This window comes from Nannobrachium achirus (assembly GCF_963921795.1).
Source record: "Nannobrachium achirus genome assembly, chromosome: 16".
NCBI lineage: Eukaryota > Metazoa > Chordata > Actinopteri > Myctophiformes > Myctophidae > Nannobrachium > Nannobrachium achirus.
This window is the reverse complement of record NC_137823.1, coordinates 40,958,570-41,102,748: the sequence shown is the minus strand read 5'-3', so window position 1 is coordinate 41,102,748 and position 144,179 is coordinate 40,958,570. Positions and strand designations below refer to the sequence as shown.

The 144,179-nt window shown below is 43.1% G+C and overlaps 1 protein-coding gene across 1 annotated transcript; it reads left to right on the top strand.

Annotated features, from left to right (window-relative positions):
- Positions 1–99,538: 99,538 nt before the first annotated feature.
- Positions 99,539–102,061, top strand: LOC308301033 (dynein axonemal assembly factor 5-like; the record flags this gene model as incomplete). Its single annotated transcript, XM_080744931.1, has 1 exon — positions 99,539–102,061. The coding sequence occupies one exon, from the start codon at positions 99,539–99,541 to the stop codon at positions 102,059–102,061; it is 2,523 nt and encodes an 840-aa protein (XP_080601057.1).
- Between the last annotated feature and the right edge of the window lie 42,118 nt (positions 102,062–144,179).

Here is a 144,179-nt window from a genome sequence, read left to right as displayed (position 1 = left end):
AACGGAGGTGGTCAGGGTTTGTCGTACCTCGTCGAGAATGCCTCGTTTAAGATCATCTAGGGCAGGAAGGGTGACCATGGTGTTCCTGATCTCCGTGATCTCCGTACGCTGGTCGCCAAGGGCAGACCTGATGCCGAGTGCGGCTTTCCTCTCAGATTCATCAAAGCGGTGGTTGATCGCTTGGATCTGTTCAGCCACTGCGCGTTGAACGGCGTCTTGAATAAACTTGCACATGGCTTCTTGTGCTTGGTCTTCCGATTGGGCGGTAGGCATGACTAGCTCGGTCTCGGGGCCACCAAGTGGTATAGGGAATGATGGCTCCCAATGGGTCATATTGGCGCGCCAATGTTCTGTAGACATGTCGCATCGTGAGCTTCAAGTCTGCTTCTGTGATTTCTCCTTGCCTCTGCTTGTATTTTAATACATCCGAACAGCAATTCCAAATCAAGCCTAGAGTTCTCTCCTCCGGGTTAGATCAGCACCACTTCCAAGTGAGGATTCTGCTCTTGGATCTTCTTAACTTCATATGTGATAGGATCAAATTTGAATACATTGTCATCACTAGTGAATGCCTTCTTGATCTCATGTTCCATATCTGGGGTGGAGGCAGAGGCTATGGAAAAAGATATCCTTTTGCCGGACACATTGCGCTTCCCACGTTCGATGGTGCGGAAGGCTAGGCACTCGTCTCTTCCATTAAGCTGTAGGTATTCTGCGACTTCCGGTAGGAGGATAGTACGTTGTGCACCGTTATCTAGAAGGGCGTAGACTTCTAGTTGTATCATACCGTTTCTTAGGATGACTCGTACTACTTTAAGTATCACTTGGCCATCCGTTAATCGAGTCAAGCATATCATCGAAAGTTGCATGGCTGATTGAATCTCTTCTCCCTCTGTTATGCGTGCATCGCGGTTTATATCGTGTAGAATAGACATATGTTCACCCCCACATAGAATGCAGCAGCTTCCGATAATGCATTCGTTGATCGCGTGCGTACGGGCGCATTGTTTGCATCGTTTTGTAGTCTTTATCCATTGCTCCTTTGCCTGTGGCTTCATCTTAGAAAGTTTGGGGCATTGACTCGTCTGGTGTGCATCTGTACTGCAGTATACACAGCGTTTGAGGGTTTGCGGAAGGGCTTTGACTGTGTTGTCTGATTGGTGGAGGAAGACGGCTGTTGCGTCTGTCCCTCGAGATGAAAGGTTGTTATCTAATCGTATAGTGTTTGATTTTTCATACACCTATAAAGGACAAAACATGAATAAGAATATTCTCCCAGGTCCCTCCTTAAGCGCGACTTTGCTAGGAGTACTGCTGAGGTTCAGACAATATCCTTATGCGGTGGTCGCAGACATACAGGGAATGTTTCACTGTGTCCGAACACTAAAGGTAGATCGGCCGTACACCAAGTTCGTTTACAGGTACGCGAAGACGGACACAGTCCAGACTTTCGAATGGAGTGTAATGCCATTCGGCTTGACTTGCAGTCCGACGTGTGTGACTCATGCCCTCCAGACTCACGTGATCAATAACACCGAACAAGGAGATCCAGCTCGCGAGTCTATCCTAGCTCATTTTTATGTAGATAATCTTTTGCAATCATCTCCCACCAAAGCAGAAGCGAAAGAGTCCATAGATATTTTATATCCGCTTCTCCTCCAGGGAGGATTCAGATTGAGAGAATTCTCTTCAAACAGTATCGATATTATTGAGCATCTCCCAGATGGATCTTTGTCCGAGAATGCTGAACTCTGGTTCTCAGAGGAAGGAGCTAACCCGGAGGAGAGAACTCTAGGCTTGATTTGGAATTGCTGTTCGGATGTATTAAAATACAAGCAGAGGCAAGGAGAAATCACAGAAGCAGACTTGAAGCTCACGATGCGACATGTCTACAGAACATTGGCGCGCCAATATGACCCATTGGGAGCCATCATTCCCTATACCACTAGAGGGAAGACCATTATAAGAGAATTGTGGAATCAATTCGTAGGCTGGGACACTTGCTTATCCGCCGAGATAATTCAAGCTTGGCTAGAATGGTGCAAGGAGATTCCAGACCTCTCGCAACTGACCTGGGCCGTATCAAGTGTTACAAATTAGTATGGTATTAATACAGAGCGAGTGTGTAACGGCACTCTTAAGGGTCGCTTGGTATGTTTCAGAGCTAGTCTTATGACTTACGGCCCAGGTCTTCTTATGCGTCGAACTACTAGACTTCTGTCTAGTTCCTGTTGACGCCCTTGAGTCTCTTCCGAACTCCTGAATCTCTTATGAATTCAAGGTTTCTAGAGATAGGCCTGTTTGGGGCTTATCTATTCCTTATATACGCTACGATCACAATCTTACCAAAAGTTTGTGTCGTTGCACACTGAGTGGATTTACTTAAAATCCCTTAGCTCAATGCTGGGGCACGCTGGAGTAAATCTTACTAAAAGCTTACTCAGGGCAATTCACTGAGTGATATATCGTCAGTGGGCTAGACGTATAATGCAAGGATATAGAATAGCTGTTGATTACTAAAATCTCACTTTCTTTCTTCTCAAACACTTACCTATCAGAACAAATCAGACTTAGAGGAAGTCCTGTTTATAAGTGCTGATTATGACGTCACACAATTCATGGTGACGCGTTGATCATCGTCGTGAAGTCGCGACCAAATACGGTTTCTTTTCTACACTCCCGCCGTGAAGCGACTAGCTTCACAGTCATTCGGAAATGAGACCGGTTTGGTCTACTTCTTGCGTGTTTTCTTGATTTGCTGGGAGATTAGATCTCTAATCTTAGCTGTTTCTTCTGGTAATCTTGGAAGCTTTATGAGACGAGTTATGGGTCTGGTGTATTGACGTTCCTCTACTTGGACTACTGCCGATCTTACACGGTCGTCTCTTCCGACTGTGACACTTATGACCTTCCCTACGGGCCAATAGGCTCTGGGGGATTGCGGGTCTATCACTAAGACGAGAGTACCGATGGCAAGGTTTTCTTTCTCGGTTACCCACTTCTGACGTGGCTGTAGACTTGGTAGGTAGTTCTTTACAAAGCGTTTCCAAAACTCGTCAGCTAGGAATTGTGAGTACTCCCATCTCTTGTTACCAGGCTTGTTGGTTCGTGGGTAGAGGACCTGAGGGAGTGAGGGGTCTGAACGCCCGATCAGTAGATCATTGGGCGTGATGGGATCTGGGTCTGCGATATTAGCTGATACGTAGCCAAGAGGGCGAGAATTTAGTATACCCTCGATCTCCGCCATAGTTGTGGCTAAGACCTCTTCAGTTACCACTTGGGTTCCTAGGATTACTCGTAGGATTGTCTTGATAGATCTTACTTCCCTTTCCCATGATCCTCCAAAGTGAGGAGCAGCTGGGGGATTAAATATGAAGTCGATTTGCTTGGGGGCCAATTGCTTTTGGAGTTCTGGCTTCATGCGTTTGAAGGCTTCGTGTAATTCCCTGTTGGCTCCGACAAAGTTGGTGCCTCGATCACACAGTAGCTCATAAGGTTTACCTCTACGTGCTATGAATCTTCGAAGGGACATCAAGAAAGAATCTGTGTCCATGCTCGCGAGGAGTTCTATGTGGATGGCACGAGTGGTTAAGCACTTAAAAATTGCGCCCCACCTTTTCTCCACTCTTCTTCCAATTTTAATATTCATCGGTCAGCATTCAGCATTCAGCATTTGGTCGTAATATTGGATGATGAGTTTAGTGTAGGGATGCTCAGGCGGCAGTACTACTGGATGGATAGCACCGTAGTCTAATTCCTGGCAACGACGGAGTCTGCCTCCCACCCTCAGTAGACCTTCGTGGTACTCTGGTGCCAAGCCGCGTATTCTGCTGGTCATGGGCAACTTGGTACCTGCTTTGGTATGCTTTATTTCTTCTGAGAAATAAGCCTCCTGAATGCCTTGTAGAATGGTTAATTCTGCATTCCGGTAGTCTTCGGAACGTAATGAGTCTCCCCTCCCGCCCTGCATCTCTACTATCGAGGATGCAGTACTTGTGAGTAGTTCCTCATAGGTTCCGAATTGGCATACCGGAGTTTGAACCAGTACAGAGCCACAGAAGAATGGCTTCTTTATCTCCTGTGGTTCTACAATATCCGCTATGCCTATCTGTGGTTGATCGGGCCAAGAACTTTCTGGCTTGGTAAGGAAGGGTGGTCCTCCCAGCCATCTGCCTTGGCTTGCAATCTCTTTCAAAGTTTTGCCTCTCGTAATGTCATCAACAGGATTATCGGTTGTATTGATGTATCGCCACTTATCAGATTCAGTGAGGGATAGTATTTCGGTGACCCGTGTGCCAACGAACTCCTTGTACTTGCATGTTTGTGACTTTAGCCAATGCAGTACTGTGGTGGAGTCTGTCCAAAGGACTAGCTGTTCCGTGGGGATCGTGAGTTCTCTCATGAGTGTCGCTGCTAATTGAGCTGCGGTTAGAGCTCCATTGAGTTCTAGTCTTGGTATAGACAGCTGCTTCTTAGGCGCGATCCTGGATCGTGCGGCTAGGAAAGACACATGGTAAATTCCATTCTGGTCTTCAGCACGCAAATAAGAGACCGCTCCATAACTCGTTTCCGACGTGTCGGAAAAAATGTGGATGCTGTTATCTACATAAAAATGAGCTAGGATAGACTCGCGAGCTGGATCTCCTTGTTCGGTGTTATTGATCACGTGAGTCTGGAGGGCATGAGTCACACACGTCGGACTGCAAGTCAAGCCGAATGGCATTACACTCCATTCGAAAGTCTGGACTGTGTCCGTCTTCGCGTACCTGTAAACGAACTTGGTGTACGGCCGATCTACCTTTAGTGTTCGGACACAGTGAAACATTCCCTGTATGTCTGCGACCACCGCATAAGGATATTGTCTGAACCTCAGCAGTACTCCTAGCAAAGTCGCGCTTAAGGAGGGACCTGGGAGAATATTCTTATTCATGTTTTGTCCTTTATAGGTGTATGAAAAATCAAACACTATACGATTCTTCCCGTTGTGTTCTTTAAGGTAGTGAGGGGTAAACCACGAATCAACAGTGTTGTCTACTTCGGGAGAGACTGGGACTATGTAACCTGCATCTTGTAATCTTCTCATCTCTTTAGAGTAATCTGCAGCGCCTCTAGGATTCTTTTCCAAACGTTTTTCCATGGCGTAAAATAGTCCCAGTACTGCTTCTTTGCCAGATTTGGGCTTTGATTGATCATCTCTCCATAGTAGAGGAGTAGCGTACCGGAGTACTCCGTTGATTCTCTCACGTATAGTTCTCTCTTCGAGAATCTTAATGGCCCTTTTGTCTTCCTTGGATCTAGTTACCAGCTTTGGATTTTGATAGGGCAGAATGTCAATCTGCCATAATCTCTCGACGTGACTAAGAAGTTCAGTATTATCCTGGGTATTGTCCTGGGTCATAATAGTCATACATTGTGTAGTCTGGTCAATTGCATCCTCGGGTAAGATCTCTGAAAGTTCATCTTCAAGTAAGGGCTCAGAAGGGCCATGCAGGGTCCATCCTAATGGAGTGTCTATGGCCCAAGGTGTATCTGGTGGTCCTCTGATGGTCCCTCCTTCTACTGGATCGATTAGAGTCAGGTAGTCTGCTCCTATTAATAATTGGATGTTGACTCCTTTAATTTCATCGAGAGGAAGACCTTCCAAGTGAGGATTCTGCTCTTGGATCTTCTTAACTTCATATGTGATAGGATCAAATTCGAATACATTGTCATCACTAGTGAATGCCTTCTTGATCTCATGTTCCATATCTGGGGTGGAGGCAGAGGCTATGGAAAAAGATATCCTTTTGCCGGACACATTGCGCTTCCCACGTTCGATGGTGCGGAAGGCTAGGCACTCGTCTCTTCCATTAAGCTGTAGGTATTCTGCGACTTCCGGTAGGAGGATAGTACGTTGTGCACCGTTATCTAGAAGGGCGTAGACTTCTAGTTGTATCATACCGTTTCTTAGGATGACTCGTACTACTTTAAGTATCACTTGGCCATCCGTTAATCGAGTCAAGCATATCATCGAAAGTTGCATGGCTGATTGAATCTCTTCTCCCTCTGTTATGCGTGCATCGCGGTTTATATCGTGTAGAATAGACATATGTTCACCCCCACATAGAATGCAGCAGCTTCCGATAATGCATTCGTTGATCGCGTGCGTACGGGCGCATTGTTTGCATCGTTTTGTAGTCTTTATCCATTGCTCCTTTGCCTGTGGCTTCATCTTAGAAAGTTTGGGGCATTGACTCGTCTGGTGTGCATCTGTACTGCAGTATACACAGCGTTTGAGGGTTTGCGGAAGGGCTTTGACTGTGTTGTCTGATTGGTGGAGGAAGACGGCTGTTGCGTCTGTCCCTCGAGATGAAAGGTTGTTATCTCTGAACCCCCCCCTATCTCGAGGGACGACTTCGAATCTGCGATCGGGTCGCCGATCCTGGTACTGCTGAGAAGGTCTATTATCGCGGGAGACATTATCCCTGCGAATTACGAGTTGCTGTTGAGAAGGCTTGTCAGCAGGGGGGTTAACACGGGGTTGTAGAGATGTCTTGACTGACACCTGATTATCCGGTTTAAGGGGCCGTTGAGGGTCGTTATTACTGAAATTGTTCTCAAACTGCAGCTGAATCCTGGCTCTGTTCACCAGGAAGTTGGTCAGGTCGGACAGGGTTGGCTGCGTGTAGGTCCCACGTTCATTCTGTATTGAGTTAACTTTCTCAAGCCAACTCCATTTGACGGAGCCAGGCACTCTTTTGGTGATGGCGGCGATGAGATCGGAGCTGACGGAGTTGTCAGATGGGACCGTTAGTACCGTGGACTGAGCACTGTGGAGAAAGATGATCACTGCGTTATAAGCAGCGGCATCCTTGATCATGGGCCAGTTGCAGGCTTGTCGGCGTAATTCACCGAACACGGTCTGCGGGTCGCCATAGTGTTCGTGGAGAAGATCCAGGGCATGGGCGTAGCCCATATCCTCATCCTCGTAGCCGAGGCAGCCGGTGATAAGGTCTTGAGGGGTACCGTCCGTGTGAAGGTGAAGGTAATGCAATTTCAGACGAGTGGGGTTCTCGGTGCTGTCGCCATAGAATTCATGGAAGGTGTGAATGAAGGACTTATAGCGCATCGGGTCGCCATCGAATTTCGGTAAAGCCACAGTGGGCTTGTGACCCTCACGGCCTCTCGCCCGCCGCTCGTTCTCAAAGACGGATGCAAGGACCGATTCGAGGGTGGTGGCGTCCGGATTGAGTGAGGAGCTGAGCGTGGAATCACGCACGGTTGCTGGTGGCCCGGCGTGGATGGTAGAGCCGCGTCGAGGGGGGCAATCGTGGGAGTGCAAGGTGGGTCCAGTCGCAGTACCTTGGCTCCTATCCAAGGTGGCGTCAGCAGGACGCACAGGGTCGGTCGACCTCGCAGGCAGGGGTTGTTGCTGACGGCGAGGGGTGCTGTGCAACGGTGGATTGAAGGATTCATCCAAGAGTCCATCTGGAGTGGCACAATCCGGGGCTGATCCGAGGGTCGGACCATCGCCGGAGGAGGCAGCCATAAGTCGTCGGTCACCGTGCGATTGTACGGTCGCGAGGACAAGCGGGGGCAATGCTGCCGTGATGGAGCAGACGATGTTGCTAACAGAAGCGGCAACGGAGGTGGTCAGGGTTTGTCGTACCTCGTCGAGAATGCCTCGTTTAAGATCATCTAGGGCAGGAAGGGTGACCATGGTGTTCCTGATCTCCGTGATCTCCGTACGCTGGTCGCCAAGGGCAGACCTGATGCCGAGTGCGGCTTTCCTCTCAGATTCATCAAAGCGGTGGTTGATCGCTTGGATCTGTTCAGCCACTGCGCGTTGAACGGCGTCTTGAATAAACTTGCACATGGCTTCTTGTGCTTGGTCTTCCGATTGGGCGGTAGGCATGACTAGCTCGGTCTCGGGGCCTCCAAGTGGTATAGGGAATGATGGCTCCCAATGGGTCATATTGGCGCGCCAATGTTCTGTAGACATGTCGCATCGTGAGCTTCAAGTCTGCTTCTGTGATTTCTCCTTGCCTCTGCTTGTATTTTAATACATCCGAACAGCAATTCCAAATCAAGCCTAGAGTTCTCTCCTCCGGGTTAGATCAGCACCACTTCCAAGTGAGGATTCTGCTCTTGGATCTTCTTAACTTCACATGTGATAGGATCAAATTCGAATACATTGTCATCACTAGTGAATGCCTTCTTGATCTCATGTTCCATATCTGGGGTGGAGGCAGAGGCTATGGAAAAAGATATCCTTTTGCCGGACACATTGCGCTTCCCACGTTCGATGGTGCGGAAGGCTAGGCACTCGTCTCTTCCATTAAGCTGTAGGTATTCTGCGACTTCCGGTAGGAGGATAGTACGTTGTGCACCGTTATCTAGAAGGGCGTAGACTTCTAGTTGTATCATACCGTTTCTTAGGATGACTCGTACTACTTTAAGTATCACTTGGCCATCCGTTAATCGAGTCAAGCATATCATCGAAAGTTGCATGGCTGATTGAATCTCTTCTCCCTCTGTTATGCGTGCATCGCGGTTTATATCGTGTAGAATAGACATATGTTCACCCCCACATAGAATGCAGCAGCTTCCGATAATGCATTCGTTGATCGCGTGCGTACGGGCGCATTGTTTGCATCGTTTTGTAGTCTTTATCCATTGCTCCTTTGCCTGTGGCTTCATCTTAGAAAGTTTGGGGCATTGACTCGTCTGGTGTGCATCTGTACTGCAGTATACACAGCGTTTGAGGGTTTGCGGAAGGGCTTTGACTGTGTTGTCTGATTGGTGGAGGAAGACGGCTGTTGCGTCTGTCCCTCGAGATGAAAGGTTGTTATCTAATCGTATAGTGTTTGATTTTTCATACACCTATAAAGGACAAAACATGAATAAGAATATTCTCCCAGGTCCCTCCTTAAGCGCGACTTTGCTAGGAGTACTGCTGAGGTTCAGACAATATCCTTATGCGGTGGTCGCAGACATACAGGGAATGTTTCACTGTGTCCGAACACTAAAGGTAGATCGGCCGTACACCAAGTTCGTTTACAGGTACGCGAAGACGGACACAGTCCAGACTTTCGAATGGAGTGTAATGCCATTCGGCTTGACTTGCAGTCCGACGTGTGTGACTCATGCCCTCCAGACTCACGTGATCAATAACACCGAACAAGGAGATCCAGCTCGCGAGTCTATCCTAGCTCATTTTTATGTAGATAATCTTTTGCAATCATCTCCCACCAAAGCAGAAGCGAAAGAGTCCATAGATATTTTATATCCGCTTCTCCTCCAGGGAGGATTCAGATTGAGAGAATTCTCTTCAAACAGTATCGATATTATTGAGCATCTCCCAGATGGATCTTTGTCCGAGAATGCTGAACTCTGGTTCTCAGAGGAAGGAGCTAACCCGGAGGAGAGAACTCTAGGCTTGATTTGGAATTGCTGTTCGGATGTATTAAAATACAAGCAGAGGCAAGGAGAAATCACAGAAGCAGACTTGAAGCTCACGATGCGACATGTCTACAGAACATTGGCGCGCCAATATGACCCATTGGGAGCCATCATTCCCTATACCACTAGAGGGAAGACCATTATAAGAGAATTGTGGAATCAATTCGTAGGCTGGGACACTTGCTTATCCGCCGAGATAATTCAAGCTTGGCTAGAATGGTGCAAGGAGATTCCAGACCTCTCGCAACTGACCTTGCCACGATGCTACACAGGATATACGGACCAAGGAGCACCCAAGAGCTACAGCATCCACATTTTTTCCGACGCGTCGGAAACGAGTTATGGAGCGGTCTCTTATTTGCGTGCTGAAGACCAGAATGGAATTTACCATGTGTCTTTCCTAGCCGCACGATCCAGGATCGCGCCTAAGAAGCAGCTGTCTATACCAAGACTAGAACTCAATGGAGCTCTAACCGCAGCTCAATTAGCAGCGACACTCATGAGAGAACTCACGATCCCCACGGAACAGCTAGTCCTTTGGACAGACTCCACCACAGTACTGCATTGGCTAAAGTCACAAACATGCAAGTACAAGGAGTTCGTTGGCACACGGGTCACCGAAATACTATCCCTCACTGAATCTGATAAGTGGCGATACATCAATACAACCGATAATCCTGCTGATGACATTACGAGAGGCAAAACTTTGAAAGAGATTGCAAGCCAAGGCAGATGGCTGGGAGGACCACCCTTCCTTACCAAGCCAGCAAGTTCTTGGCCCGATCAACCACAGATAGGCATAGCGGATATTGTAGAACCACAGGAGATAAAGAAGCCATTCTTCTGTGGCTCTGTACTGGTTCAAACTCCGGTATGCCAATTCGGAACCTATGAGGAACTACTCACAAGTACTGCATCCTCGATAGTAGAGATGCAGGGCGGGAGGGGAGACTCATTACGTTCCGAAGACTTACCAAGTTACCAAGTTGCCCATGACCAGCTGCTGTTGCCAGGAATTAGACTACGGTGCTATCCATCCAGTAGTACTGCCGCCTGAGCATCCCTACACTAAACTCATCATCCAATATTACGACCAAATGCTGAAACAACCGGGTACCGAGCGAGTATTCGCGGAGTTGCGACGCAAGTATTGGATTCTAAGGGGAAGGCAAGCCGTGAAGAAATACCAAACGACTTGCTTCGAATGTAAACGATGGAGAGCTCAACCTGAAGTCCCAAAGATGTCAGATCTGCCGGAATCAAGTCTAAGGGTAATGGATCCCTCATTCTTTTCCACCGGGGTCGACTGCTTTGGACCGATGAATATTAAAATTCATGTTTTGTCCTTTATAGGTGTATGAAAAATCAAACACTATACGATTCTTCCCGTTGTGTTCTTTAAGGTAGTGAGGGGTAAACCACGAATCAACAGTGTTGTCTACTTCGGGAGAGACTGGGACTATGTAACCTGCATCTTGTAATCTTCTCATCTCTTTAGAGTAATCTGCAGCGCCTCTAGGATTCTTTTCCAAACGTTTTTCCATGGCGTAAAATAGTCCCAGTACTGCTTCTTTGCCAGATTTGGGCTTTGATTGATCATCTCTCCATAGTAGAGGAGTAGCGTACCGGAGTACTCCGTTGATTCTCTCACGTATAGTTCTCTCTTCGAGAATCTTAATGGCCCTTTTGTCTTCCTTGGATCTAGTTACCAGCTTTGGATTTTGATAGGGCAGAATGTCAATCTGCCATAATCTCTCGACGTGACTAAGAAGTTCAGTATTATCCTGGGTATTGTCCTGGGTCATAATAGTCATACATTGTGTAGTCTGGTCAATTGCATCCTCGGGTAAGATCTCTGAAAGTTCATCTTCAAGTAAGGGCTCAGAAGGGCCATGCAGGGCCATGCAGAAGGGCCATGCAGAAGGGCCATGCAGGCTCAGAAGGGCCATGCAGGGTCCATCCTAATGGAGTGTCTATGGCCCAAGGTGTATCTGGTGGTCTATCACTAAGACGAGAGTACCGATGGCAAGGTTTTCTTTCTCGGTTACCCACTTCTGACGTGGCTGTAGACTTGGTAGGTAGTTCTTTACAAAGCGTTTCCAAAACTCGTCAGCTAGGAATTGTGAGTACTCCCATCTCTTGCTCTTGGGTGCTCCTTGGTCCGTATATGTGGATGCTGTAGCTCTTGGGTGCTCCTTGGTCCGTATATCCTGTGTAGCATCGTGGCAAGGTCAGTTGCGAGAGGTCTGGAATCTCCTTGCACCATTCTAGCCAAGCTTGAATTATCTCGGCGGATAAGCAAGTGTCCCAGCCTACGAATTGATTCCACAATTCTCTTATAATGGTCTTCCCTCTTCTGCTGGGAGATTAGATCTCTAATCTTAGCTGTTTCTTCTGGTAATCTTGGAAGCTTTATGAGACGAGTTATGGGTCTCGAACTCGCGACCCCTGTAAACCAGGGGTCGCGAGTTCGATCCTCGCTGGGGCCTCCAAGTGTTACAAATTAGTATGGTATTAATACAGAGCGAGTGTGTAACGGCACTCTTAAGGGTCGCTTGGTATGTTTCAGAGCTAGTCTTATGACTTACGGCCCAGGTCTTCTTATGCGTCGAACTACTAGACTTCTGTCTAGTTCCTGTTGACGCCCTTGAGTCTCTTCCGAACTCCTGAATCTCTTATGAATTCAAGGTTTCTAGAGATAGGCCTGTTTGGGGCTTATCTATTCCTTATATACGCTACGATCACAATCTTACCAAAAGTTTGTGTCGTTGCACACTGAGTGGATTTACTTAAAATCCCTTAGCTCAATGCTGGGGCACGCTGGAGTAAATCTTACTAAAAGCTTACTCAGGGCAATTCACTGAGTGATATATCGTCAGTGGGCTAGACGTATAATGCAAGGATATAGAATAGCTGTTGATTACTAAAATCTCACTTTCTTTCTTCTCAAACACTTACCTATCAGAACAAATCAGACTTAGAGGAAGTCCTGTTTATAAGTGCTGATTATGACGTCACACAATTCATGGTGACGCGTTGATCATCGTCGTGAAGTCGCGACCAAATACGGTTTCTTTTCTACACTCCCGCCGTGAAGCGACTAGCTTCACAGTCATTCGGAAATGAGACCGGTTTGGTCTACTTCTTGCGTGTTTTCTTGATTTGCTGGGAGATTAGATCTCTAATCTTAGCTGTTTCTTCTGGTAATCTTGGAAGCTTTATGAGACGAGTTATGGGTCTGGTGTATTGACGTTCCTCTACTTGGACTACTGCCGATCTTACACGGTCGTCTCTTCCGACTGTGACACTTATGACCTTCCCTACGGGCCAATAGGCTCTGGGGGATTGCGGGTCTATCACTAAGACGAGAGTACCGATGGCAAGGTTTTCTTTCTCGGTTACCCACTTCTGACGTGGCTGTAGACTTGGTAGGTAGTTCTTTACAAAGCGTTTCCAAAACTCGTCAGCTAGGAATTGTGAGTACTCCCATCTCTTGTTACCAGGCTTGTTGGTTCGTGGGTAGAGGACCTGAGGGAGTGAGGGGTCTGAACGCCCGATCAGTAGATCATTGGGCGTGATGGGATCTGGGTCTGCGATATTAGCTGATACGTAGCCAAGAGGGCGAGAATTTAGTATACCCTCGATCTCCGCCATAGTTGTGGCTAAGACCTCTTCAGTTACCACTTGGGTTCCTAGGATTACTCGTAGGATTGTCTTGATAGATCTTACTTCCCTTTCCCATGATCCTCCAAAGTGAGGAGCAGCTGGGGGATTAAATATGAAGTCGATTTGCTTGGGGGCCAATTGCTTTTGGAGTTCTGGCTTCATGCGTTTGAAGGCTTCGTGTAATTCCCTGTTGGCTCCGACAAAGTTGGTGCCTCGATCACACAGTAGCTCATAAGGTTTACCTCTACGTGCTATGAATCTTCGAAGGGACATCAAGAAAGAATCTGTGTCCATGCTCGCGAGGAGTTCTATGTGGACGGCACGAGTGGTTAAGCACTTAAAAATTGCGCCCCACCTTTTCTCCACTCTTCTTCCAATTTTAATATTCATCGGTCCAAAGCAGTCGACCCCGGTGGAAAAGAATGAGGGATCCATTACCCTTAGACTTGATTCCGGCAGATCTGACATCTTTGGGACTTCAGGTTGAGCTCTCCATCGTTTACATTCGAAGCAAGTCGTTTGGTATTTCTTCACGGCTTGCCTTCCCCTTAGAATCCAATACTTGCGTCGCAACTCCGCGAATACTCGCTCGGTACCCGGATGTTTCAGCATTTGGTCGTAATATTGGATGATGAGTTTAGTGTAGGGATGCTCAGGCGGCAGTACTACTGGATGGATAGCACCGTAGTCTAATTCCTGGCAACGACGGAGTCTGCCTCCCACCCTCAGTAGACCTTCGTGGTACTCTGGTGCCAAGCCGCGTATTCTGCTGGTCATGGGCAACTTGGTACCTGCTTTGGTATGCTTTATTTCTTCTGAGAAATAAGCCTCCTGAATGCCTTGTAGAATGGTTAATTCTGCATTCCGGTAGTCTTCGGAACGTAATGAGTCTCCCCTCCCGCCCTGCATCTCTACTATCGAGGATGCAGTACTTGTGAGTAGTTCCTCATAGGTTCCGAATTGGCATACCGGAGTTTGAACCAGTACAGAGCCACAGAAGAATGGCTTCTTTATCTCCTGTGGTTCTACAATATCCGCTATGCCTATCTGTGGTTGATCGGGCCAAGAACTTTCTGGCTTGGTAAGGAAGGGTGGTCCTCCCAGCCATCTGCCTTGGCTTGCAATCTCTTTCAAAGTTTTGCCTCTCGTAATGTCATCAGCAGGATTATCGGTTGTATTGATGTATCGCCACTTATCAGATTCAGTGAGGGATAGTATTTCGGTGACCCGTGTGCCAACGAACTCCTTGTACTTGCATGTTTGTGACTTTAGCCAATGCAGTACTGTGGTGGAGTCTGTCCAAAGGACTAGCTGTTCCGTGGGGATCGTGAGTTCTCTCATGAGTGTCGCTGCTAATTGAGCTGCGGTTAGAGCTCCATTGAGTTCTAGTCTTGGTATAGACAGCTGCTTCTTAGGCGCGATCCTGGATCGTGCGGCTAGGAAAGACACATGGTAAATTCCATTCTGGTCTTCAGCACGCAAATAAGAGACCGCTCCATAACTCGTTTCCGACGCGTCGGAAAAAATGTGGATGCTGTAGCTCTTGGGTGCTCCTTGGTCCGTATATCCTGTGTAGCATCGTGGCAAGGTCAGTTGCGAGAGGTCTGGAATCTCCTTGCACCATTCTAGCCAAGCTTGAATTATCTCGGCGGATAAGCAAGTGTCCCAGCCTACGAATTGATTCCACAATTCTCTTATAATGGTCTTCCCTCTAGTGGTATAGGGAATGATGGCTCCCAATGGGTCATATTGGCGCGCCAATGTTCTGTAGACATGTCGCATCGTGAGCTTCAAGTCTGCTTCTGTGATTTCTCCTTGCCTCTGCTTGTATTTTAATACATCCGAACAGCAATTCCAAATCAAGCCTAGAGTTCTCTCCTCCGGGTTAGCTCCTTCCTCTGAGAACCAGAGTTCAGCATTCTCGGACAAAGATCCATCTGGGAGATGCTCAATAATATCGATACTGTTTGAAGAGAATTCTCTCAATCTGAATCCTCCCTGGAGGAGAAGCGGATATAAAATATCTATGGACTCTTTCGCTTCTGCTTTGGTGGGAGATGATTGCAAAAGATTATCTACATAAAAATGAGCTAGGATAGACTCGCGAGCTGGATCTCCTTGTTCGGTGTTATTGATCACGTGAGTCTGGAGGGCATGAGTCACACACGTCGGACTGCAAGTCAAGCCGAATGGCATTACACTCCATTCGAAAGTCTGGACTGTGTCCGTCTTCGCGTACCTGTAAACGAACTTGGTGTACGGCCGATCTACCTTTAGTGTTCGGACACAGTGAAACATTCCCTGTATGTCTGCGACCACCGCATAAGGATATTGTCTGAACCTCAGCAGTACTCCTAGCAAAGTCGCGCTTAAGGAGGGACCTGGGAGAATATTCTTATTCATGTTTTGTCCTTTATAGGTGTATGAAAAATCAAACACTATACGATTCTTCCCGTTGTGTTCTTTAAGGTAGTGAGGGGTAAACCACGAATCAACAGTGTTGTCTACTTCGGGAGAGACTGGGACTATGTAACCTGCATCTTGTAATCTTCTCATCTCTTTAGAGTAATCTGCAGCGCCTCTAGGATTCTTTTCCAAACGTTTTTCCATGGCGTAAAATAGTCCCAGTACTGCTTCTTTGCCAGATTTGGGCTTTGAAGCTGATACTCAAGGGCGTCAACAGGAACTAGACAGAAGTCTAGTAGTTCGACGCATAAGAAGACCTGGGCCGTAAGTCATAAGACTAGCTCTGAAACATACCAAGCGACCCTTAAGAGTGCCGTTACACACTCGCTCTGTATTAATACCATACTAATTTGTAACACTTGGAGGCCCCGAGAACGAGCTAGTCATGCCTACCGCCCAATCGGAAGACCAAGCACAAGAAGCCATGTGCAAGTTTATTCAAGACGCCGTTCAACGCGCAGTGGCTGAACAGATCCAAGCGATCAACCACCGCTTTGATGAATCTGAGAGGAAAGCCGCACTCGGCATCAGGTCTGCCCTTGGCGACCAGCGTACGGAGATCACGGAGATCAGGAACACCATGGTCACCCTTCCTGCCCTAGATGATCTTAAACGAGGCATTCTCGACGAGGTACGACAAACCCTGACCACCTCCGTTGCCGCTTCTGTTAGCAACATCGTCTGCTCCATCACGGCAGCATTGCCCCCGCTTGTCCTCGCGACCGTACAATCGCACGGTGACCGACGACTTATGGCTGCCTCCTCCGGCGATGGTCCGACCCTCGGATCAGCCCCGGATTGTGCCACTCCAGATGGACTCTTGGATGAATCCTTCAATCCACCGTTGCACAGCACCCCTCGCCGTCAGCAACAACCCCTGCCTGCGAGGTCGACCGACCCTGTGCGTCCTGCTGACGCCACCTTGGATAGGAGCCAAGGTACTGCGACTGGACCCACCTTGCACTCCCACGATTGCCCCCCTCGACGCGGCTCTACCATCCACGCCGGGCCACCAGCAACCGTGCGTGATTCCACGCTCAGCTCCTCACTCAATCCGGACGCCACCACCCTCGAATCGGTCCTTGCATCCGTCTTTGAGAACGAGCGGCGGGCGAGAGGCCGTGAGGGTCACAAGCCCACTGTGGCTTTACCGAAATTCGATGGCGACCCGATGCGCTATAAGTCCTTCATTCACACCTTCCATGAATTCTATGGCGACAGCACCGAGAACCCCACTCGTCTGAAATTGCATTACCTTCACCTTCACACGGACGGTACCCCTCAAGACCTTATCACCGGCTGCCTCGGCTACGAGGATGAGGATATGGGCTACGCCCATGCCCTGGATCTTCTCCACGAACACTATGGCGACCCGCAGACCGTGTTCGGTGAATTACGCCGACAAGCCTGCAACTGGCCCATGATCAAGGATGCCGCTGCTTATAACGCAGTGATCATCTTTCTCCACAGTGCTCAGTCCACGGTACTAACGGTCCCATCTGACAACTCCGTCAGCTCCGATCTCATCGCCGCCATCACCAAAAGAGTGCCTGGCTCCGTCAAATGGAGTTGGCTTGAGAAAGTTAACTCAATACAGAATGAACGTGGGACCTACACGCAGCCAACCCTGTCCGACCTGACCAACTTCCTGGTGAACAGAGCCAGGATTCAGCTGCAGTTTGAGAACAATTTCAGTAATAACGACCCTCAACGGCCCCTTAAACCGGATAATCAGGTGTCAGTCAAGACATCTCTACAACCCCGTGTTAACCCCCCTGCTGACAAGCCTTCTCAACAGCAACTCGTAATTCGCAGGGATAATGTCTCCCGCGATAATAGACCTTCTCAGCAGTACCAGGATCGGCGACCCGATCGCAGATTCGAAGTCGTCCCTCGAGATAGGGGGGGTTCAGAGATAACAACCTTTCATCTCGAGGGACAGACGCAACAGCCGTCTTCCTCCACCAATCAGACAACACAGTCAAAGCCCTTCCGCAAACCCTCAAACGCTGTGTATACTGCAGTACAGATGCACACCAGACGAGTCAATGCCCCAAACTTTCTAAGATGAAGCCACAGGCAAAGGAGCAATGGATAAAGACTACAAAACGATGCAAACAATGCGCCCGTACGCACGCGATCAACGAATGCATTATCGGAAGCTGCTGCATTCTATGTGGGGGTGAACATATGTCTATTCTACACGATATAAACCGCGATGCACGCATAACAGAGGGAGAAGAGATTCAATCAGCCATGCAACTTTCGATGATATGCTTGACTCGATTAACGGATGGCCAAGTGATACTTAAAGTAGTACGAGTCATCCTAAGAAACGGTATGATACAACTAGAAGTCTACGCCCTTCTAGATAACGGTGCACAACGTACTATCCTCCTACCGGAAGTCGCAGAATACCTACAGCTTAATGGAAGAGACGAGTGCCTAGCCTTCCGCACCATCGAACGTGGGAAGCGCAATGTGTCCGGCAAAAGGATATCTTTTTCCATAGCCTCTGCCTCCACCCCAGATATGGAACATGAGATCAAGAAGGCATTCACTAGTGATGACAATGTATTCGAATTTGATCCTATCACATATGAAGTTAAGAAGATCCAAGAGCAGAATCCTCACTTGGAAGGTCTTCCTCTCGATGAAATTAAAGGAGTCAACATCCAATTATTAACAGGAGCAGACTACCTGACTCTAATCGATCCAGTAGAAGGAGGGACCATCAGAGGACCACCAGATACACCTTGGGCCATAGACACTCCATTAGGATGGACCCTGCATGGCCCTTCTGAGCCCTTACTTGAAGATGAACTTTCAGAGATCTTACCCGAGGATGCAATTGACCAGACTACACAATGTATGACTATTATGACACAGGACAATACCCAGGATAATACTGAACTTCTTAGTCACGTCGAGAGATTATGGCAGATTGACATTCTGCCCTATCAAAATCCAAAGCTGGTAACTAGATCCAAGGAAGACAAAAGGGCCATTAAGATTCTCGAAGAGAGAACTATACGTGAGAGAATCAACGGAGTACTCCGGTACGCTACTCCTCTACTATGGAGAGATGATCAATCAAAGCCCAAATCTGGCAAAGAAGCAGTACTGGGACTATTTTACGCCATGGAAAAACGTTTGGAAAAGAATCCTAGAGGCGCTGCAGATTACTCTAAAGAGATGAGAAGATTACAAGATGCAGGTTACATAGTCCCAGTCTCTCCCGAAGTAGACAACACTGTTGATTCGTGGTTTACCCCTCACTACCTTAAAGAACACAACGGGAAGAATCGTATAGTGTTTGATTTTTCATACACCTATAAAGGACAAAACATGAATAAGAATATTCTCCCAGGTCCCTCCTTAAGCGCGACTTTGCTAGGAGTACTGCTGAGGTTCAGACAATATCCTTATGCGGTGGTCGCAGACATACAGGGAATGTTTCACTGTGTCCGAACACTAAAGGTAGATCGGCCGTACACCAAGTTCGTTTACAGGTACGCGAAGACGGACACAGTCCAGACTTTCGAATGGAGTGTAATGCCATTCGGCTTGACTTGCAGTCCGACGTGTGTGACTCATGCCCTCCAGACTCACGTGATCAATAACACCGAACAAGGAGATCCAGCTCGCGAGTCTATCCTAGCTCATTTTTATGTAGATAATCTTTTGCAATCATCTCCCACCAAAGCAGAAGCGAAAGAGTCCATAGATATTTTATATCCGCTTCTCCTCCAGGGAGGATTCAGATTGAGAGAATTCTCTTCAAACAGTATCGATATTATTGAGCATCTCCCAGATGGATCTTTGTCCGAGAATGCTGAACTCTGGTTCTCAGAGGAAGGAGCTAACCCGGAGGAGAGAACTCTAGGCTTGATTTGGAATTGCTGTTCGGATGTATTAAAATACAAGCAGAGGCAAGGAGAAATCACAGAAGCAGACTTGAAGCTCACGATGCGACATGTCTACAGAACATTGGCGCGCCAATATGACCCATTGGGAGCCATCATTCCCTATACCACTAGAGGGAAGACCATTCAAGTGTTACAAATTAGTATGGTATTAATACAGAGCGAGTGTGTAACGGCACTCTTAAGGGTCGCTTGGTATGTTTCAGAGCTAGTCTTATGACTTACGGCCCAGGTCTTCTTATGCGTCGAACTACTAGACTTCTGTCTAGTTCCTGTTGACGCCCTTGAGTCTCTTCCGAACTCCTGAATCTCTTATGAATTCAAGGTTTCTAGAGATAGGCCTGTTTGGGGCTTATCTATTCCTTATATACGCTACGATCACAATCTTACCAAAAGTTTGTGTCGTTGCACACTGAGTGGATTTACTTAAAATCCCTTAGCTCAATGCTGGGGCACGCTGGAGTAAATCTTACTAAAAGCTTACTCAGGGCAATTCACTGAGTGATATATCGTCAGTGGGCTAGACGTATAATGCAAGGATATAGAATAGCTGTTGATTACTAAAATCTCACTTTCTTTCTTCTCAAACACTTACCTATCAGAACAAATCAGACTTAGAGGAAGTCCTGTTTATAAGTGCTGATTATGACGTCACACAATTCATGGTGACGCGTTGATCATCGTCGTGAAGTCGCGACCAAATACGGTTTCTTTTCTACACATAGTATTAAAGCAAGTATCAAAAGACGATGAAAGCAGTCTTTGATGGGGACATTGACTCACTATATCCCCTCCAACCCATATCGTAATTGCTAGTTGTGGACTGAGGTTGTATGCATAACATAATGTGTACATCTGAAAAAGATTTAACCACTTAAACCATAGTTTATACTTTCACTGTGTTCCAATGTGCAGTGGTTATTATTATTTAGTCACAAGTACTTTATTGTATAGTTGTACAACTGATCTACAAGCACAACAATCATTGCATGGCAAATTAGTCCACAAAGTGGACTCAAAGTAGCACTCTTGATTTTAATCTCTGCCTTATTACAAATGTTCTATATTACTTATTTTTATTATTACTATTAGTCTTAATACGATTACTAGTATTACTACGATCCTGTGATGTGTTATAACTTTGTGTTGTTATTGCATTTATGTTGCCGACTCTTTGTATTATTGTTTCTTCTGTCAAGCACTTTGTGACTCTGCTCTTAAAAAGTGCTATACAAATAAAGATTATTATTATTATTATTAAAGTGGCTAAAAAGAGTGTGGACAGCGACATGGAAAGAATGATGGAAATATAACATTATTATTGTCTTTCATTTATCAAGCTTTTTATACAGATGAATCAAAAAGTATGTAAAATAATTGCTAATAGCTCAAATAATTGCAATCAATGAAATATGTAATAATTGTGACAGGCCTAAGTTGGCAGTAATACATTAAAAATAAAACATCCTACATTTTTTAGGAATGTGACCAGCACCTTTCCCACCCCCAATCCTGTGAGGCCACAGAAACGCTGAGTGGATCATGTGGCAGCCGGTGTGACGTGCCTGACTCGGGTACCTAGAACTCCAATTTGCTTGTTGTGTGACGGTCTGCCAGGAGTCTGTCTGAAGGAGGAGCGCTGCCAAGTCAGCTGTCTCAGGGCAGACACCTAACATGTCATCAGTGATATCTCCAAACACCATGGAAACAACGGGCAGGAAAAGAGTGAGGGGAAGCAGGGAGGATGGGGGACTGGGGTTTGTTTGGGCTGCATGGGAGAGAAGAGGAACAGTGACACAGACAGGCAGAATGAGAGATAGACAGGGGGCTGATAATGCTTATGCATTGTTGACCATAGATGAAGAACTGTGCTAATTAGGGGTGTAACTATTATTAGATAAATTATTAAAGATAAATATGGATCTCTAAATCCATAGTTAAAATAAGACAAAGAGACCAAAGGACGTATATCTTAGATTGCTGTATTGAAGAGAGACAGACAAGGAAGACAAAGCAGTGGGCATATCATCCTAGTGGTATGCTCGATAATCTCTCCCCACCCTAACGGCAGGACAGAGGATTCTCTCTCTCCTCCCAGATGGAGGAGAACAGTATATAAAGAGTACAGTTTATGACAGTAAGAAGTCGTGGAACTTATTGATTCGTCCCCATATCATAACAAGGAAGTAACAGGAAGAAAGTGACACGTAGTGTTGGTAATTTTCCACCACTCGTGACTTATATCAGACAGAGGAAGACATACAGTATAAACCAAAACATGATTCTATTCAGGGCATTCAAAGTTATTATGACCTTTAATCAGTTTGCCTGAACCTACAGTATGCGACCAAAATGTGGTCTCTTATATACTGTACGTTCAGTTCATATTATGCCTTTATATGGTCATATGAGACTCATACACCAATAACATAATTATGTATCATAATTTATCCTAACAGTAACGATACATTTTAATAGCGATTCGATACATATAATAATAGTTACCTACTCCTCCCGCGAGGGAAATTCAGATATCGCAGCCCAACCCAGCTGCTTTTTTTTCAGCTTAACCCAGCTGAACCCAGTGCTGCCCACAAGGAGCACAAGGGGGAGGGGAGCAGTGATAGCTGGAGCGGGGAATCGTACCTGCAACCTCTGGGGCCTCCGGAGTCCTAGGTATGGACACTAACCACTCAGCCATCACTGCTCTAAATATATCATGATACATGGTTGACGATACGATACATGGACGATATTGGTTCATTCATGGCGATACGATACGATTCGATTCAATGATTTAAAATCGATATAGTAACTAGCAAAGAAATAAAATCTTTGTGAAAGGTGTGGATATTGCAGGTTTTTAAGGGAAACGTGTATTATCATGGATATAAATAAGTAAACACAGTGATTATCTGCCAAATACATGGACATTGTATATTGACAAACCTGCACCTTGACATGAACCCAGAGAGATTACACACATTTATCAATAGACCAGTGTAGCTATATGGAAAGGAAAAGTAATTAAACCCCTCCTTTTCATTTTTTCTTCTTAAAAATGCTAAATACAATGCACAAGTAGGTAGTATCGATACAATCGATTCTTTGCACTGCCGATTCGATACGATATAAAATCAAACGATACGTTTAGATTTGAGCTGTTTTCATTTAGATAATTAGATTTTTTAAGTTAAAAATGATATTTCGATGCAGTTACTATATCGTTACACCCCTAGTGCTAATATTGTGCATGCACAGTACTTGTGAGGACATCTCTCTGTATACACAATTACATTAATTTAAAAAAAGAAGATTCATAAGTCGAGAATATGCATAAAAGAACAGAATTTGCGGGTGGCAATTCCCCTCCCCTAGGACCCCAAATGATGCCCCTGTCTCAAAGAATTATGCACCCTCTTACCTTGGAAAGCAGGGGTAGAATACATGTTGTGAGAGAATCAGTGGTGCATGTTGTTCCAGAGTCCCTAAATGCACATTGTTTCTCTGCAGGAGGTGCCATTATGGATCAGGGAAGAAATGCTTGCCCTGGGGTACGGCGACTAATTGGCGAGTGTAAGAATGAAAGAGCACCTAATTCAAGAACGCCTCATCGATAAGTCAATGAAGCCCTGGAAGGTGGATGACTGAGGCACACAGGTTACAATTAAGCACGTAATGGTGAATATTTGTCCTTTAGCCCAATTTCATTAGGGCTTGTGCAATCATGGCTTAACTAGGACTAAATGTCAATTGGACAGATTCGGATATAGACCGTTTTCAACTCATGGCGATGTTCTACATTAAACAGTTATCGACCATGCATTAACGCAATATAGTTCCCTTTAGAGCGAGCCTGATTACTGTTAAAACGATACATTAACAACTCTGATTATTTTGCTAGATATTGTAATGTTCATCTTATACACATGAACACATACTGTACTGTATGAGAGAGTGAGAGAGAGAGAGAGAGAGAGAGAGAGGTTGTTGTCCTGAGCTTTTCTTTCAAAAACTACAGTTATACAGCATACGCCATGCCATATAGCATGTAGATTGGCCCAATTTTCCTTAGTTGAAAGGATTTTGAACAGTTCCAGACCAGCAGTGACTGTCGCAGCTATGCAAATGTATATAATTTACATGACTCAGCTCCAATTATCCTAACCTAGGAAGCAAGGGACACGCCTGCATGAATATTCATCAGCTGATTGTCACCCATTATCAGTCTGATCGCATTTGCATGCATTTCTTTCCTACGGTGAAAAATGTTATTTCCTTGTCCCCTTACCCATCACCCTTCCAATAACATCTAAAGTCCTGAGTCAGTTATGGACCAATTAAACCCTATAGACTTCGTTGGCCCACGCGTCTACACTTGGCCAAGTTGGCCCCACTCCCTTTTCTCCGTCCCCCTTGATTTGAATACACCAAATGACTTTGCCAAGAATTGCCGATCTACCGGCTCACAACATGTCGTAATGCTGCACGTTGTGAGCTTCTAGATTGTCTATTATCGCAGAATGTGTGCCTATATTTTCAATGAATGTTTGCTTATTATTACATTAGCAGAATGGGGACGCTTGAGTTCAACTTAAGCAAATACTGGAGGTGTTTTAAAACGTTACAATATATCTACAGAATATGCACACTTTTTGAGCAGTGAACCACTCCTACATCTGGCTTTGTGTGTAGGTCCCTATGTATGTTTGAGTGTCCGCATGAGCACGTAACTCCATGTATGGAGATAAATAACATGAAGGACAGAACGGCCCATACAAGGAGATATGTCCTTCGAAGTGAGCGGTGCTCACTACTCTGCTTAACAGGAATGTGGAAAACATAACTTCTGTGGGAATACCTTGGGATGGAATGCATAATACAATAACCGGGTAATGGAGAAACAAAAATAGATAAAATGGTCTCATTCTGGTGGCATTGAGGGCAAGATTTCAACTGCATTAATAAATATAATATTTCCCCCCCTTGTTTGTCCGATCTTTTATTTAGAATAACGTTTAATCTACAATTCTCTGCTTTCTGGTTTAGGGGCAGTGAGTCATTTTGTTCACAAATATTAATCGGGATGTTCTGGACCACAGCAACAGCATAATATATCCCACTGCTAGAGTTTAATTGGAGAGAGGCGTGTGTGTGTGTGTGTGTGTGTGTGTGTGTGTGTGTGTGTGTGTGTGCGTGCGCGTGTGTGTGTGTGTGTGTGTGTGTGTGTGTGTGTGTGTGTGTGTGTGCTTGTATGCGTATCCTTAGTTGCACTCCACCATTCCACTGGCCTTTGCATAGGGTGCTTTCATTTTCATTTACATAAATACTTACTTTTTATTTGCATACTAATTAACCAATGAGGAATTTGGAATTGCTGTAGCAATGTGAAACATCCAGAGATACTTTAAGAACGTGCCAGCTTTATGATGACAAAACGCTGCAGAGGATCCATCACAGTGGAGAAAACAGTTGCAACTTGCACCATCATTCTCAGTTACCATCAACACAGGTCAGGGGCAAGAGAATGAACGAGTTGGCATCCACCTTCCTCAGTCACCATCAAAAGGCACTAAAACAAATGGTGCACTCAGTGCAATGATGGCAGAACACTGAGCTTTATATTGACGGAGATCTTGAAGCCCCTTTTACATTATAGTGGCAGAAATGCTGGCATGCAAGGTTGGGCGCCACAAAAAGCATGCTGCAGGAGTATGCGCTTAATGGAGATGAGGGTTAGAGATTCATCTGATGAAGGTCAGACTGACTGACACCTCATGAGACTTTTGAACGATATCGAATGAATGCCCTACTTTGTCGTACAACAGTTTTGCACAAAAAAGTAGCAAAAACAGCTGATCTACAAGGTTACATGATGGCGTGATGCTTTGTGAGCTTCTACATCTTCTATTTTACTAGTTGTGATTTAGTGGTTAAGTCTGAAGGGTTTCATAAACATTGAACCAATGAAAAGTATTAGCAGGAAATCTCTGGCTTATTCTATATGTGGCCATGGCTGTAAAGACAACAGCAGCAGCCAATGCTTTGAAACGCCAAGTGCCATCTGCCACTACCCTCGTTACATGTCACCCAAAGTTCAAGCACATTAACCAACACATTCAATGTCCTAGTTGTAAAAAAAACAAAAACATGTCACCCAAAGTTCAAGCACATTAACAGTTTTACTGCCAGATGTTGTTATTTAGTTATTGGGTTTTGTGCCAGCAAAAGCACCTTACCTTTGCGATGTTATAGACAAAGATGTATTCATTTTTTTTTCATCATTATTATTTTCTTTTCTCCTTAAATAGGTGTACTTTCGCTATACTAGCAGTAGAGGGCAGCCTCATGCAAGAATTAATGTGAAATGGCCGCGGTAGGCTACCGTCCGTCAAGACAGCTCAATCGCTACAGAGCAATAGACCCAGAGAAAATAACAAGGAAGAGTGTTGTTACTCCATTGATGCTAACGTCCAGTGGGTTTTTGAGAGCACTTTTACGGGAGCTGTCTCTACGGTACACACCCGCGCGACCCCTCATCAGTTTACAGACATCAAAACAAGGTACGAAAGAACGTACAATTGGCATCGCGCCGCCGGGAAAAATGGGGCGAACGGGAACGTCCAAAGCGGTAAAAGAGTTAACCAACACATTCAACGTCCTAGTTGTAAAAAAAAAACAAAAAAAAACAGGGAGCAAGTAGCACTCAAGGAAATAGCAGGAGTATGCAACATTCATCAGAGAAAGGGGTCAGTGATAATGGGGGTGTAATGAGGAACATGGTGGCAAGCCTCACGGCAGTTTAGACGAGACAAGCGACATTCTCGTGACAGTATTGATGGGGGGACTTTCTGTATGCATCCCAGAAAGTCTCTCCCTACAGAGTTGCTAATGTGACATGGTTAATTTCACGTTGTATAGTATATACCCTTGGTGTAAACTCACCCTCTCCTCCATGAATGCCCATGAATGGAAGATTATTGACTACACAGTAAATGCCGGAGTGTTAGTTTAAAATTGAACCTTTTTACAAATTATAGTAGGCCTGGCGGAGACAATAATTTGATTTCAAACGTTACAGAATGTCTGCAGAGAGGCTCAAACTGCTGGTAAAGGCTTGGGCCACTATTATTAGGGGCCATGCACAAAGTGTTTTTCTACAGATTTTTTGAGGCGCTTCAGAATTAGGGTGGTGCTATATAGCAATCAATTGAATGCAAAAACGTTTAACTCCCACCATATGAAAAGTTAAAATTATGTTTTTCTGCCGCTGCTCCAGGCCAAACCATGCAGTCGTCTTTTAGCCCATCACATAGACCAAATCATGCAGTGAAATAAACAGCACAGCTGATGAAGCCAATTACAGCTCAGCAAAATTACCACAGCTTGCATTAGCATCTTAGCTCATCATTGGTGAGCACCGGCACAAATTATTTTCAGATAGGGGTCAAATTCATATTCATTTGGGGGGTCATTGACATGAAAACGTTTGAGAACTACTGAATGAATTCGTGATTTAATTTATTTTATACCACCGGACAAAGACAGGTTACCCTCAAGGAGGAATTGTTTTGGACAATGTATTAGTGTATAATGTGTTAGCCGTGTATGATGCAAATTGGACCGATCAGCACCAAACTATGTATGCACATTTCCCATAGGCCACACCTCTATCTAAATCTAGAGATTTAGAGTCATCGAGAAGGAAAGAAGAGAGGGAGGATGAGTGGGAACGGGTAAGGAACCTAGTAACTATTAATCGACCAAATGTCTGTCTGTCCGTCTGGACAGACAGACAAACTAATCCTCTACGTTTGGTGAGGTTTAAGCATGAGGATTGGTCAAGCTTCACATGGAAATCCAGACTATAAATATACGGGTAAGGCATAAACAGGTGAGGCTGCACACGGGTAAGGACTAGTCTTTTAATAATAATTTTATAATGGAAGTCAATAAGTCTGTGATCACGCTCTAGTGTATATTGAAAAGCCATATGTCATAGATAAGTCATGAGATCCCCATTTCTGGGATCTACATCATGTCCTAGTTATTTTTGAGCGGTGCTACTGCTAACCGCTCCTACTTCTGACTTTGTGTGTATGTATGAGTGTCCGTATGAGCACAGAACTCCATGTATGGAGATATCTGACGTCACAGACCTGAGTGGCCGTACAAGCTAGTGTCCTTATGAGCACGGAACTCAGTGTATGTAGATAACTGACAGAACGGACAGAACGGCCCATACAAGGAGATACAGTATGCATGTGTGTCATGTTTGATACCTACTTTGCACAGGTGCCATTTTTTCCCTTGGCAAGGGGGCAAGTCGTACTGAACAGCGTTGTCTCTATTTCCCCTGTATTTATTGCTCTAACAGAGCAATTTGAGAAAGGATATTTCCATTTTCACACAATACCTCGTCAACCAGAACCTGAAACATTTGAGGTGAGAAAGGCATCACAATAACATAACCTTGATTAGGGGGTGGCAGTGGCTCAGGAGGTATAGCGGTCCCTGTTCGATCCCGCTCCCCAGAGTTACTGTCGTAGTGTCCTTGAGTAAGACACTGAACCCCTAATTTCTCCCGATGAGCAGGATGGTGCCTTGAACAGTTTCCTGACGGGTGTATGAATGTGTGTGTGAATGAGTGAATATAATGCACAATCATTGTTATGTATAGCGCCTTGGATAAAGGCGCTATATAAATGCACCATTTTACAATGTTATTCTCCACTGCCTTCAGCAACTGGTTAATTGGCTTGTGGCTCTGCTTGGGGCTTGGAATAGAACCTCAGCAACCCCATTCTGGAGGGAATATACGCCAAAAATATACGTGTTGTGTTGCAAAACTAGAGAAATAATGTCCTCATGCAATTTTGCAGTTGTTATATACTGTACCTCTTATAAAGTACAACATTTTAGCACTGATGGTTAAAATAACTTTAATGTTGCAGGATTAAATCATAATGTCACGTGATTGTGGGTGCATTGTGGGAAGACGCTGGGAGACACGCTGCAATTGCTCGCTTTGCTAGCGGCCACCACCGAGGGTGGTTGCCGGACTGGCCGTCCATTCGGTCCCGGCCGGCTCCATCGACTACAGGTTTGCCCAAACTGGGTGTCCTCCGGACGAGCAGGGAAAACTAGCCCGTACCGGGAGGTTGACCGAAGTGGTCTGAACGAAACCCTCATCGCGCCGCTACCACCGCACCGCTAGCCCGCTAGTACTTGGCTGCAACTGCTGCTGCTGCTGCTGCTGCTGCTGCTGCTGCCGCCGCCGCCGCCGCCGGTAGGCTACTATTGACCACAGGTTCGCCCTTCACTGGGTGTCCCCCGGACGAGCTGGGCAAATCAGCCCGTACCGGGCGGTTGACCGACGGTCAGGAACGCAATCATCACCGCACTGCTACTACTAGGCTATTACTACTACTGCACGTCGCTACCTGTTGCGGTCGCTACAGCAGCTGCCCGCCGACGGAACCATGGCGTTAACACTAAAGGGACAAAGGTTGGAGATTGATGAACTAATAAAGTCTTTTGAATATATTTCGTCTGAAATGGACACAATTTCCAAACAGCAAAAGGAGATCATGAGCCTGATGGGAGAAATAAAGCAGCTGAAAAGAGATAACCTGGAGAAAGACAAGAAAATCGTGACGCTGGAACGTAGGCTGGACGAAATGGAGCAATATTCCAGAATAAATAATGTAATCGTGAGTGGATTGGTGACCAAGCCGCGGTCCTATGCTAAGGCCGTGGAGGGAAGCGCCGCCGCCGAGACCACAGAGGAAGATGCTGAATCGATCGAGCAACAGGTGATCACTTTCATGAATGGGAAAGGAATCCAGATAAGAAGCGAAGACATCGAGGCATGCCACCCCCTGCCAAGGAGGGATAAGAAATCCACGCTGCCGCCGGGCATCATCCTACGTTTTGTCAACAGAAAGCACAAGATTGCACTTCTGAAACAGTGGAAGAAACTAAAGGGATCGAACGTCTACATCAACGAGCATCTGACGAAGAAAAACGGGGACATCGCCAGACAAGCGCGAATCTTGAAACGGCAGGAGAAGGTACAGGCAACGTGGTCTGCAAACTGCAAAATCTACATCAAGCTCAACGGATCTCCAGAGGAGGCTAAAACCCTCCTCATCAGAGAGCTCTCTGAGCTGGATAATTACTAATGATGATATAAACGGGACAATACAAGACCAACAAATAAGGTACCACTATAACACACTATGAAGGACAAAGAGACTTTATTATCTTATATACTTTACAGTACTCATGATATACATATCTGGCTGCCCTTTATACTATATGAGACGTTATATTATGACTATACTTTTCTCAAATCTTATATATATTGTCCATCATTATCATTGCTATTGATATTTTTACTATTACCATTGCCACTGTTGTTATTACTATTATTATTATCATTACAATTATTACCAGTCCTTTTGTTGGTACCGCTGGTATTGTTATTGTTATATCTACCTCAAATAACCTATCCTATTACCACCTTTAGAATCAGAATGAGGCGTTCATTCGAATGTCTGCGCTGCAATATGCATACTGCTACTAAAGTTCCAGGGCATAATAACCTTTCCTCCAAAGCTCATTATTATTATTACTATTATTACCCTTATTGTTATTATTATTATTACCCTTATTACTACCCTTATATTAACATTGTTTTCATAATTATTATTATTACCATTTTTCATTCCTCCAAATGATAGACAATGATGAAAACATATTGTTTCCATTTAGAGATATTGAGGGGGATATTGAGGATATAATTAACCACAGTATAAGCGGAGAACAGTTAGAAAATCTATGCCGTAGGTATGAATACATCAATTTTAAAAATTTTGACCCAGATGAATATAAAATACATGAGCTTGGAAATGAAATAGACCCTGAAAACAATTTCTTTAATAAAACAATCAACAACTGTGAGTACTACACAGACAATCAGTTTAAAGGATTAAAAATGGATAAAACATTTTCTTTAATACATTATAATAGCAGAAGCCTAAACAAAAACTTTGAAGACATAAAAGATCATCTGAACAAGTTTAAAAAATTCAATGTTGTTGCTGCATCTGAAACCTGGCTTGATGATGATAAAATCCTAAACACTGAAATGGAAGGATATGAATTATTTACAACACATAGGACAAATACAGGGGGAGGAGGAGTTGCAATCTACGTTGACACAGCATTAAAATGTAGTATGGTCGAAAAAATGTCAACCAAGATTGATAATATTATGGAGTGTATCACTGTTGAAATTTCTGTTGAGAACGCAAAGAATATAATTATAACATGTGTATACAGAACACCGGGATCCTGCCTTGATACTTTTAATGCAAAGCTTGATAGTATGTTTGGCAACATTGATACAAACAAGGTACTAATAACCTGTGGTGATTTTAATATTGATATTTTGAATCCCCATGGACACAGTAAAACAACTCATTTTATTGATACTATGTACAGCAATAATCTATTCCCAGTAATCACCAAACCCAGCAGATTAACCAGTGAAACAGCAACATTGATTGATAACATATTTACAAACACCCTAGAAACCCAAATAACTGCTGGACTTTTCATTAATGACATAACTGACCATCTTCCCGTTTTTGCCATTTTCCAAAACCTTCTCAATAAGGAAATCAAACAAAAAAAGCACACCTATGTATTAACCCGCCACAGAACACCAGAAGCCTTAACTGCCCTCAAAGCTGACCTATATACCCAGTCATGGAGCGGGGTATATGCAGCGAAAGGGCCAAGCGAGGCCTATGATGCTTTCCTCTCTATTATAACTAAACTATATGACAAACACTGCCCACTGAAAAAGCTTTCCCACAAAAAAATCTTAAAACAGGAAAAGCCATGGATCACAAAAGGTATCCAAAACGCATGTAAAAAGAAGAATGTACTTTACAAGTTATTTCTTAAAGACAGATCAAAAGCTACAGAAACAAGATATAAGACATATAAAAATAAGTTAACAAATATAATTAGAACTAGTAAAAAAGACTACTATCATAAGTTATTGGATCAGTATAGAAATAATATACAAGGAACATGGAAAATATTAAACGGTTTAATTAAAAAGGGTGTGGGAAAGGCAGAATTCCCAAACTACTTTAAAAAAGACGAAAAAATCATGGATAATGAAACTGAAATCGCAAACGAATTTAATAGTTTTTTTGTAAATGTAGGTCCTAAACTTGCAGGGGAGATTGAAGAGCAAAGAGAACTAGATGGCCTAGATGAAAGACTCATCCAGATGAATCAGCACTCCATCTTTTTAGGTGGTGTAAATGAATTTGAAATATTAAAAATCGTGCACAAATTTAAAAACAAAAGGTCAACTGATAACACCAACATTGATATGATGATAATAAAAAATATAATTGAAACTATAGTTACACCTTTCACCTATATCTGTAATTTATCATTTCAAACAGGCATTTTTCCAAATAATATGAAAACAGCAAAAATAATACCTATTTTCAAAAGTGGTGACAAACATCTGTTTACCAACTACAGGCCAATCTCTTTGCTGTCCCAATTCTCCAAAATTATTGAGAAACTTTTTGTGGAAAGGCTTGACTCCTTCATTGATAAACATCATCTTCTAAGCAAACATCAGTACGGTTTCAGAGCTAAAAGATCCACCTCGATGGCAGTTATTGAACTGATGGAAAACATTTCAACATCAATAGACAATAATGAATACATGGTTGGGGTCTTTATTGACTTACAGAAGGCCTTCGATACCATAGATCACAACATACTGCTCAAAAAACTACACAGATATGGAATCAGAGGAATTGCCCTAAATTGGCTCAAAAGTTACCTTGCTGGAAGAACACAATTTGTTCATCTAAACGGATTTGACTCTGAAACCTTACCAATAACCTTTGGAGTTCCCCAAGGCTCGGTACTTGGCCCAAAGTTATTTATACTCTATATAAATGATATCTGTGAAGCCTTAAAGGACCTCCACTGTGTACTGTTTGCTGATGATACCAGTCTTTACTGCTCCGGGCCTGACCTTGAACACCTCCTGCAAGTAGTGGAAGATGACCTAAAAAATTTAAAAAAGTGGTTCGATATAAATAAATTATCATTAAATATCAATAAAACTAAATTCATTGTCTTTGGAAATAAAATAATACAATCACCAATTCAATTAACTATTAACAATAAGGAAATCGAACAAGCAACTCACATAAAATTTCTAGGAATCATAATTGATAATAAACTTACCTGGAAACCCCATATTGCCAGCCTGAAAACCAAAATATCAAAAACTGTAGCAATCTTGTACAAAATGAAAAACATAATCAATAAAAAATCACTCCAGACACTTTACAACTCGTTAATACTGCCATATCTAACATACTGTGTTGAAGTCTGGGGCAACACTTACAAAACAATAATTAGCCCAATTTTTATTTTACAAAAGAAAGCAATAAGAATTGTCAACCAGGCTGAGTACTATGCATCAACAAACCCACTATTTTTTAACAACCGTACCTTGAAATTCGACGACATAGTCAAACTCAACACCGCCGCAATAATGTATAAAGCACACAATAAGTCACTTCCACCAAGTATGCAGGAGCTGTTTCAGCCCAGAGAAAGCAGATACGAACTCAGGGGAACTGCTATCTTCAAGAATAAATTTGCAAGGACAAACATAACAGAGAGACGCCTATCAGTTAGTGGCGTCAATCTGTGGAATAAACTGGAAAATGAAATTAAACTGAGTACCTCACTACGACACTTTAAAAGAACCTACAAAACTATGCTGATTGAAAAATATTCTTAAATTGGTTAGAATAATCATTCTGACCAATCTATAACATAGTAATAGTTGTGTGGGCAAATTCATACATGTGCATACAACCATATGTGCATGTACTGTATATATACATGTGTATATGAGCATAGTGTATGTGTATACGAGTATACACATACACTCGGTCTTATGCAACTTACCATGAATTAATTGATGCAAAGCCAAATGTTTCTTTCCGTTTTGTTTATCTTCTTCCATTACGTGTAAGACAAATAGCTAAGTTCATGTGTTTCATTGTTTTGCACTTTGTCTAAAACAATTGTTTTGTTTAAAGTAAACTAAGTGTCAACAGGGTGGGCATAATAAGCTTCGGCTTCAGCCCAATCCTTTTCGGTCAACAGTTATTTTTTTTTCACTATGTACTCTGTTTTGTTATTATTGTTGTTTGTACTGACCGAGATAAATAAATAAACTAAACTAACTAACTAACTAAACTAGTGAGGTAAGAACCCAAATGCAGGACATCAAAGTAAGGTGGTGTTCAAAACCCATAAAAGCAGAAGTTACACATTATATAACTTACATTATAGTTGTTTTTGTAGTAATATGCAGCAACTGTTACCAGTTGCTTACACAGTACACACACTATGTAATATTCATTATGCCCATAATCCCTAACTCCCCACTTTCACCTACCATGTCCCTAGCCCTATTATAAGTCAACCGGCCTCTATGAAGGTAAAGAGCAAACTTCATATGATTCGTGGTGGTATAGCGTGGCCATAATAAATCATGGTAAATTCATACTATTCAAGGCTGACTGATATTGTTATGTCTTCACTAGTTTTCAACTTTTTTACTATTTTATGACTATCTGGATTGTCTGGCCTTTTGTTAGGTGGCAGTATTTGAGAATATATTTTTCCCCTGGAGGCGAACAGAAAAGCTATGGAATCAATCCTCCAACAGCACCGTTACCATCCCACTCACTGCCCTGCTACTCACTCTCTGATTCAGGATGGACCGGTGTGTCTGGCTCTCTCGATCCCTCTCGCCCTCCCGGCACCGTCCTGTGACTAGCTCGGGTACCTGTCACATCGTGTCTAGTCTACGAAAAAGTCACGTCCTCATGAATTTCTCTGTGAAAATCACTCCACGTCGCACCATGATGTGCTCTTTGGTTGAGTACCAAAGCACGGGGGCCTCAATCTATCTCACAGGAAGCAGGCTTCAGTGATTCAGTCACAGTGACTGATGTAATTATGTAGCATGTCTGTGATCCATGATTATGACTATGTAGGAGAAGGGGAGGGAACGAGTGCAGCCGTGCATAAATATGACCCCTGGGGGACAGGAGAGAGAAAAAAAGGCACTCTACTGAGGTACACAAGTTGGATGTTAAACCCTAGGCCTACGTACAATGCCCACGTACCTCAAAACTATGTTGTACTCTTGAGAGCGTAAAATGAAACCTTTACGCTCTCAAGAGTTAAATTATTATTAAACATCTGCATTATTTAATTTACAAGAAGTCTACACAATTAGAGAATGTCGAAAAATATTGTTATTTTGATCACTGTTTGCCTGTTCCCTCTCCGGTCCCATCCTCTTTTACAGTACACTTTAAGACATAATAAGACATCATAAGACAGAATAAAGCCATAATAAGAAATGATGTGTTGGTAATTAGAGCTAATATATTTTATTAGACAGAAACAAAGACAGAATAGTAGAAAGAGCGAATACATTCTCTGGCACCGGCATCGCTGGTAACTGCCGCGGCAGCCACCACCACACGGACGGGCAGTTTACCGCTACGGGACCTGCCGGTCCGTGCGGCGGCCGTCGGTCCTACTGGCGGGACTGCTGGTCCTATCGCCGGCGATGCAGTGCGACTGCTGGTCGAACTAGCGGTCGTGCGGCAGTGTCTGCCACTGCAGTTCCGCAGCAGGTGACGGTCCCAGAGAATGTATTCGCTCTTTCTACTATTCTGTCTTTGTTTCTGTCTAATAAAATATATTAGCTCTAATTACCAACACATTATTTCTTATTATGGCTTTATTCTGTCTTATTATGTCTTATTATGTCTTAAAGTGTACTGTAAAAGAGGATGGGACCAACTCTCCTACCACACCAATACAGAATGGAATTGAGGGGAAAACCTGGCTCCGGTCTACATAACATGCTATCTAAATTACATTTTAGCCAAGCCTGCAAGGTCGTCCAGGCTAGGTCAAGTGTTACGGCAAGTACTAGGGGCTATAGGCCGACGCATACTCCACTTTTAGAGCAGAGCTTAAATCAGTTTGGCTCTGTCCACTGCACTCATCCAGAGGTTTGGGGGGGTGGGTACCATCATTAAATCGGCTGTTCGGTGCTGCCGAGATGTGACACCCTGAAACGAACCGATTTCAACTCAGCTCTAAAAGTGGAGTATGCATCAGCCCTTAGGTGGAGGCTGGAAAGGTGAGTCTTCAGATTACGGCGTTAGATAGGGAGTGAGTCTGCAGTTCTGCACCCCTTAAAGGGTGTATGAATTTTCTTAAAGAAAGTTGATGTGTATCATGGATAAGTGCAGCCCGTGTAAAGAGAATATGACCTATTATGCTTAAGGCTGGTTCCAACCTCTGTCAGAGCCAAGGTTTACTACGTGTTCTACATATCCTGCACTCCCTCCAACTACCCTGAAGTGACCTTTTGGCAGACCATCATTAATTCAAAGGATATCTGAATTTCATTATGTTTACAATATTTATAACATGACCCTTATGCTTCGAACGCTTAGCAGGCAAAGCCATGTAACCACATTTCTTTGTTGGATATGCGAAATCTTCAAAACTATTAAGGTACTATTTTAATTAATGTATTATGTTGAAACAGTGTTTGGGCATAATTTGGGGCAAAGTGTCAGCCCAATCTAATCTCCATTGAAATCCAGTCAATTAAAGTTCTAAAAAGTATAAAACAGACCTGAATTGTTATTGCACTAGAGAACTTATCGAGTCATCTATGAATACAGCAATTTCACTTTCCTGAAAATGATGTACCAGTTTACCTTTAATCCGTTTTAAAGTAAGATTTATGCTACAAATTCTTTTTTTTACTCACAGAGTACACACTGTAAGCAACAGATACAGATTATGGACAACAGTTGGACGTTTATCATACCCATGCACGTACTGTAGCTACAGTATATAACCTACAATTCACAGGATTTGAAAAACCTGATATTTATTTTAATGGACAGGCTGGAATGGTGATGGTTAATTTGTTTGTCTGGCATCATGCCCACGCAAATTCTCATGTGCTACATAGACTCACTTCATTTGCTTTTTAGGGCACATCATTTCACAAGCATTCTCCTCAAAATTATGAATCACCTTGAAGTCATTTAGCATTCATCCTGAAATAATAACACAATTCTATGTAGTAATAACTTCATGGCCTAAAGCTTCACCAAGGGATTTTCCTAGGAATACAGTATATAGATTTAAAATTACGAAGTTGCTTTATATGGACTTCAGTGACTTCAACTTTTAATGATTTCCAAACAATGTAAATGTTTGTGAGAGAACCACCCTGAGGGCTGGAGCAGAGCACGGTTTGGATATTTCATGCTTGAAACAACAAGTTAATGTAGCCTACTTTAGTAGTTTGTGTCTAACAGCACAACTTGTGTAAGTAGTAGCAGTATTAGTAATAGAAGTAAAATACACAGTAACAGTAGTAGTAGTAGTGCTGCTGGACACATAGTACAGAGATAAGTAGTACACTACACACTGGAGTATTATAAATGGTGGTAAGGGGTGTTTTTACTTCCTTCTCTGCTCTATATATGCAAAGTATCTTGAGACAACTTGTTGTGATTTGGCACTATAATAAAATCCGTCCTTCCTTCCTTCCGTACAGGAAGTGATGTCACGTGACATCAAAGATGAAACCCTGGATATCCATATTGTCACTGTGACATCACAGGTGGTATCACAGTGACAGTCCATATACGGGTATCCCTTTTATGCCCATAATATGAAGATCCATGATGTCGTTGATATATCACTGGCCAGATGGCAAAGGCATGGCCCATATCTGTGTGGCTGGTTCAGATAGGTATCTCCATGTATGGGCATAAAATATATTGTATGTATATGGATACATATTATTATTAATAAAGGATAACATTAAATAAAAGGTCCATATGGTCATTCCCAGAAACAAAATCCCTTTTATGCCCATATGAAGATTTCTGATGTCATCAATCCCAGACTGAAAACGTTAATATAAAGACCATATGTACATATATATATATGTACATGTATATGTATAATTATGTATATATGGATATATATATATATATTAATAAAGGATAAAATAAATAAAATCCATATACAGTATGGGCATTCCCAGATGATGCCCTGTTAGGGTACCCACTTATGCCCATATCCCCAGGCATCAAACCCAGGCCCTAACTCGCCAAGGCCCTGCTTGGCTTTACTAATTAACATACATTTTATGCCCATATATGGAGATTCCTATATTATCAATACTAGACATGTTTACACACCAAGTCACACTGCCGATCCGACCAACATGTAACAATAATAATGTACAACCTTGAGCCTCGACCTTGACTCTTCAGGGCCCTAGGCTATAGGCTTGGCCTGTGATAAAGTGGGTTTGTAATATACTGACTTATTTACATTTGTTCAGTTACATTGTTGTGTTTGAGATTATGGGCAACTATGACCACCCTTCGCTGTCTGTGGAGCAAAGCATATAGGGTGTGCCAAATGTAGTTCTAAGAGCGGCCATTTCTTGGGTAAACACAGCCTTATGCAGGTGTTCTGATTAGACTATAGCATTAGTTCTATGCAATCAAACAATTGAAACACCTGTGTTTTGACCCAAGAAATGGCCGCTAAGGACTACAATGACGTAGCCGCTGGCACACACTATAGGGCCTATGCCACATAAGCCTATCAGGATGATGCCAAGTCACGGACATGTGTTGTATTTGCATTTTTGCACTATTAAAATAACTTGATTGTCCCCTTGTAGCATGTGTGCCTTTCTATGCAGCTCTCTTGTTGACTTTTTTCAATGTGGAACTTTGCTAGCTAGAGAAGCAGCATTTAGTTCGTTCATGTACTCATCATGATTCTTCATCCACACTGCACGGAATATCCTATGCAATTTTACCAGAGCCCTGTTAGTCAGTATTACCTGCTTCCACCTCTCACGGCGAGGACGTAGGGTTGGATTTTAAGAGGCTAAAATGTTTTTAGTTGGGCACCAGGGTGGGTCTCCAAGAGCGCATACTATATGGTCCTTATAGGGTCCAGAGGCCCTTTCTATCATGTCATTGTGATGTGCTCTGCTATTACTTCGGTGAGCCACACCATTCGCCCCTTTTTATCCTTTAGATAGTTTTTTCCCCCCTATACACACTGGACAGTTGTCCTGGGGAAGGGGTTTAACCTATCATGGGAATCTCCTCACATAATTTCCTTTCCCAGATTACAATTATTTATATTTTTTATTACTTTTATTTTTCTTTGGTTTAGTCATCGTAATGGATTGACCAATGGTCCTGACATCCTTCACCAGGCTTCCTGTCACAATTTATTTTTGGAGACATGTTTGATTTTACGCCCTCTTCTCCGTAATTCTTTGAGTGTTTGGATCCTTTTTTTCAAGGCCCCTTGTCATGTAGGATTTGTAGCACCGGTGTGCATTAGCCTACCAGCTTTGAGCCATTTAGATGATTTTAAATCTTCGTAAGCCATGTAACCACCAATATGTATTACAATAGCAATGTAAAAGAAAAAAAAAGAAATCTTTATGGAATCATTTACTGCTGCCCTCCCTCAGAAGAACAAGATGGAGAACTGACAAGATTGTGTTATAGAATAATTTACTGTCCTCCCCTCAGACGCAGCACAAGATGGAGGGTAGACTCCTTTTGGATATTATAGTCAGACAGTGTGCGGCCATCTTCCAGTTGTTTGCCAGCAAAGATCAGCCTTTGCTGGTCGGGGGGGATTCCTTCCTTATCCTGGATTTTGGCCTTGACATTTTCGATGTTATCACTTGCCTCAACCTCCAGGGTAATGGTCTTGCCAGTTAGGGTCTTGACAAAGATCTGCATTCCTCCTCTCAGACGCAGCACAAGATGGAGGGTGGACTCCTTTTGGATATTATAGTCAGACAGTGTGCGGCCATCTTCCAGCTGCTTGCCAGCAAAGATCAGCCTCTGCTGGTCAGGAGGGATGCCTTCCTTGTCCTGGATTTTGGCCTTGACGTTTTCAATGTTATCACTTGCCTCAACCTCCAGGGTAATGGTCTTGCCAGTTAGGGTCTTGACGAAGATCTGCATGCCTCCCCTAAGACGCAGCACAAGATGAAGGGTGGATTCCTTCTGGATGTTGTAGTCAGATAGTGTGCGGCCATCTTCCAGCTGCTTGCCAGCAAAAATCAGCCTCTGCTGGTCAGGGGGGATGCCTTCCTTGTCCTGGATTTTGGCCTTGACGTTTTCAATGTTATCACTTGCCTCAACCTCCAGGGTAATGGTCTTGCCAGTTAGGGTCTTGACGAAGATCTGCATGCCTCCCCTAAGACGCAGCACAAGATGGAGGGTGGATTCTTTCTGGATGTTGTAGTCAGATAGTGTGCGGCCATCTTCCAGCTGCTTGCCAGCAAAGATCAGCCTCTGCTGGTCAGGAGGGATGCCTTCCTTGTCCTGGATTTTTGCCTTAACGTTCTCAATGTTATCACTTGCCTCAACCTCCAGGGTAATGGTCTTGCCAGTTAGGGTCTTGACGAAGATCTGCATGCCTCCCCTAAGACGCAGCACAAGATGGAGGGTGGACTCCTTTTGGATATTATAGTCAGACAGTGTGCGGCCATCTTCCAGTTGTTTGCCAGCAAAGATTAGCCTCTGCTGGTCAGGGGGGATTCCTTCCTTGTCCTGGATTTTGGCCTTGACATTTTCAATGTTATCACTTGCCTCAACCTCTAAGGTAATGGTCTTGCCAGTAAGGGTCTTCACAAAAATCTGCATGTTTGCACAATTTCGGTATACACAGTGAATAAAAGCTTCCTATTTGACTCGGACCTGTACTCTGCAAACTGTGAAGCCTGAACCCTTTTTTATGTTGGGGTTTGCCGGTGACATCACAGTTCTGACCTCATTGTGAATTTGAGGCATTGTCTCCAAAATTAGAAATTCAAGTGCAGTTGTTGTCAGGGTACTTATTGCAGAGTACTTGATGGCCATTGGCCTCTGTATGTCATCAGTCATCAATACTGTGGCATCTCCATATTTAGGCGAAACTAGTAGCTCGGCTGGCCAAAGGTCAGACGAGCGAAGGATGTGAAAAAAAGAACAACAATTAGCAATTCTATTATTTGGCATTCCCATAAACAATAAATACACTATGTTATGCAGAGGAGAATCCCTGCTCCTGTGATGCACCAGCCTATAGACAGGGCTAACGGTGTAAAAACCTGATTAAAGGGTGTACCAAACTTTTCTCAATTGATTCTTATGTATTTTTTCCTGTAGAATCCATTTCTGCAATATACATTTTTATATCGCGCATAATTAATGAGATAATTAGCATTTTTGACTAATTATGCTAATTATCTCATTAATTATGCACAATACAACAATATACTTTGCAGAAATGGATTCTACGGGAAGAATTACATAAAGGTCAGCTGAGAAAAGTGTGGTAGACCCTTTTATCAATTTTTGATGAATTCTTTCCCGTTCTTTCTGCCCATGTGTCAAATTATTTGTAACATGGGTGGAAATGACAGGACAAACCCTATTTAAAAAATGATAAAAGGGTTTACCAAACTTTTCTCTGTTAATTCTTATGTATTTTTTCCTGTAGAATCCATTTCTGCAATATACATTTTTGTATTGTGCATCATTAATGAGTTAATTAGCATATTTGAAGCATATTTGACATATGAGGGGAAACAACAGGAAAAACCTATAACAATTTGATAAAGGGGTTTAACAAACTTTTCTCAGTTGATTCTTATGTATTTTTTCCTGTAGAATCCATTTCTGCAATATAAATTTTTGTATTGTGCATCATTAATGAGATAATTAGCATATTTGACACATGGGCGGAAATAACAGGGCAAACCCTATAACAATTTGATAAAAGGGTTTAACAAACCTTTCTCAGTTGATCCTTATGTATTTTTCCCTCTAGAATCCATTTCTGCCATGTACATTTTTGTATTGTGCATATATAATTAGATAATTATCATATTTGACACATCGGTGGAAATAACAGGCCAAACCCTATAACAATTATTTTAATGGACTACAGTACTCTTAGGTACAGTAGAGTACATTAAAGTACAGTACAGTAAGGTACAGTACAGTACAATACAGTACGGTACGGTACAGTAGAGTACAGTACAGTAAGGTACAGCAGAGTACAGTAAAGTACAGTAGAGTACAGTTGAGTACAGAACAGTAAGGTATAGCAGAGTAGAGTAAAGTACAGTAAAGTACAGTAGAGTACAGTTGAGTACAGTACAGTAAGGTAAAGTGCAGTAAGGTACAGTCAAGTACAGTACAGTAAGGTACAGTACAGTACAGCGCAGTAAGGTACAGTAAGGTAAAGTACAGTAAGGTAGGGTACAGTGGAGCGGTGAATCTGAGCAGCTATACCCTGTGTGTACTGTACTGTACTGTACCTTACTGTACTTTACTGTAATTTAATGTACTGTACTTGACTGTACACTACTGTACCTTACTGTACTTTACCTTACTGTACTGTACTCAACTGTACTCTACTGTACTTTACTGTACTTTACTGTACTGTACTTTACTGTACTCTGCTGTACTTTACTGTACTGTACTCTACTTTACCTTACTGTACTTTACTGTACTCTACTGTACCTTACTGTACTGTACTCTACTGTACCTTGCTGTACTGTATCTTACTGTACTGTACTCTACTGTACTTTGCTGTACTGTATCTTACTGTACTATAATCTACTGTACCTTACAGTACTGTACCTTACTGTACTGTACTCTACCGTACCTTACTGTACTGTAACCTACTGTACTTTGCTGTACTGTATCTTACTGTACTATACTCTACTGTACCTTACAGTACTGTACCTTACTGTACTGTACTGTACCTTACTGTACTGTAACTTACTGTACTCTACTGTACTCGTTACAGTACTGTAGTCCATTGAAAGAATTGATATAGGGTTTGCCCTGTTATTTCCACCGATGTGTCAAATATGCTAATTATCTCATTAAATATGCACAATACAAAAATGTACATAGCAGAAATGGATTGTACAGGAAAAAATACACAAGGATCAACTGAGTAAAGTTTGTTAAACCCTTTTATCAAATTGTTATAGGTTTTTCGTGTTATTTCCCCTCATATGTCAAATATGCTTCAAATATGATAATTAACTCATTAATGATGCACAATACAAAAATGTATATTGCAGAAATGGATTCTACAGGAAAAAATACATAAGAATCAACAGAGAAAAGTTTGGTAAACCCTTTTATCATTTTTTAAATAGGGTTTGTCCTGTCATTTCCACCCATGTTACAAATAATTTGACACATGGGCAGAAAGAACGGGAAAGAATTCATCAAAAATTGATAAAAGGGTTTACCACACTTTTCTCAGTTGATCTTTATGTAATTCTTCCCGTAGAATCCATTTCTGAAAAGTATATTGTTGTATTGTGCATAATTAATGAGATAATTAGCATAATTAGTCAAAAATGCTAATTATCTCATTAATTATGCGCGATATAAAAATGTATATTGCAGAAATGGATTCTACAGGAAAAAATACATAAGAATCAATTGAGAAAAGTTTGGTACACCCTTTAATCAGGTTTTTACACCGTTAGCCCTGTCTACTAGTCGTGTAGGCTGAGGCCTCCTGTAGAACCCCTCTGGGTTGTTGGAAAACTGTGTTTGAACGGGTAATTCTCTCCGCCCACACCTTTCCCATGCTCAAGTCTGGGTAAACTCACCCAAGATCCATGCGAACAAATTCAAGGATGCATTACTTAAATTATCATCATCAATTTCATGCTTAACAGTACAAAGGCTTTCAGAGCTTTGCGAATATATCTGACTTTGTACTGTGGGAGCCAACACATGGGCACCGGTCGCGAGGACGTCCCACAAAAACATACGTGGACGTACTCAAGGAAGACGTAGGGACACAGAACACCAATGAGCTGGCCAGATGTATGGAGAACCGAGATGACTGGAAACAACGATGGAGGGCTCGTCTGAGGACAACCTAGATAGATAGATAGATAGATAGATTGAACGCTAGATATCTACATTGTACATTTATAGGCCAATATTGTACCAGTCCAGTAGGTACAACTAGACATTTCCCCACTCTTTAATTACTCTGTAATTACACTCTGCCACCCATACAGCTGCCTTTTCAAAACATACGTAATTTCAATATGATTATTTTTAAAAATTCAACTAATATTGTCGTCTAGATATGGCCAAGAATCTAAATTCATATGAAAGTTATCCCGTCTCTGCTTCTTTACAGTCAACTCACTTACAAGATCAGTGGTTCTCAAAGTGGACTCTCTGGGTTCCGGGGGTCTAAATTGACTCTTAAGTCTGTAACTCTGACAGTATACAAAATGGAACCAAATGGACCCGTTCCATTTGTCAGAGTTAAGGGAAGACCTTGAAATGTTAAAGTTTGAGAACCACTGCACTAGATGTAACTGATGGATTGACGTGGGATTTTGGAGCAGTGGCACTGGATGTTCTGTCCTTCTCTTCTGTATGCCATACAGTGGAAGCTGCTGCTGCAGCCACCCTGCAGAAATATCACAAAGAGTCCTCTAAGTTGGAGGAGAACTTATAAAGTAGTACGAATTGAGCTAAGCTTTTTCCTAAGGTTCATCAGCGTCTGGAGCCAAAATGTAGAGAATTCCACTGGGCAAAGCAGTTATTTCTGTATTATACCTCAAAAGTATGCAGTGTCATGCTCCTTATTCATTGGTGAAAGCTGAATAGTAAAATCCTCAGTGTTAACTCAGAGACTGTGAAAACGGACCCAAATGGGCCTGTAGGGATAAAAGAAAAAGCAGGACCCAATGTTAAAGGGGAATGGATTTTCGTCCATTTTTTACGCCTTCAATAGTTGAATTAACACTGAGGTTGATACTGTGTTCTGTGCAGGGGTGGCATAACGTCGTAGCAGCAGGCACTGGTGCAGGCTATTTATGACGGCCCCAAAACGGCCGAAAATGTTTTAAATGTATTTTTTATTCTGGCCAATTAGGCTATATTTTATTGCCAAAGTAGAGAGGTCACAGAGAAAGCTGTCAGAATTCAGCACCATGGCTAGTGCACGCTCCGCACTGACATGTGGCAAAGAAAGCAATCGGGCAATCAAATAAACAAGTCAACTACACAGTGTTCCATCCACAAAATGCTGTGCAGAAAGAGAACATTTTGTATTTTAGTATCTAGTAGCTCGATGGTTTTCAAACTTATTTTGACCAAAGGGCAAATCACAATCTCAAGGCACACCTGTATTCGTATCTATGCGAAATAAACTAACATATTATCTCTCTTATGACTCTTTTTTTTATTGACTAATACTAAAACAAAAGTTCAAGCACTTAAGCACTATGGCATACGATGTGTATTAAGCTCATAACACGTTGTGAACTTGCAAATTGGCTACATGCACGCACGCACGCACGCACGCACGCACGCACGCACGCACGCACGCACGCACACACACACACAAAGAGCTTATACCCAATGATCCAGCTCCAGACTGCAGTGTATTCGCCATCCCCACCTTTCCCATTCTCCTCTCTCTCCCTCAATCCCTCTCAGTGAAAGAGACCTACAGTAATGGAGAACGTCCCACGAGAACCCCCCCTTTCAGGGCTGGTCGCAAGGATTAGCAGCCAGTGCGTGCACATATGTCATTAGCATCATCCGGCGGCAATGGTGGTAATTAGCAAGACCTACAGGCCCCAGTAGAGAGGGAGAGAGTGGTTTACGTACTGTGTGGTCGTGTAGCTGCTACTACGTGATATGCAGGCATAAGCGACGGCGTATGCCCTCGAGGATTTTCTGCGTGGCCACTACAAAATGAGCAGTGATACGTATAATTCCCTCACAACATTAATATCCTTAAACTGTGTATGGAATCAGAGATGTTGCATGTGAATTGAAGCAATGACTACCTACATACCAGCTATGTAATAATAAAAAAATCAAACCTTGGTTCGAAGTGGAGCGGTGAATCTGAGCGTGCGTGCGTGCGTGCGTGCGTGCGTGCGTGTGTGTGTGTGAGTGAGTGGTGAGTGTGCCTGGCCTGCACAAAACAGCGCCCCTCCTTTAACTAGTGTGTTGTGTGTGGCCACTCAAGGTATTGCCCAGGCTACGGACAGGGCCAGCCAGCCACCCACCCACCCAGCCAGCCAGCCAGCCAGCCAGCCACATACCCACGGACATACCTGTCTATTGGGAGCGCTTTCACCGCTCCAAAAATTGAATATTTGATCCACATGCATACCTACCATAGAATTATACAACCGGACATCCCTATTTTGGGCAATGGATTATATTTTCAATGTTTCCACACTCCATACCTCACTCTATGATTCTATACACAAAAATGGCATGCACTGTACCTTGCGGAAGTTGGGGCAACACAACTCTGCAAAGTAAAGTTTGCAGATAATTGTAGTAGAGTAAAAGTACACTATTTGCCTTGGAGGTGTGGTGGAGTAGAAGTAAAATTGGAAATACTCAAGTAAAGTAAAAGAATATATATCAAAATTATACTTAAGTACAGCACTTGACTGAGTAAATGCACTTTCCACCACTGACTGTGACAGCGCAGCGGGGCAGGCAGGTGACATCATGATGACATTACAGGCAGTAGTACACTTATATTACAATAATAATCTCTTATTAAGCTACAGTATAGTAGCACTGACCTACTATAAATGTTAAACGCGGCATGTCACACAATACAGATCAAATGAGGAATAATAGCCTCATTTCATTATTTAATTCTGGTAACCTGTACAGTTTGGCCTTTCTGAAGCCTCCAAAATGCTAATTGGCTTCCTGAATGGAAAAAGGCTTTCCACAGCTACACCAACTTCAACATTGTGTTATGTTTTAAGCTTCCTAATACTTGAACTAAAAGTGTACACAGACATTAAGGGTTGAATGATTCTTACAGGCCTTCCAATAAACCCATTGTACAAATTCCAACATGTGCACCGCCTTGCAATGTAACATGTTATTTATGTTGGGACTGTGTGTGTAGTAGTGAAGTCCCTCATGATGTGTAATATTCCCCTTGGCCGAGTGGGATTCCCTACTGGATGAGCGGTAGATGTATTGTGTCTCATGTGGTGACATCCATGTGCTCACACATGTTGTGTGTGCAATGAAGTGGAACCTTAGGCCTAAAGGCACTAGAAAAAAGGTTATGGGGTCAACAAGATCCCTACGGGACATCAGCTGGGGACCACGAAGGTACACAACAGATTCCAAAGTGACCCTCCAAAGTGTTGGTGGGACCGACATCAGCAACCTTAAAGGTATAGTAAGTGTTACAGTATGTTTTGGCTAAAACAAAAGTTTTTTAAAGCTCTATATCGTCGTTTTCGGGTGAAAACCTTGCATGTCCAAAACCGTTCGTTTTGTATTCATCATTTTAAAAATGATTTAAACCAGTGAAAACAGCCGATCTACAAGCACACAACGCCTCGGCGTTGTGTGCTTGTAGATCAGCTGTTTTCACTACTTTTGTGCGACGACGGCCTCGTATGGTGAAGCAGGGCTTTACTTTGCGATAAAATGTACAAATTTGAAACTTGGAGATACAAGGTTTGTGCCCGACAGTGACGAAATGCTTATAGAAAGAGTGTTTGTTCACTAACAGGGGACTCGCCGTCTATCCCGTTCTTTAATAAGCAGAAGAGATTTAAAGGTTTAATCACATTAACCCTGGCGCCCCTATTTTGGTCATTAGGTTAGGTCATTTTTGAGCAGCCTAGCCAAAGTACTGTATAAAATAGGGCTTAAGTGGTTAAACAGTATATTTCACCATTATTTAACTATTTCAGCTACTGCAATTGATTGATTGATTTTCAGGAAAAGTTGAATGAAGTTGAAGTATGCATGCTTTTTTTTACAGTAATGCTCTGGCTGGCACTGTTCACATAACGTGTCACAGACATTATGAGAGAGGGCGAGATCATTTAGCGACCTACAACCGGGTCGCGACGTGGTCGGTAGTTTTCAGCGACCGGGTCGCTAAATCGACCAACTGGGACGGTAAAACCACCGACCGGGACGCTAGAACCACTGACCGGGACGCTAAAACCACCGACCGGGACGCTAAAACCACCGACCGGGTCGCTAAATCGACCGACCGGGACGCTAAAACCACCGACCGGGACACTAAAACCACCGACCGGGTCGCTAATTCCACCGACCGGGACGCTAATTCCACCGACCGGGACGCTAATCCAGCGACCGGGTAGGTAAATCCACCGACCGGTGGACGCTCCTACTGGACATTATTATGCTAAAAGTCCTTAAATTGTCACTTCACTGTCATCTTGGACCCTCCAAATCCCGTGGACCACTGTTGTAACCAACAGTCAGTTTCCATACAGGGAGGATCTGGTTTAGTAAGAGGCTATTTCAGGACCTCATACTCCACCACAGTCATTCATTGGGTAATTAATTCTTCTGAGGAAATGGTTTTGGATGCTTGTAGAAAAGAAAGAAAAGAAAAATCATTATTTCTTTGTGTTTTCAGTTCACAATGAGCTGAATGTATCCATTTGTCACTCTGAGATTGTACAAATGGACCCTTACATTTACATTTGGACAATCTCAGAGTTAAATTAACACGCAGGATTTACTGTATGTCAAACAATCATCACTTTATGTGAAATGACTGATGATGAAACAATTAACGGCATCCAAACAGATGCCAAAATAATAGGGGGAAAAACAAAAAGGACAGAAAAGTGAAGAGAAGGGAAAGAATAACCGGGGTTGCAGAGTGATTTATAAGTTCCCCCAGGGTTGTGTTGACACTACTACACCAGAACATGTTGTACATTCTCACATCCTGCTGTGAAACAAGAAGATTGCCCATAAAGCATGAAGACACAGCGCTGGGGAGGGTTCCACTCACAACTTATTTTCTTATTTTTCACCGATTTTGCTGGTACAGCAAACCACTTCTAAAACTGTCACCATACCTCACTGTTAAGTGGACACCATGTGGAGAGGGCAATAATATGAGGCAAATACTACCGTTGTAATATGTGTAAATGTAAATGATTAATCAATCTGTTTCTGTACTATAATTATGTAGTACATTCAGAATGGCGGTATACTATAAATGGGCCTTTAGTTGGACAATGATTGTGTCCTGACAATACCTTCTTCCTGTGCGTCCCTATTCACTGCTCTCTTTTTCCCACTTCATCGTCATTTCCATGAAGTTGAAGTTTGAATAGAGTGCTGAGCACAAAAGTGCATTAAGTGTCTCTGTGATGCAGAGATGTCTGCATTAACAGACATTAATGACAGCTCTGCCGCCTGACATTTTCAAACGAACCATCAGACGACAGACGTTTACAAGCTTATGGGTAACAAGCAGGCTGACATTTCGATATAAGCATTTGCGGGGTTAATGCGTATGTGAAATAGACTCTCGTTCCCTCTCTTGCCCTCTGTACTTCTTTGTTAAGGTGTTGTCTTTTCCTATTCTCCAGACGGTTATAAGAGAAGGCAGTGATACAGTGAGATACATTAGGATTCACAGTGAGGGCCTACTGTGCTGCCTTCCTGCTCACCCTGTCTGATCTACCACATCCTGGGTGCTGAGACACAGGGCCCACACTCCAACAAACTACTAAAGACTAGAGCTGCAGAGAGACCGTATACTCACTCTCTCTCTCTCTCTCTCTCTCTCTCTCTCTCTCTCTCTCTCTCTGAGTGCATTCACTTAACCAAACTCACTGCTGACCTTTTAATGTCCTGTAGTTGGTACTGTAGCTACAGTACACTGTTAAATCCTTGTTACTCTGAGCTACTGTAAATTAACAACCAGGAGTTTACAGTGCAGGGACACCTGTGCGACTCAGGAGATGTAGGACCCAAAGGCAGAACAGTCAGCCGAAGGCAGAGCAGTTCAAATGCAGGATGGTTTATTCTCCAAAACTCAAGCACAGAAGTAGTAAAGTAATAAAAGCAGAACTAGAACAGTACACCATAACAACATTCAAAAACTGTCAGGGAAGAGGGAACTGAGGGTTTATTGCGACCGAAGGTCGCATATACCCTGAAATACCTCCGTAACCTTCCTTCTGTAAACTTCCTTCTGTACAGGGAGTGATGTCAGTGTGATGTCAGCGAGTTGTGACATCACTTCCTGTACGGGGCGGCTACACGAAAGACTAAAAAAAGAGAAGGATACACAAGACTAAGAAAGACAAAAAAAGAGAAGAATAAAAAAGAAAAAAAAGGAGGAGGAGGATAAAGATACCAAAAGGAGAGAGAAGAAAGGGTGGATGAGGTACAATGTGTCTCAGAAAAGAAAATGTAACAAGGAGGTGGCAACGGGGCGGATAGATAAAGTTATTAGGCCTGGATCCGACTTTAAGTCGACGCACAGGATTCCAGAAGTGTAGCGCTTATTCGCTCTTGTATCAAACTGGTACTCGAAACGTTCTTAGAATTCAATATATATTTTCTAAAGTAAATATGGGGGCGGCTGTGAAAAAAAGAGAAGAATAAAAAAGAAAAAAAGAGGAGGAGGATAAAGATACCAAAAGGAGAGAGAAGAAAGGGTGGATGAGGTACAATGTGCGGTATCCTCCTTGTCAAGCTCGACGTTGGGCATTTGGACCTATACATGGAGAAATGGAGAAAACCTGTTTGGCCTAAACATGGAGATGTAGTACAGAATGACTCATATATGGGCATAAAAAGTATGTCATGTGACATCACTTCCTGTACAGACAGTCAGACAGACAGCCATTGACTCCGGCCTAACAATGGCTACTGTCTATGACGGTAGTCCCATATGACATGATGGACCGGACGCACGCACGCACGCACGCACGCACGCACGCACGCACGCACGCACACACGCACACACACACACACACACACACCATTATGTGGGGAAACTGGCATACGTATCACAAACTTTGGAGGACTTTTTGTTCCCATGCTTCAATCCTAATTCTACAGAGACAGTACAATGTATAACCTTTTTACACTCTCACCATTAACACTTGGACAGTGTTTGTCTGAATGTACACCACATTGAGGTCATATTATGTACTTAGCTCGAGAAGCAATTAAATCATGCTTTATTTCTGCAATGAGAACATATTATCCTCCGCGGTTCCTGCTCGGAATACTATGCAGATGCAATTTATGTGCTCTCCGTGCCATTTTGGGAAAACAATATTTTTCTAATTATTAACAAGTGGTCACGCATACAGTAGTCGAAAACTTAATTAGCATCAATATTAAGCAGCCTAAAGACCTGGTTGGATGCGACCGTGGCAGATTTGGGCTATTAATGGAATTCTCAAGAGCACATCTTCATGGCCTGGGCTGACTTTGACTTTTTCCGCTGAGTTTAAGTGGCTTGTGGGTCGGATCTGAATACAGAGAACTTCTGTTGAGCCAGATTTAATGATGCCTCCTTCATCATTATCGTGCTTCAACTTTGCCTTCACTGTCAGTGTGCTGAATGCCAACCGCGTCTACTGCAGCTCAGAGGGGCGCCGACTGACCGCACGTTGTTTTGTCCGTAATTCTGCTCTGCCTGATATGATGTATTAATTCTGGTGATAATTTATGTTATTTTTTTTTTAAAGATTTGTTTTTGGGCTTTTATGCCTTTATTCATAGGACAGTAGACTGACAGGAAATGGGGAGAGAGATGGGGAGTGACACGCGGCAAAGGTCGTCCGGATTGGGAATCAACCGGCAACGCTGCCAGGCATCCATGGGCCTGGACCAGTAGGCCAGCCGGCGCCCCGATAATTTATGTTAATTAGACACTTTCACCTTAGCATCCTCATTTTGGGCATGGCTTTATAGGTGGGAAAATAATTAAAAAAATAATAATAATAAACATAAAAAAAATCTAAATCTATGAAAATAGCAGATCTATAAAAGCTTACAACACATTGCATTGTGACAGGTTGTGAGCTTGTAGACCGGCTATTTTTGCTATTAGTATTATGTCAGTGTAAATAAGTGGTTACGGGGCCACGAACATGATGCTGATCAACACATGGACACGACAACTGAAGCGTCTTTGTTTTATACATGTGGCAGTAGTTTTACCAGTTTAGATACTTTGATGGGGTTATTTAAGACAATATTTTGACCTTACCGATTAATGAGGCCTTTATCAAAAAATGTATTCTGTTTCCTTGAACATTGTGGTTCAATCCTGTGTGATTTTTTTGTTGTGGCTTTATACCCCTTTTTTCTCCCCAATTTAATCGTTGTGCAATGTGCCAATTGTTTCCTCCCCACACACATTGTTGTGTTCTCACTGCTGTTGTATCCTGCACCTACCAGTGAGAGCATGGGCCAATTGTGTTTGCGCAGACACTCTCACAAAGTCAGATGCAACACGTATAGAACAATCTGTTTTACCCCATTTGGTTGGGACACAGATTTATGTTGTACTGTCAACACAAATTTTGTTTCAACAATCACTGAAAGATGGTGTTGTTAAAGGGGAACGGATCAATAGGCCAATTTTGTGAGTTTGCTCCTCTGTAAAGGTTAAAAACTACAGAAGATTAAAAATATGCCACACTGAATCGAGCATCGCAATAGTTCAGGCAGTCACGGCAGGCTCATTCGCTAATAAGCTAACTCAAACGCCCTCAATCCTTATGGTTCAATCTAGGTGGTATTTTTAGGCAGAATGTCGTTCGCTCTTCACACTACATGTTCAGAATAGGTCACGGTACCTCTTCTACAGCTTGTCAGTGATCAAACTCCCTCTGCACCTCCCCGGTCTCCTCCTCGTGACATTTAGTTATTCACTGTGTCAGCATATTGACTGTATGGATTTTTGGGGATTGTAAGATATTATATATCTGTGTATCTTAAGTCATGCCCTTGAGGGGTTCCACGTTATGTCCATGTACTAACTCTGTATCTTAGGCTCTGCTTCAGGGGGTTTGTGATCTCAGATTCTGTAGAATCGCAGAGTCACACCGAAGGTAGCATCAGCACACACAGAGCGGAAACTCAAGCAAAGGGCTGTTCAGCCACAGCAGGCGCTGTAACCCAACAACAGACTAATCCCTGGTGCATAGGGCTACTCCATTGTCTCGTGTGTAGGGATGGGACGATAAGCGATATTATCGTTTATCATGATAAAAAACACTCACAATAATCGCATCATGGAGATTTAATTCATCAATTCACCTTTTATTTGCCGAGCTGCATATCCGGTGCACTTAAACCCTCTGTAATTGGTAAAAGGTACTTAGAATATACGTACTTGATACAGTCTTTTTTCACTCTCTACCAAATCTATTTACCAAAAAAATAGCCGATCTACAAGCTCACAACACGTTGCATTGGGACCCGTTGTGAGCTTGTAGATCTGCAATTTTTTGGCAAATGTTCCACCACAGGATAATGGATGTTGGGGATATTTTGATTATCGCGATAATATCGTAAATCGCGATTTCTTTGGTCACAATAATCATAAAAAGAAACAAACAATTATGTACTTAAAGGCATATACTGCATGATGTTAGATTTAAGATAAACAGGTAAATGTATCACCAGTATTATGTGCATATACAGTAGGAGGTAAATGTATCACCAGAATTGTGTGCACACCTGTACTGTACATGTTGAAATGTTGAACCGTGAACATTTGTATCAACGATGATACTGGCATTGAAGACACTTATCCTTGGTGGGCAAATAGACATTTCTGGATACTTCTTATTTAATATTGAAGGCTGTGGAGATGTTTCCCGTACAGTGGTACCCTCAGCATGTTCTCCGCCTACTTGGTGGGCACACTGTGTACTGTACCATCTACACAGTGACATGTGGTGTAAGTGAACATGTGCTGTTCTTTCACTGTGTGCTACTGCAGCATGGTGGCAGAGCTGGTGTGACTGAACACTGTTGACTCAACCACTTTATAAAGCCCTAAGCAGAATTGTGACAAATAGGAAAAAAGCGAAAGGCTCACAACGCATTGCGTCGCCCTATTTTGGGCATGTCATTTTCACCTACAATAGTCTTTACATTGGATGACATAGTGTAGCATGGATATTTTTAATGTACATTGGAGATATTGTGTAGCTTGGCATTTTGGATGTTTTTTTTTACATTGGACAATATAGTGTTTTTTATGTTTAATTCTTTTATTATACAATATTGTGTAGGATGGCATTTTGTATGGTTTTTACATCGGACGATAGAGTAGGCATTTTTAGTGTCTGTCATGTCATCCGGAGTGGGGATTAATTATTTGGTCATAATGATAACAGAGTAAATGCATAAGATAGGCGGGTCTCCCACCCTGTAATTGGGAGTGGCGTTGTCACTTTAATTCATTCAACAATACTATTCGTGTCCATCTGGTCAAATGCATGGACACCACCGCTCAGTTCACACTGGTGTGATTTTGTGTGTGTGTGTGTGTGTGTGTGTGTGTGTGTGTGTGTGTGTGTGCATAGGCGATTCTAGCCTCTTCTAGCAGGGGGTGCACGACCTCTATTACCTCATGCACGCGCGCACAGCGCGCGTCCACAAAAAATTGCGGATATTAGCGGTTTTGTAATGTTGTTTTAGCGGATTTCTGCAGTTAATTTTGTACCCAAATGTAACACAATATAAACAAAAAAAAGTGTAAAACAGGTGCTTCTTTTTCTAGACACCATATGTCTATCTATAGGATTTATTTACTTATTTTGCAGACAGAGGCAGCACAGCCAGGACATATAAAGCCAAACATCAAGTTAATCATCATTCATCAAGCAATCAAGCAGTCATTTACATTGGTGGTGTGGCACAACCACACCACCAAAGATCCATAACCAGCAGCTACCAATATTTACAAGCAAGTGAAGCAAGCATGCGCGCTCGCTCGCGCGCGCACACACACACACACACACACACACACACACACACACACACACACACACACACACACACACACACACACGGAGGAGAAGAAAACAGGCTGGCTAACTCCACAGTGAACAGATAGTTAAATAAAGCCATGTCTTACCTTAAGAAAATGACAAGAAAATATCCAATGTTATATTGAGGTGCCCAGAAGAAAGTGTTATTCCTTGGAGGCACAGAACACATCGTGTAAACCAGCCTCGTTGAGCAGCGCCGAAAACTTTAGTTCACGTATGGTAAATGTAAAAGCTATCCACATGTCCTATGGATGTCTGTAGTTAACCCCAGGTAGCATATTCCACTGTGAAACAACTGTTTAATTCTGTTATTTAGATAAATCTGCAGGTGTCATCATCTGCCGTTTGTTTTTCAGCTGTGCTGTCAGAGACGTTCAGACAGTCACTGTGATTGGTTGAGAAACCAGTAGTCCTATTACCTCCCGCCCCCCATTTGCTGTGATTGGTTTAGAAGTCATGCTATGGGTGCTTCAAAGGGTCAAAAAAGGCGAATTTGAGATGTTCTTCTTCTGTGTGTCTTCCGTGTTTATTATGATCAAAAAAATCAAAATGGCCGCCTGGCGGCCAGGGGGTGCACGTGCACCCTAGGACACCCCTTAAAATCGCCTATGTGTGTGTGTGTGTGTGTGTGTGTGTGTGTGAGAGATGCATATTACCAGTAAGACTCCCTATTCGGGAGTCTTCAAGCTACCTTTACACAATTGGTATTTCTGAATTCAGTAGAACCACACCTTTCTAACAAGCGTTCATATGGCAATCCATGTCAGAGTCACTACAAAGTAAAGAGTTTGAGCACTCTACATAGAATTACATTTCCGCCTATTGTAGGTATGTGTTCAAATGACTATATCTCCCATCTCAATTCTCATCTCAATAGATATTGACATTTGGTCTTCTCTAGAATGTAGAGGGATGTCCTGGCATCAATTATGCCAAGTTTCAAACCTCTCAGAGCTTCCATTGTGAATCTACATATGCCTCAACCCCCAGACGGACAGGCTTGATTTATTTTTAATTTGGGGAGTATAACTTTATATATCAATTTAGTTTATCAGTTTTACAGTAAAATATTTTTATACAAGAATCCATTTCATGTATGGGAGACCTTACAGAGATGAGGAAAAACTATGTTGTGTTTGGTCCTACCTCCGGTAGGGGTATCTCGAAAACTAAAGCACTTTTTGACTGTCACTAGATTAATATGTCTCATGGACACACAAAAGTTGGTGTGACCTATTTTATGGCCAAGGAGTCATTTTAACTGAAAACGAATGGTAGGAATGGATTCAGCAGCCCAAATATACACTCATATTGCCCCCCCCCCCTTTAATGCCATATACCCCCAATTTGATTGGCTCCCACAAAGTTTCTCAAGGGAGTTGTGTTTGAAAAAGTTAATAGGTTAATAAGTTAATAGGTTATAGTAGACACCTTTGTGAACACATTTGTGAAGAAAGCTATTGATAAGCATTTAGTTCCCAGATTGGGCTAACTTTCCCTCACTATAAAGATGCATTACTACTATTAAACAAATAACTTGGGCGTAAACTCATTGGAAATTTAAATAAGAATTTCTCTGAAACCTAGGAAACATCCCTCTCCTTCACAGCACTTGGCACCTTCCTGTTAATCAAGCAGTGCAGGAGAGATACAGGAGACGTGACCACACCCATTATTACCACCACCCCAATAAACAGTCAAACATTAAAATACACTGGATTGTAGTTTGTATGTACATTGTCCTACAATTGTGTACAGGGCATGGGCTGCCCTGTCACCATTTCCCCATGTTACAGCCCCATGGTCTCCAAACATTTGAATGCTATTAAAATGTTGGTGTCACAGGGCAGCCTAGCTCTGGTCCATAGCGTTAGTGGAGTTCTCCCTAACGCTATGTTCCTCTACCTCCGTATTCCTTGGCAAAACCGGAAAACCCCGCCGTCTGGTCCGAAAATAACAAAAACTGTTTCGCCCCTCATCAAACCAAAGGTATCAGTGGACAGTTGAAAGTTTACTCTACTTAGTGGACGCGGGCTGAGCCCCCCACCACACGATTAAAATACATTTCTAGGGCAAAATGAAAAATATTCCACCGGATGGAGACTCCATTTCTTCTCGTTTTTCACTATTTGTCGTCGCCATCAAGGTGCCAACTCACTACTGCCGCGCAGGTCAGAGGACCGAATTACACTGAGCATTAGTCTCACTGGGTGTTATTCAACTCTGCGACGTTGGAAGCGCTGTTTCGTAAAAACCTGGAAGAGCGTCTCCATCCGGTGGAATATTTTTCATTTTGCCCTAGAAATGTATTTTAATCGTGTGGTGGGGGGCTCAGACCTCTAGCGGAGCGGCTAACTGCCCTTTTTCATCAGAATCTTTCAGTTCATGATAAAAGCGTGAAAATTGGCATGAACAGTCTCCATGGATCACTTGACAAGAAAATTGTCCGAGGCAATTGAAATTTCAAGATGGCGGCCATTTTTCAAGATGGCCACCACCGTAGTGAAGCAATTAAGTGATATAAGGGTTTATTTGATGATACAAGCATGGAAATTGGCATGAGCAGTCTCTGTGGGTCACTTGACAATAAGCCACCCACAGCTACTTGAAATTTCAAGATGGCGGCCATTTTTCAAGATGGCCACCACCTTATGGGAGCACTAAGTGATATAATGGTTTATTTGGTGATACAAGCATGAAAATTGCCATGAGCTGTCTCAAAGGCTCATTTGACAAGAAAATGCTCACAGCCACTTTACATTTCAAGATGGCAGACATTTTTTAAGATTGCCACCACCTAAATGGAGCATTAAGCAATATAATTGTTTAGTTAATGACTATTGCAAATTATTATGATCAGTCTCTATGACAAGAAATCACTTCCAGCCACTTGAAATTTCTATTTTCAAGATGGCTGCCCCCTGGATCCTCAAAAGATCCATTTTCTCATAGAAATGTATTTATTTTTCATTAAGGACGATTTGGTGTAATTTTATTTTAGATTATGTTAAAGAACAACTTTTAACACATCATCAAAATCCAACATTTGTTGATCATAGATAGATTAGAAAAGAGTGAATATCTGCACTACCAGGGCACAAACCAGATGGTGTACAGATCGCACAGGATTTAAATGGCATGAATGATTGGATTAAGTGTAGGGTTAAGGCATGAACTTGGTTGTATCCCATACATCAAAGTGCCAGGTAAAAGGTGGTAAAAGGATAAACTACTGCTGCTGAAGACACAGACGATACCAAAGATATCCATGTCAAGAGGCCAAGAAGATCCCAGCCCTGCAAAAGCTTTGTGCTTTATCTGTGAGAGCATTGATCTTATTTATATTGACTCGGGTCAATATAAAATTGGGTTAGTGCCTCAGCTTGTGTCTTCCGTGAGGAAGAAGCCCAACAAACCCACGGTTAGGAGGGCCATTCAGGCCGCAAGCGGAGCCTGCATGCGGCACCACCACCACCATTGGGCCAGGTGGAGCCTACAGTACCATTGCAGCTCAAGAATGTACCACTCCTGAGTGAAATGTCTGGGGCTGGAGTCTGGTGCAATGCACAGGTCCTGGACCTGGTGAGACATAGGAGGGGCCCGGACAGGAGTCAATCCACAAAGCCTAGTCCCTCCATGCGCGAGATTTCCCTCTCCCAGTTTCGGCAGAGTAGTTCCGGAGCGGTGGAGTGAATGGTCCTGTCTTTCCCCAATGGGACTGATCGTGGGTAGCTACTAGGACATAAGTCTTACTAACTTAATCATAAGCCTGATGTTAAGTAACCATATCATTAAGCATGATGTTGCGAGACCCGAAACCCCAATGAGCTTGGGCTACATCACTGATGATACGTCCCAGGTGTATCCATGGGATGTTTTTGTTATGAAATAATGGAACATTTCTTGCAATGGTATCATAACTTGCAATGGTATCATAACCAGTACGATTGTGCTCTCTGCTGAATAAACTCGGCTAAATGAGTTTTTCCTCAGTGACCTATTGACAAATGAAACATCTGTCCCAGTTAGTTTTCTCAAGAGTTATGATGGCTTCTGCCATGTCTTAGGCAGAGGCCGAGGGTTTATCCTTTTACCACCTTTTACCAAGCACTTTGATGTATGGGATACAACTAAGTTCATGCCTTAACCCTACACTTAGTCCAATCGTTCTTCCAATGCCATTTAAATCCTGCGCGATCTGTACACCATCCTTTTAATTAAAACCCCATTAACCATGGCTTGGCTCTCCCACACTGGCACAACCTGTCAATTCAGGTGCGGCTATCTAACTAGCTGACATTGAACCCCATTCTGAGTTTAACAGCAGTGATATATCACCAATGTGCCCTGGTAGTGCAGATACGTTTCTAATCTATCTATGATCAACACTGTTGTATGTTGAGGTGTTAAAAGTTGTTCTTTAACATAATCTAAAATAAAATTTCACCAAATCGTCCTTAATGAAGAATACATACATTTCGATGAGACAATGGATCTTTTGAGGATCCAGGGGCCCATCTTGAAATAGAAATTTCAAGTGGCTGGAAGTGATTTCTTGTCATAAAGACTGCTCATACCAATTTGCATGCTTGTGTCACTAACTAAACAATTACATTGCTTAATGCTCCATTTAGGTGGTGGCAATCTTGAAAAATGGCCGCCATCTTGAAATTTCAAGTGGCTGTGGGTGTTTTCTTGTCAAATGAGCCTTTGAGACAGCTCATGGCAATTTTCATGCTTGTATCACCAAATAAACCCTTATATCACTTAACTGCTCCACTAAGGTGATAGCCATCTTGAAAAATGGCCGCCATCTTGAAATTTCAAGTAGCTGTGGGTGGCTTATTGTCAAGTGACCCACAGAGACTGCTCATGTCAATTTTCATGCTTGTATCACCAAATAAACCCTTATATCACTTTTTTTGCTTCACTACGTGGTGGCCATCTTGAAAAATGGCCGCCATCTTGAAATTTCAATTGCCTCGGACAATTTTCTTGTCAAGTGACCCATGGAGACTGTTCATGCCAATTTTCACGCTTTTATCATAAATTGAAAGATCGTAGCACCTAGCTGCTCCGCTACTCGTCCACTAAGTAGAGTAAGCTTTCAACTGTCCACTGATACCTTTGGTTTGATATGGGGCGAAACAGTTTTTGTTATTTTTGGACCAGACGGCGGGGTGTTCCGGTTTTGCCAAGGAATACGGAGGTAGAGGAACATAGCGTTAGGGAGAACTCCACTAACGCTATGGACCAGAGCTAAGGGCAGCCTAGCTCTGGTCCATCGCGTCTCCTCCCGGAGACGCTCTGACAGACCCGTCGGGAAACGCCTGGACTCGAGATTGTCGGCCCCTCCGAGCGCTCAACATCAGTCAAAATAAACTAAACTACTTCACTACTCACCAAACCAAAGGTAGTTTTGCGTTGTTGAAAGTCTATTCTCCGCGGTGGTAAACCTCTCAGCACCCCACCTACTCTGTAAAATACATTATTTTTGTCATGAAATAAAACGCACACACCTCAGGCCACCTAGCGGCCACCGCAGATACAATGGTTCACAACCCGGAAATAAGCGGCGGTCGAGTTGGATGCACTTTATTTCATGCCAAAAATAATGTATTTTACAGAGTAGGTGGGGTGCTGAGGGGTTCACCACCGCGGAGAATAGACTTTCAACAGCGCAAAACGACCTTTGGTTTGGTGAGTAGTGAAACGGTTTTGTTTATTTTGACTGATGTTGAGCGCTCAGAGGGGCCGACAATCTCGAGTCCAGGCGTTTCCCGACGGGTCTGTCAGAGCGTCTCCGGGAGGAGACGCGATGGACCAGAGCTAAGGGCAGCCCATGCCCTATACAAATATTCACTCGCCCTAAAGACCACACAGCTGCGCCAAATACTAATTAAGAACACCGGCCAGTTTGGAGCGCTGTTGTGAAGTGTATATGCCGGTAGCGAGTATTAGTGTTGCCGTGGTCTTGGGTCGCGCGCCCCCGACGACCCATATCTTTTTTGAGCCGGGGTCTCGCACCCCCCCAAGTTCACACCTCGACAACTGTTTTAACAAAGAAACGAGACGATTTGCATATCAATAGACCTGTATAGTAGGTGTTGAGCGACGTTCGCGACCCCCCAAACTTTGAATCACCACTGCACCACTGCATACCGGTATGTGCTGCATGGCCTTTGCAAACTATGTTGATACTGTTCTGTTTCACTAATGACTCTGAAATGTTTATGGAATGTTATTGAAATTATACACACACTTAAGTGGTGCAAATAGACTGAAACTAACCAAATCAAGCCAAACCAATTCTGCAAACAAAGCCAATGTTTGCCAATTAGGATGGAATATGAAATATCGGACAGATCTGTCTTGACATGACTATAGAAACCTAACATTTGTTTGTTAGGTTTCTTTAGAACTTGATTATATTGTGTTTTTCTCTAGATAGATATCCATTTACATTGTTATATTGCTGTTAATGTACTGACCTATTATCTTGTTTATTATTGCGATGTTGTATCTGCTTATTGTAAGTCGCTTTGGATTAAAAGCGTCTGCTAAATGCCTAAACTGTAAACTGTAAACTGTATAGAGATACTGTGCACTGATTTGCGTAATTGTTGGATCAAATCTGAAGGAATAATAGGAATACATGTTTTTTACAAGTTCTGAACAAGTAGGAAAAGCACAGCAAACATATTCATGCCACTATACTGTATGTACCTTTGTTTAATAAGATTCTTGACTCTGGTATCTTCTTCCCTAAAGATTGGACGCTTGGTCTGATTGTACCAATTCTTAAGAAGAAAGGAAATATTGATGACTGAATATTGATTATAGAGGGATCACGTTCTGAGTTGTTTGGGTAAACTGTTTACGAATATACTAAATACAAGACTGATTAATTTATGAGAGAATAGCTCTATCCTGAGGGAAAATCAGGCAGGATTCAGAAAAAAATAACTACTCTACCACTGACCATATTTTTGTCCTGAAACACATTGTTGATTTATTCCTCTTTAAAAAGAAGAGACTATTTTGTGTATAGATTACAGCAAGGTGTTTGATACAGTTTGGAGGGTTGCCCTCTGGTATAAAATGCCAAAAGTAGGTATCAAAGGAAAATGTATGGATGCAGTAAGGAATATGTACGAAAACGTTAAATCGTGTGTTTTTGTGAATGGCATGAAGCCAGAATTATTTGTAAGCCTAGCAGGAGTCAGGCAGGGAGAAAATCTGTCTCCATTATTGTTTTCTTTATTTATGAATGACCTAGAGTTACCTTATATGCAATGTCTGCCAGCCCATCAAGTTTGTAAAACGCTTAAACACGTTTTTATCCTGGGATTTTTGAGGAATTTGCATGAAACGTTCTACACACAATCTAAGGACCTTTATCTAACAAATCATGAAAACAGCCTGCGTGAAATTTTGCACGCACATTCCTACTAGGTCAAGGAACAGATGCCACCCTTCTCACATTGGCCTGTTATAGCGCCACCAGTGGGTCAACTTTTGCAATACAGTTTTGGAACAAAATGCCCCAAATCACGCATGCAGCGTCCAATTGCCGTGAAAGGCCCAAGAATACGTGGCATACTTTTCACATTGACCTATTATTGCGCCACCAGGAGGCCAAAAAAACCTACCTGACCTGCCGGAGACCTGTTCTCGGAAGAACACTGCTTCTAGTTTTCCTTTGATTTCTTTTCCCACTTTTCTTGCTTTTCCTGCTTTTCTCCCCTTGTTGCTTTTTAGCTTTCCTACTTTTTCCTGGATTGGCCACTTTATCACTTCTTGCAGCTATATCTTTTTATGTTTTTTACATTGGACGACATGTAGTATAATGATACACCCAAAATAGGGAAGCCATGCAGGATAAAAATTGTAATTAAAATAAACTAAAACTCAACATCGTGTGTCTACCAAATTCATCCAGTTTTAATATAATTCAGCAATAGTGTTTCAGGTTTTAGCCCTTCACTCACTTCATCAAAGTCAGTACGGCCCTCTGGGAAAATAATGCTGCCTAACCTGGTTCAATAGCAATACTTACTATCAGAATATACAGAATATAGAGCTTTAAACCTTTACCTGAAAAGGCCCAAATGTGAACAAAGTCTAAACTTAAAGCCACTAATAGTGTGAGTAAACTGTGTTGTTATATGTTTAATTATGTATGCTTGGTATAAATATGACCCCAAAAACAACAGCGCAGCGGTGCTCATAGTGGCAGTGAGTAATGGGTGCACTGTATGTGTAAGGTGCGCTTGAGAAGATCGTTACTGCCCTGTGAACCTTGCTACTGAAATTAACTCTCCAGCTGACACAATGGATTAATGCACAGGCTTGCCTGGGCTGAAGCCCAGGGGCCCCCACTCACAGGGGCCCCATATTATTTTCTTCCTCAAAAATAGACGGGGACACACAGCATTTCATATAAACTTAAAAACACGATAAAATAACCTTCTCAACCAAACATTCAGAATGAATGTGCTTTTAATGTTAGTTTGAACCATGATGATCAGTTCGGTTGTTAATTGGTTGTCTAATGGAGTGGCTCCTAAATGCTATGCCGTGAGAGTTCAGGTATGCTTTGGGATTTTGTGACTACCGACATCATTATTGTAATTTAAACCAGTATTAAGAATTATTATTTAATATATCAGTACTTTGTGCACACTCATTTCCCAATACAGAGGCATTTGTGACCTGCATGTATAGTTAAAGCTCAAATCAATTCTTGAATTATTTTGTTAAAGACGTGCCATGGTATTTCCCCCCATAAAACATGATCATCAGGTATTATGATTATACTAGGAGCCGTTTATTTAAAGCCATACTGTGTAAGTTGCCCAACTAGTGGTCATTAGCCCTATAGCAAACCGCGGTCGCGTCCGCGTCTTTCGTCCGTTTTTCGTACCTTCAGACCCCCGCGTCTGCCTCCACCTCGCTGAGATCTATCTTTTAAGGGGTCCCTTGTTCCTGTGCGTTCAGTAATTCCAGAGATACGGACTCCTTCACCCTGCCTGGTAGGCGAAATTACCTAGAGAAGGGATGGTACAAACGGGCGACAACAAATATGGCTGCCATAGCGACCCCACTTCAAGATGCGCTGTGATTGGCCGGCAGTTGTATAACCCTCGCTGTGATTGGCCGGTAGTGTGATGACGCAATTTTGGCGCGAGATCCGGTCCACGGCAAGGATCTCAGTTTACATATAGAGAAGGCTTTACAGGCTGAAATTCACGGCGCGGATCTTCTAAAACTTTTGTGATTTAATAGTTAGGAGAATTTTAAGATTTGTTTTATAAAAAAAGTTACATAGTACAACTTTAAGTGTGCATAAAGTGTTAAATTTATATTTTGATGTGGCCACTACCTGGTTTTCACCTTAGCACCACCTACCATGAGGTAGCCATGCCCACAGCTGTTGTTGTATGATAATAAGTGTGTCACTAAAGCGACGTATTTCAATTGGGCCTTTTGACTCAAAGGATTTCAGCTGTCAAGAGAAACCAAAAATACAGGGAAGACATATTTGCATATTATAACCACACCTGAGGGTCTACAATTAGAGTAATGTTAACTCCATAGACGCATATAAAACAGAAAAAGCACAAAACTAATGGCACCTCATCTTTAATAAATATGTCTTGTTTGATATTAATGTACATACAGTAGCATATTGTATATTGTGATAAGGATATGGATACAGGTGTGCCTTAACATTTTGACATGCCCTTGTTGGAAAACCACTGCTGGCACGTGTGAGCAGGGTTAGGGTTAGGGTTAGGGTTAGGGTTAGGGTTAGGGTTAGCCACAGGCTAACCCACTAAATTATAGTGGATCAAAGATAGGACAAATCACAGACACAGAAAGAACATGACTTCTCTGTAAATGTAATTAGATATTTGCAAACTAACTGGACAATTCAAGCCTGCTGCTATACTTCCAGCCAGCTGCTGGAAGATGCAATCGTTGCCAATGATGAGCTGCTAATGTTACACACGCAAACATTGGCAGGCAACCTCCAAAATAAATAATCCACTCCAGTGAGCTGGGCTTCGTGAAGGAGAGAGAGTTCAGCTCAGACACTTAATCAACAGCGAAGAGAAACAGTGTTTCCTTTGCAAACAGTCAGTATTCCCACACTACCAGTCACCAATGCAAGCATGCAAGTGCTCCTTCTCAAAGCTGACCTGTGTAAACTGATGGAGCATCTTTGTGTGGGAGTGTTTTGTGTTGATTTGAAAGTTGATGAAAATCTCATCACTTTCTTTAACAAATGCACTTTTTCGGCGGGAAACATGGTCGTACAACCTACAACCAAGTGTAAATTAGGTAAGTCACCAGGTGAGAGAGCTGCATGGGTTCGTGTTTCAGACCCATACAGTATATCTCTGGACCCACATGTACATGTGGGCTACACGGTTGGCTGGCCCAGAATCTAATCCCACCAGAGCCCGGTCTTCTTTGCATACCATATGCTACGGCATGCCCCACTCACCTCGATCTGTCTGCTGGTCTTAAATCAATGATGAGACTTCACAGAGGGGAGTGGACACAAAGCACACCCCACAGGCCAGGTGTGTGTTGCTGTCTCAAGTTACTACATTGACAAAGCAATAGTTTCTTAAAGGTGTTTAAGTGTTAAATGCTATAGGTGTTAGTTCAGTAACAGGAGTCCCCTGTCTCTCCATTTGTTTAATAGCAAATATATTTTTCAGGTCACTAATTTAATCTGATGATTTTTTCTTTCTTTTTTCCCCCACAAAAACATAGTTTTATCAACATATCACTTTAATGATCTAATGACATTAGACAGTCTTTATCGTGGTCTTTCCAATTAAGCCCTTGGCTACACGGAGCTGGATATTTGTGAATCTAGCCTTTTTTTTTTGTGCTGTTGGGGCTTGCAGCCACACGAAGCTGGATATTTTGGCAGTGAATCTGGATATTTTTCAATCCGGATAAATAAGTGGAGACATTGAAAAATATCTGGATATCTGGATCCGTGTAAACATGGAACCCGGATATCTCTGAAGACTTTACTGTGTGTGTGCTTGTCCCCCTAGTGGAGGTCTGGGGAATCAGATTATTTTAAACCTAGATATCTTTGTCGTGTGGACATAGATATTTTTCTATGTGGATATCTGAAAAACCAGGATATATGAAAAATCCAGCCCTGTGTAGCCATGGCAAGGTTTTAACTGAAAAATCCACTCCAGTGAGTGACTCCATGGCATTTTATTTTCTCTCACTGTGTTCTAAGGCCTTTTCAGTTGCAAGCTTTTGCCTGCGGGTGTCGCTGTTGAGGGATTTTTCCTCTCAATCATCTCTCTTGTTTCACCTTCCCTTCAGCTATGGAATGGTGGAATCTCACTCACTGCAGCTGTGTGCCACAGAGGGCTAGTGTTTGTAGCCTGCCGGCTCACGCTGCCCAATAGGGAGGGAGGGAGAGAGACGGGCTGTGTTGCGATGAGTATGGCTACATTAAAATGAGTATCACATCATCTGGACGTCATCTTGAATGAGAATCAAGACGGAGTAGCTCTGTAATTAAAATCAGCTGTGTTTGGAGGATTGATTGATTGATTGATTGATTGATTGAAGAATTTATTTGAAGTTTACAAAGGAAAAGGTACAGTTTCATGACAGTACAGTTCACTAGTACACGGTCAACTAAAAGGATATGCCCAAGAAAGCACATTGCTTATTTAAATTCATATAACATTGAATGAGTGCATATCCTATAGGATATTATCAGAAAAAACAGGTGAATTATATCAAGATTCATTATTATTCACATATTGAGTCTTTCTACAATACAGTATGACATCACACAGTACGTTCATGTTCACAGGAAGTAGGCTAATTAATATTGGCCTTCTAGGGACTTTTGAAGATACACAAAAAATGTTTTTTAAAGTGATTTGGCAACTATTGTATGTTCATATATCATCATGACCATGGATATGCTCTAAAAACATACGTTTTATTTCACCATGTCTGTAAAGGGAACACCCCACATTAAATTCCACCGGGGAAAGAGACTTTAGCCTGAAACCTCCCTCACAAAGAAATTTGCCAATGCACATTTATCTCTGCAGTGGATGCATCTTTTGGTTACAGCCAAGAGAGACAGACAGAGAGAGAGAGAGAGAGAGAGAGAGAGAGAGAGAGAGAGAGAGAGAGAGAGAGAGAGAGAGAGAGAGAGAGAGAGAAAAAGAGATCATACACCTAGCAATCGATGTCCATTCCAGATGGATAGTTAATGGAGGAAACTAATGATGATTACCTTACCAGAGGTACCTGGCAGGAGCATTATGGATCTCCAGATAAAACACGCTCCTTGCTACAGCTGACAGAATATTTAACATATGGCCACGCATATGAATGATGTGACGAAGATAACTCTGATGTTGGCATGTAGCCTACGGATGCAGCACACAGAAAAACACAGTATCTTCACTCTATGTGCTGTATGTGCACTTATGATTCCATATCAGGGCCCATTCAACGCATGCATTCCTTTTTTTCCACCTGCAACACCCTCTGAGAGTGTGAGAGATTGCTGACGTTAGATAGCTTGCAATAGCACACGTTTACTTTGTACACAGAAGGCGTTTAGATTCATATCTTGTCTTGATTAATGGTAAGTAGATCCCAAACAGTGTGCCAAGGCACTGCTGTGAGACCAGGTGTCCTGTGGGATTTTGACAACGACACATTATTATTGCATACAACTACTGGTTTACTATATCAATACTTTGTACGTACTCCTTTTTCCTTTGACCATATTAATCATACAATTTTTCACTTTTTCCCAACTACATCTTAGCAGTGAAAACCATGCCTTTATTTCACCTCCACATTGGAGTTCTCCCAATGGAGAGCAAAAAAACAAAAAAACAAAAAAAACTTAGGTTGCAGGGAAATGAACAGCACTATCAAGGTCTAACTGCGTTGGGCCTTTGATCAAAGCAACCCGAGTTTCAGGATCCCTTTAGCAGAACTCTGGAATATAAATCAGCCTACTGTAGGTGCACCGCATACCACCTTTTGAAAAATGATCTCTCACCGACACGGCTCCCGGCCGGTAATCACTGTTACTAATACCAATGAGTATCTTACCGGGGCCTGACGGCTGCCAACCGCCAAGTCTTAATGCTATGCTATGCCAGTAAAAGGTGTTGTGTTTACGTGCGGGAGCAGGGCCTCCTCCTCCTCTTGGCTTCTTTCCGCTTTGCCCCGCTCTCCAATTCGCCAACAGGGCAGCATGAAAGGAGATGAATGGAGAGGCAAACGCACCGGGCTATCAGGGAGGTGAGGTGGGGGGCGGGGTTGGTTGAGCTATAGCTCACAGGTTCTCAAAGTCGGGTCCGGGGACCAGTCCAAATGGATCCCTTACGGGTCTGTAACTCTGAGAGTGTACAAGTGGAACCGAATGGAGAACTGTATATTACAGTAAAGAAACCAACATAAAGTTTGAGTGTATAGAGTATCTAAAGTGACAATTTAAGGACTTTTTAATGCGCGAGGCATTGTGAGCATGTAGATCACAAGTGATCTGCTATTTTCACAATAGGACCGTGATATACAAAATGTAATGCCTCAACTCTTAGTGCTCGTCAGGGTAAAAAATATGAAAAGGCCTGAAAAGGTGGAGAACCACTGCCCTAGACTAGACATTGAGAACCAGTGAGTTATCTCTGTGCACCTGCACCCCTTAACAGGTCCATTTGGTTCCAGTGTGTGTACACTACTCTCAGTGAGTTACTTTGGGAATTGGTGAGCTGCTACTGTAGCAGACGGAGGTGGAGGTACAGTATCCTGGCAGACGTGCGTTGGAGGTATCCTGGCACAGGCCCCAGCCCAGACGTCCTCTCCAAATGGAATAGCAGCCCTGGGGAATGACAGAGAGCCTCACCTGGCATCTGGAGCAAGGAGAGCCGTGAATCTCTACCCTACGGTACATCTGGCAAGACATTAACAGGAGGCGGTAGAGTGTGTGCGGGCGGGGATCATATCTGCTCAATTGTGTTTGAGCAGATATGAATACGCCTCAGTAGAGATATACTACAGTAGCTAACTAAAGCTCTAACTCATGCATGCTTGTATAATACTATACTTGTTTGTACACACACATGTTTGTATTACTATACATTAACATTTTATCAAAGTCATTTCCAGCAAGGGCGAGATCAATGCCACTTTTAATAATTGGTTTTGCCTTTTTTTACCCTAATGCTAAAGCTGAAAATAGCAGATCTACAAGCTTGCATGCATGGCGTTGTGCCGTGACACCTTGTGAGCTTGTAGATCCGCTAGTTTTGGTGCACATTGCAACACCGGTAAAAGTTTCAAATTCTACTATACTTATGAGAACAAGTGGTCCTCGCAAGTATTGTTAATACACGCACGCACGCACGCACGCACGAACACACACACACACACATGCACACGCACACGCACACACACACACACACACACACACACACACAGTAATTATTTAGTAAAAACATCTTGTTAATACTTTTCATTTGTAAAATATTTATAAAACCCACAGACCGTTGCATCACGGGTGCAGTAGGTCGGCTATTTTTGCACAATGCTGCCATGCAACGAAGTAAACAGTTGATATAATGGTGATACAAGGTTTCTGCCTGACAGCAACAATATTTTAGTACTGCATTGCATCCACTGTGGTCCCTCTGGGATCAATAAAGAAGTGGAACTATTTGTGGGTGTACAGCACTGGTTCTCAAAGTGGGGTCTGGGGACACCAAAGGGGTCCTTGAGGGGTAGTCTCTCACAGACAACTATTCCACAATCTCCGAATGCTATTACAGTATATATCGTCTGGCACAACTACAAGCAGCAAGTTATACTGTATATGCTTGTATATGCAGATCTACAAGCTCACAACGCCTCGCGCTGCGAGGCGTGGTGAGCTTGTAGATCAGCTATTTTCGGCAAATAGGTTTTGTAAAGGGGGAAAAGAGCAGACCAAGTGAGTGAAAGGTCAACTTTATTAGGTATTGGCGGTTCAAGTGGTTAAATATCTGAAAACACAAATTGACATAGTGACGATTGTGCTGTCAAACGATGAAACTATATGGAACCTATGAAAAGGTTGTGGGGGCCCCTGCTTCATCTCTCTCTCAACTAAGGGGTCCTCGGCCTGAAAAGGTTGAAGAGGGCTGGCTTAGATTCTTTTTATTTATCAAAAAGGCCACGGACAATATTCATCATGACAACACAGAGACTGTTATGTTGAATGGTGCACCTCGATCTGCATCCCTTCCCGTACCACCGGCTTCAAATGCTATCAATCCATTCAAAGGGAATTTGTCATGTGTAATAAGAGCCTTGAATGGTGAGAGTAGCTGGCATACTGTCTACCCGGTAGGTGTTTGTCATTATTCTGTGGGTTGATAATGGCTTTTGCTATTTTATCCCAGCTACTGCTATTGAAAACGAAACTTAAGCTCAGTAGGTGTTTTGTCATCATTCTGTGGCCGAAAATGTCACGTTGTTTTAGCGCTGGTTCAAATCTGGGGAGGGGAGAAAAATTATAATAATGACATTATTTAAATGTACTTTTCTCCGTGGCAAATATATGATAAGGTTATATGAATATGGGCATTGTATGGCTCAACAGTTTAAAGTTTGTTACAGTTGCTATGGCAACCATAACAACGTGATTTCTTTTTGTTTATGTTTCTTTAAGTTAATTCCCCTCCAATCCACAAAATGCAGCTTCTGGGTGATTCCCCCACGGGATAAATAAAGGAATCTATCTATCTATCAATCAATCAATCAATCAATCAATCAATCAATCAATCAATCAAACAAGTTTATACAACACAGCTTTTTTTTTTTTGTAATCTTTTTTGAACTTGTTAGAGTCTGTTTAGACACTTCTCTTAATACATGAAGGAGTATGGTAGACAGTCTACTGGTTGAGACGCTTGACCTGCAATCCTTCTACTTTTCCGCAGGGCAGAGGTTCAATTCCCAGAAGGGGTTGTGAATGGAACATAATTATTTGAGCACATAGTTTCCACATTCGCTTTTTTTTGCTCAAAGGGGCTTTTCTAAATATATGTTATATAAATATTGGTCCATAATACGGTTTTATATAGGTTTTACACTAAACAACCACTCGGATATTCATGATTATTCTGTCCAAAGAAATCACAATTTACAATATTATCGCGATAATCCTATCCTAACATCCATTATCCTGGGGAGGAACATTAAACATGCTAATTTAATTGTTTTATTGGCTATATAGACTATTCTATATCATCCCTAGCCCATTGGTTCTCAAAGTGGGGTCCGGGGACCCCCAGGGGTCCTTCAGGGAGTTCCAGGGGATCCCCAGCTAAATGATAGTTAGGAACCAAATGGACCCTTATGGGTCTGTAACTCAGAGAGTGTAACTCAGCTAGCCTACACTCTCCGAGTTCAATTAATATTGATTTTACAATAATAAATGGGGTCATAGAGATTAAATGGGGGGTCCGTAGCCTAATGGAAAAGCAAACTAGGGGTCCTTGAAATTAAAATGGTTGGGAAAATCGGCTGAAAAAATCTTCTCTTATGGGGGTCCCCGGCATTACATTGACTCAGTTCCACAGATAGGCTACATGTTGTGAAAACAGCAGATCTACAAGCTTGCTTGCAAAGGCATTGCCATTTTTGAGACGCCATTTTATTATTCTGCTCCAGGATTCTGGCTACCCCCCCCAAATCACATGTGCGAAGTCCGAATATGCAGGTTTTATTTCGATGCACCATCGTCTGTACGACAACCAGAAGTGCCTCAAATAGCCACTTCCTGGTGTGTTTCAGGCAGTTCCCGGAAGTAACCCTGGAATTTTACCACTTCCCTAGACTAATTTTGGGACGCAGAGTTGAATGGTACCAGTCTTATGTCTTTATAACAACCGGAAGTGCCTCAAATAGCCACTTCCTGGTGTGTTTCAGGCAGTTCCAGGTCAGTAGGTGTTCCGATATATTTTTTATCCAAAACTACACGTAATTTTAGCCCTAAGCTTGAAATTAGTAAGGCGAATATCCTATTGTGATTTTATAGTAATTAAAAGAATGCTAACCCTAGCGTCGCACAGCGAATGTCGCAACGAAACGAAACACATATCAAAGCGTGCGTCTCAATGCGCTCTAAAACATACTAAAAGATGAGCCCATGAAATGCATTGGTTCGTGAATAAAAGCCAACCCTAGTTAGCCTAGGGTTAGCCTTTTAGCCTTAATAACTCAGAGACGATAAGATATCAGAACTCCGTTTTGAGATATGTTGTAGTGCTTTCCGAGACGAACATTTTGATATCTCATATGTCCCTCTACGACATTCTTATCCCTGGGATCTCCAATTTCATAAGGGTCATAGAGTGTATAACCCTTAGAGCCCTTTGGCCAGCAAACCAAAGTTACCAATCAACTCACAGGAGTGTTTGTGTGCGAGGAGAGTTATATAGGCTTGTTCGTCTCTGCGATACGAACACGCTGATGTGTCTATCATCTCTCTACGACATTCGTGTACGGAGTAAAACGTACCCCTAGTTGGAATTAGGGTTAGCCCCCTAGGGGTCGCTCAGAAATGACACACACATCAATGCGTCCGTCTCGGTGAGCAGATCAAGAATCTGTTACCCTTTTGTCTCTACGACCCCTAGAACCCGAGCTAGCCCTTCTAGAAGTGTTAGAAACGGACCGAAATATTTTCAAACAACGGCACCAGCACCAACGGACTTGGCGTCAAAAAGTAAGTCGGAATAAGTGTCCTTTATCCGAAAAAATGTGTAATCGTGTTCATGGCGTGCAAATTTCGTGTCTTTTTCGCAATAGGAAAGGGTTAAAATTGTCGGAGATTCCCGAAACCCATTCCATTGGATCGGGCATACTTCAAATATGAAAGGCGTGTCCTGCCTGAAACAGCCAGATTTTATTTGAATATTTTATTGATTTTAAGGCCAAAAGGCCCATTTTGGAGCCATAAGCGACCTTTTTCCTTGACCTTTAGAGTTAGGAGTGTTGTAGAGAGACAAGACTGGGTTCATTGGATTCAGCGTCAAAAAGCGTGTCAGAATAAGTGTCTTTTATCTGGGAAAATGTTTAATTCAGCTTACGCAGTTGAAATAGGGTATTTTTTTAGACCCCGAAATCGTGATTTGACCCCTTCGATCTTAAAAAAGCAAATGAAACTCTAGGTCAGGATTTGAGGGGGGGCCTTCTGCTATGTGGAAGCTGGTTCAAATCTGGTGCTGTTGCATTGTTTGAAGGAAGCCAAACCAAAATATGTTTTAATCTTATGTACCTGTACAGTACATCAGTGGTTCTCAAACCATTTCATGTCAAGAACCCCCAAATTGACACTTATTGGCCCGTCGTCCCTCATTTGAAAAGATATGCCGTAGACACACACAAGAGAAGATTTTTCAGCCGATTTTCCCAACCATTTTAATTTCAAGGACCCCCAGTTTGCCTTTCCGTTAGGGTACGGACCCCCCATTTAATCTCTGACCCCATTTATTATTGTAAAATCAATATTAATTGAACTCGGAGAGTGTAGGCTAGCTGAGTTACACTCTCTGAGTTACAGACCCATAAGGGTCCATTTGGTTCCTAACTATCATTTAGCTGGGGATGCCCTGGAACTCCCTGAAGGACCCCTGGGGGTCCCCGGACCCCACTTTGAGAACCAATGGGCTAGGGATGATATAGAATAGTCTATATAGCCAATAAAACAATTAAATTAGCATGTTTAATGTTCCTCCCCAGGATAATGGATGTTAGGATAGGATTATCGCGATAATATTGTAAATTGTGATTTCTTTGGACAGAATAATCATGAATATCCGAGTGGTTGTTTAGTGTAAAACCTATATAAAACCGTATTATGGACCAATATTTATATAACATATATTTAGAAAAGCCCCTTTGAGCAAAAAAAAGCGAATGTGGAAACTATGTGCTCAAATAATTATGTTCCATTCACAACCCCTTCTGGGAATTGAACCTCTGCCCTGCGGAAAAGTAGAAGGATTGCAGGTCAAGCGTCTCAACCAGTAGACTACCATGCTCCTTCATGTATTAAGAGAAGTGTCTAAAGAGACTCTAACAAGTTTGAAAAAGATTACAAAAAAAAAAAAAGCTGTGTTGTATAAACTTGATTGATTGATTGATTGATTGATTGATTGATTGATTGATAGATAGATAGATTCCTTTATTTATCCCGTGGGGGAATCACCCAGAAGCTGCATTTTGTGGATTGGAGGGGAATTAACTTAAAGAAACATAAACAAAAAAAAAATCACGTTGTTATGGTTGCCATAGCAACTGTAACAAACTTTAAACTGTTGAGCCATACAATGCCCATATTCATATAACCTTATCATATATTTATTTGCCATGGAGAAAAGTACATTTAAATAATGTCATTATTATAATTTTTCTCCCCTCCCCAGATTTGAACCAGCGCTAAAACAACGTGACATTTTCGGCCACAGAATGATGACAAAACACCTACTAAGCTTAAGTTTCGTTTTCAATAGCAGTAGCTGGGATAAAATAGCAAAAGCCATTATCAACCCACAGAATAATGACAAACACCTACCGGGTAGACAGTATGCCAGCTACTCTCACCATTCAAGGCTCTTATTACACATGACAAATTCCCTTTGAATGGATTGATAGCATTTGAAATGGGTGCACGTACAATGCAAGTCTTTCCCAACCAAAAGCCCTGGTTTAATGCAGATGTTTGTATAAAAATCAGGAACCGGTGTGCAGCTTTCAAGTCAGGGGACACCACATAGTATAAGCGGGCTCGTTATGAGCTGCGAAAATCCATCAAAGCCGCAAAAAGACGAGTCCCTTTACGCAGTCTCGTTCCATCCCTTAATAAGGCCCAGGATGGTCGTGTCATCGGCATACTTTATTTTGATGTTACTCTTCTGGGTGGAATCACAGTCATGTGTGTACAAGGAATAGAGTCTGGGACTGGTGAATAGAGTCTGGTGTTCCAGTGCTAACTGTGAGCTCGGCTGCTTGTTTCCCATCCTAACCACTTGTGGCCTGTCAGGAAGTCCAATATCCAGTTGCATGTGGGTGTTGGTACTCTGAGGTTTGCCAGTTTCACAGTTAGCTTATAGGCCGAATTGAGTTGAAAGCCAGGCTGTAATGGTGTTGAAAGCCAGGCTGTAATCCAGAAAGAGCATACATACATACTGTATGTATCTCTTTCTCTCTCTCTCTCTCTCTCTCTCTCTCTCTCTCTCTCTCTCTCTCTCTCTCTCTCTTGCCCTCCACTCTCGTTCAGAACAACAATTGATGTACTTTTGATCTTAATTATGCAGTATTACTTTATTTTGTCTATTTATTTGTTTTTGTGTCAGCTTGTTGGCACTGGGAAAAGAAGAAAAAAAAATGTATGTGAAATAGAAAATGTTATGTAATTGTGTCTGAATAATCCCGTAAGGGATGGGCTGCGAAAGGCAGCCAGACACGAAAATAAAATCATTCATTCATTCATTCATTCATACTGTACATAAGTTTTGCTTTTGCTAGATGATCCAATGTATAATGAAGTGCCAGTGCCACTGCATCATCCACAGATCTATTTTTGCGGTATATTACTCAAGTCAATTTGGACCTTTCTTGTAACAGAGTATTTCTATATTGCAGTATCGATACTTTTACTTAAGTAAAACATTTGAGTACTTTTTCCACCACTGACCACGTCTTCATGATATATTCTCTACCCACTCAGCAACGGCCGCCCCAAAGGAAATGCATGTACACAAATGCAAACAGAAACCAAGCACATTTCTATGCCAATCCAAGCATGTGAAATGCAAACACCATACACCAGTGTTTCTCAAACTTTCACATGTCAAGGTCTCCCCTTAAACCTGACAGTGTATAAATGGAACCAAATGAACCCGTTAGGGTTAGAGACTTGTTAGGGTTAGACACTTGTTAGACCCCCATAAAGGAACCCACAGAGTCCTTGAAATCCACTTTGAGAAACACTGCCATACACAAATGCAAACAGAAACCATGCACATTTCTGTGCAAATCCAAGCACGTGCCAACAGAAGTGAGGACGTGAGTAGTGACTCTGAGTACGCTCTATCCTACAGCTGCCATGGTTTAAGCACTTAAGCCCTATGCAGTTCATTATACGATGAATAACAATGTATTGTTTTGCCATAAATATATTCATTTATTTTCACCTGTCCAACCTGCCCAAACTAGGGAGGCCGTGTTGACAGTGGTTAAAAAAGATGATACTGGCTAAAGGTATTCAGCCAAGTCATAAAGAGATAATTTATGAAGGGTCGAGCTATAAGTTTCACCAATTAGTGCCCTTAATTAAATTGATTTAGACATCCAAGGCCGAGTCAGACAGACAGCATATGAGCACACAATGGGTGGCCGGAAGCAAAGCTCCAAAGCCATGTTGAGATTAATACTAATGAGGAGAGAGAGAGAGAGAGAGAGAGAGAGAGAGAGAGAGAGAGAGAGAGAGAGAGGGAGAGGGAGGGGAGGGGAGGGGAGGGGGGAAGGGGCGGGGGTTCACTTGCCCATCCAGTTCAGCTTGTGAAAGCCCACATGTTGATGCAAATTAAACAAATGAACCCTAGCATCCCTATTCTTAGTATGTCATAATAGGCGAGCACTCGCTGAAAATAGGCGAAGATATTTGGATGGTGCCTACTGTATATTATAGACCCCTGGGGGACCCCTGTCAACTAAATTGATTTATACTAATGAGTCACGTGAGAGAGAGAGAGAGAGAGAGAGAGAGAGAGAGAGAGAGAGAGAGGTGTTCAACAGCCCAATACAGCCATCTTCAGATTCAAGTGCCTGGATTCTAGGCAGCTACGGGTTTGCATCATGCAAACTTAGGCGAGATGGATAGACGTGTCTAATCACTGATGGGAAGAAGGGAACAAGGCAGGCCGGGAAGCAAACAAACCTGCAATCTTTTTCCAATATATTTCTTTCCTTTGCTTCAGCAGGTTGGAAAAATATCAGTTATCAAAGATTTATAAATCTCTACACTTTCCTTTCCAAAAGGAATCCCTGCCCGGCTTGCACCGGGCAGGGCTATGTGTCATTGTTTTTAGGCCCTTGCAGCCATTTGCCTCCTCAAAGCAATGGTCTATGGTTCACGGTCCCGGCTCATTAAAAAACACATGGATTTCTAAAGATAAATCTCCAATGGAGCAAAGGCTCACAAAGTCTGACTTTCGCTATATCTCCTTGAATTTCTACTCATTAGCGCGCTTGTTCATGTGCAAAAGAATATTCTCTCAGATTGATTTTTTATTTCATTTTTTTATACGTGGAAAAATACGTCGAAATGAAAGAATGTTCTGTTCTTATATTACTGGATCGATATTGTGAATCACTTTCAGGTGTTACACCAAAGAATTCTCCTTTCTCCTGACTAATGAACAGTATGATCAAAATGAAAAGATGTTTCTTACTCAACTGCTTGAAATGTGACTCTTGCAAAATGCAGAATTTATGTTGCGTCATAGGACGGCGTCGCGCACCAAACATAGATTTGCAGACACATTGCGGACACGACGCATAGTGAGCTTGTAAGTCCGCTGTTTTTGATGTGCAACGCCATCATAAGACAAAGTACAAATCAGGCTTAGCAAGGGAATGCCTGCTAGAGGCTGGCACAAGGGGGGACCGGTGCAGATGTGGCTACAGCTGCATCACACCCCAGAGCATGGCTACAGGCTGTGGTGACTACAGCTATAAGAAGCAGCTGTCTACCAGAGATTATGACCATTACGTCTCAGCTTGCCTGTGAGAGAACGGGGGCATCTGTTTACTGTCGATCGGGTCAACCGTTCTTGGCTAACTGACAGTGTGTCTGTGTGTCTCAGCAGGCACTGCCACTACCAGTTCATTATGGGTTTGGATCAGCGCGAGGGGGGTTAATGGCAATAAATACAAAGCCACTGAGAGGTGTTTCACTCTCTGTGTAGCTCAATGGATGGAGAAAGGCATCGAAGGCGTCACAGTTGTGTAGCAATCTCTTAATCACATTAGCCCTGGCATCCCTATTTTGAGCAAATTTTGTAACGTTTTCTAAAATGAAATGTCAAAGGAACTGCAAATTCTCAAAAAGGGACATACCGAAGACTCATTCAATTGACACAGAAGATCAAATTAATGAGGGAGTGAGTCAAGTGTGTAAGTGTGTGTGTGTGTGTGTGTGTGTGTGTGTGTGTGTGTGTGTGTGTGTGTGTGTGTGTGTGTGCGCGCGCGTGTGCGTGTTTAACACTAAAATGACAACATCCTGGGTGTGAATCCTTCTTATTACCTTTAGTATGGCATATATTATTCCATATTCTGTAGCTACAGTAACAACAATTTGAAGCCGTCAACTCCCTGAGATCAATGTCCTCTCAAATGATATTTTCACATTTTCTGATTGCTTGATAGCTTTCTGTCATCATCCCCAAACAGAACACTGTTCCTCCTAACCTGATAAGAGAATGAAGTTCAAATCTCAACCTCATAACTGCTCATTTCGTATCAGATCTTGTAGGCCTGCGTCTTTGAACTAAGGAATGAGTGCAAGAAAGCAGAGTACATTTGTACTGTAATATGGGCCATTCACACTGAGCACTATAACTATAACTATAAAAAATATAGTTTTAAAATCGTTTTAAAGATGTCCAGATAAGACCACAACCATTTGCAAGGAAACATTGTTCCATATAACTGTTAGCACTCAGGACTCATAATGCTTACAATCTCTCAAGTATGTCGGCTCTGGCTTGTGCAGATAATTGCATTCAGTTCTGAGGCTGTAAGATGAACACATGCGGCATGTTGCAGATGGCTTATGTTTTGTGTTTATAATTTATAATCCATTCTATTCATGTTTTTTTTTTCATAACTTTGTCAACCTGTCAAAAGAAGTCCAGAATATGAGACCACACCCATATATGTGAACAAAAATAGGGTTCCATGGTGTAACGGTTAGCACTCAGGAATCCTGCGATCTGAGTTCAAATCTCTGTGGAACCTAAGTTTGAATAATACCTAGTACTATCTCTCACATATACCTGTAGAGTAGTTCAGCCCAGGCTTGTGCAGACTGCCTTAGGTTAACGCATTTACTGCCAGGGGCCACAAGGTGCCGCTAGAGTTCCAGACATTTCTGTATAGGCCTTCGCTCTAACTTCCGTCTACACAGGCAGTAGTGGCTTGGGCTTTCACTGCAACCACTGTTATGGATGAAGACCGGAGGAAGTTAGCTAACAGTTAGCTATTAGCTTCTTTATTTTTTAGAAGCCCGATCTGAAGCTATTTTAGCCGCAAAAAAACTTTGTCGCTGCCCTGGGAACACAGTTCAGAGAAAAAGGTCTCTAAAGATGTGAGTTTGTATTGGAGTGGGTGGCGCGGTGCTGCGGCGTTGCCCGATTACGGGCCGATGTAAACAGAAACGCCACCCGCGGCATGGATGGAAAATTAGACCGGGGCTTCGTTGAGGCCTCCGATTAATTAATTAATTCATTCATTTTATTAAATATCTCGGGATAGGCACCCCGGAATACGTCGCGCCGCCGACAGTATAGATTGAGTTTTTTTGGGGTTTATTAATATTAATTGCTGATAATTAATGTTATTCTGATTTCATCACACTTGTCCTGAAAAAGGGACCACACCCATTTGTGACAACAACAGGGTCCTGTGGTGCAATGGTTAGCACTTTGGACTTTGAATCCAGAGATCCGAGTCCAAGTCTTGGCAGGAACTTAGTGAGGAACATGTACATTGTTACAGTCGAAGTATGTTGTCTGGCTTGACTTTGACACAATGTTGTATTTCCAAATGGCAGCACTCCCCTGCAAACCAAAGTTCATGTGTGAGACTCTAGGATGAACATGCATGGCATGTTGCTGTTTGCTTTCCTTTTTTTCTTTTTTTTTGTTGTTGTTGCTGATAATGCATGAAAAAGTATGCAACTTTCGCTCCATTTTATTCTGGGAGTTTGGCGCGCCCTTTCTTATATTTGCATGGGCATTGCTGAATTCATATTTTTTTATCACTTTGTCAAGGTATTAAGTCAAGTGGATGGCAGTGTTCACACCAACTATCAAAAAATACAATGGTGAAATGTATAGTTCAAGTTATCGTGCTCAGTGGGAATGGTGCTTTACTCATGGACTACATCCAGACTAGCCTGATACTTCAGTCCGCACATCACCACCCCCTGCTAGTGTGGTGTGTTGAGTCTAACGCTGTTGCAGTCAGGCAACATCCAGACCACCACAGTTCTTTTAAAATAAATAGTTTCATTTCAAAATGCTAAACAGTGTCTGTGAACTGTCACAGTTAGCCTAATTGTTTACTTTCAAAACTGAAAAAGGGAAGCCACTCTAAATATTATGTGCCCCTATCAGTATGTAAATTGGCTGTACCAAATTCATATTTTCATTCCAAAAAGCTGCAAAGTTAACATCATTAACAAAATAAAAATGCATTCAGTGCAGAAGAAAATAATCTTTTCCATTTCCTTTTAAATATCAAAAGTAGTTAAATTACATTGTCCAAATGTTCTTATTCATTCTTTCAAGTATTTTGACATCAGAGTTAAGATGTGATGATGATAATCTCAATGGATAAAGAAGTCTACCAAATAGTCATCATCTGGAAGAAAGCCATTTTTACTCTATAATAGTGCAACTGTGCACCAAAGCTTACTAATATGACACATAGTGAGCACACATGCACACATGCACGGGTGCGGACACACGCTCACGCACGCACACTCGCACGCACGCACGCTCGCTCGCACGCACGCACGCACGCACGCACGCACGCACGCACGCACGCACTCACACACACACACACACACACACACACACACACACACACACATAATCCAATCAGAGTCATTCGCACTTCATCCGCTTGTATTTGCATGCATGACTTTACCAAGAAATTACACATAATTATAGACTAATAGAATATATTTTCTCACTGCCACATCATTTTCTCATTATGCCAATTTAGGAAAATGTTGATTCAGAAGAGTTGGTGTCTTAATCAACAAAGCCCAAAGAGCAATTACTGTAGAGCTCCGAGAAAGAAAGGGAGAGAGAGAGACAGAGAGAGAGAGAAGGAAAAATCACTTCAGTAACTTAAATTGTCAAATGAGTTATTAGACAAGTGACCCGTATATTCTATCGTTTAGTTTTAATGAGAGTTCTAGATACGAATCAGACTCTTGTCCAAATAAAAGACATAAAATGCAGCACTGTGCATAACAATGTTATCGGAATAGGATTGTATCTACGGTCAATGGCTGCAGTGTACTGAAGCGATAGCACCAATGTACAAATGAGAGCATTTATGAATGACGCGGCAACGGGCCTCGCCGTCCATTCAGCAGCCTGATGACCTGGCCGTGGAAACTTTAGTCTGTTTGTTCGCCATTTGATACTGCAGTATCGCCTGCATGGAAAGTGGTTAGGTGGAACATAGCCTTACCATGGCTATGCACTGATTGCCATATAATACCTAGAGGGAGGGAAGCTCACCTCAGATGATATGCTGGGTCAGTGGTTCCCAAACGTCTTAGCCTGTGACCCAAAAGAGAAATTAGACATCCACCGGGACCATAAACTATAGTGAAAATAGCAGATCTACAAGCTCACAACGCGTCGCATCTTGTGAGCTTGTAAATCTTATATCTTCAAATAATATAGATACATTTTTTAAACTTTTGAAATGTGAAATGGAACATTCTGAATAATGAGTACTTTTATTTTTGGTAATTTGAGTATATGTCGATGCCAATTTTGTACTTTTACTCAAGTCAACTTTTGAATACATGTCTTTTAAAGTATTTCTAACATAGTAGTGGTATTGCTACTTATAAGTAAATAAAAGAAAAAAGAAGAAAAAAAAAAGATCCTGCGGATGCTGGGGCTCACGCTGAATTTCATCATCTGCCTGAGGATGTACAGATGTTGCCGAGTCCTTTTCACCGTGCATGGTGTGTGTGTGTGTGTGTGTGTGTGCGTGCGCGTGCGCGTGCGCGTGTGCGCGTGCGTGTGCGTGTGCGTGTGCGTGTGTGTGTGTGTGTGTGTGGTCCGTCTGATGTCCCCGAAGATGTGTATGCAGAGGAACTTGGGGGCGTGTTCTCTTCTATGCTTCCTGTAGTCAAAGATCAGCTCCCTTGGTCGTCCTGACATTGAGCACAAGGTTGTTCTCATGACAACTGTGTTGGTGCTAGGGAGGCCGTAGCTGAGTGGGTTGAGAGGCTATCTGGGAATCTGATGGTCAACCTCCCAGAATCTGATCGGCCCCCGTTCCGGCCAGTACATATGACATTGACACAACATGCCTGAAAAGAGGGGTTTTATTTTACTTATAATTTGTAGCCTACTGATGATCATCATATTAAGGACACAGCTCATATATATGTTTTTACTCTTAGGCCCCATTTACACTGTCAGCCAAATCCAGCCTGAATCAGATCTGAGCCACATCGAGATTGGAATCTTAGTTGTTCCATGTGAACATGTGACCAGCAGCCTAAACTGAGTGGTTATGATGTGGCACCGCCCACTATCACCACCTGGTGGTGACTGTCTGACAGGAAGTCCAGGATCCCTGAGCGAGGTGTCCCGCTTGGCAGAAGTCATGTAGGCTAGTTCATCAACAGCATTCGCATACGACAGTTATTCCCCTCCAGGTGAGAAAGGGCAGTTGTGATGAGCCATGGCAATTACATCGTCAGTAGATCTGTTTTAATGATACGCAAACCGCCATGGGTCCAGCGAGGCAGATATAACATGAAACAAATGAAGTCCCTCAACCAAAATGTCCTCTCTCCCTCGCAGTTGCAGTTTGAGGAAAAGCCTGAGTGCTACAAAAACATTGGCTAACGAGGACTGGAGCTTCTCCCTCAGTACAAATTGCAACATATTATGACAAAAGCCCTAAACTTAGGGTGACCATATTTCCAGCCACTCAAACCGGGACGCAAAACACTGTTGCCTAAAACTGGGACCCTAAAATCAATGCACACGTTTCCGCGCACGCACGTGCCCATTCTCTAACGTTCGTGCACGCGCACACACGCACCGCAGGGTTGCATACAGGCAGTGAGTGATTGACAAACAGCCTCAGCGTTGAATTCAGACACGCAATGAATTTGTTCCTGTTTTCTGATTGGTTAGGTGAGCATGTTTTCATGAAAAGAACATAACAAATGTCTATGCAACCACTGAAAACAGCTACTATTATTTTAATTCTGGCGAAAACCGGGACAATTTTGCAGTGAATGTTGAAAAGCGGGACATATCAGTGTTTTAAAGATATTTGTCGGGACACCGGGACACGCAGCTTGAAAACGGGACTGTCCCGGGTAAAACGGGACGTCTGGTCACCCTACCTAAACTGGATCAGATCATCAGCGAAGTCACCAGGCCAGGATTAACATCTCTCAGGGCCCCTGGGCACTGGGGCACAGGGCTCCAGACTAATCTTTTTCAGCAGCGTCCCAGTAATGTCCTGAAGCGTCCCAAAGTGAATGTATACAGTTAAAGGGTCACACACACAATAGTAGACATCTGGAAGCCTGCAAGAACAGCAACCTGGGAGAGGGACCGGTTCAAAATATCTGCAAACACACCCACCAGCTGATCCACCTATATGCTCTGAGGACATGGCCCTGGATGCCATCGGGGCGATGCAGCCTTACAGATGTTCACCCGCTTGAAGGCTCTGTACACATGAGCTATTTATGGGCTGGCCTCCTCAGGCTTGGCTATCTCCCGCTGGTTGGGTCTGTTTACCTCAAACCAACCAAAAATGGTATTCTGCTGACCTGAGTGTGAAGTAGAGGGGGTCTCTACACAGCTGGTTCTCTGTCTGAAATCTGTTGTTGTCTGTAAACCTCGACAAACACTCCTCGCGTGGTTTACGGTTGAACTGGTATTCCGCTGTTCTTGTAGGCTACTCCTGTTTAGCCCTTCTGGTGGATCTCTGGAGATCAGAGTGGGATACTGATAAATCCATGGTAGTCCCGGAGCTGTGGGCCAGTTGTTGAAATGCTTGTTTGCTGTTGAACTAACACGTTTTGGAACTGAATCCTAAATCCTTGCGGCAGACAGACAGTCAGAGTACAGTCAGAGTATTCATCTAGTTTTTTGGCATTTAACACTGCAACATATAAATAACAAGATGTTTCTGTTTGCCTTTTTAAACAAAAACTGCACAGTATGACAAATAACTTAAACATACAAAGCCTATTACTTAAATATACAAAGAAAATATAGCTCACAATGAATACTGTAAATAATGCTGTAAAACCAATAACAGGCCATGTACTTAATACTTTTTTGAACGATTTTCATTACCCACACATTTTTACCCTTTATAGGGATGGCAGGCTGAAAGAGGTTAAAAGAGCAGGGACAACAACATGGAACGAATAATGGAAATATTACATTTCTGTTCATTTCATACAGATGTTTGCACACAGAGGAATGGAAATGATTAACGATGTAATGATTATGCAAAAAGATTTGCCATTAGCTTTAATTATTATGTTCAGGTGATTATGTAATAATTCTTACATGCCTACCCGTGGGCAAAAGGTGCACCGGTGCTGAATGCAGAAGGCCAATAGCCTTCAACCTGCACGGTTAACTCAAAGTTAACGGTACAGCACTATGTATGGCAAGAGTTCTGCTTGTTATTCAGTCGGTTTATAAATATTCATAACTGGTGGGCGGGTAGACCTCATTATTGACGTAGCAAACAGCCAAATGGCTTAGGTTGAGACATTCTGAATATCAATGTGTGTAGACTAACCATGCATATTCATTCATGGCGAATGGTGTTTGCATGATGAGGACTGGACACTAAGCAAAGCACAACCATTCCCCTGGCTGCCTACCTATTCGCTGTGAAATAAACAAGTATGATGTATGTTACTTTATATGTTTTTTTTTTTTTCCTTGCACACGTATGAATCCATTTGCAAGTGTTGCATGCATGGCAGGCTATAGCCCCATCGAAGCTAATTGGAATGGATATGATTCTGATGCCACAACAGTTTAAGGCATGTGCATATTCAAGACTGTTATTATAAGCCATCTGCTATGCATGTTATCCAAGAGGCCTTACAGGATTAAAACGCTTTTTTTAAAAAAATACAGATGGCCTCAGTGGGGAATCCACCTCTAACGCTTAAAGTGTTAATTCCATACTCTACTGACAGTGATTTACAAATCCAATATGGGGAATATGAGCTAAACATGTCAAATTATGTTAATATATTACGTTATGTATTCAGGCTTCAAAGTGATCATTGATTAGCCCATCATCCCTAAGGGCTTTCTCTTAACTCAGCGCAGATTCGTGCCAAAGCTGAGAGAAAAGATATAGCAAGGGAAGATAGTTGTCAGATCCATCCCTCCAGCCCCACCCCGCCCCTCCTGATCCCAGGCCAACAGCCACCACCACTGGCCTTTATATTTTAGAGAGATACACGTGAGCATCGTTCCAGCTGAGAACACATATGCTGCATGTCAGACGCTGTGGCAGCACGCCTCACTGACTGCCGTTCGGCCTACTTCTGCTCATGAACACCACTAACACACACACACACACGCGCACTCATGCACACGCACGTCAACGTTTGAATTACTATACTTTTGAGGACATCATGATTTTATGAATGCCTTTCATGCCTATTTATTATGAATCGGACATTTTTTGCATCCTGGGTTGGGATTAAATATGGAAGAAAATGGTAAGAGATTTTAGTAGATGACAGAGTACAGTAACTTGCAATGGGCCCGGTGTACAAGATACACTACACGACTAAGATACCCATGTACCCGTCAAAATACTTTATAAACGTTAAGGATGTTCACAATTACAACACCAGAGGCAGCGCCACAGATCACTTTCAACCCAGAGTCAAATCAAACAAAGGGTCAAACTCGTCCTTCTGCTATACCACCAATATGTGGAACGCCTTACCGAAAGCCATAAAGGAGTGTGGTTCCCTAGCATCCTTTAAAATGGCCCTGAAAAACCACTTACAGGCGGCAGCCGTTCGCAACTGTTAAAAACAAACCTAGCCCAGCCCTACCCTTCCCTGACCCCTCTTTGTATATACTGTCTTTTTGTTTATTCTTTCTTTTTTTCCTGACTATATCTACTGCATACTAGTACTGTGTTCTATCCGTCTGTCATTCAATGTTATATGAGATACTTTAATGGTTTCCTGTGGAAATAAGCTTAGTCTTCTAGGATCTCCTTTTAGTAGACCTTGTACCAGTGAACTCTATCGTCATGAAACTGTACCTTTTTCTATGCAAACTTCTAATAAAGTCTTCAATCGATCAATTTTGAAGTTGTTGGCTTGTAGATCAGCTATTCTCAGTGCCTGGCACTGGCAGGAGCTGAAGTCCTATAAATCGGGCAAAACTTTGTTCCCAAACTCCTGATCTTTCCTAATCGGTGGAACTAACTCTAAAAAGAATAGTCTTGACCATAAAACAACCATTTCTCTTGTGAGGACCAGGAAAATAGCCCTCGATTGGCTCACAATGTCTGCTTTCTCAAATTCTAATACACGTGTGGAGACGTTTGGCCCACATAAGTATTGCAATACACGTACAGAGAGACAAACACACACACACACACACACACACACACACACCCACGCATGCACGCACGCACGCACGCACACGCACACGCACACGCACACACACACGGTATGTAGCTTGTATGAGAGCGGTGCCGTGCTGCCTCACAGCACTGAGCAGCTATAAAAACCACCAGAGGAGGACGACTTCATGGAGGTTTTACATCCTCAGATGGAGGGAAGAGAGGAGTGCTGGAGGGAGGGTCAGGGACCAGGCTGTGGGTGTATGCAAACTATTCAAAATGTGTGTCAAATATTCAGCGCTCGCATACAGTAGCCCACATAATGCGCGTCTACGACGGAGGCGTCGCTTTCCATAGCTGAGCAACCAAGGTTAAACATGTGTATTAAAAAAGAAAAGCCCTTAAGATATGTATAATTGTGCATCGTGGTAACCTAGCCTCCAGGGGGGCTTGGCCTTTGAGTGAGCGGAGGGGAGGGAGAGAGAGAGAGAGAGAGACAGGCAGACAGACGCACACGCACGCACGCACGCACGCACTCACGCACTCACGCACGCACGCACGCACGCACGCACGCACGCACGCACGCACGCACACACACACAGACACACAGACACACAGACAAAGCAAGAGAAACAGATAAGACAGACAGACAGACCGATAGCCAGCCACACACACACGCACACGCACACGCACACACACACACACACACACACACACACACACTGTTACGGCCAGCCGTATTAGTATTGGGTTATTATTGGTATATATGATTTGGGATATGTTATATATTGTGGCATGTATGATATTGTTCCTTTTCTGTTCCTATAAGGTGGTGAATGGAGGCTGAATGCTGTGTGAATGGAGAGTGGAGAGTTGGGTGTGGTGCCAGTGAGATTGGAGTGGCTGATTGGGGTGGCTGATTGAACAGTCAGTGTGGCAGATTGGCAGGGCCAGCCTCTGGACCTGTTCCTCACTGCGATTGGATGATTCCGTCCACGCCCAGCCTGGCTGCACCTTAGAGTCTTCCTCCATAAAGCCTTCATTCTCCCTTGGCTGTGCGGGGACTAACAGCTAGAAACAGCAGAGACTCGATCCCTCTCGTCCCCCAGCCATGTAACCTTGTTTAGTTTTGCCTTTGGTTAACTTTGATTATGTTAGTTGTGTTTTTGAATTCTTTAACCTTTAGTTTGTAAAACGTTATGTTCTGATTCATTATTTGTAAACACTCATTAATTTCTGTAGGGGTGTTTGGTACTTTTATTTGGTTCTCCAGTTCTTTCTTTGTTCCTGTTTTTGTTAGTTAGGTAAGTAAGGTCATTATATTGTATTTTTGGTTTATTTCTTTTGGGTTAGGAGTTTGTTAGGGATTATTTTTGTAGTTTAGGATATTTTTTGGCTCAAGTGTAAACCAGCACCCTGAAGCTACTTATAACTTAAAAGAGAAAATAGAGATCTTTGTCTCTGCTAAAAAAAAATAATAAAAGAAATCCTTTTTGGAAAGTCGTTGTCCTTCGCATTTATGTTGCGCTCCTCCGCCCTAGAGGGGCAGTCGTAACATAAATTGGGGGCTCTCGTCCGGTCTTTTTGGACCTAAAATTAATTCCAAAGGTTGTGACCTTGTTCAGCCTTTTCGGAATTAATTTGGCTTTGCAGCTTGATACAACTTATCCCTAAAACTCCTTAATTTTGTTGTTGTGGGCTTATTTGTGTACATTCTGTTGTTTCTGTGTTGGTTTGTTAAGTTAAGGTTACATTGGGTCTGGGTTCGGTGTTTGTCTTTGGTCTGGCTTTTTCTGGTTGGCTTGTTTCAAATTTTTTGAATTTTGGTAATGTCTTCAGAACAGTTGGAACAGGTTGTGCACGCTTTCCTGACTTCTCCCACTTTGGTAAAAATAGAGAAATGCACTAAATCTGAGTTGCTTCGTATGGCTAAGGTGTTTAAGGCTGATCTTTGTGCAGGTGCAAGTAAGGCTGAGCTTTTGGCATGTGTAGAAGAGAAACTAGTTGAAAAAGGTCTCATGGGTGGGCCTGCGGTGGCTCCATCTGGGAGTTAAGAGAGTGTGGAACCGGTGGAGGCCGGTGAAGCGCTCACCTAGGCTCACAGCGACCAGGGGGCAGAGGCTCCGGCCTTACCCTCTGGCTCCGGTATTAAAGGGTCACCGACGGTTTCCCCCATACCTTTTGAGGGGGACCCAGTGGGTCTTGAGCAGGCCTTCTGTCTCCGAGAGATGGAGCTCCAAGTGAAACCTAAGGAAATTGAGCTGTTGCAATTACACATCAGGGCCGTTGAGCTCAACAGGTTGCCTGCCCCTCAACCCATAACAGGTATGTCACCTCATTCTTCCTCAGCCACTGTTGTAACTTTATCACTAAGCACCTTGCCTTGGTTCCTATTTTAAAGAGGCAGAAATTGACTCAATCTTTGATGCGTTTGAGTGCATAGCCAGCACTGTTTAAATTTGACAAAAAAGTGTTGAGCATTTTGTTGCAAAGTAAACTAGTGGGAAAAGCCTGGGAGGTTTTGCACAGCCTTATCTGTAGTCCAGAGTCTAAAAAAAAAAAAAAAAAGCCAGCCGAGTGATTTAGTTTGTGGTGTATGTATGTTCACAAAGTGTTTTTGGCCTGTGTTCTTCGGTTTCGTTTCCCCATAACTGATTCTAAATGTGATAGGGTACTTGGCCAGTCCTTTTACCCCCACATACTTCCTGAATTAGTTCTTTGTTGACTCTGATATTTTCTGTGACTGTCTAATTCATAAATGTGAAAGGGTAATTGGAGTACTACTTTTACCCTGACGTACTTACTTGAATTAGTTTTCGTTGAGCTTTGTAATCTTCGTTGGTACCATTCGAACTTTGTTTGCTTGTTGTGGGCATATACACACCATTTGGGTCCTTCGTGTTTTTGCAAATTTGTGATGTGACTGCTAATTTCCAAGTTGCCTTAAATCCTAGTAATGATTCATAAATGAGAAAGGGTATTTATACCCCCACATACTAGCTTGTATTGTTACACTGGTGGTAATTGTACTTGGTTTTGGGTATATATACACACTATTTGTAGGCTTATTTGAGAGGTTGAGGGAGGCCAACCTCACTGTTGTATTTGAATGACTTTTGTAAGTCTACTGTGTCAGTCTCCCTTAGTTTTAGCTCCTAAGGAACTTCTCTTTTTGGGGGGGAGAGGTTTTCTTTAAGAGGGGGGGTGTTACGGCCAGCCGTATTAGTATTGGGTTATTATTGGTATATATGATTTGGGATATGTTATATATTGTGGCATGTATGATATTGTTCCTTTTCTGTTCCTATAAGGTGGTGAATGGAGGCTGAATGCTGTGTGAATGGAGAGTGGAGAGTTGGGTGTGGTGCCAGTGAGATTGGAGTGGCTGATTGGGGTGGCTGATTGAACAGTCAGTGTGGCAGATTGGCAGGGCCAGCCTCTGGACCTGTTCCTCACTGCGATTGGATGATTCCGTCCACGCCCAGCCTGGCTGCACCTTAGAGTCTTCCTCCATAAAGCCTTCATTCTCCCTTGGCTGTGCGGGGACTAACAGCTAGAAACAGCAGAGACTCGATCCCTCTCGTCCCCCAGCCATGTAACCTTGTTTAGTTTTGCCTTTGGTTAACTTTGATTATGTTAGTTGTGTTTTTGAATTCTTTAACCTTTAGTTTGTAAAACGTTATGTTCTGATTCATTATTTGTAAACACTCATTAATTTCTGTAGGGGTGTTTGGTACTTTTATTTGGTTCTCCAGTTCTTTCTTTGTTCCTGTTTTTGTTAGTTAGGTAAGTAAGGTCATTATATTGTATTTTTGGTTTATTTCTTTTGGGTTAGGAGTTTGTTAGGGATTATTTTTGTAGTTTAGGATATTTTTTGGCTCAAGTGTAAACCAGCACCCTGAAGCTACTTATAACTTAAAAGAGAAAATAGAGATCTTTGTCTCTGCTAAAAAATAATAATAAAAGAAATCCTTTTTGGAAAGTCGTTGTCCTTCGCATTTATGTTGCGCTCCTCCGCCCTAGAGGGGCAGTCGTAACACACACACACACACACACACACACACACACACACACACACACAGGGGGAAAGAGAGACAAACAGAGGCAGAGAGAGAGAGAGAGAGAGAGAGAGAGAGAGAGAGAGAGAGAGAGAGAGAGAGAACTGTTCTGCCTGACAGCCTTTAGATTTATTCAGCAGTTGGTGTCTACTGCCACCTGCAGCTGATAATGTAACATCATATAGTTAGGAATACATGTACCATATCCTTTCTTTTGTTAATACTATTTACTATTATATTTACTTTCTGCTAAAATGCAATATGAGTCAAAACCAAACAAACAAACAAAAACATACTGTACAGTAACTTGGTGCTCCAGACATGGTCCATTTCACTTACATTAATCATACAGCTCTATCTATCTATCAATCTACCCATCCATACTTGCACAGTATTTGGTACATTGCATGTGCACATGAAGGCACAGTAGCGGGCCATCCCTCATACTGCGTTCACTCATTCCTCCTTCCCCTCTGGACTTCAGCAGATAGGCGCCGAGTATGAGAAGTTGGCCCGATCATTTTCTGATCGGGGCCAATCAGTGACTGCGTTTCAACTGCTGTCCGCACAACAAGTGAAAAGCTTCCACTGATTGGTCCATGTGTAGTTGGTGATGTAGATGCTTGCTACAGCATTTTCAAAACAACATGGCGGCCCTCGATGCAACAAAGTGTAACAGTTAACACTGAAACAATAAGACAAGCAATAAGTGAAGTTATTTCAGAGTTGGAAATCAATTACAACAATTAAAAAGGAACAGGAGTATGCGCTAACGGAGTTCATAGGCCGAAAAGAAGTGTTTGTTTGCCGTTCTTCCAACTGGCTGAGAGATGTTTTGCTACGTTGATTGGTTAGAGGAGTCTGTCTGTCAAGGCAAGTACTCCCGCCCACTTTTCAAGTTGCCTATAGCCCAAAGTCAGAGTGAGTTAATGCACAGTATGAGGCTGGCTGGCCAGGCTACAGTAACACCACACAGTTGCTTACTGCCTAGCCTCGGGATCCAGACTTTACTTACTGCCAGACTGAAAGCTGCAAACAGCACAGCCCTGTGTTGCTGTCTGACACTACAGACAGTTCACTTTAGCACTGAGTTCGAAGCATGACAACCCTCTTATACATGTCAGAGAGGAGGAGTATAGAGGAACAGAGGAACTGGGAGGGAAACAGGGAAAAATTGATGGCGTTTGTGTGTGTGCATGTGATTGTGCGTGTGTGTGTGTGTGTGTGTGTGTGTGTGTGTGTGTGTGTGTGTGTGTGTGTGTGTGTGTGTGTGTGTGTGTGTGTGTGTGTGTGTGTGTGTGTGTACTTGAATTACCATACTTTTGAGGACCAAATTAATCCACAAGTATAGGTTTTCTTGTCTCTTTCTTTTTTTTCAGATATACAAGAACGAAAGAAAGATTTTGGTTAGATAAAGCTTGATTTATAGCCCAAAAGGTTGACATTTCACGACCTGTAGCCTAGTGAACTTGTAGACCAGCTATCCTGGGTGTGCGACACCAGCATGCAATTCAACTCAGGTTTGAGCGTTAGGGTTAAAGATGGCAAAACGTGTTAAAATGTTGATAGTAATACAAACGCGCGCGTGTGTGTGTGTGTGTGTGTGTGTGTGTGTGTGTGTGTGTGTGTGTGTGTGTGTGTGTGTGTGTGCGTGCGTGCGTGCGTGCGTGCGTGCGTGCGTGCGTGCGTGCGTGCGTGCGTGCGCGTGTGTGTGTGTGCATGCGTGTATCCAAACCTTTCAGACAATCAATACTACCTCCCTGTGCACCATTACATAACAGTCACTTTCATAGATGGAGACCAGACTAGCAAACTAACAAACCTGCTGCATGTTCCCGTGTCATTTATGTGCCTCCCGGTTGCCTGGCTACAGACTGCTTTCCGAATGTCGTCATTTCCCACGTCAGGAGGATCAGAGGACCCCTAGGCCAGGCTTCCACCGGGCAGGAAACAGATAACTGTAAAGGAGATGAGTAATTAGCCGGAGGATTTTATGACAGCGGCTTTAGCGTTATTCACCGTTTCATTTATAACACCACCAAGCACTGAAACCAACTCAGTGCCAACTTACGCCAGTTTTTCTCAAAGTAGTGTCCGGACCGGAGACCCTCAGGCCCCTGGGGTCCTTGAGGGTGTTCCAGGGGGTCCCCGGCTAAATGATTGATAAATGGACCCTGTGTAGACCAAATCGTTCGGCCAAAGATTGCTCATCTACAAGCTTGTAGACTAGTAGAGCTGTTTTTTATTTCTTTTTTTGTTGCAAATGTTCACCTATTATGACCAGAATAGGAATTCTAGGGTTCATGTGGTTCTACACATACTGTAAAGCAGTGGTTCTCAACCTATGGGTCGGCAGACTCGGCACCACATGATTGGAGGGGTGAGTGAGTGAGTGTGAGTGAGTAAGTGAGAGAGAGACAGACAGACAGACAGACAGACAGACAGACAGACAGACAGACAGACAGACAGACAGACAGACAGACAGACAGACAGACAGACATGCACCCACACAAATAGGGAAAGAGAGACACAGAGAGAGAGAGAGAGCTATATGTCTGCCTATGAGCCTTTAGATGTATTCAGCAGTTGGTGTCTACTGCCACCTGCAGGTGATAATGTAACATCATATAGTTATAAAAATATTGTATACATATATCCTTTCTTTTGTTGATACTATTTAGTATTATATTAAATGCATTTTATATCCAATAATACATTTTAATATGACTGATTGTATTGTCTCCCTATCAAAAGATAGTCTAGTCTAACTTTGGCCAGCGACGGGCACAGAGAGCCCATTATCAGAGTGCTGATCTTTAAAGGGAATGGCAGCCGATACTTGGTTTGATTAAAGTAACAGCATAGCGCCTTGGCAATGGCATTCATAGTGTGCAAATTATCACACTCATAATAGCAAAATGGGCTTTGTTCACGCCCCACATCTTAATTTAAGTAATACAACCTGACGTTTATTAAGACAATCATAATAGGGCCCTTTAACCTCAGCTAATATTTGAAAATTGTTGTTCTACAACCCCACAACATGTTGCGATGTGAGCAATTTTCAATTGCTCACATCGCAACGGTTACACCCCGTTACTCCGAAAGACCGTTTTTCCGAACGTTGACTTGCATTGTTCGGAGTAACGGTGGTTCCAATTTTTATATAAGACCCCGCTATTCCGAAAAGCCTATTATTTAGGCTATTATTTAATATTTAGTCCATGAGTCCCTATATAGTCCGTTCACACCGTTCGAACAGTGTTTAGGCGCAGTCCGTTCTCTCTCTCTCTCTCTCTCTCTCTCTCTCTCTCTCTCTCTCTCTCTCTTTAACTTCTGTATCAATCTTGTGATTACAATGTAATAAAATAATATAGTTGAAATGTAACTATCGGATGCCCGCATCAAAGATGCAGCCCTCCAATAAGCCACTCACACATTCAGAAGATAAGGCCTTTCTCTCTCCTAACCCACTAAGCAATTTGGGGTTTAAATCGCGTTCAAATCGCGTCTTCGCCGTAACCGAACGTTTAGCTAGATCTGGTCTGTGACGAGTTTAAATTTTAAAGTTTTTTTACCGGCTATGCATAGACGAGCCGTTGTATCAACGTCATTTAACGGCTACATTTCGCCGTTAGCGGCCGCCGAAAGTAGTGAAAATGCTGGCAGCCAGCAGGATTTAAAATGATTTTTCCTCAGCTCTGAGAGCCGTATCCTACCTGAACTACCGCAGCTGATAGTATTTATGATGATTTCTTGCACTGTTATTATTTGACACTGGGAGTCGACGGGGTTCGAACTCGGGATCCTCTGTACTTGAAACCTGCGCGCTACCGCTCGACCACGGCAGCTTGTGATCTATAGGGGTTCCAGCAGCTATTAGTAGTTGACATATTGCCTCCCACTGTTCGTTTGAGGTCGGTGCATTTGTTTGACAACACAAACTAACTTTATATTGATGCATAGCTATAAAACGATTTTATTTAATCATTATCGTATATGTGGGGGTGGGGAGACATGCAGTCTTGTGTGTTTGTGGCTGTTGGTGTCAGAATGAATTATGTAACTCGGAGAAATAATAGTATGCTGTCACTCCCACTGTTCGTTTGAGGTCGGTGCATTTGTTTGACAACACAAACTAACTTTATATTGATGCATAGCTATAAAACGATTTTATTTAATCATTATCGTATATGTGGGGGTGGGGAGACATGCAGTCTTGTGTGTTTGTGGCTGTTGGTGTCAGAATGAATTATGTAACTCGGAGAAATAATAGTATGCTGTCAGCGTACCACGGCATTATGTAAGCAATTTACCCCGAGTGAGAGGACATTATGCTCTCATAATGTCCGCAGTGAGGGTGTTATCGGACGAGGCGCAGCCGAGTCCGATAACACCCGCACTCAGGACATTATGAGAGCATAATGTCCGACCCCGAGTGGTAAATAGCTTTTCTACCACTTTTTCCCGTATACATGAAAGAAAACACATAGTTGTAACTTGCAAGGATCTTAAGTTACAATCATTATTGCCTATAAAACTTCCGCGAGACAGCAGATAGTTCCACAAACAACATCTTCTACTCACCAACAGATGGCGCCAACTCCATAGTAATCCATGCGTCTAGCTTACAGCTAAGCTAACGTCAGTTAAAAGCACCGTTCCGGCCGTAAATAGAGGCTGTTCGCTTCCAGAAAGGCATAGGTTCAGAGAAAAGGGGCTTTAAAGTTGGCGGATTGCATTGGATCCAAATAAATCGGCGACGATAGTACGCACGTTAGTAAACATAGGACCGCTGCGACCTTCATTTGTTGGTTGGGGGAAAGTCCCCGGATGTACACTGAGGCGCATTGATCTCGGACACACAACTTTGCGGCAGTTGTCCTCTCATAACCTCCGGAATTTAGCCAATCAGAATCCAGTATTTGAACACGTGACTCGAAAAAGTGGTAGAAGCAATTATTTAATACACTTTTTTTTTCAAAGGTATTGACCAGCACGTCTTTTAGACGGCTATAAGATGTGCAATGGCCAGAAACTGCTCAGTGGATGCAATCAACTATTAAGGTAAAACCGGGAGATACTGTTAGCATCCGATAATGAACAACTTGATAAAAATGTATTTTAAAAAAAGATGGTCTAACACACGTTTGCCCTAAACGGTAATATATCGTTATTATGGAAGCGTTCAGATGACGGCTACAACTCAACTAGACTATATAGTGAAATTGGCTCTTAAAGTTACTTTAGTCCAATATTTGAAAACCAGGTGTGGATATTAAAGCTGTTTTTTTAATCAACAAGTAGGCCTATGGAATAATGGATTAAATGTAATCAGCTACAATCGGTCTATGGACAGACTGACGATAGACGGTTCAAATGAGGGCTAAACATAACCATTGGGCTAAATGACGGCTAGTGTTTACTGGGAATGATTCTAATTTCACTGTCATGTCAGCAGCAGAAGTAGGCTATAATATGATCATGAATTCCTTGTATATAGACCTATATCAGACTTCGCGCTAGGATTTTAAACTGCCGGTCACCGTGACCGGCTTGATTAAAATTTACCGGACAACTGAAAAAAATACCGGACTTAATAGCCTAATTGTAGGGTAATGCATAAATTACAAGCAGGTGCACAAACAGCCAATAGCAACAGTTAAAGTAGCCTATTAGGCCTACTGCATGGGACTGAAAAATTGACTGAAAAATTGAATGAAAAGTAGGCTAAACAAAAAAAAAACAGCTTCAATCTTGCATAAGGGAATTAATTGGACTACAATCGCGCAGGCTGTGTCTGCATATGTGGCACACTTCTTTCACAAGGTGTTTCTGTAGGCTATTGCATCATGTTTCATGGCAACAAATTACAATACAATATGTCTTGACAATTGCGTGGGTCTGCGCAATTGTTAAGGTTGATAGACTCATCTGGCCAGCAATTAATTAAAAAGGCTACTCAGTAGGCCTACTCACTGTCGAGTGGTGACACAGTGCATGAATCCATGCGCACGTTGTGCAACTTTGGAAGAGTTTAAAAGACTTTGGTGGTGTTCTTCCTACTGTCTCCACTCCATGGCATCTCCTCATGCCTCAATTGTATCATCATGTTTGTTTATGGGTTGATTGTTGACCGTGCGTGCATTCTGGCATTCCTTAATTCCCATGGCTTTACATGCATTGCGTGCATCGCAAACTGAGACTGAAATGAGAGAGAGACAGAGAGAGGGAGCGGGGGAGCGGGCGAGCAAGTGAGAGAGAGAGAGAGGGGGGGGGGGGTGAGCGCAAGGGGAGAGAGTCCTATACAAATCATTGAGAGAGGGAATGGGTGATGGCTGTTTTAAGTAATGAGCGCGAGGGTTGAGAGAGGGGGGGGGGGGATGAGCGAAGGGGAGAGAATCCTATATTCGTAATAGAGGTGTCTCTATTTTTATTTTCGTAATAGGGGTCCGTCGGAATAGCGGTGTTTCGGAAAAGGGGACCGTCCCCCCGTGGCCAAATATTTTGGGGGTCCTTGACATGAAAATATTTGAGAACCACTGCTGAAACAAAAGCAATAAGCCACAAGATGCAGCGGTTTACAGTGATTTTAGAACAGCTAAAGGCCCTGTGGAAGGCAGGATCACATGCCTTACAAAAATGTGATAACATGAAATAATAGACATATCCCACTTAAAACAGTTGTAATGCAAATGTCAGATATGTTACAAGAATAATAAGAAAGTACACTTCCTTCACAAACAGGAAGCTGTATGCAAATACATGGAAGGTACCTGTTGGTATGCTTCACGGTCAAGTTTTTTTATTAAAAAGTAATGCATTTGTTGTAAAACCTTGGGGGTACAGGGTGGAAAGGAGCGCTCCGCTTACCTCGCCATAATAGGAAAAACAAAATTGCAAATGGTAATACATCCATGGAACGTTATGGTGAATATTGTGAACAATATGTTGGCGCAGAGATACAGTATACAAACGTTCCAGCGTTTATTGAATATTTACAACTGCACTCAGCCGATCATAATCAACCAAATATCCATATCCACATACTAAGGATGCAACTTTACATTTCCCTGCTAGATGATGCCAATATGTCTGCTGTGAAAAAGATTGCAGTTTTGAAAGAGAAAAATAAATACATTGCCAGTGCTTTTAAGCAAATCGGTTACTGCTTCAATGCAAAATAAAGAGATCTCTGATGGCTTAGTGTGTGTTTAATGTTTGTTTGTTTTCACAGGAACTGGATTAAATAGCAGTCACTCCACACCCACTCCGCATTACTTGTGTTATACTGCTCCTGGCTACTTCCTCTCTCTTTATCCTCCGCCTACCCCTGTTGCCGCCTGACACATGCATGCACATGGAGACAAGATCCATACACAGCATACCTGAATGTTAGGATTAGGATGGGTTTAGGGTTTAGGGTTAAGGTTAGGCATTAGGTTAGGATTAAGGTAGCCTGGGATCAACTCCTTTTTAGTTTTCTGATCCGGTCTGGATGGATATAACCCACAGCGGAACCCACGGTGGAACCCAAGAGTGCCATGCACCTCCAAAATGATTCCCCTAGTTACAATTTGTTTGGTTTGGTATAATAGTTTGATTTATTTTGGTATACCTAATAATCATTTGGTAGATCCATCTTTCATTCTCTAACTCGTAGCGCGACAAGCAAGGCTAAACTAATCGATTTGCATTATGTGGAGGGAAAACAATGCCAGTTTTATTAAGCATAGGAGTGTGTCACAAATGAGTTTATATACGGGCGATACCTGCATTCAGCAATACCTGCACCCTGTTGTACTTAGTGCAGTACTTGGAGGTCAGTCTATGACGTCATGCATACTGTTGAACCTATTAGTTTACAACATGACGTCATATTGATGACATCAGGTATGCCCATATATGGGCATGAAAAGGACAGACATTTCTTTCGCAGATATATAAGGAAATGCAATGTGCAGCCAACAACAACTAGGAACACCTGAAATGCTGTCCTCATGGTCTTGAGCTCTGCTGTCTCGCCGCAGTGTGTCGATGTAGGTGGTGCGCCTCTCTCGCCCCCGCTTGGCTCTGGTTTGTGTTGGCTCACACAATGTCAGTTTGTGCGTCACCATTACCGGGTTCTTGACATAGCACCCAGCCAGCCTCTTCCTTCTCTCTCTGGCCGTGTCTGACCCATGGGAGGCACAGAGGTCCATGTTTCTGATGTGGCCCGCCCATGTGATACCAAGTGCCATTCGTAGCATTCTTGTGTAGATACCATCCAGGGTTGACAGATGGACAGACAGATTTGTGGATTTTTTATTATCCTGATCCAACACACTTCCCACTTGGCCCTCCCCTGGGTCCTTGGTGATACCCAAGCCAAGTTTGGGTGAGGTCACACAAGGCCTGGGCAATTACAGATAATAACTGATAATATATAAAAACAGATATTTAGAACCAAATAACTGACATCATCTTGCCTATTATGTATGTAGGTAGGTAGAAACAGTTTTTTCCTCATATCAGCAAATCCGGAAAAAGACTAATTGAAAAAATAAAGATCACACATGTGTGAAGTGAGCACTGCTCATTTCACACTTCACACTAGAAAATACTGTTCCTGAAGACAACAGTGTCGGTTCGAGGACAGTATGATGATGATGTATATATAGACCCACATGATGGGGGGCATATTGTCCAATCAGAAAAGGGCCGGTATGTATGGATAGGGACGCACATATCCACATGGACGTACATACACACAAAGTCATGCATTGGAGCTGCTAGCACCGCTCAAAGAATATTAATCTGACTAACCACTTAACCCTGTATTATACTTTGTTGTACAATGATGAATATAAACGATCTACAAGCTCAGGACCTGTTGTAATGCAACACACTTGTCTGAACATTATTTGTATTTTGTTTCAAGTAGCTTTCCATTCATGAGCTCTTGAAAAATCTAATTTGAAGTGAGCAGTGCATTTGAGCAGATCATTCATTAAGCTATACCCTTTGTGTGTGAGAGAGGATTCTTGGTGACGTAATTGTTCATCACCATACAGTATATAATCAGTGTCCTTTGAATGAACTCAATGATCTTGTTGAAAGCAACATAACATAGTCATTTATTTATTCTTTGAAACTGATATACAGACAATACACATTGAGACAGAGAGATGGCCTCAATAGAAGATCTGACACCTGATAAACGTGTCTCTGCTGAAGTTTTGAAAAGTCTAGCTAGACATTTCAATTGTCTCAATGAAGACAACAGGACTAATAGAAAAACGGCTCTTGAAGCTATCAAAAAGGAAACTATTGATAAAGGGCTTTCCAGTGGTGTGTTGCAAGAGGTTTTCGCCTACATTCTTAAGTCTTTGTTGAAATGCCTGTCAGACCCAATGGAAAGATGCAGGGAGACTGCTATTCGCTTGATAGGAGAGTTTATTTGTTGTGTTCCTCGGCCAGAAGAATCGCTACCGTATATTATTCCCTGTCTGGCACAACGACTTGGGAGAGAAGAGATCATGGAGCCAGCAGAGGAACTCCGTTTATCTATCATGGATGTTCTGACTCTCACTGTGGAAGTGTGTGGGAGGCATCTAGCTCCATATTTGGATGACATGATCAACATCTTGCAGAGAACGATCATCGACCCTTTCCCAGACGTTAAAAGAGAAAGTTGCAAATGCACTGTTAACTTTGCAAAGTGCGTACCGGAGCATTTCCACATGCAGGCTGATAGTCTAGTTAAGCCCCTTATGCAAACGATTAATCATCAGCGCTCTGTGGTGCGGGTGACTGCCATTGAAGCCACCGGGACTGTGATCCAGTATGGCACCGGGAAAAGCCTGGATGATGTTCTGCCTCGCCTGGCGGAGAGACTGCTTGATGACTCACCACAAGTGAGAAAAGCAGTGACCGTTGTGGTTGGTAATTGGTTGCTGCGCCTGAGCGACAGATACTCCTACTTCAACAAACTCCTCCCCCTCCTGCTGTGCAGCCTCAGTGATGAGATCCTGGAAATAAGACTGCTGGCAGCTGACCTTTGGAGACAGACAGGTGCTCAGTGGGAGAAGGAGAACGAAGAAAAGATTAAGGACCAGATGGACTTCCTCCTCTCCCCGCCTCCCCTCTACCCTGCAGGTGTGGAGCGTCCAGGGTTGGGCTGTAGGGAGCTGGTAATCAGGAACATGAGCTGGATGGTGGCAGGCATTACCCGCGACCTGACCGATTGGCTGGTAGGCGCGCAGATCAAGTCCTCCCAGCTGCTGTCCGTGGTGCTGCTCCATGCTGAGGACCGCTGCACCGAGCACCTCCAGCGCCTCCTTGCCACCCTGTACCAGGCCTGTTCCAGCACAGAGAGAGAGGTGGCCGACAACTGCCTGGAAGCTGCCAAGATGCTGGGCACCTTCGTACCTCCTGAGGCCTTCCTTAAGCTGCTGCTGGAGCAGGTGGAGAGCAACTCCTTCTCCTGCCCCTGGGTCCCACTGGCGGTGCTGTCTGCAGTGCTGGGGGGCTGTTCTGGGCCCCTCCTCAGACCTCACCTTCAACAGATTGCCGACACACTGTCCCAACCCAATGTCTGCCAGTGGTATCATCGGGTGGAGTATTTGAAGCAGTTGATGTCCTGTGTGGATGTGTTGCTGTGTCAATGTGGGCCGGACTGTGGCTCAGTCAGTCTACAGCTGCTACAGGTACTGGTCACAGTCCAGAGCCTGTCCACTGAGCCACAGTTTAGTGATAAGGCCTTAGAGAGTGTTCATTGTCTGTGTAAGGCCCAGAACCTGGCCTCTGTGGCAGAGCTGTACAGGCGTCACATGGACCAGCTGCTGGCCTGGCTTGCTGCCACTGTCAGCAACTGGTCCAGTTGCTCCCCTGAGAGGCTACATCTGCAGGTCATTGCCACACAGTCAGGCCCAGTGATAGGGGAGTTTGTGCCCCAGGTGATGCCACTGCTCCAGAGCTGTCTGCACCCAGACAGAGACCCAGAGATGAGACTGATGATCTTCACCATGTTGGCCAAACTGCTGTTGGATGCAGCCAACACACTGGACTCTCAGAAGTGTTTCAGCACTGAGGCAGAGACGTTTCTTCATGAGGTTCTCCTCCCTAACCTGGTGTGGCATGGAGGCCGCACTTTTGGAGCCATCCGCACCGCTGCTCTCAGCTGTTTGTTAGCCCTACTGCACGGAGGGGCCATCACACCCACGCAGTTGTTGTGTGCGGAAGAGAAGCTGACTCCCCAGGTGCTGTCTGCCCTGGAGGAGGACTCTCACATGGCTAGACTGTTTGCTTGTCGCTCCCTCTACACCATGCTAAGACTTATAGGTCCTGGTCTGCAACACCATACACTCAATAAGATCTACCCAGAGGTGCTTAAGCGTCTGGATGACACCAGTGAGGAGGTGCGTGCCATGGCGCTGCGGACACTGGACGTGTGGCTGTCCAGCCTGACTAAAGACTACAACCCCCAGCACCTGGAGTTTCTTTTCCAGCAACTCCTTCTACATCTGGACGACCCCAACACTGCAGTGCAGGACCAAGTGCTGGAGGTTCTGAAGAAGGGTGGTTTGGTCTGCCCGGCTCTGTTAAAGAGGGAAGTGGAGGTGATGATAGACAAACATCGCAGCCCTTTCTACTGTGACCAACTGCTCCAGCACATTAACACTCACTCACATTGTAACATGTACAAGTAGTGATTGCAGATTATTGCACAATAATTATATGGCATTCTAGATAATGATCTGTTCAAACTTTTTCCTTATTTCCATTACCATTTCCTTCTACAACATGTTCTGAGAATTCCTAAATTCCTAAAAGTGTTGTTTTCTTTCAATGCACTGTTTTCAATAATTTGAAATGTATTTTGACTGTTCATTATTAGTGTAGGTGCTATAGGCAACACACACTATTGTTCTAGGTCCGAGAACCTGTTTTTTGTTAACCTTTTAACTGAAGTTATCTGGGTTGTAAGGCCAGATATCTTGGACAATATAATGTCCAATCAGACAGGATTGGTCATGCTTCACTTGACATCACAATATATAATATAAATGGTAAGATGGAATTAATTTCCCAGTGGATTCCTCGCGACTTGTGTCAGTGCAACCACACTTGCAATTTCCCAGAATTTCACCTTTCTAGTTAGTGTGGTTGCCATAGTGAACCTGTATTTTGTGTAAACTTTCTCAGTAATGTTATCTGGGTTCGATTTCTGGCTTTGTGTGTCCCTATGTCCATAGTACGAGACTAACATCACACGAGACTAAAGTCATAGAAAGTACGCAGACAACGACATCACAGCTGATGTCACGGACAGAACGGCCCATACAAGGAGATATGCATGTGTGACGTGTTCGATACCATACAGGTGCGATTTATACAAAATAGCAGATGTACACGTTTCTGTAACCAGCTTTTTCTTTTATTTCTATTAGCGAAATTAGCCTATCTACAAGCTCAAAATGCATTGCAATGTGATATGTTGTGATCTTGTAGATTGACTATTTTCGATTTCTTTATATTTAGTTTCGCAGGGTCCCCCAGGGGTATAGACCCCTGGGGGACCCACCTCCTTTTCCCAGAATTAGATCTACATGCTCTCAATGCATCTCATTGGCAGCTTGTAGATCTGCTAATTAATGTTGTCTTTTGTTCTTTTTATTTAAGCACTTTGGGGTGCATCTGATGTCATGAAAGGTGTTATACAAACTAGAAAGATGCAATTCTGCTCAACCTCCAGGGGGACGGTCTTGCCGGTGGGGGTCTTCACAAAGATCTGCATGTTTGTAGTGTTTGAGGCGCTAATGTTAACAATGTTCAGAGAAATTCTTCTCTTCCAAAGATTCTCAATCTAGATTAACTGTACTTAATACCTATATTAAATAAGCTGCCAAATTGAAATGAACTCTCTCTTTTATGTTGTTAGTGATGCACATTGTGATTGGTTAAGAGGCATTATCATAGTCTCCAAATATATAGATAAAGGGAAGGCTCAGTGGAGCTTAAACTAGCAATATCTCAACTGAAAGGATTTGCAATTGATTCTGATACCTCAATGGATACTAAGGAACATACAAACATCTATGCAAATATATAGACACCATCTTGGATTTGGCAATACATAATTAAAACTACTGGTAATGTGTATGATTCAGTCACATTCAACACTCTTCAACCTTGATAATAGTTTGAACAGTATTTAAGATATAGCAGGGTTTAGCTTCTGGCAGCATCTTGGATGCCATCTTGAAAATGTCACCTTTCCGGTGACAGTGCTATGGCTCAACAAAACTACATCCGAAGAACCATCAATACCTTAATCCAGGGGTTCTCAAATTTGTTGCGCTACCACAACCCCATATTATGAGGGAAATTATTTGGCAACCCCAGTCCCCCCCCCCCCTCACACACACACACACACACACACACACACACACACACACACACACACACACACACACACACACACACACACACACACACACACACACACAAAACACCCGCTCATTTTGAACATAATTCCCAAGTAAATTGTTTATGAACAGCTGAGCTAAATCAGTTTGTGTGTACCTCAGCCTATAGCTCCATGTGTGTACCAATTGCCACAAACGCATTCATACTTGTAGCTTTTGACAATCTGTGCTAATGCCAGGTTTCAATCTCATCCAACTTCCTGTCCCAGAGTTTGAGCCCCCCCCTCAGTGCCTCCATCTCTGAGGTGGGACCATAGTGGATGTTGGCAGGGACAGTCACTGCTGTCTCTCGAAAGCAGTCATGGCAGGCTGGCTGCGGTATTCTACATCTCTAAGAGGTAACACTCCAGAATTGTGGAAGTGTCACTGAGTGTCTTTTTCTTTTGCTTCAGAAGGCTGGCCTGGGTTCTCTGCCAGGTTCCTCTGAGCAGTGTGTGACACGCATGTTGTAGTACATAATCAACTTCAGCCTCAGTTATTTGCTTCACTTGTTTGCTTGCTTGAGACATCTTAGGTGTCAAGTCACTATAGTAAAGGACATTGGTTGCATAGTTAATAGAGCAGGCACAGTGGGTTGGGGCCTGACTGGGTATTTGTTCAATTTGTCCAGCAGTCAGCTTCCTAAATGAATCGGTTAAGGAAACAGTTCTCAAACTCTGGGACGCGACCCACAGTGGGGTCGCGGGAAGGTGTTTTTGGCTGCGGTTACATGGACAATATGTATTCATTCAGAATCAACTCATTCCGAACAGATTCATAACCAACTGTTTACATGGAACCTGAATAAAAGTATATTCCGATTCAAATATACATGTATATATACCAAACCTTAAATTCCAAAATTTCATGGAGTGGCATGGAATATTCTGAGGTGTTTGCATGAGCATTTTTATTATGAATGAGCAGTCATTCTGAATAATACCTGCTGCCCATGCAAATGCAGCCAATGTCACAGCAATATGACATCAGAGTAGCCTCGCGTAGCCAGACTATTAATTTTTATTTGTTTGCATCGGCGGATTTGGCTTATTCCAGTCTAACATTAGAGAGCCAGGGAAGCCACACTGTTATTAGACCCTGTCGTGTTTTTCTTATTTCGTTTTAGGGCTGTAATTGCAAAAGGGCAAGTGTGTGGACACAGCTTTTCTTACATTCAAACCCCATCGAAGCAGGTGCAAAGCGAAACAGAAAGAATTGCTGTTTTCAGTGACAAATGGGTATACTTTATTTTATTAATTTAAAATCTGCTACAACAACTGTGGAAAAATAACAACATCATTGAAACTACCTCGACTGTTGGTTGGGTCCATAAGGGGGGAAAACTATGTAGAAAGAAGGCACTGGAGCAAATCCGGACTACGAACCATAATTGTAAAGTGAACAGCAACAATGAGTCCTGCAACAACGTGAGAATTGACTGTGCATTGTCAACTGGCCATGTACAAGAGCCACTAGTCAATAATCAGCAGTCAGTGCATATCTGAGCTCAAGTTTGTTTGTGGAGCCTGGTGGTTGCTGGTATGAGAAGGACTGGCCAAGTGGCTTCATGGTGTGATGAGGAGGGATGAGTCTGTGGCTGAACTCAACGTGCCCCTCATCCTCGCCAGCTCATCACAGAGGGGATGAGAGGGATCCTCCATACACTGAGAGGTTAGGGCAGCGGTTCTCGAACATTTTCGTGTCATGGACCCCCAAATTGATGTGTATTTCTAGGCCGTGGGCCCCCATTTGAACATATTGTGTGACCAGATAAGAGAACTTCTTTCAAAATGTGTCAATATTGCAGATCACTTTTTTTTTGTCAAAAAGATAGGGCTAAAGGGCCCTATTCTTGGCCGAGTTTGCTAAATCCACTATTTGGGGATTTAGCATTGCGCAAGGGGCGTTCTGGGTGATTTAGGATTCTATACCTATCTGAGACGCATCGTTCGGCACAGCGAACCGACCCACCTACAGCTCGCTTGGCTGTGCCTCCCATGGCTCAAGTCCACTTCAAACGGCGCGCCTCCATTGTTTTAGCAGTTTTTTGCCTAACTACTTCCTAACTTAACATCAAGGGCAGTAATCTGTTCTTACCCAGCGGGCTGAGTGTTCCCAAGTGAAAATCTGTCATCCAGATGATTTAGACATTTTATTTTTCAAGCTATTATTTTACTATTTTTTAAAAATGTGGATAGCCCATAATCCTTAGTTCTATAATTAATCTATTTTTAGTGTGATTTAGTGTGATTGTAGGTTGGGTGATGCTGATTTAGTCACAGATGGCCTGAGTCAAACTAATTAGACCCTGAGCTAGGTGTGAAGTCAGACACCTATTGTTGAGCTAATCAGTAACAGGCAGCAGCATGATTCTGTACTTCACAGGAACGGCCAGTAGAGAGCAATGTTGACAAGAGCTCTCCTAGAGTCACTTTAAGTAGTGGGTTTTCAAGATACCATCCATTAGAGGACACAAAAGGTAAGTCAATAACCAACATACGGTACACCCAAAATATTGTTCCCGCATATTCAGTCATCAAGCCTAGCCCTAGAATGGCTGATATATTGATATTTCATAATCCCAATGTATTCTCACCACAACGTGCCACCCTTGAGCAAGTGTGCCTATTTAACAGTACAAGTTGGATAGACAATTTTGACTAAAGGTGGCCTTACACTAGCTGTAAATGTTTTTATTTATTTATATAGTTGTAAGTTGCAGGTTATTTACTGCAACTATAGTGGTCAGCTCTTGTCATATTGTATTACATTTCTCTTGTAATGGTAGAGAATGCAAGTATTGTAAAATATCTCCAAGATTCACACAGACCACATTCTCTGTACATGAGGGGGTGGCATTCACAGCACCACTAAACACATGTAAAGCTCCTTCAGTGAGTGCAAAAGAAATCACTGACTGTCACGCATTGTTGCCAGATTTTGCAAGGGAAACCAGCGGTCAGGTCTAAGAAACAAGCCCAAAAGAAAACCCGGTAACTATCAATATATACACAGTACAAGCGACTGTAGTAAAACAAGCCCAAAGTCGCTTAAAATAAGCAGACTTGGCAACACGGCTGACAGGCACATTGGTAATGCAGTTTTCATGCCTCACTGACTGAAAGAGACAGCTGAGGAGGACCTTGGTTAATCAACAGAGACTCATCCGTAGTTTGGCCACATAGCAAATCTCAAATCTCATTTGCTAAATAGCAAAATGGAGTCACTATTCTCATTGTTCCACCTCACTAGTGACTTGAGTACCTTTACTCGTACTTAACTTGAGTCAAGTTTAGAGGTACTTTTACCCTACTTGGGTATTTCCATTTTTTGATACTTTATACTTCTATATCTCAGAGGCAAATGTTGTACTAGAAAAAACTATATTATTATGATATAACATGTATTAACCAATAAGCCTATTTTATACTTGTTTATTCAAAAATAGCAGATCTACTTACTGTACAAGCTCACGTGTAATGTGTTGCAGATCACTTGGAACATTAGAAAGTAAAACAGATCAGCCTACTTATGTACCAAGGGTTTCTGCTTATGTACCAAGGGGTTCTGTCTACCCTGGTTGAGGCTGTGCACTGGAAACCAGAAAAGCTCCCTCACTCCCTGGGCTATGCCTTCCTAATCACCTTCATTGATCACCTGTCCAGTATGGCCGCAAGCAGCTCACAACTCTAGCAATTCCGTTGTCGGTTCTGAATGTGTTGTTTCTAGAAGCCGTAAAATGAATTGACCCCTCAAAGCCTTTGCAGTTTAGGCTTTTTTTTAGCAGACATTTTTAATCCAAAGCGACTTACAATAAGCAGGTAATACACATCACTATAATAAGCAAGATAATATGTAGGCCTAAGTACAAACAAATGCATAGGAATATCAATCTAGAAAAAAACAATAACATAGGTAGACCACGCACCAATATCAGTAAAAAATGTCTAAAACCTAAAAGAAATGTTATCTAGCTTCATGTATGGTCATTGAGGGAAGGGGGAGTACATGTACTTTGTATCATTGTTGTGACAGACATGACTCTTCATACATAAGGCTAAGGGTTGCAGTCCTTCCAAGCCTTACTACTAATTGAGGTGAAGCTGATTAAGCTTGAGTTGTAGACCGTTATATTACAAAATAATCAGCTTTTATGAGCTCATGAAATGCTTTTTTAATTCTGTGCTGACATATTATGCTAATTTGTTTTATAACACTAGATGGTGCTACAATACACTGCTACAGACATAACACTTAACAAACAATTACATCACTTACAAGAATGTAATTCAACAACACCAGCAGCTGGGTGGTATTTTGGTGTGTTGAATACGCTCAATTACAACATAAATGGGCTGTGTATGTTATGGATTTTCTTTAATTGGGAAAAAAGGGGGGGAAAAAAGAGATTGTGGACACTGGACATGTTTGTAAGCAATACTTTTTCCCTCATTCAAAAACAGTGGCAAAATAAATCCCGGTTATTATCATTACAATATGTTGCTTTTGCAGAATGCAATGCCATTTTGCTTATCACAAAGCAAAATGTTATCAGTGTACCAAGGCAATGGAAGATTAAAAGATGACTAGCACATGACTCTTTTTGCCTGTAGGCTGTATTTCTATATTTGTTTCTGTGAGTAGATATCCAAATGAATTTTCCTGAACTATTAAAAGTAAATCTCCTGTGGCTCTGTGTTAAAGTATGGTGGCATATATAATATCAGTATGAGTTTGTATACGTCTTTGAATATATTGCGAGAGCACACTGATGAATTAAATATTGAACACTCATTTGGGCATAGATACCTCTTTTCTGTATCTTCTATAAAAAATGTGTTAAAAAAATACATATAAATATAAAAAGAGGAAGGAAACAGTGACAGGCTCGCGAGGCAGCTTGGTACTTTGCAGGTCCCATGAGCCGGTTGCTAGGCAACGACATGCTTTGTATTACGTCCTGTCAAAGCTTGGGGAATGCTATGCCATCTCCGTGTGGATTAGTGACACATCACAGGAATCAGGTCAGACACCACAGGCGCTGTTAGTGGCCGAAACGTCCTAGCAAGAGACGGCGGAACGAAGAAATGACTAAGGGCTGTGATGCTCTCTGATACCTCAGTGGATGTACAAAACATTGCTGTGCAGCCCTTATTATGGGTGAGGAGGAAGCATATTTGGGCTTTAGTGTCGCCATGGTGTGGAGAGAGGAACCAAATGCAGGACTGTGAGGCAGCAGGAGCTGGTCAAAACCCAAGAGTGGGTGTTTTAATTAGGGCCTGTCAGACGCCAAATTAGGGTCCCATGCTGATCCTGATTATAGAGAGTGCCAGACCAGTGGTTCTGAATTGTCAAGGATACCCAAATATGTATTGGATGCAGACAATATTTTGAAAATAGCAGATCTACGAGCTCTGATGAGACACATTTTGCCGATGTAGGGTTAAAGTGGTGAAACTGATTTTGATTCTATATTAGTCGCTAATTTCGGTGGCGGCTCCCCGGACCCCACTTTGAGAACCACTGTGCTAGACCACCAAATACCAAGTTTTTGTTGAAAAAGTGCACAATTGTCAAATCAATTTGAAAAATGTATGGTTTAACTCATAAGCAAACAAATACATGAAGATGAATTACTTTTTCATTAAAAAAGGCACGCACACTTTTAAACTTAAACAAATATATTGGGTTAGGGTTAACAGCTGCAGAAAAGACAAATATAATCCATTCTCCATTACACAGGTGACACAGGTAAACAAAGACGGGAACTCTCACACATAAACTGACACATGCAAGGTATGATTGTGATAACTTACTGGGAACAAGACTAATACTGCATACAGTACATAATAGGGGGTGATTATAAATGAGAAACAGCTGGTTCAGACAGATGTAGATAACTAGACCGGTGGCAGGGAACATAATACAGATAGAAATATCAAACCAAGGCAAAACAAAGAATGAGGCATTAATCTCAAGCATGATCATTTAGTTTTTGAAATGCAAATAATTGTGCTTGGGAGGGACATCATTTGTTCTTTCAGTGAGCAATTGAGGAAAAGCAACATTTATCATGAAAATATTAATGACAGAACGCCATACCGGTACATTCATGTTGCGCTCACACTGAGCTCATTTCAGTCTTGGTTTTATATTTATGTGACAGTAACACCCACGATAAAAAAGGATGTGCTGAGTTCCTTTGCAAACCATGTCATGGGGACACCCAGCATTTGGATTTGTCTCCATCCATTGTACAGTGGAATGAAAGAAGAAATGCCTTGCTTCAAGTGACCTAAAAACAGGATTTGTCATTCTCAACAAATCCATGTGTGCCACTGGAATGCACAACCCACCTTTTTCAAGGGTATAGGATTATAGTGGGATACAAATGCATCTCTGTTGACCCTATGCCTCTTTCCATATAGGCATGCGATACACTCTTTAAAACCTTATACTTCATTGAATGTTGCCCCCCAGGGGTGTATGCTTGGATACAAATTTCGTAACCAAAAATGTCAGTTTTAGAAGCTCACATTGCGTCTCAACTTTGCATGTTCTAAGACGTCTGCTATTTTTGGTGAATGTTTGCCTATTTTAAAAGGTTCTCAAACTTTGTTAGAGACAATTTGTTATGGACATTCATGCTTATATGAGTTTTAATTTTTTTTCCTAAATGTTTTGGGGATGAATTTGGGGATTAACTGAGTTAATAGGCTCTGTGTAACGTACTGTAGCCCCAGCTTTCCTGTTGTTCCGGTTCATTTTCCTAAAGCAATTGTTTTATTGGCTCGGCAACAGACTTGAACAAGTTAACACATAGGGTGTTTAATTTTGCTTACTGATTTTGCTTACAGTACATGATTCCACCTCAACATGCCAAGTTGCCAACTCAGCTCGTCGACGCGCAAGGCCATTGAGACTGTCGCCGCACCTGCCTTTAGTAACAAAACTAAGTGCTCTTCTTCAGTTTTCCTCCTAGGAAAAGATACAGCTTCCAGTTAAGCAGATTTTAACTGGAAACATAAATTCATAATGTATTTCCACTATAGTTCATACAGTATCTGCTGCAGAGCCTAAAACAAAGTCATGGGGAAATGAGCCGGAACAGGAAATACATTAGGTACTCCACCTTCTGGAAACCCAGGACTAGAGTTATGCACAATGTATTATACCTCTTTGACTCTTTCCGACCTCCTTGTTCCAGCTCTTCTTATCGATGATATGACTGCTTATATAGCTAACCTTTATATTTACCATCAATGATAATGCTTCTACAATACCTTATGATATGTGATAGCTTGAAGAGTAAATGTCTCCACTAAGCCTGATTGCTATTGTTTGGTAGCCTACAGCCTCTTGTTATGGTTCAGCTAGTCCTTGAAGCAGCTACAGTATACGGTAACTATGTTCTCTGACTTGTGCCTGCTGGCAGAACTACCATACTACTGACAGGAGTGTAATTGTAGGCCTGTACTTCTCCCCATGATATCAAGTACATAAAGCATATAACCATCACCTAATTGTCTGGACTCCAATTGCCTCATCGATTACTGATTGATCCAGAATTCCACGACATGTCTCCTCTTCTCCTAGACCTACAGTATGGTGAACTCTGGTTTTCTATTGTCCGCATGCCCATCCTTCCATGCCACTTCTTCAACCTCTGGTGTCCATGAGTACTTTCTGTACTCTTTGACACTCTTACCCCTTTCATCATGTCCCCACTATTTATAATTATTTTTTCTCTTCCCCCGACCTCTCATTTTATCTCCCCTGTCTTGCCTTATTTCCTTTCCGCCTCCACATTTTATCCCTCGCCTGGAGATGAGCTTTTAAGTTTGAGGCTCTTTGAAGTCTAAGAATAATTCCCCTATGTGTCCAGACCACTGTTCTACTCTAAGTCAGTCAGAGACATTATTACATTACCCACACATACAAAGAGAGGTGAGGAGGTCTGACAGAGGTAAGGATTTAGTGTTAAGTCTTTCATTCAATATTACTCTCAGTCTGTCTGTAAAAGCACCACCTTTGTAGTTGACTGACATAATGAAGGTTCATTATGAAGGTTCATTATGTCAGCCAGCTACAAAGGTGGTGAACATACAGATCAAGATTTTTACTTTTATTTTTGATAACTAGTGCCAACCTAGTCTGAAGTCTTTCATTCAATATTACTCTCAGTCTGTCTGTAAAAGCACCAACTTTGTAGTTGACTGACATAATGAAGGTTCACTATGAAGGTTCATTATGTCAGCCAGCTAGAAAGGTGGTGAACATACAGTAACAAGAAGCCCCGCTAGCCCCCTATTAGAGGCTGTGCTGATCCAAACAAACTACCAGAAACCTTTGCCAAGAGAAAAGGCCATGGGGCTCAACAAAATCAGTAGTTGTTTGGGACCAAAGTGTTGGATGGATGGACACAGACCGACATTGCCACCTTTAGAATTGCAGCTACAGGTAGTACTACAAACTATTTTTGGAAGGTGCAACTACAACTAAATTCTGCTTCTTTGAGGTTTAGCATAACATATGAGCAGCATACGCTGTATTAAATCCACTCAATACTGTACATTTTGAAGACTTGTCTCTATTATAGTGTGTTCTCTTAGCACAGCCAGAAATCCCAAGGTGCCCAGAGCTGCGTAAACTCAGTTTTCTCAATTGCAATTTTGCGGGGGATCTTTACCAGAGTGACTTACAATTGCTGTCCAATGTCTTGCTCAAGGACTAAAGCAAAGCAAAATCTGATCCTGGGCCTCTTGCTACCAGACCGACACAGCACATGAAACTATTGCACAAGCACCGTTCTGCCATTACAAAGAATATAATGTAACATACGATACTGTATAATCCTTTATCATTACAAACCAGTCAAATAAAGTTGTAGATAGTGATAAAGAGATTTTTATAGCGTGCTTCTATTTAAATCATTTGTACGTTTAAAGTGTTTACATTTGTCTTGTCATAAACATAGCTCATTATATTATTTGAGTTTCCAATAGCGTAAACCTAAAACTGTGTCAGTATGACCTTAAACCTAAACTGAGTTCATCGACTTGAGATGAGATCATATTATTGCAACCTTTGCTACCCAGGTGCCTGGTACAGAAACATAAGTACACAGGGCTCTTTTCTTCTCCCCTTTGAGGGGAGTGACTTAATTAAAGTATGAAAACTGATGTTTTTCACATGAAAAACAGAACATGAGAAGAAATATGATTATGTAATGTTGATACTTATTTTATTTCATTCTTTTTACTTTTATTTTTGATAACTTGGGCCAACCTATAGTCTTGATGTGCAACTTAGTGCATTGAGCCGATTAAATGAACTGTTATGTTTTTAAGTTAGTATTTTGTTATACACATTTCTAATACACTTCAAGTGAGAAATTGGTTGAATTAAGTGTTGCTTTTGGCAAGGATGATTATAGACGCCGGACTAAACAACCTTCTTGAATCCTGACAGGCCAGTGTCAACACAGGGGTTGGTAGGATTATCAAATGCCATTTCTTATTTTAGGTTTTATCCCAATTAGACCTGGTGCTACCGGAGGACCCAAGAAAGCTGCAGGGGAAAATTGTGTGTTTTGAACAAAATGCAAAAAGGTGGAAAATCTTGATTGGCAAAATGGCTTGGCAATTTGAAACATTTGTGGTGGAGTGTCCCTGTTGGCCTACTGGCAATGTGCACAAAAGGTTTAGGTCTATGTGATCGGTTTCTGAGATTAGCTGCACACTCTCTCTCTCACAGACACACACACACACACACACACACACACACACACACACACACACACACGCAAAAACACGATATCAGCCTACTGGCCTACCAGTCTGGCGGAGATAGGATTGTATCTCATGAAGCAATAACCAAAGTGCACGCCAAAAAAAAAGGGGGAAGAAACAACAAACCACAACAACGTCAAACAAAAGATGTCTCATCTGTGCAAGAACAAGAGCCTTCACTTTCACTCCACCATCATCAATATTGAGCAGACTCTCACTGGCTGAACAATCCCATCACAGCAAACGCTTCCTTCTCATTATTGATACATTGTCTCGCTCCTTTCTTAAAAGTGCACTCTTCCCTTCTTGTCTCATTAGAATTAAACGTCTGAAGAGCATTCGGATGCAAGACGAAGGATCCCATGGATAGTTCAGAGCATCTCTGAAAGACTGAGCACTTCTTCTGAAGCTCAAACTGGGACAAAAGCCCAGGAAAGTGACATGTCACACTTGCCAATGTTGCTAAAAGGAACAAACAGATTTCCCTCTGGTTAAAAGAGGAAAAATACTGTCCAGCTAATACTCAATCATTTCCAATCTAGCGCATACACTGCCAATCACGTGTTTTCACATATTTTTATTTTTTTCCACATCGCCAAAAAAGTGTTTTCACTGATTCCCCCCCCCCCTTCTTTTTCAGGCTCGATCCTACTGGAGATAAACATTCAAGTGTAGGCCTACTTGGGCATGTCAGGTGAACATTTTCAACTGAGCTTATAAATTATATCGGCTATTTTTCACTAAAGGGGGGATAAAGGAGCTACGGTATGTAAAAGTTGCAAGTATAAAGTTATAGTATGTCAAGTACCATTTTGAATAAGAAGTAATCACTACAGCTTGCAACACGCACCCGTGCACGTACACGTACACGTACACGCACACACACACACACACACACACACACACACACACACACACACACACACACACACACACACACACACACACACACACACAACCACACACACTCTTTACTTTTACTCACTCCCTCATTAATTTGATCTTCTGTGTCAGTGCTATTTTAATTAATTTAGTTTCCATTTTCTGGACATATACAATCCATCTTGTTCTTCGTATAATTTTTCATTCTGACAGGTTGTATAATCAAATGTGATGCTTTGAGCTTGAGATTTTCTTTTGTTACTGTTTCTTATTTGCTTCAAGTTGAGGTGCCTTTCTAAATCCAATTAGTTTTTGATTTACTTGCAAGTACGCACAATGTTGTTGAACAAGTCACTTTGTTACCATAAGTTATTTCACTGAGTGAATAAATATAAGCTTTACAGCAAAATTACACTTTGAGTGTAGTACAAGTAACATTGCCAGGAAGTAATAACAAACAATGGTGAGATGTCTTCTTTCTGTTGAAAATTGATGTTTACAAATCCTGACTACTAATTGAAGCCGAGGCCGAATTGGCCCGAATCGCATGAGAGAAGCCTCACAGCACATGGTTGGTTCTACAGACTCAAAATTTCGCACGCAGATAGCTCAGATCTTTGCCTAGGTTCTTAGCTAGGCCTCGACCTGACCCGATATGCGGTTTTCCAGAACCGGCGCGAAGGGTTCGGAATCTCCTTATGCTGAGCTGATGTCTGACAATTGAAGCAGAGGCCGAATTGGCCCGAATCGCATGAAAGAAGCCTCACAGCACATGGTTGGTTCTACAGACTCCAAATTTCGCACGCAGATAGCTCAGATCTTTGCCTACGTTCTTAGGCCTCCACCCAACCCGATACGCGGTTTTCCGGAACTGGCACGAAAGGTTCGGAATCTCCTTATGCGGAGCTGATGTCTGACATCCGGCTGTCCCGGAAACCGAGTAAACGGCACAAGCGCTGACTCATTGTAACATCACTTCTGCTGACTCGACCCGATATGCGGTTTTCCGGAACCGGCACGCGCGTCTCCTGCCGCAGTGGGGAGTGCAGTCCCCAGCCTCAACCTACCCGATACGCGGTTTTCAGGAACTGGCGCAAAAGTTTCGGAATCTCTGTATACGGAGCTGATGTCTGATATAAAGGGACAAAGACAGACAGATACAGAGATTCCCATATACGGGCATAAAAGGGACACAGACAGACAGATACAGAGATCTCCATATATGGTCATAAAATGGATGCAGACAGACAGACAGATACAGATATCTCCATATATAGACACAGGCAAACAGATGGTCAAAACAGGTCCTGTGACAACAGGTTTAATGGGACCGTTCGTAACACCGGCCTCAAATTCGGCACAGAGTATTTCTACAAGGTGTTATTGATACTTTAATCAAGTAAAAGATGCAAGTACTTCTTCCAACAATGCTGTCCATGAAAGCAAAAGCAATAGAGAATCCTCACATACTGTCTTGTGAAACTGCTGTACCGCGTGCGTGCGTGCGTGCGTGCGTGCGTGCGTGCGTGCGTGCGTGCGTGCGTGCGTGCGTGCGTGCATGTGCATGTGCATGTGTGCTAAGCAGTCAGGAATCGTCACTGCATTCTCTCTTGGTGGGATGGAGTAATTTAACCTCATGCATGTCTCACAGCATGTTGCTTTTTAATGAGTGCTAGAGAGGACCTATAGACAAGCTGTGTTCTGCTCCGTCCCAGAAAAACAACATCTGCTAAGATCACTCCTTTTGTATTCATGTCGGGCTCTAAAAGGATACATTAATTTACACTAACCCACAGGGCTCCTCACAGCCATAAAAACTTGACAACAACTTGGATGCATAGCAATTGAGTTGTGAGCTTATGGATCTACTATTTGTGACAACGTTGTTCGACGGAGCCTAAATTAGGGATAACTCTCATCCAAACATCCAAAGTTGAACATTTAACTCTTTAGATCAAAATGGCAGACATGAACGCACAGGGCAGAATTGAGAATTGATGCCTTGTCATGTTATTTCCTTTTACAGGATAGGGTAAATAAGTGTCTCCCCTACGGAAAACAATTCAAAGCATACAATACCCCATACTCAGAGATTTTGGCCTAAATCCTGCAATTGAGTGTTCGAGGAAAGACTTGGAGGTGTGGGATTATTCAGCCTAATACTGGGTAAGGTAATGTGTGAACTGATATTGCGGTTATAAGAGGTATTATATACAGTATCCCCTTTAGAGTGTGGCAGTTTATGAGGGGAGCATTTCGCTGTTACTACATGTCATCTTTTCGACACCCAACCCAAACCCTTACCCTAACTAACCCTAACCTCCGTGAGGTGAGTCGCTAACCCTCCCGACGCTCCTTTGTCGAAATGATGACACGTAGTAGTAGCGAGATTTCACCGTTTATGAGGGGGAGCTGGGACACTGCCGGAATCAGAACTGGTTGGGGGATGGGATTTTAAGAGAGTTATTTTTATATAATATATAGGCCTTATAATATATTTTATGTGTATCCAGAGCCTCCAGGTCTGTCCAATGGTTAGCTTCATAGAAGTTGTTGGCAGTTATCGGTGGGAGCCGGGTGGCTAGGGTAATAGTTGATAATACTGGTCCATTCATTCATTTTGCATGGTTTGTTGCTGTGTTTACTATGGATTATTTACTTCTTTTGACTTTGGTTTTGTTTATTGGTATTCTTTTCCCTTTAGTTTTAGTTTTGTTTAGTTAGAGGCCCCTTTTGCAGGCCCTGAAGCCTTGGCCCCCTATCGCCCCCCTCATATAAGCCCTCCTAGTGTTTCTTCCCTCACCGGAACAGCAATATTACACCATATTACCTAGGAAAGAAGTAGTATACTATGTACTCTATTACTTATATGATTCCTGTTGTGCAAGTCAATACATCAAATCAATAAATCAAATCAAATGCTCTATGGGCTGCAATTGCAAAGCTGCTCACTTATGCAGTTGGTTCACCTGCAGAGGAGGCTGTGCCATGACAATGACGACCTGAAAAGGTATTAAACAGCTGGAGAGACGGGGAGAACCCTGTACTGAACAAACACTCTAACAATGACTGCTATTGCACAACATTTTTGTTAGGCATAGTTTTACTAAGGTTATGTTCAGGAATAAGGTTAGGTTTAGGCATAGTTTTACCGAGGTTACGTTTAAGAATATGGTTAGGTTTAGGCATAGTTTTACTGAGGTTACCTGGTGGCGACCGTCGCCAACAGATTGTTTTGGGGCTAGCGTTCTTGTATTCATCAACAGTCGAAAGCTACAACAAACAGTGTCAGACAGGAGACAGCATCCCCCTGAGAGTCATGCCAAATAGTGATCAGTTTAGTTCTGCAACAAAACCAAGAGAGAAAAGGTCCTTGCACATTGCTGCGTTTTCAAAATCCGCAAAAAAGGTTTTTCAGGCCAAGGACCTATGAGAGAGAGCAGGGACCCAGTGGCGACAGCTGCGGAAAACGGGAAAAAATGGACAAAATAACAGACGGTAGACGGATAGTGTGCAAATGTGATTGACATAACGCGTAAGCGAAAAAACAAAGCAATGTTCAAGGACCTTTACGATAGTGACTTAAAAAAATAAAAACAACACTCACACAGTTAAATAAAATGTAGTTCAATTAATGGCAATTAGTTTAGTAACATCAGCTCAGGAAAATGCAGGGTAATTAAAAAGTGTGCCGTATTTCCAAGCAGATAATAGGACCATAGGGTTAGTAGTTCACACCTTGATCGCCCCTTATTGAATGGTATGTTAATTAGACGTGAGATTATTGATCACAGAGGAGACTGCTACTGGAAATCTCTAAAGAGGTGAACGAACTGTGTCACAAGTTTATTAGCAAGAACTCTACAAAGACGTGACAAAAACCTTTTTACCAATGAGGAATGGGAGAAATGGAATCTCACATATGATTACCGTACTACTGTGTACACAGAAGTGGACATTGTGTCTGTTCTGGACGGACAGATGGACGAGTGGGTAGTTAGACGGTAGGTGAATGGATGAAGACCTATATCAAAGTCTGTCTAAAAATCCTATTCTTGCAGCCTCCTAAAAGGGACACATAATTTGTCTTGGAGAAGCTCTCTCTCTCTCTCTCTCTCTCTCTCTCTCAACAGCCTTGATATCTCCTCAGAGGCCTGCCGCTAACAGCGTCCGTTATTTATCATCAGAACTCTAGATTAGTAGTAACACAGATTATAATACCTCATCTCTTCTGATCTCGTGTTACCATATAGAGTGTTAGGCTCTGTTTAGACCAAATCAGGAGTAAACACAGTTTGAAATGATTTCTTCTTTTATTTTCAGCAATTTTTCATCTGTGGATAAAGCAATTGCGGGCTGAACGCCTTTCTCTCTCTCCATCCTATCAGGCAGAAGCCTCTGATAACATCCATTACATCCCATTGTGTGGAAATAGCTGATCCTGTCGAGATGAGACCCCTGCCTAATTGTACAATTTGCATAAAGCTGAATAAATGGAGGCCCGAACCAGAGGGGCTCTCGGTACATTTGCATTCAAATTAGATCGGCTCCAACACAAGACGAAAACGATTATTTGCCCCACTTTTTCGCTCTCATCACTTCCTCTTGTCTGTTGTTGCTGGAGTCCCTTAGTTGTTTATTGCTGTGTAGAAGTTTGCCATTAAAAGCAACACAGTGGGGCAACTCATAAATCATACGCAGATTCTTTGGTGACAGATGGTGATTAGAGAGAGAATGAGAGAGAGAGAGAGAGAGAGAGAGAGAGAGGAGAGAGAGAGAGAGAGAGAGAGAGAGAGAGAGAGAGAGAGAGAGAGAGAGAGAGAGAGAGAGAGAGAGGGGAGAGAGAGAAGTAAGAGAATGAGCACAGGAGGCAAAGAAAGAGAAACTGATGGAGAAAAGAGAGTGATGGAAACAGAAAGAGTTGGGTAAGAAGAAACGTGGACAGAGATTAACGGAGATGAGGGAGTGAAATAAAGATATAGTGAGATGAAACAAGAGATCTATAGGAAGAGAGAGAGAGAGAGAGAGAGAGAGAGAGAGAGAGAGAGAGAGAGAGAGAGGGAGCGCACACGATTGATAGAAGCAGGGGCGGTCATTTAGAAAGGGACAGAGAAAGCAAATGATATAGAGCCATCAGAGACCCAGAGACTCCAACATTTCCCTCCATTTGTGTGCCAAATGTTTGTCCATGGCTTGCAATGTCTGTCTGTCTGGCTGGCTGGCTGGCAAGATCCATGTTTTGATCGGCAGTAAATCACTTCACCGAATGACTAGGCTTTATTTACTGGGACTGCTTTTTCACCTGAGGACAATACTCAGGCCATTCGCAAGTCTCTTAAGGTCTCCGTGTCGGGTCGTAAATCAACGTTGCGCCTCTCTCTGTCTGCTTCTTAAAAACATCTTGCCCTTCAAATTGCAGATGGCATGGCGATTCATCAGACTTTAGCGCCTACTCTCTCCGACTAGTTTAAATCATCCTAAAGGGATCATGAATTATTGGCCAGTTTCAAATTCAGCCACTCAAACACCCTTTAAAAGCAACTTGATTGTTCAGATGTAGTGTAATGCTGGGGCATAGAGTTCCCTTGTTCTATTTCGTCACTGTCGGGGAGAAACTTTGTATCTCCATTGATGATTAAAGAATAAATATGGATATAGATATCCTAATCCATAACCATAAATAAAACACATGCAGAGACAGCCCAGGAGTATATTCATATTGGAAACAATGTCACACAGTCCATATTAACATAATATATTTATCGATAGAAACGATATATTAACTACAATCAAATTAAATGTATCCATCATCCATGATTCAAATTTGTACACTTTAGCCCTGCTTCATCATACAAGCTAGACTGTCGCACAAAACTAGAGAAAATAGCAGCTCTACAAGCACAAGCTTGTAGATTGACTATTTTCACTAGTTTAAATCATTATTAAAATGCTAAAACAAAACAAACAGTTTTGGACAAACAAGGTTTCCACCCGACAACAACGATTTGTTCCAAGTGTTGCCGAAACCAGTGGACCAATTCCCCCCATTGTTGGAAAGTCTTTTGTTTTTGTTTTTTAAGCTTCACTAGTTCTGAAATGGCTACAGCAATCAGTCTGCCTGTCGTCGGTCTGTCCACCACTTTGGTCTCAAACTCGGAAACTAAAGTTGGACTGCCCTAGAACAGTGGTTCCCAAAACTTTTAGCATGTTACCCAAAAGAGAAATTAGACATTTGCCCTGGGACCCAAACTAGTGAAAATAGCAGATCTACAAGCTCAAGATTTTTATTCATTGAATTTCTTACATTTGTTTGTTAACATTTATAAACAAAAAAATGTATATATTTTCAAAGAAAATGGGGGGTTTTACTCGAGTCGTGAACCATAAAAATAGGTCCGTTCCGACCCAGTTTGTGAAACAGTTTGGGTGCCCTAGAAATCGCTGTGCACCTCGATCTCTGGGTCAAATAGTTAAAAACTTTTAGCCTAATCCCTATCCGAGTGGATCAGATTTTGATTTTGGGTGTTCTGTTAACGATAAATCTGATTAATAAAACGTATATTTCTTATGACAAAATGTTTGCTCACAGATCAGATATCAAACTGATCCCAATTATGTTTTTTTTTTGTTTTGAACTACGCAAAACCCAAATCCAATCCACTCGAATAGGGATTAAAGGTTTTTAACTTGGATGACCAGCACAGACCATAATGTCAGAATCTAATTGGCAGAAAGATTTGTCGAAGGACAAACCCTACAGATTTTGCTGACCCCATGGCCTTTCTTCTAATGCCACGTGAAGTCAGAACGCCAACTGTCACCCAATCTCCATGTCAGTTGAACAAAATAGCACTAATGCTATTTTGTCATTCATTTCCTATGGCAAGGTAACGCTTTCCGTGCTCATGACCCAAAACAGGGGCCTGAATGTGATAGATAGAAGAATGGCAGTAATGTTGGGATGGAGGTGAAGGAAGCCATCTTCATCAAATTCAATGAAAAGTGGGTGAGAACAGATGGTACAGCATGGAAAGTAGGAGAGAGAAGGTCATCACAATAAGATTAAGAATGGGAAACAGTGCATTAATAAAACATTGTATTTGATTGGTAAACACCCGATATAGGTTTATGTGATCATTGCCAGGAGTAGGAGTCTGTGGAATATGCTATTATGAACTGTACTTCACTACCAAAGGGAAAGATATAGCATGGTTGATGAGCTGAGGGAGGTGGGAGTTAAAGAGGTGACTTTTAATTAGTGCAGTAGAGGATAACAGGGCAGGGGGGAGAAGAGTCGGAAATGCAACAAAAAAGGATGCCAACTGCCATAAAACCCCATAAAGACAGACATTACAAAATCTAAGTGTGAAGGAAGCGAACGAAAGCGACGTCATGGCACAAAGCAAAATGTGGAGCTGACAATGGGTACAACGAGAACATCAGATAACAGGGGTATTGCGCCATGGGTGGGACATGCATGGATCCAACCAGAGTGACAAGCTGATTCGAGACAAATCTTTGGACAGTTAAAACATCAAAAAGTAATGTGGCATGTTGTAAAACCATAGGATAAACATGACATTATATCCTAATGGTCAATTCATATTGTATACGTAACATACACATGGTATCCACTGGACTAAAATGATGAAATAGCGGACCTCAGCATGCATGGGCATGTCCACTCAAGGTTCAATGTTTGAGACTATAGCATTCATGTACCAGCATGACTCAGCATGAATCTTGGCAAATATTATGACTTTTGGATCATTTTAACAAATAAAAGCCTATTCTTAAGCACACAGATTAGGAAATCATCAAAGCTCCGGTCAAAGTTGTCGCCACAGAATATGTACAGCTCTCCATTGACGGCAAAAGCAGCATGACCCTCACATCCTTCTGGAAGAAGAAACTGTGCAGACAGATGTCCCCATGTCCTCCAAATATAAACATCTTTTCCCGATGATGATGGCAGAGAGATATAATGAAATAGGTACCATATTGCCACTGGTTTTAATTAAAGACCAGACCATTGTTGTGGTGTGCAACTTGTGGATGTCATTAGTGAAGAATCCAGCCATGCTGTTGTATTCTCCATAGATATACCGGTACGTATTCTTCCCCAAGAGGAGATGATGTTTTTTAATGTCATTGTGAGATGATGTCATTTATTATGTACACATACTGTGGACTTCCGCCATGGTCTGAAGACTCACCTCTTCAGACTCCACCTTAGCCCATAGCACTTACCGTAGCACTTGTCTACCCTCAATGACCATACCTGTAAGTTAGATAGCATTTTTCTACGTTTTTATATTACGTTTTTTACTGAATAGGTGCTTGGTCTACCGACGTTCTTTTACTTAGATTACTATTTCTATTGATGTATTGATGTATTACCTTGCTTATTGTAAATCGCTCTGGAGTGTCTGCTAAATGCCTAAATTGAAAATTGTAATAACACACAATGACGCCCTGTATCTCATCTCTTCAATGAAAAGATTCTTTTAGATTTGTTGGTTTAGATATGATTATTTTCACATATTTGTAACGTTACTAAAGGCTTAGCGTTTTTCAGATTGTTATGGCGTGGTTCCAAAAAGAGGCGAGCCATCTAGACTAGAAGTCTGTGTATCAGGAACTAATCTTGCAAACGGCTGAACCGATCAGCCGAAAATGTCTTGGGAAGAGGCCACAGAAGTATCTACAATATTTTCTTTCACACATGTTTTATTCTTTTTTCTCTTTTAAAATGATTTATTTATTTCATAATTGAAGTAAAGGGGCTCTAACCAAATGTGGAGTCATACACCCAGGCACCAAATTCTGGGCCCTGGGTACAAGGATTCACTGTGGGGCCCCTGTGCTTTAACTATTGAAAAATAGCAGATATACAAGCTCGCAGCGCGGCACCGAGTGCCGCGCTGCGAGCTTGTAGATCTGCTATTTTTGAAAAATCATGAAAATCTTTGAATATTTCAAATCCTTCTAAGGTTTTTTGAAAAATCTATGTTTCGATGTCAGTGGAGCTCAAACCTTTTCATGTGAAGGACCCCCAAAATGGTATGTATTTGGCCACGGACCCCCATCTCAAAATATTGAGTTCCAGGGACCCCCCAGAAGCAAAATTTGAGTTACAAATGTTTGCTTAAAAAATACATATATTCAAAGATTTGGACACATTTTCACGACTTTTCAAAAATAGCAGATCTACAAGCTCACAGCGCGGCACTCGGTGCCGCGCTGTGAGCTTGTATTATCTGCTATTTTTCAATAGCTAAAGTATAAAAGAATTAAGGCCCCTCCACCACCTTGGGCCCTAGTAACTCAGTCCCACTTCCCTACCCCTTGTGACACCCCTGCATACACCATATGTCACAGACAAAAAAGTCATAGAAAGTCATAAAGCCACAGGCTGGCCACTGCTCTGCATTGGAGTCACGCCGTTCCCATGTGGATTCCAAGCTGTGACTTCCTAACCAAACAGTTGTAGTACTCTGAACAGAAAAATGTTTACTAAAAATGCTGCTGCAGTATGCCGGCAACGATTGCTGCTGCTGGCTGTTGTGCTGAGCCATCACTAACAATGCGCTTTTGCTGCCAGGCATGTGTTGTGACTGAGAAAAATCGTTTTTGTGTCATTTAAAGGTGAAATGCATTCATTCAAGCATTTTGGTCACTTTTCAAAAGTTGCTAAAAGTTCCAAATGCATTTAAAAAGGAATTTACATCCTTTTGGATCACTGAGCAGTGAGCATGCTATTACAGTAACCTGATGGGTTCGGTTGGCCAATCAGGGACGTGGATGCCTGTTGATCTCCCTAGGCATATGCATTGCCATAGCAACCTCAGCTGAGGGAGGCTCTGGAAATCCCCTAGTGCCCTGCAGCAGACAAGTGTTTGTAAGAAAGGCATTGTTGTTCATACTGAATATCAGTATTCACCGTGTAATTAATCCCATAATTAGTCCAAGATCCCAAAATAGTACAAGCAGCAGTCAGTTTAACTTTCAAACATACATAAAGTACATAGCAATCTGGTACTGTGTCTACAATATAATATAAAGTTAGAGTATCACTTAGTAGAGTCTCATCTGTAAAATGTTTAGAGCAACGATCATCATGCCATGAAATTAAGTTGCCATACAGCTCGATCATGAACTGTCCACTGTCCAGTTTATACCACAAGGGACACAACTGAATCCAAAACAGTGAGGTAGTTTTGTGTAATGATGGTTTTCTTTCTCTCCAGCAGGTTATGTCAGGAACTCAAACCCCCTCAAGAGCAGAACTCAAACTCAGGAAACAAGGGAAACAATGGTTTAAATGAAAATATACTTTTCTTGAAAAAGTACAGGGAAAACACACACCCAAGAACAACTCAGTAACAACTCGAATACACTGTACTAACAAATAACAGAGAACCTGACATACAAACTATGAACCAGCAGGAAACCGTGTGGATATACTGTATAATATATCAGTGATTTTTAAAAGTAGGCCTACCCCTTTTTCCTTATTTCTGAAAGTGACAGAGACAGAACCCCTTTACATTCAAGGTTCAAATGTGCTTTATTGTTGTGTACACTACAGTACATACAGTAAGGGTAAAACATAGTTTTGTTTGGTTTCTTTCAGACAATGCAACCGCATAGGTGATAATAATAATAACGATAATAATAATCTTGGTATACTGTATTACACCAACAGCATTTTTTCAGTAGCTGCCAGCAACATTTATGTAAACAACTTCACAGTATCTTCTATAAATCCAGCAGATTAGGTAGGAATAATTATTACAAGAAAAGGACAGGAGAGGGGAGATGTGTGGGGGTAAGCGTTTCCATTTGTACTCGTCAGTTCATTCATGTGACTGATTGTACGAGGAAAGAAGCGTTTAAGAAGTCTGTTGCCAGTGGCTCTGAGACTGCGTAGCCGGGTTTCCATGCGGCAACATCTGAAACAGTCATTTTAGGTGGTTGGGATGTCTTGGATCCTTGCATGCCATCCCTGCAAGCTGACTTTGCTGACACAGCGTTCATCGTACAGGTCTTGGATGGAGGGGGAGATCACATCCACATATTATAGTATATTTTACTTTTCCAATTCCAAACGAAATATGACTGAATGATAACCCACCTTTTATATAACATTACAATGAAATGGAGTTATAATAGTGCCCCCTCAGCAGATTCTTTTTATACGGTGGCTATAACATGTCAACGAATCAACCGTCAATAATGTGCTAAGTCTGCAAGTAAGTATTGCTTTCTATTCAATAGCTGTCAGGTCTTTTCATCTTGCATGTTAGAGACGGTGCATGTGAAAGACAAGTGTGTCTATGCAGCTGCATGGCCCAATTCTCTCCGTTGACTTTGTTTATGTGATAAATATTTCTTGCCTGCATGGGGACATAAAGGTAAAACATCGCCCGTCGGGGTCACCTCCGAGAAATAGCTCTGTCTGCTCTGATGACTTGTGGATGTCATGATAGTAGAATAATATTACCTTGGCTCTACTGTCCCAGTGCAGCACGTGGCTCTGGTACTGTGTGGGAGGACGCCATTGATTATCGTGCCGTGTGACATTCATGCAGGGATGTTGATGCAAAGTGGATGTAATTTTGACCAGCATCTGCATGTCATTGAGTTCCCCTCTGAGCTTGACGTCTTTTGCAAAAAACCCACTGATGATTAGCTAATGGACTGTACAGGGACAACACTGTGCAGCAAAACAACCAGAAATACAAACTGTAAAACCTGAGCATTGGTGCATGTTATTGCCACTTATGTCCAATATACTTTATGCATGATGAATAGCGATATTAGCAGATCTTTTTTAATCTGTACACATTTTTTCTTCTTCTTTTTTTTTTTTTTTACCGTCAGGTCGCAAGTTACTATGAAAACCTCCACCGGCTGTACGTCAGTAGTCTGGGATCACTTCACTTTTCGGGGTTGTAACCGGTCTGGAACGGAAACCACAATACGTCATGTTGTAGTACTCAAAGGAATACAATTTACCGGAAAGATCAAACCGGATTCAGTTTTAACCCAAAATATTCCCCTGCGCTCAAGGACATACTTTTAGGGCCTACCTAATAAACTCCTTGATGCGGAATGGTTTTGCTTTTGAAAAATTTGTTTTGTATATGCATCTTTTAGTCCAAATGTTAGCGACTGGCAAGACTACACTAGGCTACTCGAGCATTTTAATAGGGTTTGGGGAAACAAACGCAGGGAACCAAATCAAAGCGACGCCGCTTCTTCTAGTGGTTTCCACGCTTTAGGCGGAAACCAAACGGCCTGTTGTGAACGAACACCAGGCTTTCCCCCAGAAGTTTAGTTTAGTTGAGGTTAGTCCGTCAGTCAGTCCCTCCGTCTGTCCATCACGTCACTTTTGGCCCTGCTCTTATCTCCGGCACTGTTGCCCCTATCCATGCCAAACTTTGCACACACACTCCTTGGCTGGCAAACCAAAACCTCCGCCCCTTATTTCTCACATGTCCCTCTTCTAGCGCCACCATGAGGTTGCTAAGGCCAATTTGTCTATACATGCGACCTGGCGGTTGCTTATCTCCCGATTAGGGAGTCTTACTGGTTTTCACTTTCTTGGTACTGCAGGAATCTAGCCGTCTGTGAGAGGGTCTGTGGATTTTTTGAAACTGACTTCATGATTCGATTTTTGTGTGTGGAAATGTCAAAATAGGGACAGGCCCTGAATAGGCAACTCAGCCTGGCGGGAATCTGTGCTCAGATTAGCGCACTTTTCTAGCACTGAGAATGCATCCTGCTTATAGCCTGCATTAGTGTTGTATACGTTGGTAACCATCCATAGACCATAAGTTACGCATCAAGTTCTCACTCACATGCTGAGTTGAGGACTGTTTAAGTTAATGCAGCCAGCTGTGACATCGTTTTAAAAGTCTATTACCTCTCCTCCACCTGTCTGCTCATCAAAGATCATTATCATTGTACCATGCAGAGTAGTTCATTACAGCGGTTGAATAGTGACAAAAACTTGACAATTTGTCAGGGGATGTAATTCTCATTCTCAAGTTACAATGTACAAGCTACATTTGAAATCAAATCCAGACAGATGTTGATGTTCAGAGCCAGAATTACAAGCAACACATAGTAGTGAACCACACCAGAGCCACAGTACCCAGAACATCACTAGAACAATTAACCTGATCCAAGTTGTTCAAGAGTGATGGAGTAGTGACATAACGTGAAATAGTGTACATAAATGGCCTTTTTTTTTACTTGGTGTAAAAACAAGAAAGGAAAAAAAGTGTTAACAGTTTTAATAGTTATTAATCACATTGGACATTCAAAACAGACATCCACAGTTTGGATATTCCGGTGTTGAGAAGATCAGGTGTTGAGAAGATCAGGTGTTGAGATTATATACATTTACACTTAAGATTCAGAGATTCCACCGGCTGGGTCGAATAGTTTGTCTAATAGTAGGTCTAATTAATTACAGCCTTTTTGATTCTCTTCCAGCACCACATTTCCAACAGTCTCAAACTCCAGAGCCCTCCAGTTGACCACGTTCCCTGGGGTGAAGTTGAGATCGTCCATGTACCGCTGGATCTCACAGGGCGAGAGGACATAGTTCCACATGTGGACGTCGGACATCATCCCAACAAAGGACTGAGAAGCATCAAACCTACCACCAAAAGAGTCCTGGTCCTGTGAGAATGGAAGATAATCAATATTAGAGGGAGCATAAACAACAAGGTTTCATATACCCAAATTAGACATTAGAGCAAATGAAACTATACACATTTTCAGTACTATTTTTCATTGGATGTAATATTGTTTTATTTGTAAAGTAGACCACCTAAAGGCTGAAGGAAGGTAAAACCTAGTGTTATACTGTAAGACAGGGGTCTTCAATGTTTTCAGGCCAAGGACCCCTTAGTTGAGAGAGATATGAAGCAGGGACCCCCACAACCCTTTCATAGAGTCCATGTACTGTAGATTAATCGTTTGACAGTACAATCATCAGTGTATTTTAGATATGTCAATGTGTGCTATTAGATATTTAACCACTTGAACCGTCAATACTTATTAATAAACTTTACCTTTCACTCTGTACTTAGTCTGTTCTTTTTCCCCTCTACACCAAACCCCTTTGCCTAAAATAGCCGATCTAAACTCACAACGCCTCGCAGCGCCAGGCGTTGTGAGCTTGTAGATCTGCTATTTTTGGCCAAAGTTAGGGTTCAAGCGGTTAATATAAAAAAGGAGAAAAAGAGTTTCTATCACACAAAGATTTGAAGGACCCCCTGTAGTAACTCCGGACCCCTGCTGTAAGAGGAAACTGCAATGGTAAATTCTATAGCTACTTGAGCTGCAAATTTAAAACAGGAACCATATTGATTTAGAATGGAAATGACTTGAGAAATGGTCAATATACAATATGTTCATTCAAAACAATAATTTCAGCTACGATCTGACATATCTAATACAATATTTATAGATGCGAGATGCACTTTTGGAGCTGTACAACACTACCTGTCCCAGTATGATGCTTGGGGTTCCATTGATGCCTGCAGACCTGATTAATTTCCTGGTAGTGGGTTTTCCATCCACCCACAGTTGTCCCAGTTGAGTTGTGTTATCCCAGGTGGCACACAGGTTGTGCCAGGTGTTAAGTGTGTACTGTTGCCCGTCAAAAATCACATTTGGACGTAAAACATACAGACCGATCTGAGTCGTGCTCTTAACGAAGATGAGGAATGCGTTATCATCGGAGGGAATGGCCAGGGAGAACAGGGCGTGGTTCCTGGTGAGGTCTGTAAAGGACCTGAAGGCAGATGTATAATTATTATTAATAGGTTCAGTATAGTGTTCTGGTTAGTCAGTTGACCTTTCAGTATAATCATAACATTCAGAGTCTGAATCTGGATATCTCCACCAGGTGCCCCTGTCCGTGTGTGCGCGCGAGCGAGCGTGCGTGTCCGTCACGTATCATGAATGCAACGTCCAATCATCCCAAATCACTTTTACTTGTTACTATAGGGGACACCACCCAAGCATGAAAAGTTCTGGGTAGTAGAGATGGGCAATATAATCCATATTGCAATATATCACAATACTTTATTTTATTTCCCAGTACTGTATCGATACTCCAGGCTGTAGTATCGCAATACTTTTCCCTTGCATATAAACCGATGGTAGAAGTCCAGTCCTGACACTCCGCCCCTCTAGATATTGCTGCAGGCTACTATTAGTTCACCTTCCAGTGATTAATCTCAATATATATATCGCAAATATATCACAATTTATATCCCAATATATCCCAATTGTATAGTTCAGTATTAAACATTGGCCAAATTGTCAAATATTAGAGGCAGTGAAAATAGCTGATCTACATGCTCACAACGCCTCGCTTTGCAAGGCGTTGTGAGCATGTAGATCTGCTATTTTCACAATATAACCGGGTTAAACTAAGTGCTCGTCAGAGTCGGGGGGTCCCAGTTAAAATGTAGTTATTTTGGGGGTCACAGCCTGAAAAGGTTGAGAACCACACTGGTATAGTTAACCCAAGTATCATGTGATTCATATACTGTAGTATTGTGAGGTTCTTGCCAATTCCCACCCTGGCAAGCCAGACTTACAGTAGATCTGTGCTCCGAGGAAGGCACTTTTCTAGTTCCAGTTCTATTGCGCATTTCATCCGCTGTCTCTACAGTAGGCTGTCTTTACCGTTTCATGTTTGTATGATATACAGTAGGAACCTCACATTTACTGTACATAAATGCTGACCTCCGTAATGTTACTCCTAAAGCTCAACTATGAACTTACCTCAGGCAAACAGTCACAGCTTCGAAAGAGTCTTGAGACGTCATTAATTTCACTCTATGTGTGTTGGTCTGCTGTGGGAAGGTGAACATTTTACCTGTAAGGTCTAAACAGAAAAGGACAGATTAAGACAAAAATGAGAAGAAAGAACAACGGGGCTGCTCTTAAATTATGCTGTCTGTGCTTTTACACTTTTGGCTCAATAGACAACAATATGCATGATTGTCAAAATGTTAAAATAATATGAAACTATTAGGTTCCGAACGGAACCCTGTTTATTTAAAACCGGAGGACAGGGTCCCCCTAAGGGATAACAGCGCCATCTGATGGCGCAACAGAGTAAAACTCATAAGCTCCCGAACGTCAAATACAAAATGTCGGGAGGGCTGTCAATCACAAACGAGGGCACCGCCCCCCGAGTGTATAAAAGCCCCCTGGGCCAGCATAGCTTCCTCTAAAGCCGCACCTCTGCCCGCAACAAGCGAACCGAGGGGCTTAAATCGGGGGACCCTGTCCTCCGGTTTTAAATAAACAGGGTTCCGTTCGGAACCTAATAGTTTATTGTCAAACCTCCAGACAGGGTCCCCCTAAGGGACTCATAAACACCCCGAGAAGCCATGCACCGACAGAACTGTCGTGAACCCAGACCACAACCTGAAAGAGTCACCGTCAACCGACGTGACCCCTCCCAGGAACCGGCCGACCCAGACCCACAGGGCCTGGGCGTGTCCAGACAGTAAAAAGACCCTGACAGACCGAGATCTGCCTTATGCACTAATAGCAGACATAGGTCTGCCTTATAATACTACAGTAAGATAAGGAAACAGTCAGGGTCCCCCCCAAGCCACCCAGGAACAGCGGCACGCTGTCCCAGGAAAGGGAGAGAAGAGAGCCGTCCCACTACACAGTAGATGGGGCAGCAGCACCCAGGACCGAATGCGCCAAAGCAGAAAGCGCAAGGTCCAAGTGATAGTAGGTCGCAAATGTGGAGGGCGAAGACCAATTCGCCGCAGCACAAATCTCATTAATGGAGACCCCCTTGGACAAAGCCCAAGAGGTCACCACACCCCTAGTGCTATGGGCCTTAAATGCCACCGGCACTTCAGACCCCGCACGGGCGTAAGCCAACTTAATAGCGTCCACAATCCAACTTGACAAAGTTGGTGTGGACACCGCTTTTCGTTGCCGAGCATTCAGAACAACAAAAAGCTGAGAAGTAGACCTGCTGTCCGCCGTCCTGTCACAATAGGCCTTCAAGGCCCTAACAGGACATAGACAATGAAGACGCCTATCCTCCTCCGAAGCAAACGGAGGAGGATGAAAAGCCGTCAGAACAACAGGGTCCTTCGGGACCACCCGGTTCTTCGGAACAAAACCCAAATGAGGTTTAAGAAGAACCCTAGAGTCATTATTGAGAAACCTCATACAATCATGACTCACTGAGAGCGCATGAAGGTCGCTCACTCGCTTTGCCGTAGACAAAGCCAGCAAAAGAGCCGTCTTGAAACTCAAATGCTTCAAGGAGGAACTCTCAATAGGTTCAAACGGTGCCTTGCATAGGCCCACCAGAACCACCTGTAGATCCCAAGAAGGGAACAACACTCTAGTCACAGGTCTCAAATGGTCGACACCATGCATGAACTGGACCACCTCAGGGATTTTAGACAAGCCTTTGCCTGCCACCCCCAGGTGACAGGCATCCAAGGCCGCTAAATAACCCCTCAAGGTAGAAAACGCCAGACCCAGGTCCAGGCGGTTCTGCAAGAAATCCAACACCCTCTGGGCTGGAGCCAAGTGAGCCACCACAGGAGGATCCTGAAGCTCACACCAGTCCAAGAAGGCATTCCATTTCCCATCATACAAAGCCCTAGTAGAGGAGGTTCTAGCACTCTGAATAGTAGCTACAACCGCTGGTGAGAAGCCTGCTGCCAACAGATTCTCCCTCTCACGGGCCAAACCCACAGGTCTAGGACCCGCGGGTCTGGATGGAAGATCTCGTCCCCTGCCTGGCGTAGCAGATCCCTGTGCAATGGGAGCTGCCAAGGGGACCGATAGAGCAGTGGGGTGATCAAGGACCTCCACACTCCCCAGGATGGTGCCACCAGAAGAACCTCCAGGTTGGCACACCTGATCCTCTCCAACGTGGGAAGGATCAGCTGCAGGGGCGGAAACGCGTAGAGAAGGCCCACCGGCCACTCGTAAGCGAACGCATCCGTCCCCAAGGGAGAAGGCCCCCTTACTGAGAAGTAAAGGGGACACTTCGAGTTCTCCTGGGAGGCAAAGAGATCGATCCGAGGCTGCCCGAACCTGGAGAAGATCTGCCTCACTACTGCCGGATGGAGTGACCACTCCTCGTAGCGAGGCTCCCCCCTGGACAACAGATCGGCGCCGCCGTTCTGAAGTCCCGGAACATGGGAAGCCCTGATGGACCTGAGACGCGGCACGCACCATAGAGCCATCTCCCGAGCCAGCTGATCCAGCGTGCGCGAGGATAGGCCGCCCTGTTTGTTGAGATAATACATGGCCGCCGTGTTGTCCGTCCTGACTAGGACATGGCAACCCTGGAGAAACGGTTCGAAGTACTTGAGCGCCAAGTAGATCGCCATCAATTCCAGATAATTGATGTGAAACTCCAACATAGCCGGAGTCCACAGACCCCTGGCTGAACGCCCCTCGTGGGTGGCACCCCACCCCGAGCGGCTGGCGTCCGTGGTAATCACCTTGCGTGACACCACCTCGCCCATGGAGACTCCAGTTGTCAACAACGCCTGATCCCTCCAAGGAACCAGAGCGTCCAAGCAGACCTGGCTGACAACCACTTTCCTGTAGCCCTGCCGGGAGGAAATCCTGAGTGCCAGTGTCCACCGCTGGAAAGGTCTCATATGAAACCTGCCCAAGCGCAGAAGTTGCACCGCTGAGGCCATCAGCCCTGCTAACTTCATACACTCCTTGTATCTGACCACCTGGTTCAGCTGAAAGGAGCGGAGACAAACCAGAAATCTGTCCACCCTCTCTGGTGAGAGGCGGGCAGACATCTCCACCGAGTCCAGAGATATCCCTATGAAGGAAATCTGCTGACAGGGTGTCAACATGCTTTTGCCAAAATTGACGTTGAAACCCAGAGACTTCAGGTGTGATAACACCAGATTGGTATGACGCGCCGCTTCTGAGCAGGAGGCGGCTGAAATCATCCAATCGTCTATGTAGTTTGCGAGTCTGACCCCCTGTCGCCTCAGTGGAGCTATGGCCGCTTCGGTCACTTTCACGAAAACCCGCGGGCTCAGGGAAAGGCCGAAAGGGAGGACCGTGTATTCGTACAGGCGCCCCTCGAAGGCAAACCGCAGGAACTTCCTGTGGGGGGGATAAATAAGGACGTGCTGATAAGCGTCCTTTAGATCCACTGAACAGTGGAAATCCCCCTGCCTCATTGATCTCATCAGAGCCTCTGACGTCAACATCCTGAATTTGAATTTTTTCAAGTGCTTGTTCAGAGCACGTAAATCCATAATCGGACGTAGCCCCCCCCCTTTTTTGGGGACCAGAAAATAACGGCTCCAGAAACCTAGACGGCTCTGATCCCGAGATAGCTCCACTATAGCGCCCTTGCGCAATAGCGAGCTTATCTCCTCTCTCAAGGCCTCTGCCTTCAAGCCACGGGCTCGAGTGTAAATAACCTTGCTGGAGAGAAAGGGTACTTCCGCGAACTGTAGCCTGTACCCCCGTGTCACCGTCCGAAACACCCATTGATTCGGATTGCAACATTTCCAATGCTCCGCACACCGAGCCAGCGTGTTGTTGAGCAAAGGAGAAGCCTTGGGGTTGTACAGAGTCCGCGTGACTAAAGGGTCGCGAGGAAGAGGTTCCGTTCCCAGAAGAGAAGTTTCCGTATCCGGTGGCCACCTCGCTGCGCAGCGAGGGGTCTCCGTGTCCGGCACTTTCATTTCCGTATCCGGTTGCCATCGCACCGGAAGGCGCGTGACCCCCGTATCCGGTAGGTTCGTTTCCGTATCCGGTAGAGACCAGAAACGTAACGCCCTCCTGGCCCCGCTCGTTAAAGATGCAGGGGGAACACAACGAGGAACCCGGGGGACAGGTTTTATTACATAAGAAACACAATCCCCGGCTTGGGGAAGTGTGTTTACGTTTAATACCTTTTCTAAGGCCTTTATTTTCTTCCTTACGGGAAGACGAGGCCGACCCTGGTTGTTGTGAAAAGCTGACTTCTTCCCTAACGTTAGCACCAAACCCCTGTCCTGTACTAAACTCGGCACTGCAGTGCCGCTCAGTGGAGACAGAGGAGTATTGCATAGAAGAGGAGTTGAAATGCTGTGAATAGGATCTAACGTAAGAGGAAGCATTTTGCAAAGAGAAACCCTTGGCTTGTACCCCGTCTGCCTGACTGGATAAAGCGGTGCTTTCTGAGCTGATAGAAAATCCAACCTGGACTTCTCTATACTGGCTGTATTCATGCAAAATGGAGTCGTCTGTGCTAATGCAGGAGGAGTCGAAATAAACAGGCATTGTTTCATCAACATACTCTTTATTTTTATTGGCACTGGACACAGAGGAGGAGGCACACATATTATTTTCTTGGCATGAGAAATAATTATATTGTCCACCCGCCTGCGTTTGATAGGGGGGGTCCCCTGAAAATTCAAGGGGGCCCCGCCAAGGTCCAATGTCACTTCCGCGACGGCTTCCCACGGGCCCTGTAGGAGCCGCTCGGTTTCCCGCCCCTGTGAGGGGGGCGAGGCTGTGAGCGGGCAGGAGCCCTCACCTCTCCGCGGGTGGGCCCCGCAGAGGAGGAGGGGGTCCTGGGGGGATGGGGTTTTCCCCTGCTGGAGGAAGAGCGCCCTCTGTCAGCCTGACCTTGGGCCTTCCCTCGTCCCTGCCTGTCAGGTTTAGGCTCCTGTTTGGGCTCGGTGGTAGCCTCCAGGAGCTCCAGGGTGATCCTCTTGGCCTCCACCTCCTGGCGGAGGAGATCCAGTCCACCGCCCATCAAGGTGGTAGGGTGTCCGGGTAGGTCCTGCATGACCTTCGCGGTCTCCACCCCCGAGGAACCAGGTAGCTTGACTTTGTTGAGCCACCTTTGCCTCTCCGCCTGCATCGAATAGTCCATGCCATGTCCAAGCCATTCGATGGCATGGACATTCAGGTCCACCAGCATGCGGAGGGTCTTGTCCAACTCGGCTGCTGTGTCTTCAGGGACCCCCTCTAGCTCACCGAGGAGGCGCCTGGTAGAGGTGAGCAACAGCTGTGTAACGTTCAGTCCTCTGGCGGCCAGCGCAGAGGATCTGTAACAGTTCCTCACCAAGGCAGACTGTTTGTCGTCAAAATCAATGGCGAATCCAGGCGCCTTGTTCCCGACAGCCAGCTTGAATGGACAGCGACCGCCCGGTCCCGTCCGCTCGTGCTCTGGCTTGATGTTCCCCGCAAAGGACTGAGCGAGCAGCTTATCCATGGGGGGACACAGGGGGATCCCTATGCTCTCCGCGTTGAGGCAGTCAACAAGGAAAGGGAGCTTCGGGGGGTCCTTGTGAGTGGACCAGGTGGAATGCAGGGCCTCCGCAAACCCAGGCACCACAGGGATCTTCGCCATGCGTGGCGGTGGGGAAGGCTCCACGTCCTGGCCTAGGATGGGGACTCTGTCCCGGGGTCCAAGCGCTGGGGCTTCGAGCGGCAGCTCCAAGTCACATCTGATGGCGGCGCGCTCCAACACCGACAGCTCGTCCAGCGGGATCGAGTCTGGGTCGGGTGCTGTTGCTCCGCTCCCCCCTACTGGCGTAGTAGGGGGGATGGGAGCAGTATGGGCCGGGGAGAGCACAGCGGAGGAAGGAACCTCGGCATGAGGGACCTCCTTGGCTGCGTCTCCGCCCTGTCCGGAGGGGAGCTGAGGGTCTTCCTCCTCATACTCACCCTCGGACCCTTCCTCCGACATTCCAGGGTCGTAGTCGTCCTCCGCCTCATCTCCATCGCTGTCGTGCCAGGAGGACTGCATGGCGCGCTGCTGGGGGACGGAGAATGACTGAGGAAAATCACCGACGGTGAAGTGGCCAGAAGCACCGGGGTGGAACTCCTGGAAGGCGGCCTTCGTGGCGGGAACTGGCGGTGAAACCACTCCGAAGGCGGCCTTGCATGTCCTCTTCTTGGGCACGGCCCCAGTGCCAGGAGAGACATGAGCAACAGTGGAAGGGACCTCCGGTGGAGCGGGAGTGGAAACAGGTCCGCTAGCGCCGGGGCTACCGGTGCTAGAAAGGGCCGCATCCGCCGGAGGCCCAACCTCGTGGCGAGTAGCAGCGCTGTGGCGTACAGCGCTGACCGGCACACTAGGAGGGGTAGAGGGGGAAGGTCCAGCGACGAGAGCGGTGGCTAGGCCGAAGCCAGCGGAAGCGATCTCGTACCGGGCCCGGAGGGCTACCTCGTTGTAGCGGAGGCAGTCCACGCAGTTCACCCCCAAGGCTGGAGCTGGTGGAGACAGAGCAGCCAGGGCATGTCCTACCCCCTCGCAGACGATGCAAAAAGGGTGAGTGTCCTCCCTTGCGATGAGTCCTCTGCAAGCAGGGTTCCCACACTTCTTGGGCACCATAGCCAACAAGTGGCTAGGGCTCGGTCCTCTGGGTCGTGGCGCAGACATGCTAGCGAGCTAGCTTAAGCTAAGCTAAGCTAAGCAAGGCTAACGCACAAAGGACCGTCGAGAGAAGAAGCGTGAAGGAGAAACAGAGGAAACAAGTGAAAACAAGGAGAATAACTGAAGAAATTAGACGTTAAAGTGGGAGAATATTCTAAAGAGGCCTGTGGCCGACTTCCTAGCCGTCGCTTTAAGCTTAAACTTTAAAATAATAATGGCTGAGTTCGCAGTACTCTAGTTGCGGTAAGCAGAGGTGCGGAAAGAGGAAGCTATGCTGGCCCAGGGGGCTTTTATACACTCGGGGGGCGGTGCCCTCGTTTGTGATTGACAGCCCTCCCGACATTTTGTATTTGACGTTCGGGAGCTTATGAGTTTTACTCTGTTGCGCCATCAGATGGCGCTGTTATCCCTTAGGGGGACCCTGTCTGGAGGTTTGACAATAAACAACACTTTTTTGTAAATAGCTAGAATAGATTCCCTCCACTACATCTCAGATCCAAATATTGTCATTTTACTCCACTACATTTATTTGAAAACTTTACTTTTGATTTCATTTGGCCACTAGAAAAAAGCCAATTTCCAAACAATTTTCTAAAGATTTGGACACATTTTTTGAAAATCTTGAGAAATAAAGAGTAAAAAAAAAAAGAAAAAAAAAGAAAAAAAGAGAGATTTGTACACATTTGAAAACTTGGGGCATTCTGCATAATGATTACTTTTAAGTATATTTTGATGCCAATACTTTTGTACTTTTACTCAAGTATGTTTTGAATTCCGGACTTTTACTTGCAGAATTTATGTTTTTCTACATTGCAGAATTTATACTTTTACTCAACTACAACATTTGAGTACCTTTTCAACCACTGCTAAATAGTTGTGACACTACATTCCGTTAAGTTTAAATCCTGTCATGCCCTCCCTTATCTGTTTTTTCCTTTTTTTGTCTAAAACTTCCTCATCAAGATAGAATACGTGTTCACCTTAATGGAAAATACTATAGCTTCCCTGACAAACAAAAAACTAGTTTAGCTGGTAGAACTTGAGCTCCTCCGAACAACATTGACAACTTGAAAATCTGCCCACCTTTTCCAGAATTATTTTGCAAACAGACAAATGGAATGGTTTGAATGGTTTGGGATACCATTCAGGAGAAATAACTCATACAGGATACAAGATCACAGATGAACAGGTAAAATTGGAAGTGATGACACAAAGAGATAGGCAGACCCAATTGTACTGGAATTGGAGCTGATAAATGGGTAGCCTACTCTCTCCTGGTTGAAATTGTCAACCCACATGAAGTTGTATTTATGAGGAGATGAGGTTACTGAACAAACACTCTATGGCAGGGGTCTTCAACATTTTCAGGCCAAGGACCCCTTAGTTGAGAGAGAGATGAAGCAGGGACCCCCACTACCTGTTCATTCCATATAGTTTCATTGTTTGACAGCATGATCATCTGTGTATTTTGGATTCATGTCAATTTGTGTTTTCAGATACACTGCTCAAAGAAATGAAGAGAACAAAATGTTCCCTTCATTCTTTGAGCTTTCTTTGAGCAGTAATTCAGTAATACTGTACGTGGTACCGCTCAAAGAAAGCTCAATTTGAGTGAGGTCAAATACATTCAAATAAATTAAGGGAATATTTTGTTCCCTTCATTTCTTTGAGAAGCATATTTAACCACTTGAACTGTCAATACTTAATAAACTTGACCTTTCACTCTGTACTTAGTGTGCTCTTTTCCCCTCTACACCAAACCTCTTTGCCAAAAAATAGCCGATCTACAAGTTTACAATGCCTCGTTGTCCCGGACCCCCTTTTGACCCGGACCCCCCTGTTGACCCCCTGTTGACCCCCCTGTTGAAGACCCATGCTCTATGGCAATGATTACCATTAATCACAAACCTATAAACCTTTAACCTCCCCCCCCCCAAAAAAAGGGGGGGGATACAAAAAAATATATATATATATTTTAATCCAAAAACCACTTACCGTACCTTTAAGAAGTTCTATCCATCTATTCCACTGTAGGTGCCTGTCTTTCTCTCTCTCTGTATGGCTGTGGGTCTAGAATGTTACACTGCAACCAAAATAACTTCTTATAATAAAGTGTTTTACCTTGTGGAGTAGCATCACATGCCGCCAACATCACAAACAGCAGGAGGAACTTCATCTGGCATGAAAGAACACAAACAGATACCATGAAAAACTGTTAAATATAGGATTAAATGAGCAATACTGCCTGCAGGCCTGTATGAACAAGACCACAAATTACTTTGCTGTATCTGTCCTCATAGCCTGCTGTGACTGCAGTGTAAAAAGTGTATTCATTATAACATTAAAATAAAATCACAGTAGCCTAACAAACTATTCTGCTCACGTCTTGAACTTACCTTGTGCTGATCTGGCTGACTGTCAGGCTGTTGTGTGAGATTGTGCACTCATCACCTCTCTTATATTTCCTCTGGGTAGGGACTGTGGATCGGCAGGTTCCGTTTTCCTTGTTCGTCTGGTTTCTTGTTTTAGATTTAAGTGAACACTTCCTTTATCTTTTCCTTTGAATATCAGTTACTCATTGTGAAATAGTAGAATTCACGTTGAACTTTTAAAAAATGTATTATGTAGCAAGTCCCTGAACAGCAGGCATTTAGAAGTCACTCATGCCATTAATTGCCTTTAGACACTTAGGATGAGCATTACGGAAGTAGCCTGGTATTAATGTAAAGGTGTTATTCATGGAAAAAGGAAAGGTCACTGGTGGTGGTGTCAATAAATTCAGAGTGGTAATTTATCTGCTTAATCAATCCTTACAACCTGCTGCCTTTTTCAGACATGCTATAACAGATATGCTATAACATAACAGACAAAAATAACATACAATAAAAACTCCGCCAGGTCAGGGAGGTTATTGTGGGCCAGCAATGTTTGGAATTCAGTCATTCAGAGGTGACTGGAATTTGTAGAAGTTGAAGGATTAAAACTCATTGAGTGCCATGGCCCGATCCTCTGGGCCTAAGTGCCCAAAAGATAATGCTTCTGGTTTGGGGCCAGAACCGGATCTGCATTTTTGGGGGCGTAGCAACACGTTTCTCTGTGACCACTTCCTGATATGTTTACTTCCTTGTTACACTATACACTGCTCCTAAGATGGGATCTTTTGTAATCGCTAACAGACCACAGCATGCACACGGTACGGATCGTGCACCATCGTGCACAATGGACATGCACGTTCCCACGTTAAATTGCGGCAGTCAACCGCAAAATTGTCGTTTTTGGCAGTCAATTATGGCCAACCAGTATGAAATATGAAAAGACCTGACAGGTTCCTCTTGATCACATGACTATAGATAGACATAATGTGTACCAATTTGCGTGATGTTTTGAAAAGAATCGTATAGAGTAATATAAAAATAAACTTTTGGTAAACATCTGCCTCTGTCTTGAACAAACTAAAAGTCTTTAAAAGAAAGATTTAGCAATTTCAGGGATTTCTTTAGTCCCGGGGAAATTCTATGAGTTCTAATAAAATAAGTTATAAATATGTTTTTTCATTCAGATAGTATGGCAACATTGTCTGCCTTTCATTATTTTCAAGGTGAAAAACAAACCATTTCACTCTCTGCCTTGCAAGTATATTCAAGGCACAACTTACGGTACAGTATATCACTGCTATGTGCTAACTGCAGCTGGAATTGATTGTTTTAAACTCTGTAACGGGATCTAAAATGTTATGCTTCCATCGACAACAAATGTTGTCCCTATCTACTTCCATAGCCAACTTTTTTTTGGGCTGGCATGCTGGATTTTTGTGGATGTATTCATGCACTGTTGGGCACAACTTATGCTGTTGTTTTCCATCAGCTGCTGCTGAGAAGAGAGAAAAATGTTATAGACGTTATTTCAACGGCTATATACAGTATAGACGGTCTATATAGACATTACATCTATTAGAGGTCTAATCAACGTCTAGTCTAAGCTTAGACGTCATTTCTAGACGTTGATTAGACCGATTTTAGACTTTGATTGATTGAATATTTTATTAGTAACAATGAACAACAACATACAGTATGTACAGTAGTCACATTTAAGATGCAGCACGGCACAGATACATTTAAAACATCCTGCCAAACAGGAACATCCTGAATAAGGCCTTTTACAGTCTTGTTTAGCCTTTAGATGTATATTAGACGTCTAATAGTCCGAAAAATGCTCAGGGGGACTGCATCACATTGTGGGCTTTTAGATCCTGACACTGGATGACACTAAATGACACTAAAATTGTTGTCATGAGTTTGGGCAGGGCGGTGACCTCTTTTATATGTCTGATGAAGAAAGAGTGGTTCAGTCCCTCTGCATTTCTCTTATCTCTCTCCCTCTATCTATCTCACTTTGTTATTTGACCCGTAGATGCCAGGAAAACACCTAAAGCATAATCTCTCCATCTCTATAGGCTCGCTTTGTCCCTTTGTCCCTTTAAGCCTGTCTAATCTGAAATAGCAGATCTACAAGCACACAACACATCGCCGGTGCGGCGACCGGCGAGCCGTGTGCCCGTAGATCTGTTATGTGCGACGCCGCCATACGACAGAGCATACATTAAGCATCAGCTTCTCTGTCCTCCACTTTCGCTATGCCTGTTTCTCTCTCTCTCTATCTCTCTCTATCTCTCTCTCTCTCTCTCTCACACACACACACACATACACACACACACACACACACACACACACACACACACACACACACACACACACACACACACACACACACATATGCGCGCGCATACTCATTAGCGTGAGGTAGCATCTGTCCACAGTGATTAGCTGGAGTTATTTGACAGGCCAAATCCCATTACATTGTTGACTCTGAGGAGGGGCATAGAGGGGAACTTTTGCAGCAGAGTAATAGCAGAGTTCTCTCCAGGCTCTGTTGATATTGTTCACCACACTGACCTGTCTGGGTGGTAATTAGGTGAGAGATGAAGGAGCCTTTGAGATGAAATATGTGTAGACATACTGTAGATACATTGTTTGTTAAAGTTTGCACGTGTGCTTTGTGTGATAATCAGAGGACAAAAATACAATACAATACAATTACAATAATTTGGACAATAATTGATTTGATTAGAGTTGAGTTTTGCATATTGATTCATTCATTGATTCAGGGCTATATTCCTCATGAAGATATTCAGTGGGGATGGGGTTGTACACTGTAGCATATTGGGAACATAACTCTTCGAACACGGTGTTGTAATAATTGGACGTTTACACATCCTCATTCATAGTTTCATCGCCAGAAGCGAAACAACAGAAAGCAGAATGGATGACAAATAAAAACAAAGTTGCAAAAAGTCAGTCCCCATATTTTATGGCGATTGTGGGCCCAGGGCCACTGGTGGGCCTTCAGGGTATTGCACACTCCAAGTGAATGGCAAAACGGAGGTGCTGTCACATCTTAATTTCCCCTCAGGGATAAATAGTGGAGCGGCTAACTGCTTTTTTTCATCAGAATCTTTCAGTTTGTGATAAAAGCGTGAAAATTGGCATGAGCAGTCTCCATGGATCACTTGACAAGAAAATTGGCCGAGGCAATTGAAATTTCAAGATGGCGGCCATTTTTCAAGATGGCCAACACCGTAGTGAAGCAATTAAGTGATATAAGGGTTTATTTGATGATACAAGCATGAAAATTGGCATGAGCAGTCTCTGTGGGTCACTTGACAATAAGCCACCCACAGCTACTTGAAATTTCAAGATGGCGGCCATTTTTCAAGATTGCCACCACCTAAATGTAGCATTAAGCAATACAATTGTTTAGTTAGTGACACAAGCATGCAAATTGTTATGATCAGTCTCTATGACAAGAAATCACTTTCAGCCACTTGACATTTCTATTTTCAAGATGGCTGCCCCCTGGACCCTCAAAAGATCAAAATGCTAAAGAACAACTTTTAACACAAAAGTACAACTGTGTTGATCATAGAGAGATTAGAAAAGAGTGAATATCTGCACTACCAGGGCACAAACCGGATGGTGTACAGATCAGACAGGATTTAAATGGCATTGGATGAATGATCGGACCAAGTGTAGGGTTAAGGCATGAACTTAGTTGTATCCCATACATCAAAGTGCTTGGTAAAAGTTGGTAAAAGGATAAACTACTGCTGCTGAAGACACCGAAGATACCAAAGATATCCTTGTCAAGAGGCCAAGAAGATCCCAGTCCTCAAAATCTTTGTGCTTCATCTGAGAAGATGAGAGTGCAACGTCCCCCTTACAGGACGCAATGACAAGCTTTGCAAGGAGCTTCTTGTCGCTTAGATTCCTGGCACATTCATTTTAACTTTAATTAAGTTTCATTGTCATTGCGTCCTGTAAGGGGGACTTTGCACTCTCATCTTCACAGATAAAGCACAAAGCTTTTGAGGGCTGGGATCTTCTTGGCCTCTTGACATGGATATCTTTGGTATCTTTGGTGTCTTCAGCAGCAGTAGATGCTCTCTTTTGGGCCCTTTCCAGCTCTGTGTTGTTGAACTTAAGTTTACAGCTTGAATGATATTTTGCCCTGTGTCTTGTCAATGTGCTTTCTATGGCATCTCCTTCGTCTAGTCGTGTTGGACTAAGTAAGATAGGCAGAGCATTGATCTTATTTATAGTGACTCATAGAATAGACTATGTGACAACCAGGAATAGTCTGGTGACCACCGGAGAGACGGGTGACAGCCAGAATGTAGACGGCATCTGGGAGCAGGTAGGGTTAGCGCCCCAGCCAACAAACCCACGGCTAGGCCTTTAGGAGGGCCATTCAAGCCGCAAGTGGAGCCTGCATGCAGCACCACCGTTGGGCCAGGTGGAGCCTGCAGTACCACTGCAGCTCAAGAATCTACCACTCCTGAGTGAAATGTCTGGGGCTGGAGTCTGGTGCAACGCACAGGTCCTGGACCTGGTGAGACATAGGAGGGGCTCGGACAGGAGTCAATCCACTCAGCCTAGTCCCTCCATGCGCCAGATTGCCTCTCCCAGTCTCTGCAGAGTAGTTCCGGAGCGGTGGAGTGAATTAGGGTAGCTACTGGGACATAAGTCGGGACTTGATCAACCCCGGCTGGGTCACACAAGTGAGGGGCATGATATTGCTAGACCTGAAACACTGATGAGCTTGGGGCTACATCACTGAGGATACGTCCCAGGTGCATCCATGCGATGTTATTTTGTTATGAAATAATGGAACATTTCTTGCAATGAGATCA